This window comes from Lotus japonicus, chromosome 1 (genome assembly GCF_012489685.1).
Source record: "Lotus japonicus ecotype B-129 chromosome 1, LjGifu_v1.2".
Taxonomy (NCBI): Eukaryota; Viridiplantae; Streptophyta; class Magnoliopsida; order Fabales; family Fabaceae; genus Lotus; species Lotus japonicus.
Window position 1 is genome coordinate 59,287,835 of NC_080041.1, and position 128,987 is coordinate 59,416,821.

The window sequence follows — 128,987 nt, forward strand, 5'->3', positions numbered from 1 at the left end:
CAAAAGAGGGATACATTTTTAGAAAACCGGGGGATCAAGTAAATGCAGTTAGTTCCAAGAGAAAGATTAAACAATCAACCTTGTGCAACTCTTAGACGAAGAAGAATTAGAGTCCACTATGAGAAGCATTTAGAGCTAACATCCTAGCATTAGAAAATTATTTAGTGCACTGAGCACACAAGCAAGTTCATAGGTTCTGGGAATCATTCACTCAAGAGCAACTAAAGTTGACAATGCATTATTCAATGATACTTGAAAAGGGTTGTAATGTTGGCTAGGTAAAGCACAAGGTAGGTGATCCCTAAGGAAGACTAAGACTGCACAAAATTTGAGTGTGGTCCTTCCTGAAAACCAGAGCTTAAAGCAATTGATACTTAGCACACAAGTCTCTCAACCCCCTTTTGTTTCAGAATTTTTTCTTTGGAACTCCACCCATTCCATGGAGTTCATTTTTTTCTTTTGACTTTTTTTTTTCTTTTGAAACTCCATCCATCCCATGGAGTTCATTTTCTCTTTTGAATTCTTTTCAATTTTTTCTTTGGGTTAAGAGACAATTGCACCTTTCATAAACTAGCTCCATTAAGATTTAAGGACCACAACTTCCCATTGAATCCAACCAAACAACCAGCCCATACGACAAAGGTAACAAAGAATTCTCCACAAGGGCTCAAAATGGTCAACTAGGGACAAAGACGTTATAAAATAAATTCTGAAGTCCAAGAAAACCTACCAGTCTCAAAAATGCAAGTCTCATAAAGCTACTCCCAAGGGTGAGAGAAATGAAACACAGAACCAAGAAGTGCAAGTGAGTCAGGATCCTCCAGGGAAATTATATAGTGAAGGGTCAAAAATGGACCCTTGTGGACTCACATCAACTCTATCCTCAAGACAACATTTAGAAGACCGAAGTCTCTCCCTCTCTTTCCCAAACATACGATCACTCCCCAAAAGAAAGCACAAAGTATCCACTTAAAAAGATTTTCAAAACCAGCATCATGTGAGTGAGTAAGACTTGGGAACATGTCATTTGAGCAAAAGGAATAAAGACCAAGGTACAAAAGACTCTATAAAAAAAATGCATGATAAAAAATATAAAAAAAATCTATAAAAAAAAAATATGCTAAAAATGCATGGACTAAAACTCAGAGTAAGAAAAGAACCTCATTTCAAGTGATTGAGTGCTTTCAAGTGTTCTCCAATGGCTTTTATTTCCTGAAAAACTAACAAACGAAACAAAAACGTAAATCTGAAAAAAAAAACATGGGTTGTCTCCCATTCAGCCCTAAGTTATAGTCTTAGGTAGACTATACTTCAACTCGTAACTCAAACCAAAAACCACAAACAATCCCCGGCAACGGCACCAAAAACTTGTTGGTAAATCTGCAAGTGTATGATTCCACCCGGTTTTAAATATCGAACCACAGGGATTGTGAGTGACTAAATTCAGCTTAAGCCTTGAGTTTGAAGGTTTGTTTTATTGAATTAGAGATATGTCGAAGTAGGAAAATGGAAAACAAACATAAACTCATAAGAGAACATGCTTTGGGTTCTTGTTCAACTAGTCAATTCAAGCACATCATTCTAAGCACATGTTCTCATGGATCTCTCCTTGATGCTATAGCCTAGTTACTCACTTATGGATTCCTCACATAAGCAATTCTCCCATACTTAAAGCTAAACCCAATTCCTTGTGTACTTAGTCATTTATATGAGGTTTTAGATCATGCAAATTCAGGCCAACAAACCCCAACCCTTCCTCTATTCCTAGTAGCAAGCAAAGAAGGGGTAATCCCAAATCGGTTCCCTAATCTATAACAAACTTCCGTTCTGATTATAGAAAAGAAAAAAGCAAGCATGCATACAAGCTTAGATTGAAATTCAGAATATGGGATTCAAGGAAAGAAGAAGATCATGTGGGAAAGAACTTAAGATTATAACTCAAATATGAAAAGTCTTACATGAAAACCAAAGCATAAGAAGAGAGATTAGCCTAGCATGGCTTGGCTAAGAACCTGAATTACAAGCTTGGAAGCCTTCTCTCACTCTCCTAGATGTTCCTCTCCTTCTAAACTTATGTAAAAATGGAATGGGTATCAAAGATTTACAAAAGAAAGCCACTAAAAACCTATTTATAGGCAAAATAGTCGAGCTGGGGCGCTCAAGCGCTGCCCTGGGGCGCTTGAGCGCCCATAAGGCAGAAGCCAACTTCCGTGCTACTGGAAGGCTGGCGCTTGAGCGCCCATGCCTGGCGCTCGAGCGCCAGACACACGTTCTGATGGTCTTTTTGGCTTCTTGTAACCCCCATTTGAATGTTTCCATCAATTCTTCAAGCTTTTTGGCCTTCCCTCTAAAATGAGTTACCTGCTGAAGCACTTAAGGACCAAAACAAGGAAAAATATCAAGAAATTCAAAGGGCTTTTAAGCACAATAGTCCTCACAATTCCATGGAAAACAAATGCAAGTCCTAAAATCTATAAAAATACAAGAAAGACCCTTATAAAACTATATAATTACTAAAACCAAACAAAAACTCAAATAAAGATAAAAATGCATGAGAATGCATGAAACACTACATGAGACAAAGAAAAAAAGACTCAAAACCTACAAAGAAATGACCCTAAAAACACTACTAAACTCGGGTCATCAATGATCTTTTCTAACTTGTGAGCTGAAAACTTATTTGCAATGTCTTCAGATCTTCCCTTTATACTTCTTAATCTTCTATGAGATAAAAGATAGCCGTTGGAGCGTGTACTTTAGAGTTTCTATCCGTTGGATCAAGCGGTACTTTGTGTACTCGTGTCAGATGCATTAAATACATAATATTGTTTGATGATGACCTTTTGCTGAAAAGATGTAGTCTGTCATCTAGTAGGTATCGTAGGTTTGAACTTCTATTCGTTTGTGTGAAGATATGGTAAGTTGATAGTGATACCATTATACTTTCACTTTGTGCTTTGTACCTTGTCAGAACATGTGATCTTGTCTTTCAAACTTTCTTCCAGAAGCTATTATGCTATCTTTTCGAATTTGATAGTGAAGTGCATTCGTTAGACACTGCAGCCTTTTTCCATGATAGACGTCTTTCTTTTAGATGATCCTCTGCGTCATCGTTCTTCCTTTTCTTCAAACACTCTTCTTTCCTTCTTTCTATTGGTCATTTAAAACTAGACGATAACCTTTGACCAAGCGCTTGTAGCTTCTTCTTAAGAAATGGATTTGTTCAGATGAAGCTTTTTCATATCATGGTAGATCACTGTAGATGTAGACGATATGCTGTATTCCATTCCTTGCATGAGAGAAAGATGAAACTTTATTGTGACAATGTTGTACTTGTTTCCTTGATCATAGTGCTTCAAAGAGTATCACATTATTCTTGGCACTTGACTTTCTTCTCAAGAATGTCAGAGAGATATCTTCAGTTTGAACATGACACTCTTTCTCTAGTCATTGTCTTCATTGGTCAGCTTTAAGATAGACGATGAATTTCTTCACTAAGTGCAGTCTTATCTTCTGGTAGACGATCTAGCAGATTTGACTTTTCTTTGCTAGTGTAGATTGTATTGTAGCTTTGGCCTTTATTCTCTTGTGTGGACTGTCTTCTTGCATTGTCTTTGACTTTAGTCATCAGACGATGAGAGATGTGAGTCATAAATGTTGTTTACTGAAATATAATACACATGAAGTTTTTAACCATTACACTTATACTCTTATCATCCAAAATATGATAAACGATATATCTGACATTTGAACATAATAATATCATCGTCCTTGGACAACCAACATGGCCCAGAAGCAACATGGTCTGATTGTCATAGTGTCTACATCTCAGCGTCCAAAGTACTACTTCAAAAAGGAACACAACACTTAGTTGAAGGAGTGTAATAAATCCGTTAGAGTAACTAAGTTAGAGGTTCAAGGAAAGGAATGAGTGAAGTAACAAAAGAAAAAATGTGAAATGACAGAGTTGTTATATCAGGTCAAATCGGATAACCACCTATCTTCTCTAGACACTCCTCTAGAAGATAGAAGATTCACTGCTCGAGAAATCTCACCTAACACCCGGATTACTTTTTGAAGGATCTTCTCAGAAGAAAGTATAACAACAGATAAATGCATATAATGTTGAATAAGGGATTGTTGCACTCTGCAGTAGCAGGGACGTTCAAACTACAAGATTCTTCAACAACTCAATGCCATTTACATGAAGTAGAATAAAAGGAAGTACACACAACTGGATAAGTCCATAACTTTGTCTATCATCTGAGCTTTGAAGCCATCAACTAAAAGCAAGTTCTTCACATCAAATCAGACAATTTTGAGCGTCATATTTTCTCTGAAGTACTCTTGAGCCAAGTATAGCCAAATCCATACAGTTGTAAAAGAGTAACCCGAGCTTCCAAACTCGCTACATCACTCTTTATGAAGAGAACCAAAGTAGAACATAAATCCTATTGGATTTGGAGAAGTCCTATAGAATACTATGAGTAGTTTTGTAGAATACTTGTCGGGAGAATTCCTGTACAATACTAGGAGGAGTCTTGTAGAATACTTGTTGGGAGGAGTCTGGTTGAATACTTGTTGGGAGAAGTTCTGTCGAATACTTGTTGGAGAAGTCATGTCTAATACTTCGAGAAGTTCTATTTAATACTTAGTGAAAATCTTGGTGAAAGCCAAGGCCTGGCCTAGACCTTTGATATTGGGTGAACCATGATAAAAATCTTCTGTGTCAATTTTGCTTGCTATTTTTATTCTTTCGTTAAAATCATTTAAAACTATCCGCTGCATTATACTCTTTCAAAATGATTTCTGAACCCAAATTTATAAGAAAAACTTTTGAAAAACAAGTTTTCTTTAAGACACAATTCAAACCCCTTTATTGTGTCACTTCTATTTTTATCACCTCCTACACACGGAAGAGATCTCCCACGGTACGAAGGGATGTCTGATGGCTCACCATATATGAGATCACTCGCCAAATATGGATTCGTCAGTCATATAGTGAAGTTGCTCGCCTGATACAAGAGTCACCATAGATTGATTAGGTCACTTTTAACAAGTCCAAGTCCCTGAAAGATAGTTCAATTGTAAGAGCTAAGAAGTAAGAACGTAAGGGTTGGGTGGTATAAAGGGTGAAGGGTCCAGGGTTCGAACCCTGCGGAGGACTAATTAACTAACATTACTAATAACTAACATTTGCCTATATAAAAAAAAAACTTTTAACAAGTCCAAATCTTTTAATCATCTTTTTTTGTCTTTGAAAAATGTGTCACCTATTCTCTAATCGGTTGCATGTTTCTTTCAACAAATATATTTTTCAAAATTTGAACTTGTGTTTTCATCACGAGATTAGCTCTTACCACTAGGCACACCTCTTTTAATTTTCTAATTATTTGTGGCCAATTCGTATTTTTCAAATTTTATGATTAATAATTAATAAATTTTTTTCTAGTGTAATCATGAATGAAATATATAGCATGTTCTGCTAACTACCTATGTATAACCTTTTCATTTTTTATCTAGGTGAAGTATATATTTAATGTGTGAACATATTTTCCATAAATTAACTTTCTCATATGATCCTGATATTTTCACATATTGGTAAGCAGGCAGACTGATTTCGCTACGTGAAGTGGATTATTTAATTACCAAAAAAAATTGATTCACCATAAAAACATGAAGTGGATTTCTATATTTTGAATTAGGGCGTCCAAAACAGGAAATAACTAACTCTCTAAGCAATGAAGAAATGACAAATTAAAGAAGAAATGAGACTTTCCATAGCCACAAATCGATTTCAACTTTCCCCTGTAAACAAGGGTTTGGATGGAGCTTTCAAACCAAGGAGGCTGGCTATACAAAGAGATCATGTAGGTGGAAAGAGTCAAAGTCATTCTGATATTTGGGATTTTGGGGAATAATAGTTAGTGGGTCGGCTTAAAATGTCACGGTTATATAAGGGATGTGGTTCTCAAACGTCTTTTCACCATCATTGATTGAGAAAAAACCACAAGAACCAAAGGGTTGGGGACCATGGCATATATATGCCGCGAATGCTCTCCCAAGAAACCTCCTCCATATAATACACACGCAACTATCAAATTATAGTGGCATGAACTACCACTACTAGTCTATCCTTGCTACCTCGTGATTTATATGTAGGAAAATGTTTGTAACACACATTTAACATTATTTTCTCAACACCTTGTTATTAACCGGTTAAAACTCAGTGGCATTTATTCAAAATATAAGTCTCACTTTCAATGAAATCGACATAAATTTTATTCAATTAATAAGAAACTATTGAAAAAATAGTGTTAAAAGTATCATAAAATAGTATTAAAAGTCCATGGTACAACATCATCCATATGCTCAACAGTTTGCTGTGGTCTTTATGCGCCATGACACAATTTCGTCGGTCTTCTTCCAAGACATTCTTGCTTAAGTTTTTGGATGACTCTACACTATAGGCATAGAAGTGAGTCATTCATAAATTAGTGGTCCATTCCTCGTCTACTTTATTTTCCAACTAAGTTCCATGATTGTACACGAATAAATCTTTTTTAACGTTGAAAAAGTAAAGAAAATAGGTGCCCATGGTTGGTACCTTTGCCTAATTTCATGATGAAACCCCACAAGAAGAAACATTTTTAGGAAACATAAGTTACGAAGTCTAGCAACATTCTTCCTATAAATTGACCCAAAAGCAAATTAAACAGTTAAACACAATTCCAAAGTCACCAAGAAGCAAAAATAAGAGTAAATTTAGAGAAAAAAATTGTTTAGCTTCGGAGTATAAGTATAACTGAGGTTGTGACTCGTGAGTTGGTTAAAGTGTTTTGTGGGAGCAGGGAATTTTTTTTTCCAACCTTGCACAAGAGATGAAAGTATTCTTTTATCCACTCCTTCTCCAAGTTAAGTATACGGGTATTCTTTTATCTACTGCCTCTCCAGGTATATGAGTATTCTTTATCCTGCCTCTCCAGGCATTGTTGAGTATTTTTAATTTCTTCTACCCCGTCATACATTACAAGTATTCTTTTGCAATGCCTCTTCAGACATATAGATATATGAATTGATTACATATGAGAGTGTTGTTCATATAGACTTATGATATGTATACAAATGTACATTGAATAGCAATTCATCTCTAGGTGTATAGGACAGAGTTGATAAACGGTAGATGCTCTCAATCATTTTTTTTTTGAATAAAATTGATCTCCTTGATGAATAGACGTTGGACATTCATGATCAAGGTCATTCTTCAATCTTCATAGCATAGGCATAGATGTAATTGTTGAATCAGCTCAGCCTAGCTGTTCTTCATCTTGCGATAACTCCTTCAAATGAGGTCATCTGAATATCAGATTGTAGAACTGGACCATCAACTTCAGCGAGCTTCTTCTTGCTACATGGCTCTTTGATTGAATGGAAAATTTAGCATGTGATAACTCATGTACAAGTTGCACTACTCAATCAATTGGAAATGCTCTCCCTCAATTAGTGCATTCTATATCTTCCTCTCCTTCTTCTTCATCCTCATCTTGTCAATAAGATGTATATGACTTTGAAGCTCTATCTCTCAAAAGAATATTTGGATATGACGCTTTGACTCATGCTTTTCTCTTCTCTTTTTCATCTCTCTTCTTTTCTTTCTCGAAGATTGACTCTTGAGCTTATCTCTTAGAATATGACTTTCACACTCATTCTCTTCTGAGTCATTGTGATTGCTTCTAAGTAAATCAACATTCTCTCCACTTGTTGAATCTACATCAAAAACCTCGACTCTTTCAACTGCATTGGATATTTATTATAAGTCTTGGAAATATGATCGTTGCAAAGTGTGAGACTTACTGAGTGTATGCAGTGAATGTTAAAGAGTAGAAACTAGGTGTTCTGATCACAAGTACATGATATCTAATATTTTGATTTGTGTCAAAAGGATAATAATTTTGGTCCCATTGATGAACGCTTTTGATCAGGTCTTCATCGTCCATGATAGCTTGTAGGTAGCATTAGCTTGCTTAGGTCTAACTTATCATGTTCAGACTTGGTTTGAATTTGAGTAGTCATTTGATTGTTGAAGCTTGTGCTTGATAAGACATATCTGCTTGTTGTATTAAGTTCTTCTCATTTGACGTTGATCGCTGTTTGTTGAACTCTGGAGTCTTCGGACAAAGGCTTCAGACGTTGCATGTGGACTTCAAACTTTTGAGTATATGGACGATGTTGTACCATGGACTTTGTCCAATTGGTCTTGAATTCCTGTGTTGTCTTCAGTGCTTTATCATTTCTCTTCAAGGCTTCAACGTTTCTTCCTTGAGCTTGTCTTCTCCATTCTTCTTGTTGATATTTTAAGAGCCTTTGTCTTGATCTCCTTTGCTTTTTCAACATCTTGTCTTGATCTTCATGTTGATCTTCTCTTTGTCCTGAAGCTTTATCGTTGTCCTTTCTACTTTGTTCGGATCTTCTTTGTTTTGCCTTGTCTTTATTTGAAGCTTGTGCTGGTCTCCTGTCTTGTCATGGTCTCCATTGTTTTGTCATCATTAAAACATATTAGATTATATTTTCTTCTAGAGGGAGAACTCATGTATCCATTACATAAGCATTCTTCGTCTAGTCGCCACTTTATTAAGTTATGCCTAATAAACTATTCCTGTGTTTAAAAAAATTGAGGTTGTGCTCGCCATGCAAGGCACTACTTGATTTGATTCGATCAAGGCTTAATGCTCATACAGGTAAGACTTTTGATCGCTCGGAGGCTTATGCTTGGTTTCAAGTTGTCACTTGAATTGCTAAGGTTTTGCTCTATACAAGTACTTGTCTGAATGCTAGCCCTTCTAAGGGAGCCTTTAATGGGTAATTTATACCATCAAACATAATTGGCATATTCGAGTGATGTCAATATTTCCAAGGCGTGTTCATTTCTCTTGTTCTTTGAACTGCCCTTTAGGGGAATTTCCCCATTCCATAACGTATTGTAACTTAACTAAAATGAAGACTCGAAGATTTAACAAACTTTTCATACTTTTCATTTTCGCAAACTTTACAAAATTGCCTCATAAAAAACTTTCTAAATAGAAAGGAAAAAGAGTATGCCCATTATTTCCATTTTACCCTTGACCGCCTTTATTGTAGTAATAGCAAAGATTGAATGCGTTTCATGACATTAGGACCCGTCTCATATCCAGCTCTTCCAAATGATATGCTCCTTCTCCCAAAGCTTTCAGGATTCAGTATGGGCCTTCCTGATTTGACGTGAGTTTGTTTCTATTTTGAGTTTCGGTCTTCCTTTTTAACATCAAATGCCCTTCCTACATTTTCTCGGAACGACCGTACAATCCTACTTCCACGCAAACTTTTTCTTGACTGCTACTGAAGGTATGAAAAACGATAGAAAGGGGGGTTTGAATAGCGTTTTAAAACTAAAACTCGACCCACTTGAGATTTAATTAAATCTCTTCAACCACCAAAGATAAAAGTGCTGAGATAAGAGTTAAGGAAAGCACAGAAATGATTTTATCCTGGTTCACTTGATAATCCCTCAAGCTAATCCAGTCCACCCGTTAAGGTGATTTCTTCCTTCTTAGAATGAAGGCAATCCACTAATCAGAGTTTGTTACAACTGCACTTGCTACCTGCAAAGTGACTAGCAATACACTGACTTAGCTATCACTAAGATTCACTCTCTTACAAAGAAATGCTTCTAGGAAAGCTAATAGTAAACACACTTAATACAAAGTGAAGAAAGAATGCTTTTAGAGAGTATTTGATTTCGCGTGAGCTTCTACAAAGTTTCTTCCAAAAAGCATCTTTCATCTTCAGCCTCTTTATATACTCCAAGGAATTAGGTTTGGAAGTTTGCATGGAATGCTACCGTTGGAGGGCAGATCTGGGTTTTCCAAGTTCTGCTGTGGCTGAATCAGTTAGGTAAGGTCGTAAGGAATGGTACAATTGCTTTTGTACTTTGGATAGCGACATGACCTTTATCCTTGTTGACTTCTGATCAGAGTGATGCTTCATCTTGGAACTTGTGAAGCTTGGTGATCAGAATCAGAGGGAAGCTTGGATCCTCTGACCTTTGTACCTTCTGCTTCTGAACTCAGAGGAGAAGTACTTGGTCTTCAGAGCCAGCTTACTCTTTGGACTTCAGAATCTTCACTACTCAGCTTCTGGACTTTCAGAGCTTTTGGACCTTCAGAGCTTCTGATCCTTCAGAGCGTCTGATCCTTCAGAGCTTCTGATCCTTCATAGCTTCTAGTGAGCTGAATCCATATCAGAGCTTTATGATCTTCAGATCTTCTGAAGCTTGATCTACTGTTCAGATTGAACATAGTACGTGCGAAAGCGTTGTGTAGGTTACTCTTGAAGTAAAGTGCTTCTGATTTATGTGTAATAAGATCAGAGTCAGAGCCTGTCAAGTGAACACTCAGAAAACACGTTAGAGTACCATAATTGTTCATACTTAATAGTTAACTTGTAATCATCAAAACATAGAGTTGTACTACATGATCAAATCTTGATCTTACAATCTCCCCCTTTTTGATGATGACAAAACCAAGTATTTTGATGAACAATTCTTAAACAATAAACTGAATTCACTCAGAGTTTAGAGAATAGAGATAAACTTATCCTGAGGTGAATGGTTTATGTTGCTCATTCTGAATCCAAGTCACAGCTTGATTCTGAGCTTAGCTCCCCCTGAATCTAGGACTTAATGAAAATATTAGTAATATCTAGATTCTGAGCTAAATAATAAAAGAGTTCAGAGTAAGAATGTATGACATAGATAAAATGAAATAATCAGAGCGCATAAGTATTCAGAGTCATGAGCAGAGTAAAGGTATCAGAGTCAACTAATATCACTTCAGAGGAAGTGAAAATGTATTCCTTGTATTTGCCCAGTGACACATCTATGGTCATAAAGGTGAAACTCTTAAATTCTCCAAAAGAAAAAGAAATCACACTAACACAGCTTACACATCAAAAACTGGGTTATACTCCCCCTTTTTGTCATAAGCAAAAAGCACGGGGTGTGAAAAACTTAGCTTGAAGTACATGGTACTCCCCCTTAGGAAAGGTCTAAGTGTAAAAAAAAGGAGAAAAAAATAAGAAATTAAAGAAAACGTTTTTAATTAATGCATATGCAGAAGATTAAATGAAAGAGTTGAACGTTTACCACCGGCCAAGGAGTTAAAGGTAAACATATGTTACCAATAAACAATCCTCGAGAAACTGCTTCAGCATTAACTTCTGTAGACTAAACTTAGCTTATAAATAGCGGTTAAAGCATAACAGTCTTCACATCTCGTTTTCACTTGAACTTAAAATTGCAATGGCATCCTTCATAGCGTGCATCGAGCAATTGAGGAAGAAGGACTTTAATGAAGATCTCTTCATCAATGTTCGCCATCCAGAGGAGCCGAGTGTCTATAGTCTGACAAATCAGCTACTAGGCATGAGCCGGAGTCCAGAAATGGACAACATTCTCAGAAGCTTCCTCATATTCGTGGAGGAAATGCAAGTGTTCTTCCAGAAGGAGCTGGAGCTTTATGAGGAGATCAGAGCAATAGAGGCGGCTCTGGAGACGGTGGCGGAGGGTCCTGAGAGGCATGAGCTGCGCCAAAGCTTAGTCCTCTTAGAGCATAGGCAGCATCGTCTGGAGCTTGAGAAAGCAGCGATGCGTAGGCAATGTAGAGAATTAAGGAAAAATCCTCCCTTTTAAATGTATCAATGCATTGTATAAATTATCTTATTAATAAATAAAAAAACTTGTTTGTTGATTAATGTGTATGAGTGAAAATTGAGTAATGATAAACAAGAATTATGCAAGCATATATAAAAACATTAATTGAATAGTAGAACCAGAGTTAAACGCGAAAAACATAGTAACATAGTAGAAAAACAGAGTAAAGAGAGTTCCTAAAGACTAAGGTTTAGGTGTCCGCCTCAAAAGCTCTGTGCACATCTCTTTCAGACTCTGAAGAAGAGCTTCATGAGAATCAAGTCTTTGTTCAATGAGATCAATTCTTGAATCTGACTGAGGTTGAGCAGACGTTGCAGCTTGATCAGAGTGAGGAACTTGAGCAGATGTGGAGGCAACATCAGTAAATGGAATAATTCCAAGTGCCTGATTTCTTAGTGCCTCAGCTTCAGCTTGTAATTTAGCTGCTTGTTCCAGAGCTTGCAACCTTGCAGCTTCACGTTGTTCTGCTTCAATCCTTGCAGCTTCTTCTTCTTGTTCTTTCTTCTTTCTGGCTTCTTCAATAGCAGCATGAAGTTGATTTCTCAACTTTTGTTCATTCATTGCTTCTCTTCTTCTGAAACGCTGACTAGCAGCTTCAATTCTTTGATCCCTTTCAGCAGTAAGGAAACCCATCATCACTGCCGCTTGGTCAAGCATCCAAGTGCAAAGACGATCCCAATCTTCAGCAACCAAGTGAGGTTTCTCACTGAGATCAGTGCAACCTTGCACATTGCGAACTCTTAAAGATGCTTCATGATTACATGAGTTGATGCAATCTAGCAGGGTGTTTGGTCTGGGTTGTGTATAGGGAACAATGGAAAGGTGGGTTTCAGATGAAGAGGGATGATTGCTACTTGTAGCTTCAGAAACACCATGAGGAGAACCAATTTGCACAGTTTGGGGTTCAGAGTGTTTGGTCTCAGGGTTTTGATGAGAAACTTCAGTCTTACGATTTAGAGATTGGTCAGAGACAGAGTTTTCATGTTGAGGTGGAGGAGAAAGAGGACGAGGTGGTCCAACTGAGGACAAAGGGACAGCATGGATTGGAAAATCAAGAGCTTCCAGAGGTTTGGCCTTGGTCCAGAGTAGCGGTTTGGACTTGGAACAGTTAGGAAATGTTCAGGAATTTCTGAAACTCTTTCTTTGGAAAGTTGAAAGAATTGGCGAGAAGCTTTAGATTTATCTGAGGGAGAAGAAAAAGGAACATTGGTAGGAAAAGAAACAGAGGGACCAGGAGAGAGAATTTCTCTATCAGAGGGTTCCTCATGTGAGTGATCAGAGGGTTGAGGCTCAGAGTTGGATTTTTCAGGGGTTGGTATTTCTTGAGCTTGTGTCTCAGAAACTATTGGTTCAGAGGGTTGTGGATTGTATGGAAGAATAATGGGTGAGGTTGGTGTAGTGGACTTAGGTGTTTGAAGCATTTTCCAGAGGGGTTCTTCCTCAATGGAGGGTTGACAGAATGAAGCCCTAGGTGGGGAAGTGTGTGAAGTAGGTTGATCAATTTGTGAGGGTTCAGGGTTGGAAGTAGCAGGAATTGCATCAATCAGATTTAAATCATCATCATCAGAAAGAGCAATAAACTTACTTGAAGCTCTGACTGCAGATCTGGTGACTCTTGTAGAGATTGTAGGTTCCAGATGAATGACTTGCTTTGCAATTCTGACATTCTTTGCTTTCTTCTGAGGTGGAGGTTCATCATCATCATCATCATTAGAGGGATCCTGTGTCTCAGAGGGTTCCTCTTGCTTTCTTTTAGTCTTCCTCTTCCTGGGAGACTCAAAGTATGGGGGATCTTGAAGATTTCTGAAGAATTCATCCACGTCAATCACAAAGCCTTGTTGCTTTAGATCATCAAGATAGATCCTGATAGCCTCTGGATCATCAGCCTTTGACCAGAGTGGGTAGTCCTTCAGAGGAAGTCTTCTTCCTCGTGACTTTGAGGTAGTAGGTTAACTTCAACCTTTGTTTCCACTAAACCCATTCTCTTCAATGATGTGGGAGTGAAGACATCTCCAACAATTGTTGTTAGGTCTTCTGTGCACCCAGCTTTGGTCAGAGCAGATATCAGCTTGCTCTCAATGAAAAAGTCTGACAGTAATCTGCCAAAAGGTATGTACTTGATGGCAGACTTTGGTGAAGCAGTAGTCCTTGACTTCGTGATGCACTCCTTCAGATAGGAGAAGAGAAAGTATGGCAAACAGACTTTGTTGTGCTCCTTAATTAAGAAGAGCATCACCTTTTGAGTGAAATTAATGTAATCAGGAGAGCTTCCCTTTGGCCTCTGGTTTATGCAGTTCAGGAGGATTTTATGCCAGATTCTCAGGTCAGGATGAAGATCCTTAGTCTTGCAATCAGTTTTGCCCGGTCTCCATGTAGAATATAAGGCCTTGTTGACCTTCTCCTTGGTACTTTTCTTGACTTTTGATTCCTGTAACTGAAATCTGTAGCCAGTACTTGTATTTGCACCTAGAAGCCTTACAAACGACTTCTCTGAGATATTAATCCTTTTTCCCAGAACAAAGGATACCACTTGATACTCATTGCAGTCAGCGTGCTTCCATAATTCGTTCACGAGTTTATCATAAACTGGACCATGGAGTCTTTGGAAATACCCTTCACAGCCTTGAGCTTGAACTTCAGGACGAAGATCGACCCCATTAGCAGCAATGTTGTCGAGGTAAAATCTCCATTCAGCAAGAACTTGGAGATCTTCTGGAGGAAAGACACATGTAACACACAGCTTCTTTGGGACAAAGGAATAACATCCTCAACATCTTGGATTTGTGCTTGAGCACCCTCTCTCGATCTAGGACGCAGAACAGGACCTACTTGCCCTGTTGGAAGACCCACAACCATTCTAGGAAATACTCTTCCATCGGCGGAATCGGACCTTTCACCGGAATCAGCTCTTTCAGATCTCACCACTGTTGAAGGTTGGAGGTTTGGTTAGAAGAGGGATGAACGAGAGATTGGAGATAAGGGTTTTTGCAAACAGGAGAGAGAAGCAAATAACACAAGTGATGGAGAACGTGTGTGCGTAGTGGGTTTTAGAAAGTAACCGTTGTTGATTGTAAAACAAAAGTAAAATCAACGGTTAAAAATTAAAGACATTAATATGAACAATTAATACATAAAACACACGGTGGAGAATAAACACAACTACACTCATTACAACAGATTGTCAGCACGGGCACAAGGAACGATGTATCAAAGTAAACTGACACACGCTTACTGTCTTGTCTTAGAGTAAGCACCAATGGGTACTTAGCTTCTGACTAAGCTACCTTCTGAACTAGACATCTTCTGATGTGGAAGCATCATAGATAGAGGTTCTGATTCATTTTCATACTGGACAAAAGTCCATATTCAGATTTTTCAGTATAAATTTAAATCTATCCTCTACTAAGGGCTTTGTAAAGATATCTGCCCATTGATGGTCAGTATCAATAAACTTCAGAAGAAGTACGCCCTATTGAACATAATCTCTAATAAAGTGATACTTTACCTCTATGTGTTTTGCCCTTGAGTGTAAGATTGGATTCTTACTGAGTGAGATTGCAGCAGTATTATCACAATAAATTGGAATGTTTCTCTTAAGGATTTGATAATCCCCTAGCTGTTGTTTCATCCAGAGCATCTGAGTGCTGCAAATGGCTGCTGAGATGTATTCTGCCTCTGCAGTGGATAGTGCAAAAGTAGATTGCCTCTTGCTTGCCCATGAGACTAAGTTATTTCCTAGAAATTGACAATTTCCAGAAGTACTCTTTCTTTCAGTTCTATCTCCAGCATAATCAGCATCACAATAACCTGAAAGCTTATACTCTGATGTTTTCTTATACATCAAGCCAAGGTTAGTGGTACCTTTCAAATATCTGAGAATTCTCTTAACAGCAGTTAAGTGAGTTTCTCTAGGATCTGATTGGAATCGAGCACATAAGTGTACACTAAACATAATATCTGGCCTAGATGCAGTTAAGTATATAAGTGAACCTATCATTCCACGATAGAGCTTCTGACATACTTTTCCACTGGCATCTTCTTTTTCCAAAATGCATGTAGGATCCATAGGAGTCTTAGCAATTATTGATTCTGTCATATTGAACTTCTTCAGAAGTTCCTTTGTGTAGTTGCTCTGATGGATATAAGTAGCTTCTGGTTTTTGATCAACTTGTATTCCCAGAAAGTACTTGAGTTCAAATTCAGCCTGCATCATCTCAGAAAATTCTTTGCAAAGAGATGGATTAGTAGATCCAAATATAATATCATCAACATAAATTTGCACAATTAAGATATCATCTTTGTACGTTTTGCAAAAGAGAGTTGTATCTACTTTACCCCTTACAAACTCATTTTCCAGAAGGAATAAGCTAAGTCTCTCATACCATGCTCTAGGAGCGTGCTTCAGGCCATAGAGAGATTTCTTCAATTTGAAAACATGGTCAGGGTTCTTCTTATCTTCAAAACCAGGAGGTTGGTGCACATACACTTCCTCTGAGATGTATCCATTCAGGAAGGCACTCTTAACATCCATCTGATGAAGAATTATGTTGTGATTCACTGAAAATGAGATTAGCAGTCTGATTGCTTCCAATCTTGCTACTGGAGAAAATGTTTCAGTATAATCTATTCCTTCTTGCTAACTGTAGCCTTGAGCAACTAGCCTTGACTTGTTTCTGACTACATCTCCTTTTTCATTCAGCTTGTTTCTGAAAACCCATTTGGTTCCAATGATGTGAGCACCTTGAGGTTTCTTGACAAGATTCCAAACATCATTCTTGGAGAATTGATTCAATTCTTCTTCCATTGCCAGAATCCAGTCTTTGTCTTGAAGAGCTTCATCAATTGATTTTGGTTCAATTAAGGATACCAATCCCTTCAGACTAAGTAAGGTCTCTTCAGAAGGTTTGAATGCTGATCTGGTTCTGACTGGTTCATCTTTGTTTCCCAGAATCAACTCCTTAGGGTGAGAGGCAACAATTCTGCTCTTCTTCTGAGATTGTGAATCAGAGGGACCAACTTCCTCTGGAGAGTCTTCCTCTGGCTCAGGTTCCTCTGGATCTTTGCCTTTATGAGAAACATTTATACTCATATCTGCAAACTTTTCAACTAGCTTTGACTGATCAGAGTCAAGCTTATCATCAAATCTAACATGAATAGATTCTTCAATAGTTTTAGCATCAGTATTGTAAATTCTAAAGCCTTTAGAACGTTCAGAGTAACCAAGTAATAGACATTTAGAAGATTTAGAATCAAACTTATGTAATCTATCCTTAGTATTCAAAGCATAGCAAACACAACCAAAAGGATGAAAGTAAGAAATGTTGGGTTTAACTTTCTTCCACAATTCATAAGGAGTCTTATTCAGAATTGGTCTGATAGAGATCCTATTCTGAATGTAACATGTTGTGTTTACTGCCTCAGCCCAGAAGTGCTTTGCCATGTCAGTTTCTTGAAGCATGGTTCTAGCCATCTCTTGAAGAGTTCTATTCTTCCTCTCAACAACCCCATTCTGTTGAGGAGTTCTAAGACAAGAGAAATCATGTGCAATTCCATAGGAATCAAACAGACTCTCAAACTTGTCATTCTCAAACTCTCCACCATGAACACTTCTGACACGCATAATTCTGCAAGCCTTCTTGTTTTGCACTTGGGTAATAAAGGTAGAGAACACAGAATGAGACTCATCCTTGCGGGATAGAAATTTTACCCATGTCCAGCGGCTATAGTCATCAACAATGACCATCCCATATCTTTTACCACCTATAGACTCAGTTTTCACTGGTCCAAAGAGGTCAATATGCAGAAGTTCCAACGGCCTTGAGGGGGGAAACAACATTCTTTGCCTTGAAAGAGACTTTTGTAAATTTGCCTTTCTGACATGCTTCACAAAGAGCATCTGAAGAGAACTTCAGAGTGGGTAAGCTCCTCACAAGGTCAAGCTTACTCAGCTGAGAAATCTTTCTCATGTTGGCATGCCCTAACCGTCTATGCCATACCCATTGCTCTTCATTAACAGAAAGAAGGCACTTTACTTTCTGAGTTTCCAACTCAGATAGTCTGATCTTATAAGTGTTGTTCCTCCTCTTGCTGCTAAACAGAACAGAGCCATCAATCTGACTTACAGCCCTGCAAGACTTTTGATTGAAGATTATATCATAACTCTGTCAGCTAATTGACTTATAGACAATAAGTTATGATTTAAGTCATCTACCAACAGAACATTATCAATGCATGGACTATTATCAACACCAATAGTACCAGAACCAACAATTTTACCCTTCTCATTACCACCAAAGCCAACTTCGCCTCCAGGATTAAGTTTTAGCTCTTAGAACATACGTCTTTCTCCCGTCATGTGACGCGAGCATCCACTGTTCAGATACCATGATTGGTGTTTCAGTGGAGCGATCAAGGATATCTGCAACATAGATAATTTTATCCTTAGGTACCCATTTTCTAGGTCCTTTCTTGTTAGTTACCCTAGAGGTGTTAATGACCTTGGGTTTCTCAACATGATATTGTAAAGGGATTTGAGCATGACATTTAAACATAGAAGTAGTTCCCTTTTTACAAGAGGGTTTAGCAACTTTAGTAGGCAATGATTCAGGCAAAATAGTACCAGAGGGTACAAAATGTTCATGTAGAGATTTAGCTTTAGGCATAGGAGGCTCATTTCTACTGGGTCCAGAATAGCCAATGCCACACATTCCATTTCTGCTTACGCCATAGATTATTGAAGCCATCAAGCTTCTATCTACGCTTTTAGCTAGGAATCTTTGAAATGATTTTTCATATTTAGATTCATTCTTTATATCAGAGGCATCACAAGCAACAACTTCTTCTAACTTAATAATCTGGTTTTTGAGCACAGAGTTAGAGTTAACTAAAGCATGATTATTTTCTTTCAGCTCAGAAATAATTTTCTCATGTTCATTAGAAGTTTTAGAAATAGCAGAGAAATCCTTTTTCAACCTTTTATGCTTAGTCAAGAGAGAGTTATATTTATCCATGATATCAGACAAAGCACATTTAAGTTCAGAGGTTGAGAAAGAAGCGAATACCTCATTTTCATCGTAAGAGTCTGGATCTTCCTCTGATGCTGATTCAGAGTTAGTTGCTTCTTTTGACTCTGCTTCCTTGTTCTTGACAATAGCCACGAGTCCTTCAACAACTTCTCCATCAAAGTCAACATCCTCTGACTCTGATTCATCAAAAGTCACCATGAGGCCTTTCTTAGCTTTGAAATGCTTCTTTGGCTTCTTGTCCTTTTTCAGCTTAGGACAATCACTCTTGTAGTGCCCTGATTCTTTGCATTCAAAGCATGTGACTTCCTTTGATGAAGACTTCTTCTGACCAGAAGAAGATTCATTCTTTCCTTTATTCTTTCCAGAGCCTTTGTATTTGCTCTGCCTGTGCTTCCAGATGCGGTTAAGCATTCTGGAGATCAGAGTCAGCTCATCCTCATCATAATCTTCAGAGGCTTCTTCAGATTCTTCTTCTTCTGCTTGGAGAGCTTTAGCCTTTTCAGATTTGGATTTCAAAGCTATAGACTTCTTCTTCTGATCCTGATGTTCAGCACGCTTCAGTTCATGACACTTCAGTATGCTTATGAGTTCTTCCAGACTCATATGATCAACATCTCTTGTGAGCTCCAAGGAAGTTATCAGAGGCATCCAGCTTTCAGGAAGGCCTCTAAGAATCTTCATGACATGATCAGCAGTTGTGTAACTCTTGTTAAGAGGTCTAATTCCAGCAATGGGTAACTGAAATCTGGAGAACATGTCCTCAATGGACTCACTGGATTCCATTTGGAAGGATTCATACCTTCTGATCAAGGCCAACGCCTTTGACTCCTTCACCTTCTTGTTTCCTTCATGGGTCATCTTCAAGGAATCAAAGATACCCTTAGCATACTCACGATCTGTGATCTTTTGATATTCTTCATAAGAAATAGCACTTAGAAGAATAGTTCTAGCTTTATGATGTAGTGAGTAAAGCTTCTTCTGCTCTGCAGTCATCTCTGTTCTGGAGATGTTCTTGCCATCGCCATCAACTGGACGCTCATAGCCATCCACTATAATATCCCAGAGATCTGCATCAAAGCCTAGAAAAAAACTTTCAATCCTGTCTTTCCAGTACTCAAATCTTTGCCCATCAAACATTGGAGGCTTTGCACTGTAGACATCTTTTTGCGCTTCAATGGTGGCAGCCATTTTAGTTTTTCACACCGGCCCAGATCACTGAACACTGTTAGGAGTGGTAATCAGAACTTGCACTCTGATACCAATTGATGGTATGAAAAACAATAGAAAGGGGGGTTTGAATAGCGTTTTAAAACTAAAACTCGACCCACTTGAGATTTAATTAAATCTCTTCAACCACCAAAGATAAAAGTGCTGAGATAAGAGTTAAGGAAAGCACACAAATGATTTTATCCTGGTTCACTTGATTAATCCCTCAAGCTAATCCAGTCCACCCGTTAAGGTGATTTCTTCCTTTTTAGAATAAAGGCAATCCACTAATCAGAGTTTGTTACAACTGCACTTGCTACCTGCAAAGTGACTAACAATACACTGACTTAGCTATCACTAAGATTCACTCTCTTTGTCTTCTCTAAGATCCGACCAACCTTGGTCTCCTAAAGGAAAATCAAACAAACGGTTTGAAGGTTTGGGTTTACAAAGAAATGCTTCTAGGAAAGCTAATAGTAAACACACTTAATACAAAGTGAAGAAAGAATGCTTTTAGGGAGAATTTGATTTCGCGTGAGCTTCTACAAAGTTTCTTCCAAAAAGCATCTTTCATCTTCAGCCTCTTTATATACTCCAAGGAATTAGGTTTGGAAGTTTGCATGGAATGCTACCGTTGGAGGGCAGATCTGGGTTTTCCAAGTTCTGCTGTGGCTGAATCAGTTAGGTAAGGTCGTAAGGAATGGTACAATTGCTTTTGTACTTTGGATAGCGACATGACCTTTATCCTTGTTGACTTCTGATCAGAGTGATGCTTCATCTTGGAACTTGTGAAGCTTGGTGATCAGAATCAGAGGGAAGCTTGGATCCTCTGACCTTTGTACCTTCTGTTTTTGAACTCAGAGGAGAAGTACTTGGTCTTCAGAGCCAGCTTACTCTTTGGACTTCAGAATCTTCACTACTCACCTTCTGGACTTTCAGAGATTCTGGACCTTCAGAGCTTCTGATCCTTCAGAGCTTCTAGTGAGCTGAATCCATATCAGAGCTTTATGATCTTCAGATCTTTTGAAGCTTGATCTACTGTTCAGATTGAACATAGTACGTGCGAAAGCGTTGTGTAGGTTACTCTTGAAGTAAAGTGCTTCTGATTTATGTGTAATAAGATCAGAGTCAGAGCCTGTCAAGTGAACACTCAGAAAACACGTTAGAGTATCATAATTGTTCATACTTAATAGTTAACTTGTAATCATCAAAACATAGAGTTGTCCTACATGATCAAAACTTGATCTTACAACTACCTCCCTTATACTCGCCTCTTCTCTTGTTTATGGCAGTAAGTCTAGGCTTGCCACCATATTTTGCTCATTATTGATTTCATCCATTTTCGCCACCCTCCATGTATAATTTTCTATTTCAACAGGCACCATGGCTTCAACTCCATATATGTCAGCCTAAATGGAGCCTCTTTCGTGATCAGAATCAGAGGGAATAAGTAAGCATAAGCTAATATGAACAATATATGAAAATAAGTTTAAAACAGCTTATAGGTAGATCATAATTTATTTGCATAAGTTCTTTCAGAGACTTGTATAAGCAGTTATGCTATAAGATAAGTTCAAATACGCTCTTTTATGTGTTTAGGCTATAAGATAAGCTGCAATAAGCTACTCTATTGATGGTACCAAAATAAAAAAGATAGCTATTAAAGAAGTTCATAAGTTGAAATTTTTTGAGGAACATGTTGCTTTAGTTGATGTTTGAAGTTATTTCCCTTGCAGTGGTACCCACTGAATTTTATAATCGGGTGCTCATTCCTGATTTTCCTTTTAATGGCCAGATTTATTGTAAGTAATGAAATTTCTGCATCCACATTCCACTACTATATTACCTCTGCTTCATTTGAGTTTCTTAATTATAATAAAGGCATGTTTCATTTCAGGGCAGAAGAAACAAAAAGCTTTTCTGGTTGGCTCCGATTGCTCCTCTTATATCATTTGTATTATCTACTTTTATTGTGTATATTTCAAGAGCTGATGAGAAAGGGGTGAATATAATAAAGCATGTAAAAAAAGGCCTGAATCCAAGTTCCACTCACCAATTACAATTGCATGGTCAACATGTTGGAGAAACTGCTAAAATTGGATTGATTTGTGCTGTCATTGCTCTCACTGTATGTCAATTAATTAATTAATTTCCATACTTTTATTCAAATGGTTATGTCATTTTCTCAACTCTAAGTTCTTTTTCCTTAATGGAAATATCAACTTTCTGTTCAGGAAGCAATTGCTGTTGGTCGATCTTTTGCTTCCATCAAGGGGTACCATCTTGATGGGAACAAAGAAATGCTGGCCATGGGGTGTATGAACATTGCAGGATCCTTCACTTCTTGCTATGTGGCAACCGGTAAGTTTATAAATTGTTTTTACTAGCAATTGGACAAATAATTAATCTGAAACTAAAACAAGCATCATGCACATGTGGCTGAATTTTTTTAAGAAAAATAATATGGTTATATAACAATAACTTAGCATGTGAACAAAGTCGGTTTAGATCGTATAAGTCTATTTTTGATAGTCTTATTGTATTGATAATCCTCCAATAGCCCTATCCTGATATGAATGTTCTTGATTTAGACAAAGATTAGGTGAAAATAAGTATATTTAGTATAGATATAGGTGCAATCTTTTTTAGCCTCCTAAACTACTATTCTCATTTAATTGGATAATTAAAGTGAGAAAAGTCAATAAGCTTAAGTCAAAAAGAAGAAGAAAAAAAAGGTTGAACTCCTTTATGAAAAAGTAAGGAATATAACTAAAACATGACAAACATAATAACATGACTCCTTTAGTATACATGTATACATGTTGATTGAACCACTGTAACAGTCAAATAAGTTGATCTTTTATGCACCAAAGCAGAAATTTGCATATGGTTGCATAATCGGTACCAATTTTTTGTTGATAGTTTCATGCTTAAAACGTGCAGGTTCATTCTCAAGAACTGCAGTCAACTTCAGTGCTGGATGTAAAACATCAGTATCAAACATTGTAATGGCAGTTACTGTGCTTCTGTGCCTGGAACTGTTTACAAAGCTCTTATACTACACTCCTCTGGCCATACTCGCTGCAATAATCCTCTCAGCACTTCCTGGATTAATTGACATACCTGAAGCTTGCTATATCTGGAAGGTTGACAAATTAGATTTCCTCGCTTGCATCGGTGCTTTCCTTGGAGTCTTGTTTGTATCAGTAGAAATTGGCCTTCTTATTGCAGTAAGTACAATCATTTCAATAATTAATTATACACTGCATGATTAAACGTTATATAATATTGCAATGTCAGTGTAAACAAATTTTACACAAGCATTCAATTTAATTCCGCCACATCATAAAGAATATCTTTATTTTAATTAAAACTTTAAATGAAAATTATTATTTTTCCTATGTGACATGTTGTTTTCCTCTTCAATTTTTCACATTTTGGTGGCAGCCTAAAATCGCTTGAAATGTGTTTAAACCCCTCTTAAATTGACTAAAATTAGATAAAATATTCATTTTTATCATAACAAAAAACCTATAAATTTATTATATTTCTAAGTTCTGGTTCACTCGACACCTTCTCTCTTTTCATCTCTCTGTTTCTCCTAAACGAAAGATACCCTTAATCTAGTTGCAAATTTATTCAATAAAGTTGATGGGCAGATAGTGCAGAATGGTATTTGTCTTTTTTCCCCAACTTGTTTGGATTCAAATCATGCACTCAAGTTTATACCCCTATCTCTTATCTAGTTGAGTCCTGTGAAAGTATAGTGGGTGGAGAATAGACTTGAATGACTCACATGAACTGTGGGTTTTGTGAAAGATAATTGATGGGCAGTGGGCGGATCCAGGACCCTGGGGTCAGGGGTTCAAATTTTTCAAATGAAATACATCGATAAAAATATAATTAAAAACAATTAGAATATGTTTATACATGAGAAATTATATAAGTCATAGTTATACAAATAGGTGGGTCTTTGGTGCAAATAGGTGCAAAACTTAATCTATTAGTATAATTTAAAATTTTCAGGGATTAGAAAAAAAATTATATAAGAAATTAAGTGCGATTTTTTTGGTTCAGGGGGTTCAGACCACAACATAGGTCCGCCCCTGTTGATGGGTTCCCATATCAATGTCTTAAGTTGACTTATATAACACTGTCTTCTTGCTTGGTATTGCCCTACTTGTCGGGCTTCCTGTTAGCATGGATTCCGGCCCTCAAATTTGGCCTGATATTCACAGTATAAATTCAAAGTTCAAAATTGTGACAGAAAATGTGGGTTGAGTGGAGGGTAACATAAACTAAATTAAGTGTAAGCATATTGTAAGAGCTCGTTTGACATGTTGTAATATAAAGACAGATAGTTAATAGTATTAGGGTTGATGTAATTAGACCGGATAAAAATTTAATATTATATAACGTTTAATCATGTAGTGTATAATTTATCATATCACTTAAATTGATACAATTATATATTTGAGGGAGGGTGTAGTGGTGATTGAGAATAGTGGTTTTGAGGGAGGGTGTGGTGGTGATTGAGAATACTGGTCAAGATGGTGGTGGAGAGTGTTGGTAGAGGTGCACTACTACAGAAAAAGGCTTATTGCTACAGTTAAACCTGCCCTTTTGCCATGGTTCAACGGTGACAATAACTCAATTGCCACGGTTGAACGTTGAACCGTGACAATTGATTCGTTGTTGCCACGGTTGGAAAAGGGAAATCGTGGCAATATGTGGCCTCTGTTGCCACGGTTCTGGGAGGAACCGTGGCAAGATGGCCTCTATTGCCACAGTTAGGGAGGAACTGTGGCAATATGTGCCTCTATTTTGGCAATATGTTGTATACAAAATACAATGCCCTTTGGGGGCGGTGGAAGGTGGCAGTAGTGGGGTGACAGTGGTGGCGATGGTGGTGATGGAGGGGTGGTGGCGTTTCTTATTATGGTGGCGGTGGCGGTAGTGGTGGCGGCAATGTTGTAAGGCTGTGATGACAACATTGGTTGTGGCAAAAAGTGATAGTGGCGACTGGTGGTGAAGGTGGCGAATGGTGGTGGTTGTAGTGGTAGTTGTGGTGGTGATAGAGGGATGATAGTGGTGGAGGTGGTGGTGAGTGTGGTGGTGGCGCTGACAACGGTGGTGGTTATAGTAGTGTTGTAGGACGAAGATGGCGGTGGTGGCGATGGCGGCAACGACGGTGGGGTAATGGTGGGAGTGGTTATGGCAATGGCAGCAGTAGCGGTGGTGGCAGTGATGGATGGTGGTTGTGGTTGTGGTAACAAATTAAATAATTTCAAATAGTTTATACGTCACATATATATAGTGAATAAAACAATCCATCATTTTAATTTATAATGGTGGTATGATCGATAAGACTATATAGAACAATGTTAAGTGCTAAATGATGAATAAACTCATAATGTACTATATATTCTATGATGGCTAATGCCTAATATAGTCTATGAAACAAGCCTAGTATTCCTTAAAGCCAAGAGCTTTCCTTGTATTGGATTCATCATCCCCTCAACGTAAATATTTTTAACAACGGAAAAAAATGAAACTCAGCAATCAAACTACCAACATTTGATCAGTTAAACAATTTTTTAAAATGTTGATTAATTCATTCATTCATTTTTATTATTTGATATATTTTTTTAGAAAGCAAGAATATGTATTAGATAACAGCTTTGGAAACAAAGCACAAGAGAATACAAAGGGAAATAAAGTGACAACAACAACAAAACTAATCACCTAAAAACAAAGATCAACCTCCTAAACTAAAAGATCAAAAGCCAGATCAAGGCAACCAAAACGACCACACAAAGAGAACCAGACAAAAGACCAAAAAATAACTGGACAACCGCTCAACACTACCTTAACCTGCGAGCTCTAAAATGAGCAGCTAAGCCTTGGAGAGCTTTCTCATCCGAGCAATGATATGTCAAACCTAATCGTTCCCCATGATCAAAGCTCGTCCAGCCCTGGTCATTGCACCCGAAGGTCCTTTGGGATTCAAAAAGCACCAATTAGTTACCGGGTTCCTCCACACCTAGACTTAAAGTAGAAGAATGCCCACTCTCTAGCACATTAGCCACAAGCTCCTCCTTCATGGAACTCACACGGGGATGAGGCGTCGCGACTAAGGGTCAGCAACCGGCCCCTAACAACCCCTTCTCCCAATTCAACGAGAACTACACAAGTTCTAAGCCCAGCCTAAATCTTCTTGGGCAGTCCTCTCCTTTTGAGTGAACTGGTAGCCCTGGAAACATCCTCTCGAGGGCCAAAAACCCCACCTCAAGACCCAACAACAATACAACAACCAGCAGCAGCAGAGGAGAGGCTTGGTTGCACACCCACTACTCCAAAAGGCAAAAGACGGAAAGGAATTACATCCTCCAAGATGGGGCAAGCAGCCAACTGCACCTAGAAACAAAGAGAAGAAGCCACCAGAAACGAAGAAGAAATAGAACAGGGAGGAAAGAAAGTAATTCTGACAATTTAAACTATATTTGGATATCAGTTGACATTTACGCAAACAAAAATTTTCACTCATTTCGAGACAAACAAATCAATAGAGCTTTTTTTATGAATTTTGATAAAAGTCAATTCATATTACACCTACACTCAAAAGTATCCCATCCACACACTCAAAAACCACACTTGAATGAATTTTGCGTGCTTAAGGAGCACAGATAAAATCGAGGAAGCATAAAGTCTTTGGGGTATTGATGGAGATTCCGATTGTATACCATTACCAACCACAAAGAACATATATGAAAAAATAACATCCCAAAATACATTTTATTTACTTTTTTGTTTTTAATGTGTTATTTTTTGTTTTCATAATTTATAACTAGTATTTTTTTTTGGTTACATGAGAATAAAATTTATAACTAGCCTTTTAAAAGACTTACAATCAAGTATTATTTATAATTGAGATATTTGTTTTGCAGGTGTCAATTTCCTTTGCAAAGATACTAATAAATTCTATAAGACCTGGGATAGAAGTTCTAGGTAGAATTCCAAGAACAGAAGCCTACAACGATGTTAGTCAATTTCCCATGGCCATAAGCACTCCAGGCATCTTGGTGATTCGCATAAGCTCTGGCTCACTCTGCTTTGCAAATGCTAATGTTGTCATAGAAAGGCAAGCACTTTACAGTTTACACAATTATTTAGAGACATTATATTTAATTCAATAATGACCAAACTTTTTTTAATCAAAATTATTCAAATGTTCCAGAATATTGAAATGGGTCACTGAAGAAGAAGACAAGCTTATTGAAGAAACTGCAAGGGGAAGTGTCAAAGCTGTGATAATTGAAATGACCAGTGAGTCCCACATTGCTAATCACAAAAAATTCCTGCAATTTCAGCTTAATTGATCTTCTGGTCAAGTAATATGCTTATTTATAGATTTTAGTTCCCTTAAGTTTAATTAAAGAACACTCAGTAAACACCGTTAACTTTTGAATAGAAAGTTAACAATGAATCGTAACTGCTTAATTAAAAATAGAGGACTAAAACTAATAAATTAAAACTGGAGGGACTAAAATAAAAAAGTATTACTTAGTAGGGACAAAAATGAAATTAAGTCTACAATTTATTTTAACCATATGACTGTTTGACCTGATTCAATTCTATTTGATAGACCTCATGAATGTTGATACTTCCGGAATTATAGCGTTGGAGGAACTTCATAAGAGTTTGCATTCGCGTGGAGTTCAAGTGAGACTTTCATTCATGTGATTAATTTTCTTTTTGTGTTTAGATTTTCATTACATTCACCTTAAGTACGTCGCACATGAATTTTAGTTAATTTGAAGAACTTTTAGTCCTTATGAACGGAAGTTCCAGTACACTATTAAACAATTTAACTTAAAGTAACGATTTTATTTTATATATTGTTATGTTCTTTATTTGCAGTTGGCAATAGTGAACCCGAGGTGGCTAGTAATTCACAAGCTTAAACTGGCACACTTCGTGGATAAAATTGGAAAAGAATGGATTTTCCTTACTGTGGCTGAAGCCGTGGATGGATGTGTGTCTTCTAAATTCGCTGACACGTGATGTCACGTGTGAAGGCTATGATGAGTCGTTGACTCGTGTTGAACAACTCGTGTCGTTCGCACGCAGTGTGAAATGGTTGATGATATGCAATAATGTGGTTAATCTTATGTATTATATATATGGTTACTATGATAAAAGAAAACTAATCAGGTGGTAAATTATGACACTACTACATCAAAAAGGAATAGGTATCGGTTCATGAGCAGTATATTGAGTTTATTTGATCAACATACTATATGGTTAATCATATATTAAAATGTGGTTAATAAGATGTTATATATGATTACCATGATAAAAGTAAACTTATTTGGTGAATTAAAGAAGAATGCAAACAACTAAGTCATAATGTGGTTAATTACACTCATTATCACGAGGTTAACAATCTTGGCAATATTCACCAAGTTATTAGTGTACTCAGAGGCGGAGCCAAGATTTTTGTGGAGCCTGGGGAAATTTAAGCCTAAGCCTGACTGTCCACACCTGACGTCTTACTCAAGAACTGTCTCTGCAATTTCAGGAATACTTGAACGAGTAACCATGCACATTTGTCACGGGCTTAGGACCTGAAGAGATCTTCTTGCTTGAATCTTGAGACATTGTGACGAGAAGAACAATTTGAAAACGCACAACACAATCTCACTTAGGAACAAGGCAGAGAGATTTTACGAAATCAAAAGATATAGCCGTTGTGAGGAGTTGTATGGAACCTTGGTGGGTAGTTATAGGGGATGTTACCAAGACAAACGTGAGATCCCTGATTACGCGTGCCACACAAGTAATGGTTATAAAAATATAGTCGTTGGCACCCTTTAACTTCGCTAATTGTTATAATTCCTCAAATAGACAAATCCTCAATAATCCCCTTAATTTCTCAAATTGCACTGCATCAAGAGCTTTGGTAAAGATATCTGCCAGTTGATTTTCAGTCCCCACATGCTCTAAATTCACAATTCCATCCTCAACCAGTTCACGAAAGAAATGATGCTTGATATCAATGTGCTTTGTTCTACTATGGTGAATAGGATTCTTGGATATATTAATAGCACTCAGATTATCACAATACAATGTCAGGACATCCTGTAGGACATTGTAGTCTTTCAAAATTTGTTTCATCCAGATTAGCTGTGTGCAACTACTTCCTGCAGCTATGTATTCAGCCTCTGCCGTGGACAATGACACACTGTTTTGCTTCTTGCTAAACCACAAATAAGATTGCTACCAAGAAAGAAACAACCTCCAAATGTGCTCTTTCTATCGTCAGCACTACAAGCTCAATCAGCACCACAATAGCCTATCAACATAGAGTTTGGATCATGTGAGTAGAGGATTTCATAGTCACTATTTCCATTTACATACTTGATGATCCGTTTAACTTGCACAAGATGGCTAGCTTTTGGTTCAGCTTGGTACCTAGCACAAAAACCAACCGCAAAAGTGATATATGGCCTACTTGTAGTAAGATATAGAAGACTATCAATCATTCTCCTATAAAGACTCTGATCAACACTAACTCCTTTCTCATCCCTAGTCAACTTGATGTGAGTAGCAGCTGGAGTCCTCTTATGACTAGCATTTTCTAAGCCAAACATTTTGAAAATGCTCCTAGCATATTTGCTTTGAGATATGAAGATGGTGTTTTCCATTTGCTTGACTTGTCCAAGGAAATACGTTAGTTCTCCTACCAAACTCATTTCGAACTCAAATTTCATCTATTCTACAAAATGTTCCACCATCTGCCTCGACATTCCTCCAAGCACAATGTCGTCAACATATATCTGAGCAATCATAAGGTCTTTACCAGTTTTCTTCACAAATAGAGTCTTGTCAATCCCTCATTTTCTATAGTCATGACTAATCAAGAATTGTGTAAGCCTCTCATACCATGCTCTAGGAGCTTGCTTCAAACCATAAAGAGCTTTCTTCATGTTGTAAACATGATCAGGATGACTTGGATCCACGAACCCCTTAGGTTGTTCTACATAAACTTCTTCATTCAAGTAACCATTCAGAAAAGCACTCTTCACATCCATCTGAAATAGTCTAAACTTGAGCAAGTATGTCACTCCAAGTAACAGTCTGATAGATTCAAGGCGAGCGCTACAGGAGCAAATGCTTCATCAAAATCAATTCCCTCAATTTGTGTATAGCTTTGAGCAACCCAGAGAGTTATGTGCCTTGTCATAGTTCCACTATCATCTTATTTGTTCTTGAAGATCCATGTAAGACCCGAAAAAAATTAAGCGTTTAATTAAATAGTTATTTATCGGCTTAGGAGCGATAAGCGTTGTTAAGCTTAAGTTGATGTGGTTATTTTACTTTGCGTGTTTAATGTTTATATAAAATGATTGTATTATTAAGATAATCATTATTATTAGTTTATTAAATAAATTAAAGAAAAGTAAAGGAAAATAATAGTCACGTTAGTGACTGAGAGATGGGAGATGAATATGATTTTGAATAATATATAGACTATGATTTAAATTAACACTTGTTTCTTGATCACTTGAACTACTTAAAGTGATCTTAAATTATATCATAGAGTCTCTAATATTTTTTTTGGATAATGATTCATCTTCCTAATATTTTTTCTATGACTCTATGAGTTAAATTCTACACTACCAAAATTATCTCATTACATATATATTCACCTTCATCACTAGTATATAGCTTCAGATTTTTCCAATCTTTTCTCCTGCGTGGCAGAGAACTACGTTCTCTTAATGTCATTAAGCATGACACTTCATTTCAAGTGCTGAATCATTTACCTATCTCTTGACAACACATAGCCTACAATCTATCACCACTTAACACGTCAAACCTAGGGCCCTCAAAATCCAGCACCTCACAATTCCTCTTTCCGTCGTAGATACCCATCTATTGGGGTTCCTTCACCATGCAGTTCCATTAATTTATTGTCTTTTTGAAGCCTATAAAAGGAAAGACATGTAGTGAACTCCTATATTAATTCATCATCAGTGCAAGAATTGTTTCTCTCTATCACTTTGTTTACGTTACCCTCTCTAAGCCAAACATTTATCTACTGTCTCTCAAACATTATACAATGGCAGCCCCATTCTTTTTCCCATAACCCATATCACGAGATGAATAACTACAAATGGAGCTTCAGCCCTGACCTCACCTCCATCTTATTTTGTGGCACAAGAATTGTTTTGAGGCTTCAGAACTGAAGGGAAGCAAGTCAGTACAAGGAACAAGGACGTGAGCGGATCAGTGTCACAACTTTGAAAGGAAAGCGGCAAAGGTGAGGGCACTTCGCTTCGGCTATTATATTGTTTGAAAATATGTGCTATATAATTGTCGTAAAGGCAACTCACCTAGCTACCTAACTATAGGCTAAACGTGGACTTGTCAGCGATGCTAATTGATTGTTGATTGATTTATGATATAATATGTTTTCTGAATATGATAATAGTGATGCTGATATGGCTGTTGAACATATGTTGTGAATCGTCACTATGATCTATGATCGGAGCGATGTGATAAGTGTTGAGTAGAATTAGACAGAGGGTCTAAACTACTGTTGTTGATACGGATCGAAACCTTGGTTACCTTGGGGTGATAGGGATCTTTTGGAAATGATAGACTTTTGGAAAATAACATAAGATTTAAAGTTTGAAAGAAAGACTTCATAATGCACTAAGTCAAAGAGTTAACACTTTCATAATCTAAAGATAACCTTTTGTATGAAAAGAATTAGGATGCAGGATAGGGTTTTGGAAATGGGAGCGGTCGACGATCCAAGAACTGTTAAGCATTTGATTCTGAAATACGGACATCTAGTAGGGTGGACCGTCGTGACTGGTGGGTCACGAAAGTGCAGATGGCACTTGTTGCTCATGAGAGTAACTGAATCATGATACCTTCGGGTGCGGGTAGAGACTGAGACTGTTAGTTAGAGACTTATCGTGGGAGGACGATTCATTGTTTGACTAATCATAATGCATCCATGCATTCATAGTTGAAGAAGTGCCGAGTGTACTTCAAGGCATAGCAAGCAGAAATGGTTAAACCAGGAGGGTTAGGACCGTCTTGACTATGGCCGAGGAGAGTAAGCGACACCCGAGCAGAAATGGTTAAACACGAGGCCTGTGTTAGGACCGCTCGAGGTGCCCAGCCTAAGTGGCAAAACAGTATGCGACAGAGTGTTGGCCAACCCAGATTGTGGAGCTGAGTGCAGCAGTGCGTTGACAGTGGGTCAACCCCAATCGGGGAGTCGCGTTTTGTCCCGTCAATCCCGAGTGGATTTGGCGTTTTCCGGATGTGTCGCATGCATTGCACGAGCACACCATGCATTGATTTGCACCTCTTTGTGATGATAAAGATTAATAATAATATGATGTGTTATAGGACAAGATATGATTTATACAACAATAAATTATTATTCACATGTTCTATATATATATCGTCTTGATGTCATATGATTTGAGATATGGCCTCATGTGAACTAGTTGATTTTTTATGAGTGTTGAGGGGGTTGTCATGGGTGACCCTCATAGTTTACGTGAGTCACGTGATCGATAGATCTACGTGAGTACGCGTGAAACGTATAAATATGTGATTGTGTGTATACTGTGTGACCTACTATTATGTATATATACCTATATTCTGGAAGTTGACCCTCGCACGCCATTGTATGTATTGCTTGTGTTTGGGCGGCCGGCGACTGCCAGGTGATGGACGACGGCCAGATCAAGTACCATGCTTTTGGGGAAGTCGCAGTGGTGCTGCTGATGAAGAGGTACCATAATGATGTGATAAGGTGTCATGCTTTTGTATCAGCTCGGTGAAGCGCATCGTAAGTCGTTCGCGGGATGGACTACATGTCTGCTGATGCCAGAACCTTGTTGCAGATCTTATCCGAGATCGATTGTTCGACTGTCGAGGAAAATCCTTCCGAGGATGAGTAGAGTCTTGAGCCTTTTGGGTAGAAAGCTTACCGTTATTGGTTGAAGCTTGCAGGATGATCATATGAGTTTGTATTCTTTTGGGTTTTAGAGGAAGGGTAGGTTCCGATGTTTTGCTATTTTGTGTTTTACCTAGTGCGGAGATCACAAGGAACTTGTCGGGCATAAGAAGTCTTTTGATTTTTCTTTTGAAAACTTATTTGTACACATATTTATGGATATAATGATATCTATTATTAGGTAATTACTATGCATTATCTAGAGCATGTTTTGGAAAAAATATACTTGCATTTTTGGAACCTTGAAAGTTTAGTCGGCATATTTAGTTTTTGAAAATGTTACTAAAGTGACCCTCGAGAAATCGGGGTGTTACCAAACTATGAGGGTCACCCATGACAACCCCCTCAACACTCATAACAAATCAACTAGTTCACATGAGGCCATATCCCAAATCATATGACATCAAGACGATATATATATAGAACATGTGAATAATAATTTATTGCTGTATAAATCATATCTTGTCCTATAACACATCATATTATTATTAATCTTTATCATCACAAAGAGGTGCAAGTCAATGCATGGTGTGCTCGTGCAATGCATGCGACACATCCGGAAAACGTCAAATCCACTCGGGATTGACGGGACAAAACGCGACTCCTCGATTGGGGTTGACCCACTGTCAACGCACTGCTGCACTCAGCTCCACAATCTGGGTTGGCCAACACTCTGTCGCATACTGTTTTGCCACTTAGGCTGGGCACCTCGAGCGGTCCTAACACAGGCCTCGTGTTTAACCATTTCTGCTCGGGTGTCGCTTACTCTCCTCGGCCATAGTCAAGACGGTCCTAACCCTCCTGGTTTAACCATTTCTGCTTGCTATGCCTTGAAGTACACTCGGCACTTCTTCAACTATGAATGCATGGATGCATTATGATTAGTCAAACAATGAATCGTCCTCCCACGATAAGTCTCTAACTAACAGTCTCAGTCTCTTCCCGCACCCGAAGGTATCATGATTCAGTTACTCTCATGAGCAACAAGTGCCATCTGCACTTTCGTGACCCACCAGTCACGACGGTCCACCCTACTAGATGTCCGTATTTCAGAATCAAATGCTTAACAGTTCTTGGATCGTCGACCGCTCCCATTTCCAAAACCCTATCCTGCATCCTAATTCTTTTCATACAAAAGGTTATCTTTAGATTATGAAAGTGTTAACGCTTTGACTTAGTGCATTATGAAGTCTTTCTTTCAAACTTTAAATCTTATGTTATTTTCCAAAAGTCTATCATTTCCAAAAGATCCCTATCACCCCAAGGTAACCAAGGTTTCGATCCGTATCAACAACAGTAGTTTAGACCCTCTGTCTAATTCTACTCAACACTTATCACATCGCTCCGATCATAGATCATAGTGACGATTCACAACATATGTTCAACAGCCATATCAGCATCACTATTATCATATTCAGAAAACATATTATATCATAAATCAATCAACAATCAATTAGCATCGCCGACAAGTCCACGTTTAGCCTATAGTTAGGTAGCTAGGTGAGTTGCCTTTACGACAATTATATAGCACATATTTTCAAACAATATAATAGCCGAAGCGAAGTGCCCTCACCTTTGCCGCTTTCCTTTCAAAGTTGTGACACTGATCCGCTCACGTCCTTGTTCCTTGTACTGACTTGCTTCCCTTCAGTTCTGAAGCCTCAAAACAATTCTTGTGCCACAAAATAAGATGGAGGTGAGGTCAGGGCTGAAGCTCCATTTGTAGTTATTCATCTCGTGATATGGGTTATGGGAAAAAGAATGGGGCTGCCATTGTATAATGTTTGAGAGACAGTAGATAAATGTTTGGCTTAGAGAGGGTAACGTAAACAAAGTGATAGAGAGAAACAATTCTTGCACTGATGATGAATTAATATAGGAGTTCACTACATGTCTTTCCTTTTATAGGCTTCAAAAAGACAATAAATTAATGGAACTGCATGGTGAAGGAACCCCAATAGATGGGTATCTACGACGGAAAGAGGAATTGTGAGGTGCTGGATTTTGAGGGCCCTAGGTTTGACGTGTTAAGTGGTGATAGATTGTAGGCTATGTGTTGTCAAGAGATAGGTAAATGATTCAGCACTTGAAATGAAGTGTCATGCTTAATGACATTAAGAGAACGTAGTTCTCTGCCACGCAGGAGAAAAGATTGGAAAAATCTGAAGCTATATACTAGTGATGAAGGTGAATATATATGTAATGAGATAATTTTGGTAGTGTAGAATTTAACTCATAGAGTCATAGAAAAAATATTAGGAAGATGAATCATTATCCAAAAAAAATATTAGAGACTCTATGATATAATTTAAGATCACTTTAAGTAGTTCAAGTGATCAAGAAACAAGTGTTAATTTAAATCATAGTCTATATATTATTCAAAATCATATTCATCTCCCATCTCTCAGTCACTAACGTGACTATTATTTTCCTTTACTTTTCTTTAATTTATTTAATAAACTAATAATAATGATTATCTTAATAATACAATCATTTTATATAAACATTAAACACGCAAAGTAAAATAACCACATCAACTTAAGCTTAACAACGCTTATCGCTCCTAAGCCGATAAATAACTATTTAATTAAACGCTTAATTTTTTCGGGTCTTACATTACTACCCCCTTAAAAGGGAGTTTCGCCCTCGAAACTCGTAGTCAGAGAAAGTTCGCGGATATCATCCCCTCACATTATCTTCTAACTTACTAGTAGCGTCAGCACACATCCTAAAACCTGGGAGAGTCACAACAAGTTCACATCAAAGATAAATACAAGACAAAATTATCACTCAGATCTCTAGCAATCATCTTCAATTAAACTTAGATATCACGCTCATGCTAGTGCTCTAGGCACCATGATCCAAATCATAACTCAGACGCCTACATAATCGACCTCGTAGGTATCGTCAGACTCTCACATCAACAACTCAACCATGAAACATACATCCATTTATCATCATGCTAATATTATTCAAATCTCATCAGATGGCTTCTTCTGCCAACAATCTCACTTCAACATCAATCGATTAACAACTTATAAGCAGATCGTTATCTTAAAATCTAACAATCCGTCAACGTCATCTCCTTTCCAGAACCATCTTTATCCACAAAATTAACCTTCAACTTATTCACAAATCAATTCACTTATAACACATAATACTTCGATTACAACTCTTCCACTCTATTCCTCCAATCAAACATGCACTCTCATTTCAAATCCTATACGCTTATCCTCAAACTGAAGTTAACTTACGAGGGACATCTCAAGTCTCGTGTACCTTAAATCAAGTAGTGCACCTACATAACCCTAGTACCACAAATCTTACGCCTCGTAGATCACATTCACTAACTCTTATAATGGAATCTATAAACCATAATTAGAACTCCAAAACCACACATCTAAGGATCATGTACATATCCTAAGACTTATAATTAGTTTAATCCATCTTCTAATGATTCACCCTCGTGAGTAATAAATCTATATGACATTGTCCCTCTAAACACGTGATAGCTTATCGCATCTTAGGTCAATCAATCGACTCTAAGATCCTTCAAAACAGTCAAACCATTTCTTAGACTTAAACTTGTTGTATGCACATTGTCACGAGCCCCTTCTTGAAACTCTATTTTTGGTTCTACAAAAGTTCCAATCTATAAATGAGTCATCAATATCTAAGGAACATGCTCAAGTCCCTGACTAACCACTTAATTGTTTTTAAGTCCTCGAACTTCCAAAGATCCAAACCTCAACCTCCTAAGATCAAGTATTATACTAAGGCATTAGACATCTCAACTCAAGAGATACGATTGAAACACTTATTCCATAGCACTGCGAAGACTTTCTAGAAGTTTCAAAACCTTTCACAATAATACTTAACTAAATCACTAGTCGAGTTAATCTAATAACTTAAGGTCTAAAACTACTACTTCAGAATAATGACTCAATTAACCACGCAATCACAAGTTAAACGCAATCTTCTTAATGGCTATGAACCATTATGATTAACTCTAGAAGTCTAGACACGCTAACATAATGCCAAGATCAACAACAGCATTTAAAACTTCAAAAGTTTTTAACTTAGATAATCAATGTTAAAACCAATTATACATATCTTTGTTAAAATAGAAAAGTGCACATCAAGAACACTTATTCCTCTCGTTTTCCTTAGTGTCCTTAGTCTCTACTAGGATACTCATCGAGGTGTTTTTACAAAAGCACGCACACAAATCTTTTCATTAAGCAATTAACACATCACCTCGCAATAGAATTCTCTCCTAATTCTCCACAACCATTTATTATAACTCAAGAACTTAACCAACTTTTCATCTTCAGATCTTAAATCTACCAAGATTCAACTCTTATCGTCACAACTACCTCTATTCTAATTCCTCAATGTTGCATCCCATCGACCAATTCACTAACCAAATTCAGACGAGGTCCATTCCCAATGATAGTTTGATCATCACTTATTCATCTAGAGTATAACTAGATATAACTCATTAAGTCTAGGACCATCGTGTAATTAGAAATCACTTCAATCCAAGGTTCCACATTTTCATTGCTAATCTCAACCCATACATGCTCCTCAACTCACTAGGTTAATCTTAACCATAAGATTCAAATTCAACTTAATAAGTCTCACCTTCAAACCTTAGCACGTTTCACCGAAATCCATATCAAAGGTTCATTCACTCTCAGATTCTAAGCAACTTGTCCATATATAACAACCTCAAGTATTCATCACAAACTAGCACTTTCTTTCTGTAACTTGATCATCCTCTAATCAATCCAATACTTAGTCTCTCGATCAAGACTTGACAAGACTTCAAGTCTTACACATTCATGACTAAATTCATAAGCTTAAAATCTAAACCTTCACCAAATATATACCTTTATTGTTCCTTCACTCTTCAACACTTTTCAAGTGAAAATTCTTTTCTTAATACTACAACTTCTTCGTAAATGAATCAAGATCCTAACATGATTTATCTCTCAAATTCGACTAACCACTATTCAAATCGGAGATGATTCTTCTCAATCTTACTATCATCAAGCAGTTACTTTTAACCTGAGATTAAATCCAACATATTCAATCTCTAACAATTCCACCTCAAAAGCTACACATCCTTAACATCTCACTCCTAAAACTCATAAGACCTTCCACTAGGATTCATTCCTTAACATCTATCTTTTCTTACAGTCATATAATAGTCGAAGACAACTTTTAGACTTAGCAAACTACTCTAAACCCTATAGAAATGCTATAGTGAAAATACAAACGATATTCAGGGGAATGTGTCTTTTACATACCCCATTTACTATCCAAAGCATAGCAATCTCTGCCTAGAGTACCACATGGCAATGCAGGCAACAAGAATAACGATTTAAGTCTTGGCGGAAATAATAACCACCAAGTCAAATCAAGCAGTTAGTGCCAAAGGTAGTAACAGCAAAAGAGAAGCATTATGCTTTAGTCAAGAAAGAAAACAAGCAATCAATAGAGTTGCTTTTCATGAGCAACCCTCAACAATGTCTTATAAGGCACACATTGTCTCCATAGGAAACAATTCAACTGAGTGGCGCAACGGAAGCGTGGTGGGCCTGTGACACCCGGGGCTGACGAGGGCGGGGAGTGATCGCCGGTGTAGTGAGGCACGGACAAGGAGCGGCTCCTGGCAGGCTTCTAGGCGGAGGGTCACAGGAATGAGCCGATTTCACACCCGAACAAGAGGTATTCCGAGACTGTATAGGGATGGACTATACAGTTGAGGAGGGCATAAAAGATTTGATTGGTACTACTCATAACAACAAGTTGCAACTTCTTTTCGGGAGCCCAACTGATAAGAACTTCATGGTTAAGTGTGCTTGCCTTGGAGCAATATCGTGATGGGTGACCTCCTGGGAAGTTTTCCCGGGAAGTGCGCGAGTGAGGACAAAGCGCACTGAAAAGACTCGTGTTGTTACCGTGAGGCCAGTCGTCAAGTCAGGATGTTACAATCCACTTGGTTCCAATGACATTCACATCATCAGATCTAGACACAAGTTCCCACACTTCATTTCTCTTGAATTGCCCTAGCTCTTCTTGCATAGCTTGTATCCAATACTCATCAGTGAGAGCTTCCTTGACATTCTTGGGTTTTATTTTAGAAATGAAACAAGCATTTGACACTACATCTTTAGACCTAATAGTCACACCTTCATCCAATCTCCCTATGATGTTTTCCTTGGGATGCATCTTCTGGGCCCTGATTGATGGTCCCTTAGAGATTGTGGAAAGTTCTTCATCAGCATCTTCTGACTTAGTGTTTGACGAAATGTCCTGGAGCTATTATCTGGAATCACATCTTCATCATCAATACACTATTTCCTTTCTTGAGGATCATCATCTATAATCACATTTATAGACTCCATCATGACTTTAGTACGAGTGTTGTAAACTCTGTAAGCTCTGCTGTTTTCTGAATATTCAAGAAATATTCCTTCTTCACTTTTAGGATCCAGCTTTCTCCTTTGTTCACGATCAGCCAAGATGTAACATTTACTTCCAAAGATATGAAAATATTTCATTGTAGGCTTCTTCCCTTTCCAGAGTTCATACTAAGTTGAAGTACTTCCAGTACGAATGGTAACACGGTTATGGATATGACAGGTTGTGTTCATTGCTTATGCCGAAAAATGATATGGTAAATCCTGGGCATGTAGCATGACTCTGGCTGATTCTTGGAGAGTTTTGTTTTTCCTTTCAACAACTCCATTCTGCTGAGGAGTAATAGGAGCTGAGAATTGATGAGTGATTCCTCCAGACGAGCAAAACTCTGCAAATTTTCTATTCTCAAATTATTTTCCATGGTCGCATCTAATTTTGACAATACCACAACTCTTTTCTCTTTGGACTCGAAGACATAGATCTCTAAAGACCTCAAAGGTCTTTGACTTTACCCTGATAAAGTCTAACCAAGTAAAGCGTGAGTAATCATCAACACAAACAAACACATACATTTTTTCCCCTAAGATTTCAACTTGCATAGGACCCATAAGTTCCATGTGGAGTAACTCAGGAACTTTTGAGGTTGTCAGATGTTGTAGCTTTTGGTGGGACGTCTTCACTTCCTTTCCTACCTGACATTCTCCACATACTTTACCTTCCTCTATCTTAAACTTAGAAATACCTCTGATTGCCTTTTCAAATATAATTTTCTTCATCCTTTTGAGATTTAGATGACCAAGCTTCTGGTGCCGAATATTGACTTCATCTTCCTTTGTGATTAAACATCGAGCAGGATGAGATACTATTTGAGAGGCCCACATATAACAGTTATCTTTTGATCGTGCTCCTTTCATCAGCATTTCCCTCTTTTCATCAAATACAACACACTCTGACTTGCTGAAAAGAACCTTCAACCCTTGATCACATAGTTGACCAATGCTAATCAAATTAGCCTTCAATTCATCAACTAGAAGCACATTGCCAAGACTAGGAGAACCTGAGTTAGTCAGTTTTCCAATCCCTTTTATCTTCCCTTTTGCTCCATCTCCAAAAGTAACATGACTGCTGGCATGATGCTTAATCTCTTCTAGATAGCTTTTGACTCCAGTCATGTGCTTAGAACACCCACTATCAAAATACCAATCCTCTCTGGCTGAAGCACATAGTGAAGTGTGAGCAATGAGAGCAGTAAGACCACTTTTAGGTTTCCATTCACCCTTGGCTTTAGTTTGTGTCCTGGGTTCATCTGTTTTAGGTTGACCCCTTGCCTTAGGGTACCCGTAAAGTTTGTAACAATAGGGCCTAATATGACCAAACCTTCCACAATGATGACACTTCCATGTTGAATTTGGATAGTTCCTCACTTGTGGATATGGATGTCTCACCCATTGCCTCGACGTCTGGTTGACCACTTGATAGCATGACTGTCTTCCTACACTCTCATATTCTTTGGACATGTTTTTGCTTCCTTTGTTAAAGGATTCATAGTTATATCCTACACTAGTCATGTCACCAGCACGTCTCCCAGCAACAAGTATCTGATCCAGTAGATTAGTACTCTTGTTCATCACATGAATAGATTTTGTCATGTTCTCCATCTTGGAAGTTAAGACACCAACTGCACTTGCTAGCTTGTCTCTTTCAGATTGAAGTTCAAAAACAAGTCTCTTATGTTGCTGACCATAAATACATGCTTCCTTTCATTTTATATACAACAATTTATAGGCTTCTGCTAGTTCTTCATCAGATATTTCCTCATCACTAACACCATCATCAGATTCAACCTTTCCTGTGAATGAAATTACAATATTTAAAGTCTCGTTCTCACTCTCCTCCTCAGATTCCTCATCAGACTAGGTAGTAATCATTCCCTTCTTCTGCTTTTTCAGAAAGGTAGGACTTTCAACCTTGATATGACCAAAACCTTCACACTCATGACATTGTATTACTTTGCCTTTGAAACCTCTGTCTTCTTCCTTTCCCTCACACTGAAAACCAGAGTTTCTGAAGTTGTCCGACCGGTTGTCCTGGACATTTGGCTTTGATCTCTTATCCAACCTCTTCAAAACCTTATTGAATTTTCTTGCAAGAAGTCCTATAACTTCTAAGATGGTTTCTCCATTTTCTTTTTCCTCCAGATTTCCATCATCATCAGTATTGGTTACAAAAGCAATGCTTTTGTTTTTCCTTTCAGGTCGATCATTCAGAGTCATTTCAAAGGTCATAAGTGACCCAATAAGCTCATCAACTTTGATACTGCTTATGTCTTGTGCCTCTTCAATAGCAGGTACTTTCATATCAAATTTCTTAGGTAGAGACCTAAGAATCTTCATTGGAAGCTTCTCCTCTGAAATTTGTTCACCTAGTGCAAAAGCAGAATTTGCTAGGTCACGTATCCTCATATGAAAATCAGTGATAGACTCATCCTTCTTCATTCTCAGATGTTCAAATTGAAGCTGAAGCAGGAAGCTTACAAACATTTTGTGGCGGTGTGAGCCCTCGTTATAATAATGAAAATAAGAAAGGTTTCATTACGCCGCAAGATGACTCACTTATTACTTATTAATATATTTTGTTGGTTAGCAATTTAACCGTAAAAGTTTTAGTGACTTAATAATACTACCTTATTCAGATAACATGCTATTTTCTAGTATAAAAAAAATGAAGTTTTTAGACTATATAAGCAAGTAATTGGAAACAGTCTAAAACTCACAATTCTTAATAATGTACGATATCAAACAAACGTTGATGAGAAAAAGACAGTAAGTCCAGGCTGTAGAACTAGGGGATAGTAGGAATAAAGGAAAGGCAGAAGGTGACCTTCTGATTGTTGGATCTGAAGCATGGAGCTTACAAACACTCAGTTGTGTAGTGGTCGCTAGTCTATATAAAAAGATTAGAAAAGTTACATTACGCCACAGTAAACTCTCGCTTATTACATATTAATATAGTTTGCTGGCTTGCAATTTACTTCTAATAGTTACAATTACTTAATAATTGCACCTTCACGAGACAACATGCTATTTCATAGATTAATTAAAAAAACATGATTTTAGACTATAGAAGCAAGTAATTGAAAACAGTCTAAAATTCACAATTCTTATTAATGTTCGATTTAAAAAAATACTTGATGAGAGCAAGACAATAAATCCAGGCTGCATTGCATGGAGAGATTAGGAATAAATTAAAAGTGGAAGGTGACCTTGTGGGTGTTGGATCCGAAGCAGAAAGCTTACAAACACTCTTTTGTGCTGTGTGTCGCTGTTTTATATAAAACAATATTCAATATGACACAGAAAATACTTGATTATTACTTATTAATATATTTTGTTGGTTAGCAATTTACTTGTAATAGTTATTGTTACTTAATAATACTACCTTCATGAGATAACATTCTATTTTCAAGTATAATAAAAAAACAAGTTTTTAGACTATAAAAGCAAGTAATTGTAAACGGTCTAAAAGTCACAATTCTTAGTTATGTACGATTTGAGAAAAAAATTGGTGAGAAAAGGACAATAAGTCCAGGTAGTAGAACTAGGAGAGATTAGGAATAAAGGAAAGGTGGAAGGTGACCTTGTGATTGTTGGAGCTGAAGTAGAAAGGTTACAAACACTCAGCTGTGGTGTGGCCGTCGTTCTACATTAAAAAAATTAGAAAGGTTTCATACGCCACTGGTAAGTCTCACCTATTATTTATTAATATATTTTGCAGATTATCACTTTACTTGTAATTTTTATAGTTACTTAATAATATCATCTTCACGAGACAACATGCTATATTCAAGATTAATAAAATTAAACATGTTTTTAGACTATAGAAGCAAGTAATTGGAAATAGTCTAAAATTCACAATTCTTATTAATGCACGATTTAAGAAAAGACTCGACGAGAACCAGAAAAATAAATCCAGGCTGTAGAACGAAGGAGTTTAGGATTAAAGGAAAAGAGAAAGCTGACCTTGCGATTGCTGGAGCTGCAGCAGGAAGCTTACAAACACTCTGTTTTGGTGTGAGCCCCATTTTAGTAAGATAAACAAGAAATTTTTCATTATGCCATAGGAAAAACTCACTTTTACTTATTAATATATTTTTCTGGTTAAAAATTTAAATGTAATAGTTATAGTTACTTCATAATTCAATCTTAACGAGATAACATTCCATTTTCTAGATTAATCAAAAAGAAAATGTTTTAATACTATAGAAGCAATTAATAGTAAACAATTTGAAATTCACAATTCCTACTAATATATGATTTAGGAAAAGACTTGATGACAGCAGGACAATATGTCTAGGCTGTAGAACTAGGGGAGATTAGGTATTAAGGAAAAGCGGAAGGTAACCTTGTCATTGTTGGAGCTGAAGCAGGAAGCTTACAAACGCTTTGTTGCGATGTGAGTCCTCGTTATAATAAGGAAAATATGAAATGTTTTATTACGCCGCAGGATGACTCACTTATTACTTATTAATATATTTTGCTGGTTAGCAATTTAACCGTAAAACTTTTAGTGACTTAATAATACTACCTTCATCAGATAACATGCTATTTTCTAGTATAATAAAAAAATGAAGTTTTTGGACTATAGAAGCAAGTACTTGGAAACAGTCTAAAATTCAGAATTCTTTATAATGTACGATATCAAACAAGAATTGATGAGAAAAGGATAATAAGTCCACGTTGTAGAACAAGGGGAGAGTAGGAATAAAGGAAAGGCGGAAGGTGACCTTGTGATTGTTGGATCTGAAGTACGGAGCATACAAACACTTAGTTGTGGCGTGAGCCCCAGTTTTATGGGAAATATCAGAAAGGTTTCATTACGCCAAAGGAAAAAATGCTTATTACTTTTTAATATATTTTGCTTGTTAGCAATTTTACTGTGATAGTTTTAGTTACTTAATAAAACTATCTTTACGAGATAACATGTTATTTTCTAGATTAAGAAAAAATAAAAATAAAGCTTATGAAAAGTAGAAGCAAGTAATTGGAAACATGTACTATTTAGAATTCTTACTAATGTATGATTTTATAAAAGACTTGATGAGAACTGGACATTAAGTCCAAGCTGTAGAACATGTGGAGATTATGAATTAAGGAAAAGCTTATAAACACTTTGTTGTTGTGTGAGGCCCCTTTTTATATGAAAATTTAGAAAGGTTTCATATGTGAAGTTTAAACTTTAGATTCCTAATTCCGTAATCTCATGTTTTTAGTGATAATGATGATTTTGTTTATGTATAATCCAATTGGGACAGAAACATTTCTCTTAACTCTAATGTTTTGAACTTTTCAATGAAATATATGACTCGCTCCACTAACGTCTAAATATCATAAGTCTCGTATGAAGATAGCTTCATCTAATGGATTGACCAGTCAACAAAAACTTTATCGTATATGCTATTAAAGAGATGAGCATGGTCTGTTGAAAGCTCGAATATCCAAAGTCTATGTGGAAATAGATGAAGATCCCAAATTACATCACGTGTGCTATAAAAGGCACTTTGAACGAAGTGAAAGTATAACGTTTTCATACATGTCACATCAAGTTACTATTTACCAACTCCAACTTTCACTTAAAAAGGAAAGACCCACAGCACAAAACATCTACCTACAGCACAAAACATCTACCTACATTTTCGATCATATTTCCTGGAAAATACCTCTTACCAAAGTACTTCAAATGGGAAAATCATTAAATGCAAAGCATGTATCCGTTTAAAATTCTGATGGCCAACTAACAGAAGACTACAGACGGTACATCATCTCTTAACCTAAAGTAAGAGTATAAAAGGAAGACTTGAAGATCTGAAGAAGAGAACTAACCAAGTCAGATATGAAAACTATTGTAAAGTAAGAAAAATCTTAAAGTATTAAGAACTCTCTCATATATAATCTTCAGAGTGCTCTCACACGTTACATCTCTCTCTGAAATACTCTTAATATTCTTAAGTGTCAAATCTTGTATACATACAAAATAGGGTTGCTAGAGCTTATACTTTCTACATCCATCTTTAAGAAGAGAATCTAAGTACACTACTACAGAAAAGGCTTTTCGTCACGGTTAAAACCGCCCATTCGTCACGGTTTAACCGTGACAATAGAAGGCGTGACAATTGCTCAATTGTAACGGTTAAAGGCGGAACCGTGACAATTGATATGGCTGTTATCACGGTTTGCAAAACGTAACCGTGGCAATAGAGGCCACATATTGTCACGGTTACCTATTTAACCGTGACAATAGAGGCCATATATTGTCACGGTTACCTATTTAACCGTGACAATTGATTAGCCTGTTATCACGGTTTGTAAAGAGTAACCGTGACAATAGGTTCCCTCTATTGCCACGGTTGAGTAAGTAACCGTGGCAATAGGTGGCCTCTATTGCCACGGTTGTAACCGTGACAATAGGTCATACACCTGGTCTGTGAAATTGCTACAGAATTTTTGATTTTTTTCTTTTTACCTGGTGTGTGCATAAATTTTAGTACGTTTATATTGAAAAATAAATTGCATAAAATCACCAACATTCACATATTCTAGCCAAATTACTCAAATATTCCAACCTTGAATAAGAAAACAATACATTTACACTAATTTGTCCAAAACAATACTAATTGTTGTTGAGAACATACTCTCACAAGAAATTAAACCAAATAGCCAACACTAGCCAGTACAGTACACTGCTTGAACCAAATACCTCATGAATCTCAACAGGTGATATGTTAGGCGTGCAACTATCTCTTCCACTGGCGTAGTGTACAGCCCCTATGTCCTTGGTGATCTCCCTCTCCTGTAGCAATATACTAACTTGTTTCTGTAAAGTCTTGACCAAATCTGTCAATTGTGCAACTTCTGCTGGAGTCTCCTTTTGGATTGACTTCTTTTGACCTTTCTTGAAGAAGGTTTTCTGACATATTGGAAAGGTTGCACCCCTTACACGACCTGGGTGCTCAGGAACCTTTAGTGCCTGACCGAGAATATCATCTGGTGTACGTTTATGTAACTCCTCTTGTGATGCAGATTGTGTGAGAGTCTCCTAAGATATATAAAATTTCTCAATTACAGAAATAAGAATTAAGGGTTCATTTTACTTGTGAATTCATATATGTACTTACACATGTACTCAAAACTTCTTCAACATTCTCATTAATCTTGCCCTTTTTCGACACACGAGCACGCTTCCACAAGCGATGGCGAGGAATGGATGTCTCGCTTGATCCAGACTCCTGCAACTGTTTTAAGACAACCAAAATAATCACAAATAACACTTAATAATAAGATTTTTATCTAGAGAGACGAAATAGCATTATGTGTGTTTGTATACCATCTTTTGCTGAAGGCAAGCATATCCCGTACGCCCTAAATTGTGAGGGTACTTAGGCTTCAACACTCTTTTCCTATTCTGTTCACTTAGTTTCTGTTTCAAAACAATGTAGTTGCATCATGTCATAATTATTCAAATGCAATGAAAACATGGCACACCACACAAATATTATTTCACCTGGAATTCTTCATCTTTATATTGATCAACAAATTCCATCCAGACATCATGATCAATCACAAGGTCATAAGACAGCGGTGGATGATCTATCACATTACCATCTTTATCCAAAAAAAATTTCCTTAGAATTTTCCTAAAATTTCTAGCCAAAACACCTGCTTCTTTAAGTACATAGTCTTTGCGCAAGGGGTGAATCTCAAAAGCAACCTACAACATCGCAAGTTCGATTAATGTTGAATATGTTTACATAGATAATTTCAATGTGAAAATATTAAGAGTATGGATCTAACCTCTACTTTTTCCCATATTTGGTTTTTGATTTCATCGTCAACATTTGGCCACCAATTACAAGTAATTGGAACGTCTGTCCTAGCAAGATAACCAATATAACTGACAAATTTTTGTTTGTTGGGATCAATTGGTACACCATCCGGGTCCCAACCAACCTAATACATTTAAATATTCACCATATAAATTAAATCTATGTATGAATTTAAAGAATAAACAAAAAAACAACAGCATTGTATTAAAATGTTACCTCAAATTTTATTCCTTGACTTGTTGCACGACGGACTTCTTTCATAATGGTCCTTCCACGCCTAATTAACTTAATCACACCGGTGTCACCACTATCTTGCTTTGAAGGAGCCATTTTCCTGAAACAACATGTCAATGGATCATGAGATAGAGAGAGAAAGGTACATGTGCTCTGCACGGTGCTCGAGAGAGAAAGGTACATGTGCTCTGCACGGTGCTCTGCACGGTGCTCGAGAGAGAAAGGTACATGTGCTCTGCACGGTGCTCGAGAGAGAGAGAGAAAGGTACATGTGCTCTGCACGGTGCTCGAGAGAGAGAGAAATGCGCACGGTAGCGAGTAACGGCTTCTCACGGCAAGGTTAACGTTCCCTCTATATCCTGAATAAAAAAGGTAATTGTAGATAATTTTTACTCAAATAAGCCATGTTTCTTAATCAAAAGGGTAATCAAAATATAAGCTCCAATTTAATCTAAAGGGTGATCAAAATATAATTGCAGAGAAAACAAACGACTAAAACTAAGCCAATTTAAACCCACCACCTAATACCCAAAACCTCCAAATTAAATTTAACCACACTATCAGCACTTAATTTTCCTGAGATAGTATGAGGGGCAGTTAAAATCATGTAGCCATGTTTATTAGTCTTTTTCTGCATTAAGTCCTTTAAATCATGTGATCTAAATGTCTAAAAACCAAGTTAAATACTTATCAATTATCATGCTAAATGGAAGCATCAAGAACGAAATCAAATTAGGTCACAATAAGATGCTAGAGAACAAAAATCAAAAGAGAAAGCATGCGAACTGAACTGATTCCTGAGATCCTAAATAGAAAAACTAAATTGGGGAAAGAAACTAAGAACATGGGTTGTTCATTACTAACAAACTCATATTAGCGGAAATTCTAATTAAATAAAAACACAAATCAAAGAAGGGATGCATGCTTCTCACTCACTCTCTGCCTCTCTCACTCTTTAACTCTCTCTCAAGTTCATCTCCACAAACCAAAAGACTAGAACCACATGCATCATTGATTTCTCAGTGAATCTGCCCCTTTCTACAAAACTGAGATATATAATATATGATGAAAACTGGAACAGTTTTTGTCCATTCAGGTGCTCAAATATAAAGCTTCAAATAGCAACCTTAGTTGCAATTCCAATCTCGGAATAAAGGAGTTGAGACTTAGGAGTTACAAGCAACTATTTTTAATCCTCCCAATTCAATACTATATAGATCCTAGATATACAACTCCCTGATTAAAATAAAGATTTGAAATAACTTGGAATGACTTGGAATTGAAATAACTTGGAATGACTTGGAATTGAAACTCGTACCTTGGAATAACTTAGAATGACTTGGAATTGAAACCCGTACCTTGAAATAAAGATCCTAGATATACAACTCCCAAATTTTAAACACTAACTAAATAAGCCCAGGATTTGAAATAACTTGGAATGATTTTAGATATTACAATTGATCTCTAACCCAATTTCTTCCCCCTTGATCTCTAACCCAATTTCTTTTCTGTGATTTTGCAGTTGGAACAATCAATTTTATCTTTCAGTCTTAAAAGGGCACAATTCAAATGATTCTCTCCAAAATAAGATATATATTAATGTGAGAGTACTAGGTGTACTCCCAGGACCAATACACCAACATCTGTACAAAGATAAAAGAAAGAAACAGAAGGAGACAAACTAGGTAAAAATTCTGTTTGATGAAAAGCACAATCTCATAGCAATATGGTCACATTGTCTGGCCAAATCACTTCCAAACCCGTACCAATTTGAGCAGGGCACAGCAGCAAAAAACTTTCTCAATCACACAATAGTCTGCAACTAGCAGTAGGAGAACAACAACAACAACAGATCACACAGATTTCAAACAGTCCCAGATTTTTGGCCACATGAGGGACAGTTTAAAAGAAGCCCAAATAACTAGAGGTAATGCAGGACCAAGAAAAACCCTAAGTGAAACTTAGCTACAGATGAACTATTTGAGTTGGTTTACGGGGGAAGCAGAGATGAATATTACAGCAGCAAGCACTAATTAGGGAGTAGTAGAGATGAATATTAGAGAGAAAGGTACCTGGGCTTTGCAATGGTGCTCGAGAGAGAGAAGTGCGCGTGACAGAGAACGGCGTGAACCGAGAACGGCGCGAACGGCGAACGGCGTGACGGAGAACGGCGACCGACGATTGAGAGGGAGCAGGAAAGAGAGACCGATTGAGAAGGCAGATATTGGAGAGAGACCGATTGAGAGCGCGCGAGAAGAGGTTAGGGTGCAGTGGTAGGGTTTTTCAGGAAAAATTGGAGGGGAGGGAAAAATAAGAGCCATATATTGAACTTCTGTTGTCACGGTTCCAAAACAATAATAATAAAATATTATTTCCTTTTGTCACGGTTCCTTTTAAAACCGTGATAATTGACCTTTTGTCACGGTTCCGCCTATAACCGTGACAATTGGGGCGTGGCAAAAGGTCAAATCTGTAGTAGTGGTAGAAGAAAAATCCTTTCTCGGATTTAGGAGAAGTCCTTGATAATACTTTTTCAAAGGAGAAGCCCTTGAGAATACTTTTTGAGAAAAAAAACTTGTGAAGGAGAAATCCTTAATAATTGGTAAATATAGTGGAAAATCTTGGTGAATACCAAAGCATGGATGTAGCCCACTGATTTTGGGTGAACCAGGATAAATATCTTGTGTGATTCTGGCTTTAACTCTTAACCTCTCATATCTTGTTCGTTGCACTAACACTCTTTCGAAAAAGGTTTTAAGAACTAATATTTGTTTTAAAAGGTTGTTTTTAAAATACACAATTCAAACCCCCCCTTTCTTCTGTCCCTACATTATTTCTCATCATAAAGCCAAAGGAAAAACTCAATTATTACTTATAATATATTTTGTAGGCTAGAAGCTTAACTATAATAGATTTAGTTACTAATAACTAGTTTTATGCTAAATATTTACATCACACCGAACCATCCATTTCGTAACATAGAGTGCATAGTCAGAGTGAACAAAACAATTCTATCAGAGTCTCACACGACAATTATTTCAAGTCGCTCATAGCAGTCACCTGAATCGGTCTTGATGTTATGCTAATGCTAGGGCAATATGCACAAAGACATGTAGCCGATTGCCAACCATAAAGGAGATGGGACAATCACACTCGTAGGTGAATGCCACCAATCGGTTTATAACCTTTTTGTCATCAAGAAACGAGCACAAACACAACCTCGTCGTCGTCTTGAGGCCATTTGGATATATGAAATGACATGATAACAACAATCAAACAATACAACGAAACGTCTTTCTTCGAATCCGAGTTCTCATCCCATGGCCTCCTCTACCATGTATCTCATATCCACTATCAATCGATTGAAAAATTGTAATCATCATATCATCATCTACGCAATATATCACAAGACAAAAACATGCTCTCACCAGATGCTTATCAAAAAAAAAAAATACTCTCACCAGATCTCATCATGCTTTCACGTCAATGAATCAAGCAAGCACTTAAAGTGCCACAACCATGTTTCATCAGTCCTCAAGAACACAACATAATATTAAAAAAATTAAATTTTTTATTTAGAAAATATTAAAAATGATTTTAAACTTAAAAAAACATTAGTGATCAGAATTATTAATTGTTGGTAAGCTAACTCTGGTTAGTAAAAAAACTTATAATTATAATTTAAGATTAATTAATTACAATCAAATTAAAATTAATGGCGTCAATTTACAAATGCTTCAAAGTTATTTAAGGTGATTTTATGTACTTTTTCCAACTATAATTATAGATTTATACATCAATTAGACAATCCTTGAATAATAGCTTATGGTAAGAGTTAAGGGACACATGAGATGAGGTGGGGAGGTCCAGGCAGTGGCGGATGTAGAGTATATTGAGGGTGTTCAGATGAACCCCGTGGACAAAAAATTTGCATCTACCGCCTATATAAATTTTTTTTTGAACCCCTTGGAAATTTTAAATTATAGTAGTAGACTAAGTTTTGCACCTATTTGCATCAAAGACCCACACTCACTTACTCCTGTTACTCTCTCTCACTCAATCACTCTGTCTCTCTTTCTCTCACGTACGACGCACTCTAAGTCCCTCCCAAGCACCCACCAAGCCACCAAACCAGTCCACCGCGCCTCCCTCCTCATCCTCGCCCGTCGATCTTCATAGGTTGTTGTGCATTGTATGTATAATCTGCCCCAATTTTCCATACCAATGCCCCTTTGACTTTTTTTTCCTTTTTCCACTCTCAAAATCGGTTTTTTTTCTCCTTCACAGTTTCCATTTTCTAGGTTTGATCTGAATATTGAGTGAATTAAAACTAGGGTTAATAGTCAAATTAGTCCCGGAGGTTGTAAGCGAATTTGATTTTAGTCCCTCTGAGGAAAAATGACATTTAGCGGCAGTTATTTTTACAATTATTGGTGGTTTCTGACCGCCACTAAACATTATTTTTCCTCAGATGGACTAAAATCTAACTCGCTTACAAACTCAGGGACTAATTTGACCATTAGCCCTTAAAACTATGGAAGCTGTGAAATAAATTGAGTTCTTAACTAATTGAATATTAATTGACCAAACACAAGTTATATGATAGTATTAGACTATTAGTTTGTTGGATTTGGAATTTGATTTTGCCTGTTCCAACAACAAATGTAGAAAGATTTTTCTCTGCTATGAATATTGTGAAGTATAGGTTATGTAACCGAATTGGAGATACATGGATGAACGATTGTTTAGTTACTTGCATTGAGAGTGATGTATTCAATAACATTGACTCTGAGCTTATTATTCAACGATTTCAATGACTTGTATAAAGTTGTTTTTAATTATATTTTTACCGACGTGTTAATTTAAAAAATTTGAGCCCCTGACCCCGGGTCCTGGATCCGCACTGGGTCCAGGGACCAATCCTTAAAGGACACAATTTATCTTTCTGATATACTAAACAAAATACATCAACTAGACAAGCCTTGATTTTTTTTTTGATAAGCAAATATGTAATATATAAGGGGTACTAGGGGTACCCGAACCCTGTACAAGAGAATAAACAAGGACAGCAAAAGAGAGAAAGGAATGCAAACATCAAAGTTGTTCCTACTACAAGTAAACTAATATCACTGTAATCAGAGTTACACACAAGCAGCAAAAACAACTATGTCCAAGACTAGGTCTTCTGTCAACCCGCGAGCAAGAGTCAAGAATAAAGCAGATTTTTGGGCAGGCCCAAAGCTACCAGCATAAACGCAAACCAGCCAAGGAACAGAGGTCAAAATCAACTAAAAGTATGGGTTTTACAGATTTTGAAGGCAGTATAAAGGGTTTGCCATCCACTCATAAAGAGAGTAGCCAAATTCTTTGGAAAGAGTCTTCAACCAGTTCCATGCGCATTTGGGCCAGGTCAAAGACCTTCTCTGCATCCTTTATCCCTTCTTGAAATACCACGCGGTTTCTGTGTAGCCACAAAGACCATATGATTGCCAACCATATTGTTTGCGCTCCCATTCTCTGCATTTTGTTCCAAGACAACGACCCATGTTGCAGTAAATGAACCCAGGTATTGTGTGGCAGCACTGTTATTATTCCCATCCATCTATTATATGCGTTCCAGACCTGAACAACAAAGGGACAGGGAAAAAGGACATGTTCCATGGACTCTTCAGTGTTAGCACAGAACGGACAAGCTAGTAATTCCTCTTCTGTGATAATTCCTCTTTTCTTCAAATTCTCATTAGTTTGTAGTCTACCCCAAAGAGTTCTCCAGCCAAATGCCTTAACATTTGATGGGGCTAAACATTGCCATAAATTACTGAACACCAGAATTCGCTCCTCATCTGAAGTCCCTTGAAGAAAGTGATATGCTGAATTCACCGAGTATTTCCCTTATACTTCAGGTTCCAACCACCATTTATCGGGTCTACCTTCCTTGAGTGTTACCAAACCCAAGGTAGAGAGGAGAGAGTCGAGTACTTCTAGCTCTCGGTCCAGTAAAGGTCTCCTCCATTGCAAGGACCAGCGCCACACCCCCTCTGTCCAGCTTCCCATTTATTGAATCGTAGCATTTTGTTGAGATGATAGCAAAAATAACCTGTGAAATCTGTCCTTCATCTTCATTTGGTCCAGCCAAGGTTTCAAGCCAGAAAAATACCTCATTTCCATCACCTAATTTCTTGCTAATTCCAGCATCAAACCAACAATGAGTCGGATTTTCAAAACACGTTCTTAGGATGTCCTTCCACCACTCAGAGAACTTTCCAGTCATTTCCACTTGCTCACCAAGGATTGGAATTCTATATTTAGCTCTCAAAACCGCAACCCATAAGCTGTCTTGTTCATGGATAAGCCTCCATCTCCACTTACCCAATAAGGCTTTATTGAACAAGCTCCAATTTTTGATTCCGAGGCCACCCAACTCTTTCGGTTTGCACACAACATCCCATTTTATCCAAGCCAGTTTGTTGTGGCCCTCCACTCCTCCCCATAAGAAGGTTCTCATGATCTTTTTGCACGTTTTGATCACACCTTGAGGCATTCGGAAAAAGGATAGGAAGAAGAGTGGGATCGACGATAGGACACTTGCTATCAAGGTAAGACGACCTCAAGAAATGGTTTTTTGACGCCAACGAGATAGCCGGCTTCGGAGTCTAGAAATCACAGGATCCCAAAAGGCAATTTTTCTTAGGTTACCACCCACCAGTAAGCCAAGATAAGTGAATGGAATCCTCATCAGCTTTCAATTTAGAACACCAGCTAGCCTTTGAGCCAAATCTCCTTCAACCGCAATCCCTCCCAGTTTGCTCTTGTGGAAATTTATCTTAAGGCCAGAAACAAGCTCAAAACATCTAAGAATGCATTTAAGAGTTCGGATATTTTGCAAAGACATTGTCCCAAAGAACAATGTGTCATCTGCGAATTGTAGCATCGAGATAGTCACCTCATATGAACTTCCTAGGTTGTATCCCGAGTACTTCCTTAGGCACATCGCTTGTTTTACTAGACCATTCAACCCTTCCACCACAATAAGAAAGAGTAGGGGGGCTATAGGGTCTCCCTGTCCGAGTCCCTTCTCCATTCCAAACTCATCTTTAGGGCTCCCATTCACTAACACAGAAACCCGGGCTGAATGAAGACAAGAAGCAATCCATCGGACCCAACGCTCACAAAAGTTCAAGCGTCTCAGCATATAGAGCAGGAAGCCCCAATTCACAGTCATAGGCCTTTTCAAAGTCGACCTTGAATAGCATAGTTTGCTTCCTTTTACTTCGCTCATCATGTATCACTTCATTTGCAATTACAATACTATCTAACATGCTCCGGCCTTGAATGAAAGCTGATTGTTCAACCCCTATTACTTTCGGAAAAACATTTTCAGACGGTTTGCAAGGATCTTGGAGACAATCTTATAAATGCAACCAATAAGAGATATTGGTCGATAATCTTTCAAACCTTGGGGTCAATCCACTTTTGGTATCAAAGCAATGAAGGAAGAATTGCTTCCTCTTGGCCAGGATCCATGAGCAAAGAAGATAATCTAACATATGTATGAATAGTGGAGATATTCAAGGGTCAACCACTTATTCATTTTATATCTCTTTAATTTCTTTATCATATAGAACATTATTTACTTCTCTCTTCACTTTTTTACACTTGTGTATCCGTTGAATGTCTTCTATCCAATATCTACACTATATGAGTATTTATCTACAAATAATTTTTCTTTGTTATATAACCCTGTCAAAATCATTTCAGAAATGCTGATAGACACCCCCTAAAAGGAGGAGAAAACGGCCACAGGGGCAGGCCAAGGTCCTGCCAAACATGCAACATATAACAAATAGGTCCTGAATTCCTGATTAATAAACTAATCAATCACAAAGACCTTAGTTGTCTATTGATTTTATTTTATCACAATGCCATAAATGTAACATAAAAACAACAGAAAAATGTGACAATGACAACGGCCCGCGCGCGCGAGTTGCGGTACATAAGTGTCGCCCAAGTGTTCCATTTCAAGTGCCCAATACTTCTTGCTTTCCCCACCAATCAGCAATAATTTAATCATACAACATTTTTTTCCATAGGCTACTCATAATATTTTTTTCTCTTTTATTTCTATTCATATTTCATAACATCAATTATCTAATTGGTACCATACATGCAGTTCCAATTTGTCTACCAAATGTCGCTCTTTATATTTCTCTATAAACTATATTGTAATTACTATTATAGCTATTATATAAACTAAAATTGCATTCCACAAATAATTAATTAAGGGACTAAAATAATCTACGACTGGATTTTTATTATTTCATTGATGGGTTTAGAGGCAGAAATTCTGCAGCGATTACACTTAAACCACCACAAAATAGTCACATAGACGCCGTTCTAGAGGCAATTTTGGCAGCTGCATGTTAATAGAGGTTGTTCTTGAGGTGGTTTTGCGGCAGACTCCGATACACATTTCCCTATAACCGACAAAGTTTGCACAGTTTCTTATAGTGGTTAGTTAATTAATCATTAAAACCTACACACTCCGATCACATATATAAGCAAAAAAACACATTTTAGGTCCATTCATTTAATGAATGTATCTAGTCAGACTAGATACATTCATTAAATGAATGAACCTAAAATGTGTTTTTTTACTTATATATGTGATCGGAGGGTGTAGCTAGTTTTAATTTAGTTTTGATAAAAGGTTCACTGATAATTAAATGAATGTGAGAATTAATGGTGGAAGGTGTTCAGGTAAGTGCAACATGTGCCATCATCATATATCTTTCTAACGGCAGCGACTTTTTTTTTTATAGACAAATGTTAATTGTTAGAAATGTTAGTAAATTAATCCCTCCTCCGGGTTCGAATCCGAGACCCTTCACCCTTCATCCCACCCAACCCTCATGTCCCTAGCTCTTACCACTTAAGCTATTATTCCGGGACTGCGGCGACATATATATATATATATATATATATATATTCTTATCTATCTATTTTGACGCAAGAGAGAACGATCAATCAGCATATATAGTCTTAGTCAGTTAGTTGTACCATGCAAAAAGTGACATCGATCTTAATTATTCTTATCTATCTATTATGCATATAATTAATTAATCTACATAATATAGAAATACAAATTACATGATGTAGCAGGCATTTGGGTTCTCATCGCTGAACATTTGTGTGTAGCTATCGTCCACGATGCTCTCTGATACTTTGCCAGTGTCAGCAACCTTTCTAACCATATTAGGAGGTGCCTTCTTATCATAGGCCTGAGAAACATATGGGTGAGCAACCATGGTGTAAGGAACATAAGGCCAAAGCTCAACCTTCTTCTTTGTGGACTGAGCAGCCTTCAGCACTTTCTTTGGCTCAACATATCCGGTCACGGTTGCTTTCTGCTGCTTTAAGTCCACATCCACAGATTTAGCTCCTGTTCAGATTTAACTTTTTAATTTCCAATAAAAAAACAAAGTGCACACTACAAATATATCAATTAATTATTATCATATATACCGCTAAACTTCCGTGAACCGCTCATACACCTAAACCTCTGATTAGCTTGTGATAATTTTTTACTATCACAAATTGTAGAATTATAAATAATTAGAGAAATTCGTAGTTTGTGATGGTCACAAACCGCTACAAATGATAAGTGTTGTGTGAGTGCCTTTTTAAAGTTTATGTACATGAGTGATCACTCTATACAGCTAATTAAAGTTTCTTGAACATTGACACGTACGAACCGTAAGCGTTGTGGGTGTCTCCTAAAAGTTGGGAACACTAATCATTCGTTAACACTGCTAAAGATAAGTTTAATGAACCGTTGGGACACAGATTGCACAAGGTGCAAAGCTTGTTTGAAAGACTAGAAAATAAAGAGAAAATAACAATGAAAACACATTTTTTAAGGTACTTAATTTCTCTCATTTAATTTGTTCAAGAGAAAAGGTGTGAAGAAAATGTTAAACCAAATGAGACTCTCACAAACTACTTTCGCCTTTATATGGTGAGAAAACATGAAGATAAAGGAGTGTTTTATTGATTTGACCAATATATCCTTTATTTTACAATTTTGGAATTCTTTATATAAATAATAAAATAATAATAAATGTCAATAATAGAAAATGATAAACATCTCTAATATCATTTTTTAAAATTATATTTTTTGTTAAAAAAATCATTATCATTATTTAATTTTTTAAATAAAAATATTTATGTAATTTTAACAAACATGCACTTTTCTTTTCTCTTAATTTTCATTTCATTTTCTCTTCTATCAAACAACCTAAAAGTCATTCAATTTTCTACTCTCTTTTCTTTCTTTTCTGTTCCTTTCTTTTTCTTTTTTTTTTTCTTTTCTCTTACTTTTTTCCTCTATCAAACAACCTAAAACTTGGTTTACATGACTCGTCTCTCTTATCACATTATATGAGTTGGAACATAATTAAAGAGCGAGTAGATAAACAGCAGCAGTTTGTAACATCCGCAAAGTTTTGTTTCAGTCAAAACTGCCGCTAAGTGAGATATCTCAGAGGGGATTTTACTATTCAGTGGACTATACATATCTTCTTCGGATAAATGAATTCTCAAGCTGTCTCTGGTACAACTCAATCTCCTAAGTTTCTGCTTGTGGGATTGCAATTCGTGGAGAGAAGTAGATACATAAAGCACCCTTTAAATGAGAGAAAAAGAAGAAGAAGGAAAAAGAAGTACCTTTAACGCCGGAAAGGACATGCTTAACCTTGCGTGCACAGCCTTCACAATCCATTCTGATTTTGAGAGCTACTGTTTGGGTTTGCTTCTTTTTCTTCTTTTTGGTGCTTTTGAGTAAATCAGACAAGTATTCCAAAGTCCCTTGCACTCCCATATTATTCTGTGTCTTCTTGCGTCAGTTCAATATGGTGTTTGCTCTCAAGTCTCAACTGATCAACAAATTAGACCTTTATATATTTATAGAAAGAGAAAGAGAGAGAGTGAGTGGAGAGATCTAGACACACAACCCCAACCACGTAGTTAGGTAGAATTATAAGAAAAAATAAATTATTTATGGCTCTACTTGAAGCTTACTATTAAGTGAGACTGATTGAAGTGTCTGAAAATATAGACAATGACTTGTCGTTTTTCTTTTTGTGATAGGAAACAAATTTGAGCAGTGAAGAGTAATATAATTAAGGAAGAGGACGGACCGGAACTAGTTAATTAAGTGAACATATGAGGATGTCTTAAATACTTCTCTGCTCTGGCTGTATGTGAATGCTACACGTACTGATCATCCAACGGCCGGGTGGACAATTATTGACGTATATATGTATGTATATAAGGTAAACTTATTGTATACATATTCAAATGAATGATTAATAATAGTTAGCTAGTCTACTAGAATATTCATAAATTAAGGAAAATCATCCTTGAACACATGAGCTGCCGATCGACATTGTTGTGTGTACCGGGAACCCTGACCGAGGACGGACAGGGCACCTAGGTAGGGGCTGGGCCCCACAGAAAGTCCCAACCAAGGGACAGTTTGGGGGAGTCCGAGAACCCCCTGCACTCGGGCCCCACCACCAAGGGTGAAGACCAGGAACCCGGGGCCCACTATGTAGAGGTTGACCTAGGCCAACTACCCTAGGGGGTAGGTTGGCTGGTGCAGATCCGTTGGGGCCCCCAAACCGTTGGATCACTGTTCCTCGACAGGAAATCTAACGGTGATCCGTGCCCCCAGGTACGTGCCATCCATGACGTTGCATGGCTCCAACCCTAATTCTACCTCTCCTATATAAAGGGAACACTTCTTCTATCTAAAGGTAACGTATTCTCTCCAAACTCACCATTCTTACAACTTCCCTCACTGACTTTAGCATCGGAGTGTCTTGCAGGAGCCCCTCCCGGGACCCTGCCTTCTTGGAGTCCTTCAACGCGTCCAGATCCCCCCTCTCCTACCCCTTGTCAACGGGTAGCTTGATCTATCCCTGATCAATTGGCGCCGTCTGTGGGGATCTGGTAAAACTCTTCCCAGCACCGCGTGCCGTCACCTCAAGTCATCAACTAGCAAGCTATGGTAGAGACACGTCAGACTTCACGCCGTCCTGTACCAACTCCTGAGGGCCTTGTGGAGACTGTCAACGAAACTACGGATCGCTGAACACCTCCTCCTCCTCCCCAACACCCTCCTCCCCCGACTCCTCAACCACAGCCCCCCCGGTCGCCGGAACCCGCGGCCATTACCCTACATGCGGCCCATGAGGCACTCTGCCGCTTGGAGGCTCGCATCCGGGCATTGGAAGAGGACAACGGGGCAGAGCGAGAACAGGCCCATAGTATGAGGATTAGGGACGCTCAAGAAACTCAATCGCGTCCCCTGCCCGCGTTTTCCCAGGAAGAGGAGACGAACGGGGGCCCGATCCAACCTCCCTACTACCAGGAAGCACGCCGCCGGGCGCCCGCGGCTGAGCGGGTGGCCAGCCATACACCACGGAGACGCTACTCTCCCCGCCGAAGCCCCTCTAGGCGCAGGAGCCCCTCCCCGACTCGGGACAGGACGCACAACCGCCCCAGGTCCAGCAACGCGCTTGTCACCTATCCAGCGCCGATCGGAGGTCCCCTGTCCCCTGAGATTATGGCATTTCCTTTCCCTCATGGGTGGGCACGACCCAAAGTGAAGCTCTACGAGCGAGACACCGACCCGCAGGAACACGTGAACTTCTTCGTGGGCGCAATGCAGTATGCTGGGGTCAGCGACCCTTTGTACTGCAGATGCTTCCCCATGAGCCTTGGAAAAGGACCCATGAACTGGTTCCAGAACTTACCGAGCAACTCGTTGCACGACTGGAACGGGGTCGTGACCTGCTTTTTAGCCCAATACCCCTCGGTGCGCAGCATACCGAAGACCGCGCAAACTTTGGCTTTAGTTAAGCAGAAAGAGAAGGAATCTCTGAAGGCATTTCTCAATCGGTTCAACAAAGAGGCCAGCGATATCACCGGTCTCCTCCCCGACGCTAGGTTGGTCCTGGCTACCGCAGCCCTTGCACCAGGACCGTTCCTGACCTCGCTGGACGGCAAGCCAGCCAACACTCTAGAGGAATTTCTAGCTCGAGCAGAGAAATTCATAAACATGGAGGATGCCGTGACCCTAAGAGCCGCGAGTCAGACGCTCGCAATCAAAGGACCGCAGAAGATGAAGGAACATAAGGACCAGCCTTCGACCCGGGAGTCCCGACGGAAGGGTCAGGATGAACGGAAGTCGAAGCGGAAGAAGTATGATAGTTATACCCCACTGAACTCCTCCCTCTCACGTATCCTGAAGGAGAAAGCCTCCACCGACCTCAGAGACCGCCCACCCCCACTCCTTACGAGAGGGGACAAGCTGGATTCCAAGAGATTCTGTGAGTTCCACGACAGCCCGGGCCACAACACTGACGAGTGCCTGAACCTCAAGGACAAGGTGGAGGAACTAATCAGAGCAGGAAGGCTGTCCAGGTATGTAGCTGTGTCGACGGGGGCCCTCCCGCGCCCGCGCTCGCCACCCCCAAGGCGGACACCGACCCCTCCAAGACACCGAGACCGGACTCCTCCCAGGCGCCGATTGGCAGAACGTCGAGACAGGACTCCACCGCGTCGCCAAAGCCCCGAGCGTCGCCGGAGCCCCGAGCGTCGCGGACGAAGCCGAGAACGGAGAAGAAGCCCCGACCGCCACGGCCGGGATGAAGTCAGAAGACAACATGGAAGCAATCTAGTCAACGTCGGTTCAATAGCAGGAGGATGGGCCGCAGGCGGGCCCACCAACAACAGCCGGAAGAGGAGTACCCGCGTCATCATGTCCGCGGCTGGAAGGCCCCGACCCGGGTCCCTCCACCCCCCAAGGCAGAAGGTGGCCATAACCTTCACGGAGGACGATTACGGCGAGGACACCGGCGAAGAAGATGACCCCATCGTCATTGAAGCCCTGATCGACAACGGTAAGATCCGAAGGATACTCATCGATACAGGTAGTTCTGCTGACATTATGTTTTATGATGCTTACAAGAGCTTAGGGCTATCAGTGAAGGATCTGCTCCCCTACGACCATGATTTGGTCGGGTTCACAGGGGACAGAGTCCTACCCTTAGGATATTTTGATACTTGCCTTTCCTTGGGAGATCACAGAATTTGCAGGACTATAAAAGCTCGCTTTCTGGTGGTGGAGTGTCCAACGGCGTACAACGCCATTCTTGGCAGGCCAAGCCTCAACGCTTTCAGGGCGATCATATCCACCCACCACCTAATGCTGAAGTACCCCTGGGCTGGAAGGGCGGTACCAGTACGCGGAAACCTAGAAATGGCAAGGAGCTGCTACAACTCCAGCTGCAGGCTGACCAGGGAGGAAAAGAAGAGAAAGAAGTCCAAAGCGCACGACCAGCATGGCAACTTTCATGTTCTACACACCAATCTCGTGACCGACCTTGACCCCCGCGTGGACCAGTCTAGAGACGATCAACGCCTCAAACCCGACGAGTAGTCCCGCCCTATCCAGGTCGGTCCCCTTCCGGAGAACACCACCAACATAGCTCGTGGACTCCCCCGAGAGCTTTCCAAGCGGATGGAGAGACTACTGGTTTCTAATGGGAAACTGTTTGCCTGGTCGTCGGCAGATATGCCCGGCATAGACCCCGCATTCTGCAGCCACAAGCTTTCCGTCGACCGGAAGTTTAAACCTGTCGCTCAGAAGAAAAGGCAGATGAGCGCCGAGAAACAGCAAGTTATCCAGCAACAGACTGCAGAGTTACTTCAAGCCAAGATCATTCGGGAGGTCAAGTACACTACTTGGCTCTCCAATGTAGTCCTGGTCAAGAAGGCGAACGGGAAGTGGCGCATGTGCGTCGACTACACTGACCTCAACAAGGCATGCCCTAAAGACCCTTTCCCCCTACCAAGCATTGATGCACTGGTAGACAACTCCTCTGGGTATGAATACCTCTCTCTTATGGATGCCTATTCGGGCTACAACCAAATTCCCATGCACAGGGACGACGAGGAGAAAACTGCTTTCATCACTGACCGGGGCATTTACTGCTACACTATGCTACCTTTTGGCCTCAGGAACGCAGTAGCGACTTACCAAAGGATGATGACCCGAATCTTCGGAGACCTGATGGGAAAATCGGTCGAGGTCTACATCGATGATATCATAGTCAAGACCCCGAAGGGAGGAGACCACGCAACTGACCTCGCAGTCGTTTTTGAGCAGTTAAAGAAGCACAACATGCGCCTAAACCCCGACAAGTGCACTTTTGGCGTTCGCAGCGGGAAGTTTCTGGGATATATGCTCACCAACCGCGGCATCGAATTGAACACCGATAAATGTCAGGCGATCATGAATATGAAGAGCCCTCGCACGGTCAAAGAAGTCCAACAGCTGGCTGGTCGCATGGCCGCGATCGGCCGCTTTCTGCCAAAGGCTGCTCTCCGGGCCTTGCCTCTTTACACCCTCCTGAAAAAGGGAGCAGCTTTTGAGTGGTCGGCGGAGGCCGACGCGGCATTTACTCAGCTGAAGGAGATCCTGTCCTCTCCCCCAATTCTGACCAGCCCTAGACCAGGAGAGACGCTATACCTGTACTTAGCCGTACGGGAAAAGGCAGTAAGCTCTGTCCTGATCAGAGAAGAGGAGGGAGTCCAGCTGCCAGTCTATTTTGTCAGCCGTTCATTGAAGGGTGCGGAGCTCATTTATAAGGTGCTGGAAAAGGTGGCGCTGACCCTACTGACCACGGCGCGACGACTGAGGAGGTACTTTCAAGCTCACCGCATCGTTGTGCGAACCGACCAACCGGTCCGACAAGTCCTTCATAAGCCTGACCTAGCCGGCCGGATGGTTAGCTGGTCCATCGAACTCTCCGAACACGACATCCGCTACGAGCCCAGGAGGGCCATTAAAGCCCAGGTCCTAGCAGACTTCTTGGTAGAACTCACCAATGAGGAAGAGCCCCCTGCCGAGACCACATGGGTAGTCAACGTAGATGGCTCGAGCAACAAGGGGGGTGGTGGCGCTGGGATCGTCTTGCAGAGTAGCACAGGGATGGTGGTCGAACAATCCCTCCGCTTTAACTTCCCAACCACAAACAACCAGGCCGAGTACAAGGCCTGCATTGCGGGACTAGTCACGGATCGAGACCTGGGAGCTAAGGAGATACTGGTCTGCTGCGACTCACTTCTGGTCGTCTCACAGGCAAACGGAGAAGCTCAAGCTAAGGACCCCATCCTGGAGCAGTACTTGACCCATTTGAAGCGACTGGCTTCGACCTTCACCAAGGTGGAGTTCCGCCACGTCCCTAGAGCCCAAAATGATCGCGCGGACACCCTGGCCAAGCTGGCCAGCACTGGAAAACCTGGTCTGAACGGAACAGTCATTCAAGGGACTCTGACCCTACCTTACGTAGCTGACCCTGATCGACCATCGGCGCAAGTTATGATGTCGATCGGTACTGAGGAAGACTGGAGGTCCCCGATCATCAAGTATCTCACATCCGGATGGCTGCCCGAAGAGAAGGCTGAAGCCAAGAAGCTGGTAAGGTGCGCCTCCTGGTACACCATAGTTAACGATGACCTCTTCAAGCGGGAGTTCTCCACCCCCCTCCTCAAATGTTTGCCCAAGGACAGAGCAGCCTATGTCTTAGCGGAAATCCACGAAGGCAGCTGCGGCCACCACCCGGACGGGCGTTCACTTGCCCGGAAAGTACTCCGAGCCGGCTATTACTTGCCGACCCTAGAGAGAGACGCTGCGGAACATGTTAAGCAATGTGACCCCTGCCAGAGGCACGCTGATCTACACAACGCTCCCCCCGCCCGTCTTTCATCTGTAGTCAGCCATTGGCCTTTCCACCAGTGGGGCATGGATTTATTAGGCCCGTTCGACACTGCACCCGGCCAACTCAAGTATTTGGTGGTAGCAGTGGACTACTACACCAAGTGGATCGAGGCCGAGCCACTAGCAACAATTACCTCAGCTCGAGTGCAACGTTTCTTCTACAAGAATGTCATCAGTAGGTTCGGGGTCCCCGAGATCCTGGTCACAGACAACGGGACCCATTTTACCTCTAAGGGGTTTAGGGACCTCTTGGACGGGCTGCACATCAAGCAGCGGTTCACCTCCGTCGAGCACCCCCAAACAAACGGGCAGGCAGAGTCGGCCAACAGGGTCATACTCCGAGGCCTCCGGAAGAGGTTGGGGAACGCCAAGGGCGACTGGGCCGAACAACTCGACCACGTCCTATGAGCATACCGCACTACTCCGCACTCGACTACGGGGGAGAGCCCCTACCGCCTCACCTTTGGCACAGAAGCAGTGATTCCGGCCGAAATAGGAGAACCGAGCGCTCGAACGACTGGGTTCGATCCCAACCAGAACGACCAACTCATAAGGGAAGACCTCGACCTCCTGGCTGAGAGAAGAGCAGTTGCCAACTGCAGGGAGTTGATCGCGAAGCAGCAGGCAGCCATCCGCTACAACAGAAAAGTAGTTCTCCGCTCGTTTGCCGCGGAGGACTTAGTCCTCCTAAATGCCAGCATCGGAGCACGATCAACCGAACGGGGAAAACTAGCGGCCAACTGGGAGGGCCCTTACAGGGTGGTCGAAGCAACCGGCACTGGAGCATACAAGCTAGAGACTCTAGCCGGAAAGGAGATCCCTCGCACCTGGAACGCAGCCAATCTGAGAAGATACTATAGTTAGGGCGCGACCGACCAGGCACCCGCTATCTGTTTCTACGCTTTCCTTTAATTTAGTTTTTCCTTTGTAATCAAGGGTACTCACCCAGCGTCCCAACTTTGTACGCGGCTAGAACCGCAGACCCCAATCGAAGTAATGAAGCAGTTTTTTGTTGAATTCGAATTCTGGTAACCGCCAAGACCCACCGGGCACGAAATTATTAAAGACCCTCCGGGCACAAAGACCCATAGGGCACCAAGACCCGCCGGGCACCAAAATTTCAAAGACCCGCCGGGCACAAAGACCCATAGGGCACTAAGACCCACCGGGCACGAAATTATTAAAGACCCTCCGGGCACAAAGACCCATAGGGCACCAAGACCTGCCGGGCACGAAATTATTAAAGACCCATAGGGCACCAGGACCCGCCGGGCACAAAAATATTAAAAGCCTTCCCGGCACGAAATAACGCAAAGACGAGTAAAGAAGAAGGAACGCAGTGCAAAAAGAAAATATAATAATAAGTTCTTACAAACACGACGAAGAATAGAAACAACACGTCTTTGCAAACACATAAAGAAAATTAAAAAAAGGAGAAACCCACAAGTTTATACAAACACAGGACAATCATTAAACATGACAACTTACAATTAAAGACAGGAACTTCAAGGAGCTGGCTCGGCTGGGAAGGTCGGAGTAAACTGCTTCTGGTCGTCCAAAGTCCCGATCTTTCCCCCCAACACAACCTTCCGATAGTGAAGAGGGCCCACATCCATCCCCGGATGGACCACCTCAAGCTGAGCCAAAGCGTTGTCAAAAGAAGCCTTGTGAATCTCCTTCAGATTCGACCTCATCTTCTTTCTCTCTGCCCCCAGGTCGGCAGCTTTCTTCTGGAGCTCAGCATTCCTTGTCTTCAGAGCCTCCATCTCCTTGAGTTCCCCCTCTCGAGCAGCTTTCTCATCCTTCAGTACCTGCTCAGCTTTCTCTGCCCGGCTGCGCAGCCAGTCGTTGTCTTTCTCGCTCAGCTCCAACTTCTCCGCGAACTTCTTGGCTGTGGTCGTCACCTCATGAACCTCCCCTTGTAGCTTCACTTTGGCAGCGGTCAGCTCTTGAACCTGTTTCCGGGAGTCAGCCAACTCCTTCTCCGCCTCAGCGAGCTTACGCTCGGCTTCGTTCGCCTGCTCCTTGACTTCTTCCACGTCAAGCACCGGCCCCTGCTGCACATGACGAATAACGGAGGCAGTCTGAAGCACTGCTTTCAGAGCATAGTTCAAGAGATTGTAGGGTTCTTTCGTACTCAGGAACGACTGGTCAAGCTCATTGTACACCAAAGCATCGATTTGGTTGTTGTGCTCGTCCGTGTCCACGGCATCGCGACCCCACACAGAAGTTGGCTCCGGAGGACACACTTGAGTAATCGGAGTCGCTCGTTCAGGAGAACGGACCTCCCCACCTGAGGAGCGACGTTTTCTCTTGACCGGGCGCTCCGAGCCGGCCTTATCCCCCTCAAGGGAACCCTCCTGCTGACGTTCAGGATTCACTGGGCCCGACCCGGGATCCGTGTTTTCTTCACCGTTGACCGGCTCGCTCTGATCGGCCCCAACGGGGTTGGCCCCGGCTAGAGGTTGCCCCTGGTTGCCAAGTCCGTCTCCCTCGTCTCGAGGAACCTCCTGTTCCCCCTCACTGTCGGTCTTAACCTCGTCGACCGGAACTTGTAGCGCGGCGACCAAAGCAGCGTTGACCTCCATTTTAGCACTTGCATAGGAATTACAAGAAGAAAGTTAGTCGGACGAAAGGGCATACATCACTTTAGACATAGTAACAAAAACGCCTTACCTCTCGCGCGCAATAAGCAAGCGTTCTTCCGAACGCTATAAGTACAAAGATCGTAAAAGCGCAACGGCCGAATACAGAACTCTTTGGGTGGATCACCCCTTACTTCCCTCCGTATGGCGGCCACCAAGAGGTTTTTGAAGGCCAAGTCAACCTCCGACAAGGCCCCGGCCTCGAAATCGAATGCACTGATCTTTACGTCGTAGTGCTTGGCATTCCAGGTCAGCGGAAACCGGGCGCGGCTGCCGCCGTTCGGGGCCCTCTCGAACCACCAGTGAGGGGGCGGAGTGGTAGGCGCCACCCGGAAGAGTTGATCTTTAAAATCCCGGTAGGACTCGGCGAACGGGTGGAAGATCCGGAGATCCTTACCCGACCTCAGGGTCACAATCCCGTGCCCACCATGTCCTTGGGTGTGGGCCACCTCAAATAAATGAAAAAAGAGCGGAATCGACGGCTTCTGGCCGAACAAGACACAAGCGACCTCGTAAGCACGCACGAAACCCCAAGCACCGGGATGAAGCTGCGACGGCGCGACCCCCATATGGCGAAGAACGTCACATTGAAAATCTGTGAGGGGCATCCTCACCCTCACCTTCTTCATGGTGTAGATATGCATATACACCCCAAACGGCGGGGTGTGGGGTAGCCGCTCCTTCTTGCTCGGCAAATACACCATGTGACCGGGGCCGATCTAGGTCTGTGACATAAAACGCTGACTCCAGAAGTAATCTTCATTCTCGTGGGCGTACTCCGACGGGAGATCGAGAATGATGCGGCACCACTTGTCATACACGGCCTCGTCCCCCTTTAGATGAGGTAATTTCTCCCGATCGATCTTCTTACTCTTGGGGGCCCCTTACCGGGGCCTAGAGGATAAAGCCCCGCCCGGGGCCCCATCTACAGTCTTGCCTTTCTTCTTCTGGTAGGCTTCCCCATAACGACACCTGCACAATGGAAAACGCCGTATCAACACCTAGTTCGTTTGAATCGGCTCAAAGAAGGACCCACCCGGAATCCATCTTTGCCCTAGGCAGGACAGCGCGACCGTGCGACGACGCAGACCCTCAGAGAGAATCTCCTCCGCCGCAAGAGGGGGCCACAAGGGGAGGGGAAGCTCCCAACTCCCCCAAGAGCAAGCCACCCCTTCTACTAGAAAAGGGGAAAATAAAAGACTTAGAGGGAAAAGCAAGTGAAGCAAGGACTTACAAGAAGAGACTGGAAAAGCTACCGAACGACCACCGTGCAAAAGAAAACACCACCGCGAAACACCGGTACCTGACGGAAAGAAAGGGGGAGAGCTTTGGAAAGATTCAGAGATGCGAAAGTGCAAATGAATCCCCCTCCTCTCTCTTTTATAGAAAATGAGGAGGGAGACGTGACGTTTCGACAGCCCTAGTTTCCCTAATCATGACGTTTGGGGAAACCAAGGGGCTTCGTCCAATCAGACCCTGCCACGTCAGAAAGGAGGCAGTGACGGCGAAGCGACACACGCCTCCAGAGGCACGTGGGAGAGGAGTGGCGAAGCGACGCGACCCACCCGGAAACGACACTTACCATCTCAAGAGTCAGGTACATTAAATGCAGTGGGCCCAAAGCCTCACACCGTTCCGTTCTCCCGCGTCTTTTTGATTTCTCAGATTCAAACCATGCAACAACCCACTCGGAATGAAATCCGGTCGTCCTAGGGAGGGCGCGCATTGACCACCGATCTCTGCATTTAATGCCCCCCTTCATTTTCCAAGAGAAACGCCTAGGAAAAGGCTAATGGGCGTTACCACCTAGGAACGTTTCGACTATAAATGGTAACCACTCCCCCTTTGCAGGCTCCACATCCCCCTCAAGCCAGAATGACCTCCACGGGGGCTTACCTGAAGGCACTCAGGGCCGAGGCTCTAGACTCCAACCTATACTACTCCTACCAAACGCAAGCCACCGCCCCCGGTAGGATCAGATCCCTAGTCAGCAGGCTTCTGACAGAGGATCCTGACCCCCAACGGAAGGCGGGATTGCTAGCCTTCTTGGAGCTGACGGAGGAGATGTGGGAATTACACCAACGCCGCTTGGAGGTTAGCATGCTAATTTGGGGCCTAGAGATTTCCGCCACGGAACGCAAGGGCGAAGGGAAGGGGACGGTGGACGAAATCGAAGCCGAGTTGACCCCCTACTGGCCGCGAGAGAGAGTCTCGACAGAGACCTAGGAACCGTTCGCCTCCGATACAACGTCATGCGAGTAACACCCCCTTTCTAGGGGTACTAAATGTAACGGCCAAGCGGCACCCCCACCATTAATGAATAAAAGTTTTAAATTTTCGACCCCTATGTACCGACCCCGAGAACGTCCATGACGCCACCAGCCCAGAACGCGATTAGTCCTCGCTCCGCTGGAACAGCCGACTAGGACTAGGGGGCCACTGTACCGGGAACCCTGACCGAGGACGGACAGGGCACCTAGGAAGGGGCTGGGCCCCACAGAAAGTCCCAACCAAGGGACAGTTTAGGGGAGTCCGAGAACCCCCTGCACCCGGGCCCCACCACCAAGGGTGAAGACAAGGAACCCGGGGCCCACTATGTAGAGGTTGACCTAGGCCAACTACCCTAGGGGGTAGGTTGGCTGGTGCAGATCCGTAGGGGCCCCCAAACCGTTGGATCACTGTTCCTCGACAGGAAATCTAACGGTGATCCGTGCCCCCAGGTACGTGTCATGCATGACGTTGCATGGCTCCAACCCTAATTCTACCTCTCCTATATAAAGGGAACACTTCTTCTATCTAAAGGTAACGTATTCTCTCCAAACTCACCATTCTTACAACTTCCCTCACTGACTTTAGCATCGGAGTGTCTTGCAGGAGCCCCTCCCGGGACCTTGCCTTCTTGGAGTCCTTCAACGCGTCCAGATCCCCCCTCTCCTACCCCTTGTCAACGGGTAGCTTGATCTCTCCCTGATCATTGTGTTTAAAATAACACACGCAAATTTCAAGAGTACGTACTCTATTGTAAAAGTAATAGATCAAGGAAGAATTCCGATTATCGAATTTAATGGACCTTGCTTGCATACTTGATTTTAAAAGACGGACTCGTTGTTTAAGAAATCGAAAGATTATTAGATGTTTGTGATCATGCAAGAATTAAAGAAAACATTAAAGTTTCGAATCTCAACTCTTGCGAATAGAAAAAAACTCATTGGTCAGCCCCCTACCGCTTGTGCGCTGACCGTGGAACGAGGGATTAGTCTCACAGCTGTGAGCTGTAGGGATACCTTGGTCAAGCCCAAAAAGAAAACATTAAAGTTAAAAAAAGAGTTCACATTAGAGAAGACTTAAGGTTACGATAAGAATTGAATTAGATCCCTCAAATTTAAATATTTTACCTACAATTCTTATGAAAGCCAACTATATATACTCCTTAAATTGTTAACTCACCGCCAAGTTATTGATATATATATATATACCCACCCAATTTACTCACTACCCACAAGTAATTGTGTTATATATGCAGGCATGTTGGAGTGCATAAGCATGAAGAACAAATGACCTATATATCTTGGGAATGTTTTATATATAATCCGCTATGTAGGCGAGTTGAAAGCATAAAAAGCTAGTCCTAATATACTCGCCAAGGGTGGATTATTCTTAAAAGTCTATACTCAGATTTCTTCCATGTTCAATTAAATTAATACTTCTGTCAAGAGAAATTAGCCACTAGAGTTTACAATTAGCTACTTTGTATATAATAAGCACAAAAACGAATAAATATCAATCATAAAGGAAACTAAGCAATAGAAATATAAATCGGGTCCAATGTACATCAACAACTACATAGCACACTTGAGGAAGATGTTTAATCAATGATAGTAAATTAAATATGAAAAAGATAGAAATTCTAATCATGGCTAACATCTCATATAAAAGTAGAAGAGATAAACAAATGCAAAGGCTTTCTCCGTCTTTGTTGGTCTGCCTCCAAAGAGTTTTTCCTTGTTTTTTTTGCCTCCACGACACTCCAAGAATGAAAAAATATAAATAAAATAAAAAAATAAAATAAAAAAACAAACTCCCCTAAGCATAAGATGGAGGTGATGGTGGAGTAGAAGTTGAACCATCGTCACGAGTTTGCTTAGCATTTCTCACGCCCGACTCGTTATCTGCCCTCTGATTTTTCTAGGTTAGTGGAGTAAATAGAGGAGTTCATCTTGAGGTACCTGAAATCAAATACATAAATTCATCAGTTTCAACCTCATGTCATGGTATGCACGGTCGTGGTCATGAGGAACCACTAGCGTGTTCTAGCGCAGCGACTGTGTTTTATGCAAGCATAATTGTGTTGATCAGTTATGTCTGTACGCATGGCTGTGTTAGGAAGTTGCACTATCATGCCCAACTTTGCGATCCAAAGAACTCCATGCATGCTTCAAGTAAATTTCCTTATACACAAAGCAAGTTTACCATCATGAGCTCGATGCATATTCTCAAGTTAAGCTCACTGTGAAGAAATAACTCCATTTCTTTCTCCATGAAACTCTTCCATTGCTTCTCCTTCCCAACACTTATGTTATTTTGCTAGACAAGTTTGCATTTGACTGATGTTGAGAGCCTCTTTGATTCAATCTTAACCTTGGAGAGGGACTCCATCAGTCGAGTTTCTAATGCATCACATACTCGAAGGCGCTTGCCATCTCTATCACTATAAATCAAGTAGAGCAAGTAAACTTGCAAACTTGGACTAGTATGTTCACTACTTAATGAAAATAAAATAGTCATGACCGTGCTTATTAAAAATAAAATGACCACAATGATGTTAACGGGGACACGGTAAAGTTTAAATAGAAAGCAAAGCATGAAAACTCGACAGAAAAACTTGTAAAGAGATACTGTTTAAATAGTGAAACACTCCCTAAGAAGGTTGTCTCCTACTAAACGCTTGTTTAACGTCATAAGTCTGATGTAACTGACCACCTCAATGCTCTAGCCAACAAAAAAGCTCCTTTGATTTTCTTCAGAACTCTCAAGAATTTCTACTGTATAATCTCCATGAAACCAACAACATTAAAAGTTAGGAGAGAAACAAGGAGATTGAAAGAAAGCATCCTTTAAATTGTAGGGGAGTGGCTCCAATCCCATTAGTGTAGGAGCATTAATGGAAGGTTTAGGCTTACTCCGCTAATTCTGCTTTTCAACTCTTTATTGAAGAGGTTTTTTGGTAGCTGTTACTCACAAGAGGGGTAACCCCCGAAGTCTCAGGAAGTCTTACACATAAAGATGAATAAATGTTTGTTATTATTTAGAATGAGCCAAAAGCTCCCTTACATTAGCCCTCGACCCCAATTTATAGAGGCTTCGTGGGCTATCCTAAGCGTCCCGTTAATGGGCCTATTGGGCCGCTTCACCCGGGTCTCAACTTCCTCAAGGTACATCCCTCGCCTCGAGCGAGTGTCTCAAATTTCCCCTAAAATCACCCCTAAGCGAAGTCCCCTGGAGTATAGGGGGCTCGCCCAGTCCACAAGACACCGACCTTTAAGCATGAAAGCGCAGTGTGTCTTCAAAACGTGATCGCCCATTTCCGTTTCCTTGTGATCCTTTCAGCAGGTTGAATGTCCCCACTTTCCACATGATACAACGTTGCTCGGCTGGCGGTCTCAAACAACGCGCAGGAAATATTCCCAAGCTTCTAGTTACGATAACTTCCTCACCCCAAAGAACACCTAACCATGTCCCTTGGCGGGATCATCAAAGCCTATATAAAGCGAATAAATTGCCAACATGGCGTAAATAAAACAAGAACTGCCAAACGGCGCAAGAAATACATAAATACAATGAACCGCCAACTAACGCGGGGACTAGAAAAGTAGTACGCAAACTCCTGAAGAAATCGTGTTGGCCTTCCACCTGTAAAATGTCTCGCCCAGTAAGCACTCGGCGATCTCTCCCCACCCTTACTCTTCGTACAGCTTTTACGGATCAAGTTACCTCCTAAGCGAGCTTTCTAATACGACGAGAGAACTCGCCCAGTCCACAAAACATCGAGCTTTAGGCACGAAAAGTTGTGTCCTTAAGTTGTGGTCGTCGCCGCTTCTCCTTTGTGGCAAGTCAAACATCCCCAATTGTGGGTCCACCCAATATGCATCCATTCTCCTGTCATAATTCACGAGTCACTGCTTCGCCACTCACATGATTGATTTCATCAAATCCCGCTAATAATAGCATTGAAATTTGATTTCTAAAAAGTCGAAATTCCCTCTATCACCTCATGTCAGTTGTTTTCCCCCTTTCATTCTAATTTCAAACACGTCTTCTAACGTCAGCATATCTTTTTCCCGATACGTCGCCCCCACAATCCAAACGCCACCTCACTCTTCATCATTACCATTAAACCCTACCACTTCCCAACACCGCATCGAGTCTTGTCACCACCATTTACATACTCGCGCGTTCCCTCAAAGCGCCCCCATTCCAAACGTCACCCCCACTATATAAACCCCGCTTTCCCTTCATTTCACACTTTTACTCCCTCATCACTCTCAAACCGCTCCCTCAAAGTGCCCTTGCTCTCAATCCTCCACCGCACCGGAAACACCATATTCAAGCTGCTCCGCCCTTCTCCTCCGTAGAAAACCACTTTCAATTCTCCGGTCAGTTTCCCCTTCCCTCTCTTCTTTAGACTCTTTTTTATTTCCATTACTCCCCCACCGACCACCTAGTCACCTCTTCCCCCACCATGGCCAAAACCAAAACAACCTACCGACTCCACAAGGGCCAAGGCTCCACTGTTCCCTTGGAAAACCTTGGTTCCTCCACCGTACAGGAAGACCAAAATCCAATAACTATGCCGGAAAAAGAAAACCCCCAAACCCCGGTGGCGGAAATCTCTCTCCCCCCCCCCCCCGCCCTTACTACCGAAGAAGAAATTTCTGCCTTTCGCCTGATAACCGATACGTCCCTTCCACCCCTTCTTGTTCCCACCACGATCGCTGAGGCGGCCTGCCAGCCCTCAATTTACACCTCCTCGGAAGGTGTTCAAAACTTCTTCCATTAGGTAAAAGGGGGCTTTTGCCATGAAGAATGTTACAATAAATTCATCCGCGTTGTTGGTTGCAAGAAAGACGAAATGGTCTGGCATTGGTGCTTGCCTTCTGACCACTCCGCCCACTACTTCTTCGTTTATGACTTCATTTTTTCCAACCTACACATCAAACTCCCATTCTCTCCCTTCTGCTGTGAAGTTATGAATTACATTCGCACCGCCTCGACCCAAGTACACCCAAACGCTTGGGCATTCATCCGTTGCTTTGAGATACTCTGTGATGCCATAGGCTTAACTCCCTCTGCCCTTCATTTTTTCTACTTTTACAACGCCGACCGCAATTCCACCTTAACCCAAGGATGGGTATCGATGAAAGCTCGGCCCGGTCGCCGACAATTCACTCGATTCAAGAATAACCCCAAAAACATCTTCACCAAAAAAAATTTCGAAATCGGGGTTCACCACGAGTACCCTGAACTCTTCACCCACAGAGATGGCACCCTAGAGTTCCTATTTTATTGGACTGAGAACCCAACGACGATCGAGGATATCGATAACGAATCCTTGACAGAAAACGATAAGATTATCTGTTTCATCGCCAAATTCCCTGTTTAGGACAGCTCCCCCTTATTAACGTCGCCAAATACGAGGTGGCACCTAAAGGTTAAAAATTAGCTTTGCACAAGATGTCAACGTAAAAGTTAAAAATTTATGCAGTACAATTTTTAACATGGTTGTACAATAATGATGGTGATGATCGTACAAACCTAGCCTGCTTTTCCGTGTGAAGTTCCATAACAAAGCTTGAGAAATCATCATGACTGGAAAGGAGTTATTGTTGCAATATAACCATTCTTCATCACCTTAAAATCGCTTTTTTAATAAAAGAAATCATTTTTATGTTCGGAAATCTGAAAACAGATTATTTGTAAAAGCTACTTAACTTATCATGAAAATCCATTATGATAGATGAGAGGAGATAAGAAAAAGTGATTTTAATTAGAATAGTCAAACACGAATCAACTTATGATTTTCTCTAAATTTCTAAAAAGAGTTAAAAATAATTATTTTTTAATCTAAAACAAAAAAATAATTTATAGAAATTATCAGATTTTTGCCTTTCTTTTTTTCAAAAGCATACTCAAACAGCTTAAATAATATTAAAGTGATTATTTAAAAAAAAAGTGATTTTTTCATGAAATAAGCAATAACAAACGAGTTGTATGTATAATTTTGAATTGAGTTCGATTTTTATCATCAATCCAATATTAAACATGTAGTGTTATATTTGTCATTAAAATTATGGTTCCGTTTTAATAACTTGGAGTTACCAAACACAACACACAAAACATTATTGTCGTGTTCCATTCTGTTCTGTCCCATTCCGTTCTGTTCTGTCCTGCTCCGTTCCACCACCAAACGCTACCTTAGAAAAAATGCCTCATTAAAGAGGACAAATTTTCTAAGTCTAAAAGCTACATCCAAGAATACCCAAAACCTTTTCAATGATCAGATCCAATTTGTCATAGAAGACAAAAATCCACCAAATTCTGTCTACATTACTCCTAGACAATCAAAGCCTTAGAGCATCTTCAAAGGTGGATCTTATTTTGGGATTTAACTCACTTTTTGTATGCTCGGATTGCCACATAGAATTTAAGGTACCCATAAGGTTCCGATGCACATTTCGCTCAAATGGTTTGAAATCTTAATTAACTTTTGGTTGGACCCACAATACCCAATATATTCTATTATTTATTTCCACGTAATAAAAAATTTAATTATTAATTCAATAAAACGTAATTATTATTTATAAAATATATAATATAGGCCTAAACAATAACATTTCAAAATCATGAAGCTGGAAAAAAAAAAGACAAAAAAGGGAGTTTTTTCAACAAAAAAAAAGAAGCCCAAACAAACAAAAAATGACCGGCCCAGCCAGTCAAAAAAGGTCCCATGTTATGGACCGTTACTGGCTAAGTCGGTCAAAGAGCTTAAATATATATTCCCATTTTAGAAAAACTGGCAAACTTATTTCTTCTTCTCTTTCTCTCCTTCACACTCAGCTGGGATCTAGTAGGTTGGGTAGCTTTTCCTATCTTTTATTCCATTTGGATTTTATATGCTCCTAATGTTTTGGGGCATCCCGAAAATTATATACATGCTAATCCGATGCCCACCCCGCCTCATATTGTGTCGGAATGGTATTTCCTACCGATCCATGCAATTCTTCGTAGTATACTTGATAAATCAGGAGGTGTAGCCGCAATAGCACGTGTTTTTATATGTCTATTGGATTTACCTTTTTTTAAAAGTATGTACGTGCGTAGTTCAAGTTTTCGCCCTATTCACCAAGGATTAGGAAACTGCATTCTCTCGTCTAGATCGCTTTCCAACTTACTCAGGAAATCGACTCCCTTCCTCACTAATCTTATCGATTGTATTCTTGAATTTGGAATGAAAAGGGGAATAATGTTTCCTAGCAAGGGACACAGAATAGGACCACTTAGATCAGAATAGCATTCACAAAAATGTTCTAACATAGAGCCGAATCGAACATCGAAGAGTTTTGTTGAAAACAGTAAAAAGAGGAAAGATTCATTGGATGGATCATTCAAGTCTTATTCTAAATGCAGGAAAGGAGTCAACCACACATAAAACCCTAAAACGCACCTCCTTCCCACATCACTGTCACCACCCTACTCCTCCACCACCATTCATCCTTTCTCTTGTCCAGTCCTTCCTCTATCCACCCAAAACGCGATTCTCTCTATGGTCCTCTCTCCACCGCACCTCATCTCCTCTCCCCTCCACCACCGTACCTCCTATCTATGATCTGGACCCATCCAGTTTCTCTCCATGTCGCGGATCCTTCAATGGAGTGTCAGATCTGCGACGACCATGAAGACACGGTGACAGATCTTGGGTTTGATTTTATTTTTTATTTTTAGGGTTTATTTTTTCCATTTTCTGAAGTTGATCTTTGTAATCTGTATCTGTATATCATTCTTGTTAATTAATGAAAATGATTCAGTTTCTTTCCCTTCCTATTTTTTACTTTGGTTCTGGTACTAAATGGAGGGAAAAATATTATTTTATTCAAGATCCCAGTTTTGCGAGTAGTTGAGCTAAGACACAAATCTTAGCTTTCTTAGCAAAAGCTAAGATCTCATGCCATGTAGGATTGCTCCAGTTAGGGTTGTCCAACAGGCGGTTTCGGGCCAAAAACTCGGTTTTGGTCGGGTGAAGAACACCAAACAACCAAGCCTGCCACCGTCCGTTCAGTGGACACAGGTGGCTCGGGTTCGATTTGGGCGGTTACTGGTTTGGTCGGGTGGGTTGGCACAGTTATAAAACCAAAAAAAATAATCACAAAAAGTGAAGAAGAAGATGACGAAACATATCAGAAACTAAATATGAAAGTAAATCTTTACAAATTTCCAAAAGATGAAAAAAAAACAGAAGAGAAGTTATCCATCATACAACAAATCAAATAACAAATTACCAAAGCAATTGATCTATCTTTCTCCATCTTCTTGCATGCCCAAAATCTCAACAAATCAATCATCCAAGTGCTTAGATTAGAAGGGAAGAGAACAAGAACATGACTCTGGACCAGAACCGCACCCATGAGTAGAGAAGGATATGCGGGCATGTCGATGATGAGAATGGATCTGCGAGCGACGTCAGATCTGTGACAAGAAGAGTGAAAGAGGGCAATGACGACGTTTATGGTCGACGATGACGACGATAATGGCCGACGACGACAACATTTATGGTCGGTGACGTCGATGATGAAGGCAACATAAGGGAAGATATGAGATAGGATTGTAGTCATGGTCGGTGGGGGTTTCTGGTGTGGGCGGCGGCTAGGGTTGGAAGACAAGTGGGAAGGGTTTCTAGAGAAAGGGATGAGAGAAGAGAAAGAGAAGTTGAAGTGTGTAACGGCTGAGGAGAAAAGAAGTTAAAACCTAGGGTTAACTTGGGGTGAGCCTTTTTTTTAAGAAATAATTAATTTGGTTGGTTCGGTCGGGCTCAAGCCCAAACCCTTAATAAACTGATTTTTTCAATCGCTCAACCCGCCAACCTGCCTGATTTCAAAAAAATGTATCGGTTTTTCCAGGTCTGGTTCAATCCAGTTCCCTTTGGACAATCCTAGCTCCAATGGTGGGATCTAACAAGATCCGGATCTTACTTCCAGTTGCTAGGGGATAGTCTGGACTAGTCGATGGTACTGGCTTACCCCACCTCGAAAACTCATTGACTACAACATAGACCTGCCGAAGGAAAACATGCAACGACCAAGGTTGTAGATCAAAGACATGGATGTTACGCTATTTCCAAATGCACCAGAGAATTACAATGACCAGTATCTGCAATTGGAGCCTTGGAGCTGCATAAAAAAACAGCTACTAAAGGAAGTAGTAGCAGAAGTGCGAAGTGAAATAAGATGAAAGTAATCCCACACCTGTTTAGACTTACACAAGTCTGAAACTGGCGATCAACATCCTCCACGGGATCTCCACATCGAGGATAGGACGAGTTCTTCATTAGGTTATTTACCCAATACACCTGAACATTTTTTAACAATTTTAAATTTATTTCAATAATTAAAATTTACGTGATTGGTGCCTATATAATAAACATAAGAACTAATTAACACTCTAGAACTTATTGCAAAATTTTATTCAAGTTTGTCTTATAATTTGTAAGTTATTCTCAATAAGCTATTTTAAAATTAGTATTATAATTCACTCGGAGTAGAGTATTTTTTTTTTGTTATAGAAGGAAAATTAACGACAAAGAAAAATTAACTCAAAGCATCTAAATACAATGATGCAGAAACAAATGAAGGTGGCCTTTTCCACACTTGCAAAGGCGATCCAACTTTAGCCGCTTCCCGTGCTAGAGTATCAGCCGTGTTATTCTTTTCCTGCGCTACTTGGACCAGCGTACAGCTCTGGAAATTCCCCATCAGATCTTTCACCCTCTGAATATCTTCCTGGTCCCAGAATGTGCTCATATTCCCTCCAGGTTGAAGAACACTAACCAAAGTAGCACAATCAGATGCACATATCACTTCCCTGAAGTCAAGCTCCATAGCATGCTTCAAGGCTAGTTCCATTGTCCGGATTTCAGCCAGAAACGCGTTGCCTTGCCCAGTGCTCAAAGAAATTGCAGAAACCCACCGCTCTATACTGTCCCGCACCACCACCGCACACCCCATTCTACCAGTCATCGGGTTCCAGCTCCCGTCGATGTGAATGCGCGCAGCCGGCGGTGGTTCCAAGCCTTGAAAGGTAGTGACATGTGCCTGTGGGGGATTTACATGTGGCTGTGACAGAGCATGGAGCGCCTCGTCCCTGAGAACACAAAGAAGCACTTGGTTGAGGGTTGCTTATTGAGCTTCAAATACTCTCTGATTCCGCCACTTCCAGGACCACCACATGACTGCAATACCAAGCACACAATTTTGGTGAGAAAGTAAGTCTTTGAGCCACATAGAGAAGTCAATCTGCATAGCTAGTGGGGGAAGGACAGATCGGAATTGGCGCCAAATGCTCCTCGAGTCTGGGCACCATCTCAATAGGTGGTCTATATCCTCGTGATCTGCTGCACAAAGGGGACAAGCTGCATTCTGAGCCATATGCGACTGGAATCGTTTCGCGTTTGTTGGCAACGCTCCTTGAGCCACAAGCCATAGGAAGAAGCGAATTCGGTCTGGCACCTTCGATTTCCAAATTCTCCTCCAAACGGAAAAGTCTCCAGTCGCCGGAGCCAACAAACTGTCATATGCCGAAGCAGGTGTATAACGCCCCTCTAGAGTATGGATCCAACGAAGAGCATCAGGATGGGGCCTCGAAGGAGGGACAACAACAGACGTAATCTCCTCTCTAATCTCAGGTGGGAGCATAGTAGACAAGCAATCCAAATTCCACGAGCCATTCCGCCAAAGGTCCGCCACAGTTAGCTGCGTATCTGAGATAATAAACAAAAGGTATTCTATCACATATTCTATCTGTTCCCAGCCAATTACTATACCAAACAGACGATGCTCCATTCCCTAACTACGGCTAAAAACCACTTCCAACATAATCCTTGGCACGAATTATGCTTCGCCAGACATAGGAATCACCTTGCTTGCACTTTCCCTGGAGAACTATATTATTTTGCAGGTACCTTTCAGTCAAAGCTTGAACCCAGGGCTTATGGATAATCAACATAATCCTTTCGTTAATTTTCCTCCTGTAACAAAAAAAACTCAAATAATTCACTCGGAGCAGAGTATGGATAAACGTTTACATCCATTAATTATTTACTCAAATAGTCAAATGTATTATTTTTTTTTAGTTTAATGGATATGTACTGTCAGTGTAAAATAGTTTTACACAGACATCCAATTAATGTTTGCCACGTAGGAGAGAGAGTTACATTCATTTTTAATTTTAATTAAAATAAAAACATATTTACTTATTTGGCGGAATTTAATTGGATGTCAGTGTACCTAAAACTATTTTACACTGACAGTGTATATTCATTAAAAAAAAAATTGAAGTATCATCCTTGTTCAATATACTCGATCGATCGATCTATAAATCTTCTACGGTATCTTCTACAGCTCTTTTTTTACATGATTGAGGGCGGTGGTGAGTGGGTGAGCCCATAAATTAAAAATGTCCAAATAAAACGGATTTTCCACCAAATCCAATATTCAAATGTATGTATTGATTAGAAAAGAATTTGGAGAGAAAAGAACTTATGCTTTGAGTACACGGAATTTAATTTGAAAGTAAGTGATTATGTTGTTTGATAGCCCCGGTCAAAAAAATTGACAAAAACATCCAACATATAATTTGGTAATAATGTTTAAATAATTGCTTGTCATTTGTCAATTAGATTTGATTGCATCAACAATTGACACGTTGCAGAAAGATTGAGGACACTTGTTTCCGGTTATACCAACGACAGATTTGCAATCCAAGTGCTAAGTTTGTAAGTGTTAGTTGTTAGTTATGTTAATAAATTAGTTTTACTCAGGATTCGAACTCTGACTCTTTGCTATTCATCCTACCAAGTCTTCATATCTTCTAGCTTTTACGACTTGAGTTAACTCTTGGGGATAAGTGCAAGCTTGATAACAATTTTTTTTTTGTGATGGGAAATAAAGACAAAAAAAAAACTAGCTAGAACGCTAACATATCTCTAGCTAAATTAAAAGAGGTAAGATCAGTAGGTAGAGGGGAGTCCAACGCCGTCATAACATATTAGATGTTGAGGTGACAGTTATTTTCCGACTTTCGAAATTCGCTTTCTTTGCGTTCTTTTTATTTTTCGTTATTTTATTTAACAATATTTATTATTTTCAAGCCCATATTATTTTTGGATATTATATCTTCACACCTCACTTTTGAGGTGTGGACCTCACTTTTGAGGTGTGGAGAGGTGAAAGAAAAGAGAGATAGGAAGAAAAGAGAGAAAAAGTAAAGATGTGATATATGATTTGATTGATAAAGAAGAGATAAATAAATAGAATGGAGGAGGAAAAGAAGTGGAGAGGTGTGTATATATCATAACTCATTATTTTTTGTTCTTTGTTTCATTGTTGGCGTTGTGCTTATTCCATTGTGAAAATGACTTGTATCTCGACTCATTTTCAATTCAATAAAACTCTTGACTTTGAAAAAAAAATAAGTTTTCTTTTTTAATAGGCAAATGTTAGTAGTTAGTTGTTAGTAGGTTAAAAAATCCCTTTAATTTTTTTTTTCCAGGATTCGAACCCTAGACCTTCCCCTCTCCAACGCTTATGTCCCCTAACTCTTACCACTTGAGCTAACCCTCGGGGACTCAAAAAAAATAGTTAAAAAAACAAAACTTACATAAGTTCTTTATATCTATTTTATCAAATTTACCAATCATATAATAATACATGTATTATTTTTAAAAGTTTAACAATAAATTCTTAATAATGTCATTAGAGATAAAATTCACTTGTAATATTTAATGGAAAACTTATAATGCAAGCAATAACTGCGGATTGTGGATGAGGTAGTTGGGTTCCGCAAGAAAACTTGCGAATTGCATGTATTATTTCTGAAAAAGTAAAAGCCTGATTGGGAAATGATGGTGGAATGATGGGTTGCAGGTGATTGGAAAATTATTGCTTTTGTAAGCTAGAGGGAGTCGCATCATTTCTTGCGAGTTCCTAGTCGCATGGGGAAGGGGCGCGTGCAGACTGATTGACTCGATGAGGACTCAATGATAGAGGTTGGAGCCGCAAGTTTTATTACGAATCCAAGTGCTTTTCAGGGTGATATGATGGCACAATGATGTCAGATGATATGGGGCAGGGTGGCAGGGGAACAGGACATGGACCCGTGATATTCATTGTCTGCTGCATGGGGAAGGAGCGCGTGGCAGCTCTGATTCGACCTGAAAACCGCAAAAAATGTTGCGGATTGTAGTGCTTTGTGGCGGTCTCCAACCCCTACATATAAACCGCCACTCTCCCAACTCCCTCAACTCCAACTCTCAAATCTCTTAACTCTCACAACTTTCTCCTAACTCTCGACCAAGTTTCTCTCAACTCTCAAAGTGTCAATTTCTTTGAACTCTCCCCCCTCAAAATAAAGGTATTTTCTCTACTCTTTCAACCTTTACTTTGAAATATTTTTTTTCATGGTTTTGTTAATAATGATATAAGTAAATGACTAGTTTTCATATGTGACTTAATTATTATTACTAACTATATTGTACAACTTTTATTAATTATTAGCATGAGGTTTTGTCACTTAAATTATTTTAGAATTATTATCATTATATTTTATTAACTATCATCTTTTATTCATTATGTTCAATAGGTATTGTAAATGGCCGACCAAGAAGTGGTCAAATTGAGTCCGAGGAATGATAGTGTGTTGTATTTGCAAAAAGATGGTAAACACGTGTCTATTGGTGCGTGGAACCAAATAAATAGAATTCTGAAAGTGAGAAAATATCGGGATTTTCGAGATTTTATTCCTGCTGAAATTGTAGGCCGCCACCTTCGTCAAGCCGGATTTTACGAAGCCGCCTTAGCTGGGTCTCTGAAACTTGACAAAGTTTTAATATCAGCTATGGTGGAGTGATGGAGGCCTGAGACACACACGTTCCATATGCCGTTCGGAGAGTGTACTACCACTCTGCAAGATGTTGCTGTTCATCTTGGCTTACCCATTGATGGGAATCCTGTCACCGGAGTTACTTGGTTTTATTGGTCTGAGCTTGTAGAGGACTTGCTCGGAGTGGTGCCACCCACCAGTGCTATCAAAGGAGGTGGCTTGAAGTTGGTTTGGCTAGCTGCGCAATTTAATTTTCATAATCTAGTCGTCGCCGACCCGATACAAATTATGTATGCTGCAAGAGCATACATCTTGCGACTAATTGGTACTTTCTTACTTTGTGACCACACTGGTTCACATGTCCCTCTTAGATATCTCATTCTCTTACGAGAATTTGAGGAGACCGCAAAGTATAGTTGGGGTTCAGCCGTACTAGCACTTCTCTATCATGAGTTGTGCTATGCAACCGGTGCTTCACGTACAGAGATTGGCGGCTGTGCTTATTTGATACAAGTGTGGGCATGGCTAAGGATTCCAGGAATCGGCCCGGATCCACCGAGGTTGCACCGTGGCCTCCCACTCGCGGCAAGGTATGCACATAATTTAAATAATAAATTTCGTTGCTAGTTTCATTTCCTTAAATTCTAACTTTACGGTTCATTCATTTTTTATATATTAAACAGATGGAGGGACCCGGACCCGAAAAAACCAATAAAGTGAGCAAAGAAGCAAATCGAGTGGTGGCGCACCAAATTAGACAATTTGAGTTCTAATGACATGAGTAGCTTGTGTGGATGTCGTACTTTGCTTATCTTTATTTTCATTTAAATTCTTATCCTTCTTGTGTATGTAGTTTGTGTGGAAGCCGTACTCTGATCGTGTTCTCAATGGGCTTCCGGAACGTTGTCGAGAAAACATGCATTTATGGAGAACTGTGGTGCCAATGGTACTCTATCACGTTTCAGAGTGGCATCAACCGGATCAAGTTATGCAACAATTCGGGATGTTTCAACCTGTACCGGATGCACCGTCTCAACTTAACGAAATGCATGATATTTCTCTGAAAGGGAAGGAAAAGCAGGATTGGGTACATAACATGCGTGGTTTTATACAGCTGTGGTCGGAGAGGCACCAGAGGTTGGCTAACCAACCCGAGACTAATACTCTTGTTGGGCCAAATGATGAGTACATGATTTGGTACGACAAGTATTCCGTTCGTTGGTTGACGCGTGCGGCTGCAACAAGAGGGCAAATGGTTATTATATTTAAGTTGTTGTGATATTTTTACTTCTTTAATCATATATGCACGTAACATCCTCACTCTGTTATTAATAATGTAGGCTATGCGCGTTCAACATGTATGGTATGGACTGACACCTGAAGGTCGCCCACTATACACGGATCATGACCTTCAGAACCAAGCTGCTCGTTGCCTTACACTTTGTCATGCAAGTGACAGGATATCTCATCCCGCTGCATCGGTTCCTAGCTTTCCTATGGAGTTTACACACGCAACCACAAATGACATACCGCCGACTGGAAAAGAAGAAGGGGAAGGTCTTGGAAGACGGCGAGAATCTCATATTGCTGAAGATGTTATTATTCAGGGGGGAACACTACCACCTCCACATGGATAGTACTCATTGTACCCCCTTGATCTGAATGAGACATACCGACCATACTATTATGGGACGGGGTCCTCTGGGGTTCCTGATGATCAGGAAGAGACACCGATGCAGATGCCTGAGACTCAAACAATGTATGGATCTCAGCCATATACTCCCTCAACACAATTTGATGGATCCCAGTCTCAGCCATATATACCGACACCGCATTTTGACGGTTCACAGTCTCAGCCATATGTGCCGGCACCGCATTTTGATGGATCACATTCTCAACAATTTGTGTCATCAACAAATTTTGTTGGTGAAGGGTCATTTGCTGGGTCACAACATGGCTATGACAACTTTCAAACACCGCCAGTGCATATGCAAGACGTTAATCCAGATACTTGGAATCCAATGGGTGACTGGGATGGTATTGCAATTCATGAATTGCTGGAGCCTCCTCGACCGCATTTCTGGGAAGATGTAGACCCTTCCCAGCTCCAGCAGACACAGGCTAACTTCCAACTGGACTTGAACCGTGCAGCTGCAGGGGGAGACCCAGATAGGCCATACCGGGATGCAAGAGACCGTCCCTATCCTAATTGTCGAAATTGTTGATTTGTTGTATCATTTACTTATAATTAGTGAATTTAAAGTTGGTGTGTAATATATTTTAGACTTTAAAGTTGGTGTGTAATATATTGGTGTGTAATATATTAGTGTTTAATATTTATGTTTTTACGTAAATTATAGTTTACATATATATATATATATATATATATATAGACACACGAGTATATAATAAAAATTTAGTTTATACATTAAACTTTTAGTTTATATATATAAGTATATAATACTATACTATTAAATTCTTTCCTTCTTGTTTTGATCTGTACTAGCATCCAATTCATATCAAGTTAGCAACAATATGAGAAATAAGAGCTTATAACTTCATTTTAAAAGCATCCAACACATGAAAGTTTTAGAATTGAGCACGCATGACCATCTTCATTGTAAAAGCATCAGTGGATACCTCCTTGACATGATAATAGCAATGAGTCAATGTTTAAGCTCTAACATAATTATTTCTTACATGCATTTGGACTACACTTCAAGCTACACATGGTGATTAATTTAAGAGCTTGCACAATTAAAGCAACATATTTATCTTTGTAGTGACACCGATCTCCGACTCGGCTGAGATTGAGTCTCCCTCAAGTCCATCTCATTTCTTATACGGGTAGACCATGGACGACCCTTCTTTCGTATTTTGGCAGGATCTCGAGTAATTCTAGGCCCAGCTCTTGGCGGCATGTTCAGATCATTCCCAATGGGGTACCACTGCCCTGAATACGCATCCACAATGTTCTGGATCGTATAAACAGGGTCTACATATTGAAGATAGTCTAAACTCTGGTTGGCGCATGGCGCGATCACATGTGAACAAGGATATTTGAAAGCCTGGAAGCGTCCACATTCGCAAGTTCTTTCATCTAAGTTCAGTCGCCACGTATAACCACTGCGATGGTTCTGCTGGTTGAATCCCTCCTCTACTTCGAACCTGGACCTATCTATGCTATACGTGCGCACAATGTGAGACTGGGCAATCGTCGCATTCTTTGTCATGGCCTCCATGACCTTGTTACAATATATGTCGTCGACTACTTGTTGTGCTGCTGCTGCAGAACCTCGCTGCACAAAATATTCCACAAGCCTGCAATATGTGCATTTAACAAGTGCAGTGATAGGCAAGTTTCTAGCACCCCTGAACACTTTGTTCACCGCCTCAGATAAGTTCGTGGTCTTGTGGTCGTATCTACGACCTTCCACATGACAAGATCGGCTCCATTTCTCATTACTTATGTCATTTATTCATTATCGGACAGCTGTGTTGTGCCCTCGAAAAGTCGCTAAGCGTTGCTCGAAAAGATATGGGCAAGGCTCGTAAGCTGCACATTTCAAACTAATTTCAATATTCCACATTAAAAAGATAAAAATTTGAACTAATGAACAGACGCAAACTTACCCATATTTATCAGTTCATTTTTCTGCTGTGTGTTGTGAAACCTGGTGTTGAAATTGCTGGCAACGTGGCGAATGCAATACACATGATAAGCGTTTGGTGGCTGCCACCCGTTAGATGGATTCCCCACTGCTGAGAGAATTCTGGCGTGTCTGTCTGATATTAGACATATCCCTTGTTTCCTGGTGACATGCACACGCATCAGACGAAGAAACCACGTCCAATCACCGAGTGTTTCTCCCTCCACAATTGCAAAAGCTAAAGGCAACACATTACTGTTCCTGTCCTGTGTCGTGGCAATAAGCAAAGTTCCACTATACTTTCCGTACAGGAACGTGCCATCAATTTGTATCATTGGCTTGCAATAGTTGAATGCGTCACAACATTTTTGTACGTCCAAAACACTCGACCAAATTTCTTGAAATCAGGAACAACATTGCCATACCGGTCCTTATAGTCAGTCGTGACAAACTCGTAATGGGATCCAGGGGAAAACCTCAGCATATATTCCAACCACCTAGGGAGCAGGTCATAAGACTCCTCCCAATCACCGAACACGCGAGCAAGTGCTTTTTGCTTCGCCTTCCAAGCTTTAAAGTATGACACCTTGAAATTGAGGTGACCACTGATCCTCTCTTGTATGAGAGAAATAGGGATAATTGGTTGGGCACTTACCATGCCTGAGACATCAAAGAAAAATAATGTAAGTTAATAGCAATTTCCAATTTGTAAATGTGTAACGACATAGTAATCATATGTAAGCATTAAACCTAGAATGTAGTTGGACATGAAGGTTGACGTCATCTTCTTGTGGTCTTGAAAAGTCATCGCATTTAAGCACGTATGCGAACCCCCCACCCCCATTTGGATATGGTCCATTTACCAATTTTCTTGGATAGATGTGCCCTTATCCTCCACGGGCAGCCATCTACGGATTTCTGACACTTTGCAGTAAAGTAGCCTGGCTTGGATTCGCTCATCTTATAAGTTTGATTTAGTCTAAGACAATAGTGTAACAGGGCATCCTGTACAGCAAGCTTGTTTTCAAAAATCAAACCTTTACATAAGTCATCACCAATCTTCCATGATCCATTCACATCTGTTTCAGAATAAAAATCAGTTTCTTCATCTGGGTAATCCCAGTTAATATATGTATAATGTGAAGAAGCACTCCAGAATGGGGCCGTGTTTGGGTGGCCTGAAAAATTATAGAAATATATCAAGTACCATATATTTATAAAAAACAACGCTTGATGAGATATGTTGATTGCACATACCTTGGGTTTCAACATTGACATTCACTGGTGTCACCGGTTGATCAGCAGGATGAGGTGTCATCTGAGGCTGAGGATTAGCGTGTCGATCTCCCTCTTCGTCTGTGTCAGACTCGTCACCTCCTTCTTGCATTCTTTCATCTTCATTGTGGTCATCGTCTGAAGGAATGACTTCACCGTCCACATTATCATTGACAAGGCGGTAGTCATAATCATCGCCCAAATTAACTGCGACATCCGAAGGAGCGACGATATTGGTATCTTCAATACTCATGACGCTAAAAGGCACAGTATATGGTTCTGCAAGAACCTCCTCATCAACAACATGTCTACCACCGTCGGTACTGGCATTGATGAACTTCCAGCTTCAGTAACTTCAACATACAGCTCCAACTGAACCATATATGACTGCTGACTAAATGCATCCATCATGACTTGCACATCGACATTATCAACTATCTCAAAATGCGTAAAAAAATGGGATTCGGTGTCGTCATAAATCTAGAGCTGACTCTAGAAATCATCTGGTTCCTTTGCAGCTTCAACCTTTCGTGGATTTTCTTCTTCAAACGGTCGAAGGTAATGTTGCGCTTCAGATGCATGGACCTTCTCCGACCTTCGAATATGGCACCTTGGTCTCCATGGACAACCCTACCATCGTAATACACAAAAGTAATAACTTGATCCATTGCAAATGTATTTTTCGTTACAGAAACGTTAGGAAATGCAGGAGATTGAAGTTTTGAAAATATGCAAAGGTAGTTTTCGTAGAAGAAAGTTATGAGATGCAGGAGATTGAAGTTTTGTACTTATAGTGTTTAGAATTCGCAAAAAAAATTGAGAATCCAGTCAATCTCAGTTATTTTGTCATTTTGTGTATCCTGGATTCGCAACAAAACTTGCGACTCCAACCTGCTATCAGTGACTGCCATGCGCTCCTTCCCCATGCCATAATAATGGGATTCGCAACATTGTTTGCGGTTTGCTTGTCTTGTCCTCTGCCAACCTGCCACCATCATTCACCCATCATTTACCAATCAACTTTTCAGAAAGCATGCAACTCGCAACCTTTCTTGCGAATCCCACTAGCTTCCAACCATCATCACGCAATGATTTTCCAAGCACCTGCAACCCATCATTCAACCATCATTTCCCAATCAGGCTTTTACTTTTTCAGAAATAATACATGCAATTCGCAAGTTTTCTTGCGGAACTCAACTACCCCATCCACCTCAGCGCCAACGTGTCCAAAAGTACCTCATCTTGCTAAATATTTTTTTTGACCCTTTTTGCTAATTAAAAATCTTTTTTGCATTATTTAGAAAAAAAATCCTGCACTTGTATATCGTTCAGTTTTACCACTATTTTTCAGGCTTTAGGCAGGACATTAGTGAGGTATTATCCTTTGTGTCCGATACATAGCCCCTCCATTGTACCAAAATAACAACTCTAACAGTTTTGTAGAATATGTATGATTAAAAGGTCCTTAATTTCGGCATGGTTGATAATTGGTATGCGATAGTGTTGTATATCCACAAAAATGAAGTTGTCTCGTTTGGGATAAAACTTAGATCAAGTTCTTTACCTCCATTTCATCAAGTTTATGTGTACATTTTCAAAATTTGGTAATAAATTCTTAATAAATGACATTTATTTGTAGAAATAGTGGCACATGTGTCATCACATGATTGGTAAACTTGATGAAATAGATTTAAGGAACTTGATCTAAGTTTCTCCCTTTCACTAAGGATAAAACTTAGATCAAGTTCTTTACCTCCATTGCATCAAGTTTACGTGTACATTGTAATCTAAGCATTGATTGTGATTTTTTTTCTTCTATTTCTTCGTGATCTAATGCTGAAAAGAGAAATCTAATGTTGATTAATAAGACAGATTTGTAACCAAAAAAATAAGACAGATTTGTATTCAAAAGGTCAACTGGTCAAGACATCTCCTATATATTAGGCTATTAGGCAGGCAAGTTCATCTCATTCGATTAGGAGGATGTCACTTTTGAGTGAGTTATTGCTGGAGAAACTTAAAACAAATAAAAATCCAACTTCAGGGGCCACCTTATCCTTCTATTCTATTTCTACCTGATTGTGAATTGACGTACATGAAGGAATGTAAAGTTTATTAGTGGTGCGTTTTATCAAATTTTATCTGTACCACCGACTTTTAGATATGAAAATAGTTCTATATAATACTTTCTAGCGTATATGAGGGGTGATCTTTCTATATAAATACTTTTCTAGCGTAATGTCTGACGATCTTTCTAATGAAGCCAATTTATTGCAGGGTTGATTTAGTGTTAAAGTAAAATGTAAATATGATTTTATGTATTTCAAAATAATAATAAAAATATTAAAATTTAACATGCTGTGTTTAATATGAATTGAAAAAGCAGATATGTAAACTTAAACAGTTAAACGTGAATTTATATTGATTTTAGCATAAATCTAATAACATACTTAATTATAGGGTTAAACATTATATTAGTCTCTGTCTTTGTGTCGCCATCTGATCTAGGTCCCTCGCCGGAAAAATCATTGTAAATGGTCATCATTTTTGAAATTTTTTGGAGTTGATATCCTCGCTGAAGGTCGGAGCTCAAGCGATTGATGATTTGGATTGATGACTGTGATAAAAATACTTGCGTGGATTTTAAAAGTAAATAAAAAATAAAATACACTTCTGAAAATTAAATTTAATTAAAAACCCAAATTACTCCAAATTAATTAAACAAACTTCTGAGAAAATCAAACTTTCTACCCTCTTCATCATCATCATCTTCTACCATCTTTCTTTTTGAAACTAACATCATCATGACACTCACATAAACATAAACATGATCATAGCACACATGGATAAGAACTAGGAAATTGCAACATACAGTTTGCACTCTAACTCCAAAACAACAAGGAATTTTCACCCTCAAGCTAACATTGGTGACAAAGCATTTCGCTGTAGTATGGCTTTGGTTCAAGACTGCAAATGCCTTTTCCCCCTCAAACTGACATCGTTCTAGACTGCAATAGAGTATGTCTTTGGTTCAATAATTATAAATGAACTTAGTAAATGATAGGTAACAACCCTTTTATTAAAATGAGTATACAAAGTACATAACCATTACCGGGATGAATAACTATTTCTTGCCTTAAAACCCAACTACTTGGTCATTTCGGATCTCGCCTCCAAGCATGACGAGGCGTACTTACTCGAAGAGTAAGGTACGGATGTTTGTTTCTAGTTCGCTAGAAATTCGAGAGAAGTATAAGGGGGCGATGGATGATGTTTGTAAACAAACCTTCGAAGCGACAAGGAGTAGGAAAGTGCTGTCAGTACCACTAAAGAGAGTGGGAATACAGAGACGTCAATCGTGGTCTTGTTCAGAGATGAATAGACCCGGGACTTACACAATGACTCTACCTCTCCATGAGCTACCGGCAGTTCGGAGGGCCGGCCTGATGCAACGTACCAAGAGTCACGAAGTTGTGTATTTCTGTCGGAGAGCTACTGAGCGATCATGTCCGATAAAGAGTGGACTATAAGGAGTGTCCATGTTCCCGAGACGACTTTCCGATGACTAATAGAAGCAAAGGCTTCGGGCCCCATAAAATATACTCATCACATGATAAATATAATTAAAAAGGTTGGCGATGAACTCACCATTTCATAAGGAAGTAGTGAGAGAAGTCAATTCGAAAGACGAAGGTATAAGGCGGTAAAACCTCATACTATGTGTGATTTTGTATGTGCTTGTTAACATGCTTGTTTTTAATAGTATGTTATCTTGAACTTTATCGTTTATTTTATTTGACATGTAACTTGTGTAAAGTCGCGTTTGACTCACCCTTGCAATATTTTTATCAATAAGCAGATCACAGGCTAGAAGATGAGCCTCCCACCGGTACTCGCCATTCATGCTAATTTCCCGTCCTGTACTGGCTGGCATCTTGACCCCGCTACCGATTTCTGTTTTTATTCTGGACTGACCATGTTGTGGTGCAGGGTACCCGGATCCGATGAACTTGGCTACCCAGTGACCATTCCTCTTATGTTCTCATTTTATATGCCTAGGCACGCCCAGAGGTTCCGTCCGCCTGTTCCTGATCCGCTGCCATAGCCTCAGCCGAGGTGGACCCAGCGCCTCAGGCCGGATTGTGTCCCGATCCGCAGGTGGGAGTGGATCCCATACCACAGGAGGAGCCATACGATCCGTACCGATCCGAGTTAGGAGTCCACAGGAGCTCTTTGCGCCAAATCAAGCACCTCGGGAGTCAGTGGATTCTTCGCCTCAGCGGACAACACCATGCCTTCGGATGACAGCGAGGAAGAGGGTGCGGTCACCAAAGTTTTCCAGAGATGCCCGGATTTACACACAACGGTTTGTGAAACCCAATGGGTCGGGGGAGAGGGTGCCGATGCCAGTACCGGAAGAGGGGAGCAGTGGTGATATGTAGGATGATCCGGAGGAGGAGGAGGAGGTAGGGGAGTGAAGCCATATGGTCCGACGACAGTTCTCATCAATTCTCTTGATTAATTTAGTTTTTGTTTAATGATGCCGAGTGGGGATACTTGTGTCCTCATTTGAACACTCTATTTGCTTATGTCATTCGAACTATGTAGTGACCTCGGTCACATATGTTGTGTGTTTAATGTTTCATTTGTGTGCTAACTTGCTTGCCTCTAGGTATACGGTCATCCATCTGAAAAGGTTAGAGGGGAACTCTGCGACTGTGAGAAGTCGTAAGTGGTCTCTGAATCGATGCATCATTAGAACGGTAACACTAACACTAACACTAATACAAAAAAAAAAACGGCTCACTCATTCATAAGTGATAGGAGTTGGGTGAATACGTCACTTGTGGAAGAGGGACGCCACAACTCAAACCCACAATCGCTTGATTAGAAGTCAAGCGCCATATCCATTAGGCCATGGGCGCCTTGATGCTTATACTTCTTAAGTTATTGGTATTTAATGATAACGTAAATAGTAGAGGGTGACTTTATCACATATTTCAAAGGGAATGGATAAATTCATTAGCAGCAAAAATAAAAATAAAAACATTGACCTCTCCTACATATTTCTATCATTAAAAGGTAAAGATTATTTGGTGCTATTAACGTGATAAGTCTAGTATCTACAAAATAATCCATGCACTAAAGCAGGGTAGAATTACTTTCTAGGTTTGTGCCTTTGTGGGTTTGCAGATTAAAATGATGAAATATACTGGGTTTGGGAGATGAAGGTGATGAAGAAGATGAAGAATTTATGAAAAACCCATAAATTGTTAATGTTCAAACGGAATATGGATGTGGGACAAAACTGTTGACGGAGTGTAATGTTTGGAGACCATGAATGTGATTTCTAAAGTTTACGGACTCCAATTGCACATTCAGGTTAAGTGGGAGACCAAAAGTGCAACTAAGCAAAAAATTAAAATTACAAATTAAAGTCAATCTCTGACCAACTCTTTTTTAGTCTCGCATTGGTCAAGTCTCTCCACTCTTCCTTAAAATACATCTAAAACCTGGATGGGAGTTGTCCCGGTAACTCTATTCATAGTCTTTAATGGAGGCAGCATAAACAAAGCAATTGAGCACAAAGTGATTTTACGTGGTATATTCCAGAAAACGTGATAAACTAGAGTAAGAGCATCTACAATGGGAGTATGTAATGTCAAATACATACTCCCACCAATATCTATTACCATTGGAACTCATTTGATGCACTGGTTGACTCAGCCTGCACAGCAGAGAGTATAATTAACATCTACTACGGCGGGGGTCATCATGTGATGGGGTGCATGTAAAGTAGCACTCACAACATCATTGGACATTTACACGGACAATGATATCATAAAGCATAATAACTAATAAGCATAGAAGCTGCCAGTGAGTGTGAGAACACAACCCCAGAACCCCTAGAGTCCCAGCTTCTAACCTTGATCTCAATTGAGCAACTAATGTCTATCCCCAAAAGAACAATTTCAACATAAAACATCTATCTACTCAAGAAACAATAATAACTGAGAATTCATAAAAGAAAACTTACAGGGTGTCTAGGATCAGCAAGCATGGGGAAGAGGCCTCGTACAATAAGTGATTGTCTTGCCTGTGCCACAAATTGAATTTCTTCATAAGTTCGGTAAACAAGGTGGTGATCCAATGTGAACAACACACCACATCCAGGCAAGTAAAATATTCTATCATAGAAGTATATCCAATCATGTACAGCAGCATCTTCAAAGATCTATAAGATCCATTACAGCATTTACTTTACACAGGATATAGTTATACTAAGCTAAGAATACTTAACAGTAAAGTCAAATTAAATTATCAATCATTATTATTATAGCATATTTGAGGGCCTTAAGCAACAGCTGGGAGTTGCTTCCATGTAACTAGGAGGTCATAGGTTAAAGTTGTGAAATCAGCCTCCAGCAGATGCAAGGTAAGGTTGCCTCCAAATCCAATAGACCTACTATGAGGACAAAACAACCATTCCTTGAACCCTGCCGTGATATGAGGTTTAGAGCACCAGATTGGCCATTTCACTATTAATAAAACATTTACTAGAGTAATAAACTATTTACATTAGGTGCAAATAAGCTTTCCCCTCAATGGGTTGGCAGCTGATCGGAAATATGAAAAGAGAAATTCTTCTGCGGCATTAAAAAATGGGCAAAATTTTGGTTCATTTAAATAGTGCAATTTATTAAGCATTTCTTTGAACCTAAGTCTACAGTCAACGCAAACTCAGGGGGAGGAATAGTATCAATTATAGCCAATGATAATTAACAGAAAATAAGCAGCTAAATCAAATATTTTCCAACCTCAATAGCACCACTAAAGCTCCACTTTAGCTGATTTGTCTTGAGTCTGGGGATCACAACAGAGAGAACTGGCATTGTTGGCCTATACTTTGCTATCAACCTGAAAGGAGCATATAACACCTTTAGACAAAATCTTATGGATACAAGTGGAAATGCAGGATATAATATTGACAGACACTAATTGAGGATAGTGTTTGTTTTCCAAAGTCAAATCAATTTGACTGCAACTGGTTCACTTTTTTAAGCCACTACCTATGAACACATTCATATCCGATTACTCATAAAGGTAGTACCTTGCAGCCCTTCCAGATGAAGTGAAGCAAATTATAATAGAAGCCTTCACCTTAATAGCAGCTCGTACCTAAAAAGTGAAAATTGGCGAATGAGAAGCCTACTTTCAAAGGTGAAATGGAACCAAGCACCAAGCCAATAAAAAAAGAAAGCAATAGGAATTAACTTCTCTCTCTCTCTCTCTCTTGCTATCCCAAAAGAAAGCCATGCAAATGAAAATAGTATTTAAAAAGAATAAGAGAATATTTAACTACCGCAGAGGATGCAATAGATTCCAAGTGGGTCATGGGTTCTCCAACGAATTTGACTGTCTTCTTAAAATAAATGTCTTGGTTGAAAACCTTCTCAGCCTACAAGGACAAAAAACAGATGGGAGAGATATCAGCCAACATGTTGAGTGACAACTGACAAGAACAAAATATATAGCAGAATACATCTGTCACAAGTAAAACTAAATGGTGCATATATACTAAAAATTACCCGCTCAAACAATTGTAAAAATTATAAGTGTTTCTGATAGTAACATGGAGCAACAAACTGAGTTATATTTCACTCTACTATTTTGATATCAGAGGAACACCAGTGACAGTGGGGCTAAACTGTGTAAGGTAACAAGAACTAGAAAACACAGAGAGCTCAGTCAATTTTGGGAGTGCCTGTTTCTCTCCCTTCTTAATCCTTACTCCACCCTTTCCACTCCCCTTACATTCTCCTCTCTTCTCTATCTATATACCCCTTTGATCTAACCAAATTTCATTTCCAAATCACACTGATTGCCATGTAAGCAATCACTACGCTGAAGTCCCAGTGTGTCATCTACTGCCTTAAAATTATAAGACACCAGATTCATAGGCAACAAATCTCAGTCAATATAAAGAGGAGAGATTTTTACCAAAAACCACAAAATCTGAATCAGGAAATAAGAACAAATCCATTATTTTTCAGTTGAAAATTAATGAACCATAAAATGAAGTTACCTCTGAACAAATTCTACCAACAGTCGAAACTCGAAATAGTCTCAACAGGGTACAACCCACGTAAAGTCTCAGCACCCGGAAGTATTGCATCACTTCCTGCATATTTATTGACAGTTCAACAAGCATATACATCTAGTCTTTCTAACTAAAACACAGCAGAAAAAGCACTGATAAAAGAAGCAAAAATTATTGAGAAGGTCAAATTGCCCGTTAAATCATTTACAGAAAAGTTTTATCAATAAATAAGAAAACCAATATTAACAGGTAGTTTCCAGAATCATAGATTAGCATTAATATAAGAAAAATGGTATCATTCAAAATTGTAAACCACCTAAATATTAAAAAAGGAGAGATATTTCCTAACTGTCTGATGAATGATGATAAACTATTTAATGTTACATGAGATTATCGAAACCAACATCAACCAGACAGTCTAGTATCACCGACCTAACAAGTGTCATCATGTAGACGAATTACTTACCATCTAAAACAGCATTGGCAACATCAGTGGCTTCAGCACGAGTTGGTCTTAAGTTGTCAGTCATGCTGTCCACAACACATGTAAGCACAGCAGGTTTCCCAGCCATATTACATTTGTTAATGGCAGATTTCTGAAATAGAAACACCTACAAATGCAAATGGAAGTTGGTTTATATTAAGATCTACAAACAGTCAATCTTAGACAGTTAGACAGTTCAGCATTCACACGACGGAGACAGTCGTCAGCATATAATCATCATAAATGGCAATGACATAGGTTGAAATTCATTAAGTTGATTCAATTAAACATCCTATTCCACTAGAAAATATGCAGGATACCTCACGAAAAAACATCCTCTTTTTGTTTTTTCATGCTTTTGGGTCTATGGATAAACCTCTAGCCCTCTGCTCATTAGATAAATCTTGGCATGATTAATATAGATAAACTTAAAGATTTCAGAGTTTTCAAAATATGAAGCATATCATATTTATAGTCCCGACATAGACATCTGGAATATTTGTGAAAATATATAAAACTAGTTAGACAAACAATAACCTTATTTATTCTTACGAGACTGCAAGACAAGAAGTGCTTCAACCTACAAAATGAATTTCAATAGGAAACTGACCTTTTCTGGTGGAAGATCAATGCCCAAATTTCCACGAGAAAGGATAATACCGTCAGCTTCTTGCAGAATCTCATCAAAATGGGTCAACCCCTAAGAAACAACATAGATGTACATATACAATTGAGCATGCCAATAAGAATATAATTTACAGAGAAACGAAATTTACAGAGTATATTATGAAGATATGCAACTCACCTCAACATTTTCAATTTTTGCAAAAATTTGAGTCTGGCTAAGATCGCCTAGCTTAGAAAGGAATTCACGAGCCTGCATTACAGTAACACATAAGGATCTGATAATAGAATATGAGTCTGAGATGACAAACCCAGTGATTCCTAAATAATTACCTGGTGAACATCTTCAGCATGTCGAGTATATGACAATGACAGAAATCAATTTTGTTTTTAACTCCCCAGGTGCTTATAACCTGAAATTAATAAAATAACCCCAAGACTTTAAGAAAAAAACATTCCGTGCAAAGTGAAAGGTAAATAATTCAAATATGCCATTCACAAAAGAAGACTTACCTCCTTGTCTTTCTCAGTGAGGGTAGGGAAATCAATATGAATTTGAGAGGCATGCAAAGTGAACAACGACCCAGCCAATGTAGCCGAGTTCTTGATAATACAAACAACATCTTTTCATTTGATTTCAGATACCTGCACAACTTCAGATAGAATTCATCAATCATCATGCGTGTCAAGGTACTCCGAAAGAACCAAATACTCAGTAGTTGAAACATTGGCTTTGAAACCACTTGTTAGGGAGTGCAGTGAGTCCAAAAGCAAGGGGACCTGTACCAGTAAGTGAAGCAACAGATTACAAGAGTGATTGTAACACCAAATCTCTACCCAAAACCATAAGGCATTGGGTATATGGGTTTGATTCTCTTTTATTATCTTTATAAAGCCCATTCTTAAAGGGGGGACATCAAACTCTCACTTGATTCCCACCACATTTTTATCCCTAGGAACCTACTTATGTTTAGGAAATATCAATTCAACAAAATTTGATTTCCATCACACGAAATCACAGTAGAGTCCCAAAACAAATGTTAATGCACATAAAAAAGATGCAAATTCATTACCCAAGTGAAAAGGAACAAGACATGTCACTTGAGAAGGATATTGAGGAACACAAAGGATACAATAAATATATTGGACTACATTTTTCACTCTGGATTCAACTTATATTACCTCTAGCCATACAGAAGTAGTTTCACTTCCTGTGAACAAGTATTGACCAATAAAAATTGTGTCTCCCTTCTTCATTGCCAGTAAACAATAAGAACAAAGACAAACATTAAAGTCGAAAACCAACTTAAATATAGCTTTGATACGATAGGAATATTTTTATTATATGAACTTTAGAATTAAGCAAGCAACAAATTACAATTCAAGCAAAGACACCTAAAGGTAATTTGACTTTTTGAGTGCTGAAAGGAAAATTTCATGTGGGAATTAACTAAACGTGAGATTTAACTGCTGCTAACACCATAGCAAGAATTAAATTGTACATATAGATAAAAAAGAAAAGAAAATTAGTACTTCGAGCCAGGCAACCCTGATGGGAAAGTGCAATTGACTCGAAGCATGTGCTACATAGGAAACAAAGTGCAAAAAATTAAAAGAAACCATTCAGGTTATTATTCTGTGGAGGCAATGTACATGCAAGAAAGTCACATCATATAATGACATGTTGGAAAATATCAACGAACCTGGGCCAGTCCATCAAAGTTGATAGGCAATAACTCTGAAGAAGCTTGTTGTCCCTCGTCAGGAGTTAGAACAACCTCAGCATCTGCCTGAAGTGAGATTGCTGTCTCAGCTTTGTTAACAACCTGCATCTCTGCACCCACAGTGTCCAGCATAACCTACCAAAGGCAATAGAGTAACAAACAGTCAGCATAGTTCCCCTTTTTAGCATTAAGCCCATGATAAGTTGAAAAGCAAGAATACTGAAATCTGATATTCTTCAAAAGTAGCAAACAAAGCTCTACCTTGACAAGATGTACAGTGAACATACAAAAACAGTGGGCTGTTAGACACAAAACCATTTATGAACTTTCATCTAACAGTTTAAACTTTGGTGTAAGTAATATGACTAACAACGGAAATACATACGAGAAGAAAACATGATTTGAAACTGATATTTGAACCTCTATATTTGCAACTTCATAAGAGGAACTGCACAATGTGACAATGCCCACACTCCCTCTAAACGACCCCGTAAATCCCAGATTAGTATCATCTCATGTTGAAGTTTTGTGACTATCTCTCTCTTCATAAACATTTAAAGGGCTCCACTACCACCCCACCTATACCTATTTAACGCATACATATGAAGAAAGAGAACAGTTTGAGTAACCTTGGACCTCTATCATAGCTAAGCCCATAATCATTCTCCTAAATGTTCCATTTAGATAGATAGTTCATGACATGGTATCAAAACCTGCATAAGTAACCTCTATTAAGTAACCATATAGTGTAAAGTATGATGCTTTTTATTGTCCCAATCTTGTAAATCAATTTAGGAAATGTGCCCACACTTAAAGGCTGGTTAGTAGAGAAGGAAGAAAACTCACAGCACAGAGCTTCTTGGAACCCTTGATAGCAGCCTTCAAATTCTCCAAAGTCTCCTGGTGATACTCAGAGTTACCCCATGAAAAGTCAAACCGAGCCACTGCAAACAACAACAAAAAAACATTAGAGAAGCCATATAACACCACCACATAGGCCCCGTTTGGAAGAGCTTATTTGAGCTTATCTGATAGCATAAGCGCTTATGCCAGTGCTCGGGATAGCTTATGCAAAAAAGCTTATTTTCATAAGCTACTCAGGATAGCTTAAGAAAAAGAGCGTATGCTTATATATAGCTTATTTTCAATTTAATTCAACAAATTTATAAAATAGCTTATGAATAAGGACTTATATATCATAAGTGCTTAATTAAGTTGTTTTCCCAATTCTTCTGTTAAAACATTGAAAACTAGGTCTGACACACAACATGGATTGGGCGAGACCCCTGGGTCCCTCGCCCAGGAGACTTGACCTTGGGCGGGGGACGCACCATGACCTTGGGCCTCCCTTTCCGAGGCCCAACTGACCCATTTGAATGGGAAAGAGGCGCCAAAGCCCAACTCCACCTCTATAAATAGGAGGGAAATACCAATTGTAAGGGACTCTTAGCTCATTTGAATAATAATAGCATTGAAATTCAGTTATACTTTCTCTCTCTATGCGGTTAGAGTTTCTCTCTCTAAGCATTCTCATCACCTTCCTCATACTTTGGGTACTATCTTCCCTCTCTATATTCTAGCACGGAACACAACACAATTGAAGATTATAACATACCAGACATGCCTTCTCATCACCTTCCTCATACTTTAGGTACTATTTTCCCTCTCTATGTTCTAGCACGGAACACAACACAATTGAAGATTATAACATACCAGACATGCCTTCTCATCACCTTCCTCATACTTTAGGTACTATCTTCTCTCTCTATGTTCTAGCACGGAACACAACACAATTGAAGATTATAACATACCAGACATGCCAGCCTTGAGACAACCAGAAATAGCTTCAATAGATCGAGATTTAGGACCCAGTGTACCAACGATCTTAGTCATTGCTGGGAAAAAACTCTGCAAACAAAAAAAATTAAGCAAATCGAATAGAAAAAGGGTTTGATGAAAAAAACAAACATGCAATGAAATCAATGGATACATAGAATAGAAAACAGTTGAAGAGAGAAACTAACAGCTTTGGATGGTTCAAGGATGGAAGCCATCCGAATAGGTTCCTCGAGAAGGCATGGTGTCTGGCTGAGCACGGCGGCGTGCGGCAGAATCGGAGGGGAAGAGTGGCGGTTGTGGCGTGCTGCGTTGTTGTTGAGAGACTGTGTGTCTCTGGTTTTGAACGAAGAAGATTCTTGTTTGTTTTCCGCACTGTTTGGTTCAACGGAGGGGAGGGAGGGGTGGGATTTTAATGGAGGGGAGGGGAGGGGAGGGGAGGGATTTTAATCGACTCTGTTATATAATAATCCACTCTGTTATATAATCAACGAGAGAACTCAAAAAAGAGAGTGAGACACTCCAATTATACACTCTCTTTCATATGTTGCCACGCCATCTTTTTCTTAACAATCCTTATTTTCGGTGCCCACTAGGGTGGACCATGGTTATATTAGTAATTTACAAAAGGGAAAATATATAAAAAAAATCAATTCATAAAACCACTCTCTCTCTCTCAGTCTCTCCTCACTCACGCATCCCTCTCTGTTTATCTCAATCTTCTTCACGCTTCTTCCTCTTTTTTTGGAAAATCACCGCCACCATGGCCTTCCTTTTTCATATTCTTCTGGCAAATCACCACCACCATGCCCTTTCTTCTTCATCTCCCTGATCCCCTATGTTTTGCACATGACGTGAGCTCCAAGAGCAACCCAGAAGCTTCGAATTGGAACCCAGATCTCGCGATTTGGGTTTAGGGTTTCTCTTATTTATATTTACTCCATGCTCATGCTCATGTTGTTCTCTAATATTCAGATCTGGGGCTGTGTTGGCTTGCTGTATTTGTGCTGTTTCAGTGTGTATGCGCAGAAACAAAAGTGATAAATTGGGAAAACAGTGAAATTTAGTCCTAAAATTGGAACCCATCCCTAAAGGGTTTCGATAAATTGTTCGAAAACGGTGAAAAGCGAGTTAATCTCCAAGAAGCTCGATAATCTCCTTTGTTTTGTTTTCCATGCTTCTTTCTTTCCTGTGAGCGTGTTTCGTTTTCTTCAGATTTTTTTGTTTTCATTTTAATTGCCCCACCCAGTGTGTCATGTTTAAAATTTCACGTAGGAACCTCTCTAACCAAATCAGCAATAAACTTACTAGATTGCATGATTTGAAAAGCACCTACTAACTAAGTTTGGATTGAAATCACAAGAAGATGGAGAAGATGAAGATGACCGGTGCTTTAAATCATGAAAGATAAAAGATAAAATTAGAAATTATGTATTTTTTTAATTAATAGAGTAAAATACACTCACCCCCCTCAAGATTTGTGAGAATAACACTTAACTCCATTCTTATCCAAAATATGCACTTCACCCCAATAATAATCTCACAATTACACTTAACTCAATTCTTCTCTAAATTCTACACTCCACCCCACCCCCTTTAACACCATCCAAAAGAGGCTAACGAAATATTCTTTTAACTCAAAATTAATTAATTTAAATATAAATACATTACATTATCTTCTAACTAAATAATAAATATACTTTTTTTTAAAAAAAAAAAGTAGCACGAGATAATCATTGCTCATTCAAGTAAAAAAATCCTTGTTATTTGGAGGGCAGCACAAATGATTTACAATAAAGCATGTTCTGGCCTTCTTGGTGTAATTCCAAATTCATAGAACTATAACATTTCTTAAACGAGAACAACTTCTGTTTTACTTCTTCCGGATCTGAGTTACGTAGCTTCCAGCTAAGTTTGAGATCATCCTCTTCAAGACAACAACATTTTCCATCACAAATTTAGCAAAACATAACTCAATGTGAGAACCATCAAAACTCAAAAACTTTACCACTAAGTTTACTAAAAAAATTTGTCAATAAGTTTACTAAACTTTCAAAATATAATTGTGTTATGACGATATGTGATTACCTTAGTTATTAGGTTGTATGAGCACTTAAACACATGGCATTTTAAGTTCTAAAATATAAGTTGTTTAAGGTTATACACAGGTATTAAGAACTCATCATTTGATAAATATTTTGACTGAAATACTCCATATTTAAATTTGAGTTATATTAGAGAGAGAAATATTTTGACCATAATAAACATCAAGTTTAATTATTATTTTTCATTTGGAGGTATTTAAAATATTTTATAAATATTTAGAATATTTACAAAATTATAGTACAATTATTATTTGGTTAGAGGATAATGCAATTTATTTATCATTTATATTTTAATTAATTAATTTGAGTTAAAGGAATATTCCGTTAGCATCTTTTGTATGGTGTTAAAGGGGTGGGGTGGAGTGAAGATTTCAGAGAAGAATTGAGCTAAGTGTAATTATGAGATTATTATTGGGGTGGAGTGTATATTTTGGATAAGAATGGAGTTAAGTGTTATTCTCACAAACCTTGAGGGGGGTGAGTGTATTTTACTCTAATTAATAAGATAAAGAATATTACATTTTTGTCCTTTTATCATCCATTCAATCATAGCCGTTCAATTAAAGATTCTTAGAATATTCTTTAATCTAACGGTGCTTAAATGTGGTGCACCGGTGGACCAAAAAAAAACTTGCCCACCCTAGTGGGCACCCTTATTTTCTCTCTCTAATTCTCTCTTTCATATGTTCCCGTGTACATCACTCGCTCACTCCTGTAGTGGTTTTTGTTTTCATCATGATATACTATTCTCATTCATCTTCTCCGTTTTTATTGCTTTTTCAAAAATCAAAATCACTCTAATTTCTAATTGGCCTCCTTAATCACTCCGCTTCAGCAAAAAAATTTAGGAGAAGAATTTCGCCCTTCACAATTGTTGCTGGAAAAAAAAAACTGGTTAGAAATTCCTTAAAAATAATTTTTAATGAAAATTCCTTAAAATTATAAGCGAAGATACTCATGGTTTGTATATTCTCAAATTCAAATCATAATAATTTAGTATTTAACTATTGCATATAAGAAACAACTTTTCAAATTCAAATCATAATACTTTAGTATTTATCAAGTTCAAAAAATTTTTTTAGTATTTATCTATTGCATATAAAAATAAATGTTTCAACATTTAATCCAAGAAATATAATATTATCCTAAAAACAAAAATTTGAATATACGTCAAGACTCTTCGCATAATATTTTTTTAAAAGAAAAACTTATGTGCACCCGTGCAATGCACGGGCCACTTACTAGTACTTATTTTGTTTGGTTGATAGGAGGGGAGGGGAGGGAAATAACCCTGATTCATGAGGGGGAGAGAAGGAGTTTTATCACTAAATTACTTCAGTACCCTTATTTTTAATTTCCAATAATCGATACAGGTATCAGAAAGTTTTTTTTTTTTTTGAAATTTAGGTATCAGAAAGTTAATTTGTTCATTCTATAGCAACTTGCCAATTTCCATGAACACATGCTGTACAATTCAAGATATTAAAAAAGAACATTTTTTCAAAAAATAGAACGTAAAATATATTAACACTTCAGTGATATTTTCACTAAAATGGTACTAATTGATTTGTTCATTTCTCAAACCCAGACAATATACCTATCTATTTCTGATCTAAACCACCCGTCACTCCCAAAATCAAACGAAAGAAAACTTCAGCCCATATCCTGAAGCAAATCCTACGGTAGTCGCACCTGATAAAAATTAACTGGAAATAAAAAACCATGTGATATCTATCTATGAAAAAATCCGAGAAAGAGGAAGAACGTTTTGACGAAGAGGAACTACCCTAGGGAGAACAGATGCAGAATAAACTTGGAATTCTAATATTGTATAAGGATATTTTTGTTTAGGTAATTATTTCCCCTCCCAATCCCCCACTTTTGGAGGGGACATAAAAGTTGAGTTATGAGGGAATTTGGTCCCCTCCATTCCCCTCCTAATAATTGAACCAAACAACTTAAGTTTTAAAAAACCCTTCCCCTCCCCTCCATTCCCCTCCTACCAAACAATATGTTCACGTTTTTACAGAGTGAGATGGGGAAGGGAAAAAGGGAAAGAAAATATTTCGACTGACACGTGGCGGAATGTGAGCTGTCGGATGGTTTGACTACGGTCGGATTATGAGATTGGTTTCGTGGAGGAGGGGAAAGGTGATGCTGCACGCGCCATCATGTGATGATGGCGACGCACGTGCTGGGGGTTAGAAAAGCACGTGACAAGGTGGAGGGGTGGCATGGTAGGTGACACATTCCAAACCATGTGATGAGAAAAATCAAAAAAATATTATTCCTCTTGGAGAAGATTGTAAAAATCTATTCATACTTGTTTTAAAAAAATTGGATCTATTTCTCTTTTTATATATGTATATATTAGATGAATTTGTAGGAAAACTTTCGAGTATCATAATTTGAAAGATATAGGAATAGGAGCATGAGAGTTCTAAGACTAGGAGAGAATGAGTTTGATATAGAGTGGGTTTGGTTCTTCGTTGTCTCCTTTTAGACGGACGTTTGAGGAGCAAACCTGGATTCAAATCTAATTTGAGATGTATGGATCCAAAGCTCATTTTCTCCTTTTTTTCACTTTTTCTTTTCATTTTTTTATCACATATTTATTTCAGATGTATTTTGTTGTCTCTTGTATAAATTATGGGTGAATTGATTATGGCGTAGGGAGACATGTAATATAATATCTGACGTAACAAAAAAACTAGAAGAAATATAAGAAGGAAGGAAATTTAGGGAAATGTTCGGGCCTATTTGGTTTGCTTATTTTCTGTTTTCTTTACAGCTGAAAACATGTTTAGTTGATATTTAGAAAACATAATTTAAAAAAAATTCATTTTCAATGTAAATAAAAATGAGCTACCACTATTGTTATTGTTACCATTGTCACCACCACTGTCACCATCACTACTTATGCACAACCATTGTCACCGCCACCGCTACCACCACCATCACCAACCATTGAGATGAAAAGCTTGGGGGTTGGTGGTTATGGAGCCACATTGATGGTGATGGAGATGGAGGTAGCAGCGATGGTGGTGGTGACAACTGGGGTGATGCAGAGGAGGTGGTAGCAACGATGACGGGAAAAAGAGGAGGAGGCGACAACAGTGACGGTGGTGGTGGTAACAGTGTGGTGGCGGCGACAGAGACAATGGAGGTGGTGGTGGTAGCGTCGATGGTTGTGGCACTGACGATGGTAAGGGCAGTGACATCACTGGCGGCAGTGGCAGTGGTGGCGTGACAACATCAACCATGACAATGAAAACGAAAATAAAAGGTCGAAATAAATATATTTTCTAAATTTTTTCAAATGAAAATTAAAAAAAAGAAGTTTTCTTAAAATAAATAGATAGATCCGAGAAATGAAAGAAAAATAAGTACAAAATAACACCATGTAATATGAGGAAAGCTTTTAGTCATCTTTTTTCCGCATGTGATGTGAGGTCAGCTTTTAGTTATTTTTGTCTCAACAAAAGAAACTAGTGTCCAAACAAATGAGAAAACCTATGATTTTGATAAGAAAAAAATGAGTGAGGGAATATTGATCTAATACAAGACAGAACGAACGATACGTTATTTTATCATGTTCTACTTTATCAATTTATACTGCACCTATTTTTTAGTAAAGTTTGGAGCACAGTAAGATCAATCCTTTTTTTTTAAACAAAGATCAATCCTTAACAATAATTGTGTTATGATATATTAGAGAATATTCTATTATTATTCCTATATTCTGGTATTATTCCTATTTTCTTCTTTCTATGGTAATCTGATTGTAATAAATAAAAAATTTCAGTATCTCCCACAATTATGGTGAGAGCAATTATTCCTATTTTCTTATTTCTATGGTAATCTTACATATCAAAACTCGTACTTCCTCTGTTTCAATATACTGTCCATTTTGAGAAAATTTTCTTCTTTCTTAATAACTGTCCATTTAGACTTCCAACAAAACATTAAATGATATTTTTCCATATAATACCCCTATAAGAAGAATAAATGAAGAGAGATGAAATTACATTTTTAAGGGTAAAATTAGAAAACAACTAAAATGTTTTAAAAAGTTAACAACACTTATTACATTTCTTAACATGTGTGTTTCTTCTCTTCCCGGACAGTTATTTCGAAACGGAGGGAGTATACTTCAAGTGTTAAGTGCCTTAATGAATACTACATTCAATGTTTCCTCCAATTTTCTGAAGTTTATAAATATTTTCCTCCATTCATTAAAGCTTCAGAAGTGCTATTGAATGCAGCTAAATGGAATATACATCATGTGAGTATTCTTCAAAATTAGGCAGCACAATGAGTTGGCTGCACCAAAAAATCCATCGAAATATATCACTAGGAGGTCATGAACTTCTGCACATTTTACAAAAAAGAAATTACCATGAAGGATGCTTTTCAACAATCATCATCATGTCACATGAAGTAAAGAATTCAGCGCATCAAATTTCAGGTTAATTGACATGCAATTTACTTGTGCATTTTTGAAAATCTTTTTACAATTAATTCTAAAGTCAATAAATTATATGAAGAAATTTGTATGAGTAGCTATTGAGTGTTCAGCATTGATCCACATACCAGGAATCCGAAATATAAAATCGTCCACAAGCCATTTATTCCTCAATTTTATTGTTGAGGACCTACCATTACGTCAAGGTGTCCACCAATTTTGCACTACATCAGTTATTTTCCTCAGAAATGTTATGTTCTTGTGGAAAATGAGAAGATACAACCATATAGTGTATTTTCACCAAGAGAAAATAAATAATAAATTATCCATCTTAAAAGAAGCGCTTTACAATGACATTTCCTTTTAAAACAAATTTGCAGGTCTACCTACTATACCTAGTTCAATAATCAACCACTAATTACAAAAATGACAATTCAGATCCAAATTCAAGTATACAACATTTAGAGATTAATATTATTACGCAGCAGTATATTATTTAGAGATTAATTAATAATACTATCAAGCACACAGTAACCTGAAAGGAATAGGATTAAGGTCCTTTTTTTGGTTGATACACCAAAGTGAATTTAATCAAAGTACTACAAGAGATTAGAAAACTACAAAATGCTTAACATGTAACTACAATAATTCTTCATCGAAACTTGACAAATCACCTGAAGCAAAAATTGGACATCATGAAAGTACAGACACAATACTTGATGTAAAAACATACCAAAGAAAACCAATACAGAAGCACAAAAAATTAACAAGGGGGAAGATCAGAACAATAACCTTTTCCCACAGAAACACGAACCATAGGATTGAAGTCTCTTTTAGTGCATCACAACAAAGCTCAGCGAGGGTCTTTCCGAACTCCACGGTCAATTGATTCCCACAAGTTGAGTATCAAATTAGCATATAACTGGAAATAGATGCAAGAGGATGTATCCACAAAACACTTTATATCATGATAAACATATAGAAAAAAATGTGTTCACACAAGACACTGACTTTCCATTGTCTACTAAGAACTAGATATGGAAGAAGGGGAGGGAGATTATCAATGTAGGTGGCTATGCACTCGGGATTACTAATTCTGTAATCCAATTAGAGGATATGTATCTACCTAAAATAGGATATAGCTTAATACTCTTTTTTTTTCAGGTGGTAATAAAATAAGACATCCATCAATAAAAGGATAGGATTGTAATGGAATTGGAGGAAAGAGATCTACCTAAAAAAAGAATACAGAAGTAAAATGAAAAACATCAATAGGGCAGAGCTATGCATTTTAGCATACACAAACTGATTATATTAAGATTATATAAAATTAGCACCTGTTTTGTCCACGGTCCCTTTACAAGCTCAGGATGTAAAACCTTTTGCCAGCCATGTAAGCATTGGACATCGGTTGCCCTGGGAGGTTTGCAGTTGTAAGAACCAGTTGATAACCAGATTAGCTTGAGTTAGGAGTGACCTTAAAAGTGTGCAAGTATGACAACTGCATCTATATATCAATGAATTCGAAGCTGACAAGCAATGTCATTAACATTATCCATTTCAGTTGAGAGCAACATTAGTAACTGGTTCATGAGCCACCAGAAAAAAAATATAAAGTAATAGTTCCAATTTGATACTGGTATTGCTTGCCACATTCACCTATTTTCTTCCAGCTCCTTCCATCGTGCTTCTTGACTGTCTCGATCAGAAGGTTGTCCTGTTTTCCAGAGCCATTTGATTGCCAAGTAAGAGACCGTTAGCATTGTGAATTGTAATCTAACAGAAGAATATATAGATAAAGCATAACAAAAATAGAAACAGGAAACACGAGATAGGAAAATAATGCATCTTCTACCAAAAGGGAAAATATCCATAACAAAATTTTCAAAGAGCACTCAATCCATTGAAAAGGAAAGAAAGAGAGGGTTAAAATCAAGCAACAAACCTCTTCCTCAGTCCAGCACGTCTAGCTTGGGCTTTTATCTTCCTACCAAATTTGGGTAAAATTGGTAAGCAATCATAGAATAGATTTGAAATCACTATATATACTGCTTAGTGCATAAGTTGAAAATGGAGCAGAGTAGCTCACCTTGCATCAGGGTTTTTTCCAAAGGAGAAGTGTCGCTAACACAATAGGTAACTGCAGCTAATCTCAATGAGGTGAATCGATTTTGAAAGCATCAAGCTCGTTCTTAACCTCAAACATGGCCGTTTTTCTCAATCGAATTGAATCCTTTCAACCAGTGTTATCAGACTCGGACCGGTGATCGACTCGGTCGAGGCACTGAGTCAATGAGTCAATGGTTCAACCACTAAGTCACTGGTTGAACCGTTTGACTCGGTCGACACTAAAAAAATTAAAAAAATTCATAATACCATATGAAAATGTCACAAATACCATATATACAAAAGCAACAAGGAATGTTTTACCACAACAAAATGTCACAATTCACAAATAACTTTAGTGTAATTGAATTTTATTTATATATTATTTTGATAGTGTTACAATTAAATCTATTACATAAAATAATAATGATAGTATTACAGCTTATTGTAACTAACTTGATGTAATTATTTTGTTTTTGTATAAAGATATTATATATTAGTGTAAGTTTGTTTTGTTCGATTCTTTCAAAAAAAAAGTTTATTTTGTTCGACTTGTAACTTATGTTAAAAAAATGCTAACTATTATAAATAGATTTTTTTGAAATGTTCTTTTTATAATAGTAGTTTATTGTTCCTACTTTATGGTCTTCTTTTTAGTTGGGTCGATGGGGCATATTTTTGAAATACACGGTCCATATTTTTTTCTTACAAAAAAAGCCATTATTATACCTTGTTAAAAGTTTAAGGGTAAAACTTAGGTACAGTTGCTTACATCCAGTTTGTCCTGTTTCAAATCAAATAATGCCACCTGTATTATTTAATAGTAATTGCAAACGGAGTGATATTTTTGCTAACTTTTCCGTCTTCTCACACACTCCTTCAGTTTGATGCTTAGGTATGATTGACGAAACCTCTCTTCATCTTTTCATATGAATCGAAACCTCACCTTTTGAGTCAGTGACACAAATTAGAGAAACAAAAACAAAGCACAATACAATAGAAAAATATATACAGTTGTTTATTATTTAAAAGCAAAACCCCTTTTGCTCTTTCTTCTTCTCTCGTGTTTTCACCATATCCCGTTTTTTTTCAGAACTTGCACAGTCAAACATCAGCACGGTGGAACAGCGCTAAGGCCTCGCTGCAACCCACGCCGCTTACTTACAGATTCCCCGCCTGGACCTCTTCATCTTTTCCTCCCCCGTTCTCACATTTCCCTCCAACGAAGGCAAGCCCAAGAGCCAACCGCCACAACCTCTCCTCTTCTTCGCCTTCCATCTCTCATCATGATCCCCTTCTTTTTTGCGGGCACCACCTTCGCCGCCGCTGAGAGTCTCCAATTAGAATTTTGGGTTTGTGCGCCAGCCAATGTATTTGGTGGATTGGTGGCCAAAATGGGGTTCTAAGTGCGGCGTGTCATAGCATAATAGCAGGTGTGGGTTTATTGAAATGTTGGTCATGGACTCATGGGTTGAAAGTGAATTTTGTTCACGGTAAATTCATGGTGAAGACGTGGGGTGGTTAGCTAGTGCGTATAGAATGATGGCACCTTCCGTGATCTGCATCCCACAGTGATGGCTTTTAAGTTTTAAGAGATGACGTCGTTTACAATTCAGTTAATTTTCATTATTTAATATCCAGGTGGCAATATTTGATTTGAAAACAGGACAAACTGGATGTAAGCAACTGTACCTATGTTTTTCCCAAAGTTTAACCCTATCTCTAACTTCAACCTTTCATCCTTGCGCCGCCTGTGTCCCTGTGCCTCCACTTTCTTACTTTTTCAGTTTTCTTTAATTTGATACACAAGGAAGAATCCTTGTCTATTTTATTTTTCAGATTTCTGTTACATAAGATGAAATACTTCCTTCTTCCTTATCTATTTTTCTCTCTATGGAAGGTTTCATCTCTCATTTTAAAGTATTGCTACATTTGTGTTGCTCAAGTGACCCCTTCCCCTTTCTGGTGTGTTTAGAAATGTTCTCTGATGATGAACAAGAACTTCCAACAAGAGTGGAACCAAACCGAGTTCCACATATCTTCTTGAGATCACCTCTTTGTTCACTGATGATGGAACCAAGTGAAACATCATTGACAAACAAGCTTTGGTAGCAGAAGCCCCAAACTGAGTTCCACTGTGCATTGTTCTGGATTTTTTTTTTCAACTTTCCGGTCCAACCGTAGCTCCGGGTCACCGGTTTTTATACCGACCCGGACGGTTCAATCCGGTTCAAGGCGAGCCGATTGCATGCCCGATCCGTTGCTCGACTCGAACCGGTCAGGGGTCCGGTTCCCGGTTCAACCGGTCAGAGGTCCGGTTTCCGATTCAACCGGTCGAACCGGTCGGTTCGAGCCGAGTTTTATAACACTGCTTTCAAAACAAAACAACACAAATAATACAAAAATTAGTAACGCCATATTTTACCTTTACTCCTCCGTTGCAGCGTTAGGGTTGGGGCCATTGGAGGAGGAGGAGACGGGCTGTCAGGACTACGGGAACCAGCCGCCACACCCTTTCTCTCCCATGGCTAGCTGCACCACCATCACCAACTCCTTCCTTCTAAATCGCCTCCACCACGCTCCTCTGCTAGCCACCGCCATGCACCTCGTTGGATCTGTTGGGTCGCGCCACGCTCCACTGCTCCTTCTCGGTCGCGTCCTCTCACACCGTTCTTTCTCGTGAGATTCCGATCCGCCACTCTTTCTCCTCTCACGCGCCGCCACGTCCGTCGCTGCTGTTCCTCCACGCGAATCTGTTCAAGGTCGCCTCCCCTCTCCCCTTCTAAATTTTTTTTTTTGAACAGAGTGATACGTATATCTGAGAATGGAGGTTTGGGGGTTTCACACGCTAAGGAACCAAGCTGCAAGTGAGGGTGAGGGTGAGTGGAGGTGCGGGATTTACGAGAACGTGTCTATCAAATTTTTATTTTTAATTTTTTAAAAAATATAAAGTTCTTCTAAAGCGTTTTCTATATGTGAGGCGCTGTAAGGACACAATTTCTTAAAGCGTGTTTCATAAAGAAACGCTGTAAACCTATTGTTATTTTTTTATCTTGTACGGGACCACGCTCTTTCATACAGAGCGTTGTAAATAATCTAATACTCCCTCCGGTCCTATTTATAAGCATGAAAGAGAAGAAAAATCTTGGTCCTTTTTATAAGAACCAAATGAAAGTTTGAGCTATATTAATTATTTTTTTCCAATGATGCCCTTATTAATTCTAACTTGTAAAATGTGTCTCATTAATTATTCTCTCTCTTTCTCACTTTCCAACATTAATAACAAAGGGTAATTTTGGAAGTTTATTTTGATTCAAGACATATTTAATGCATTTTACCTAGTTTAACTACATTTCTTAAACTATGTGAATTTTTTTTTGTTGCTTATAAATAGGACCGGAGGGAGTACTTTAAAGCGGTCCTCGAACAGAAGCGCTTTAGCATATTCATACATAATTGTTAAAGCGTTTGGTCCATTAAGCGCTTTAAAACAGGCGCTTTAGTAAGTAATTTCTGGCGTATCTGTACAAAAAAAAAAGAGAACAAAAATCACAGCAAAGATGTATAGCTTTAAGCACAGTAAAGCTCATCTTATGACAACTTCCAATTTGCTCTGCACCTGTTCTCTTACTTTCAACTGCATTGACAAGGAAAATAATGTTACTTTGTTAATAGCTTTGAAAACAAAATATGACAACTTCAAACCAAGACTTGTGTCCGATATTTATAATCATATTTAATACCTGCAGATCATTAATTTCATCATCAGTTAGAGAACGTTCCATGGACCTATGTGCAATCCTATAGCAGTGGCTGGTCATTCCTTTCTTGTTGGTGAAATTGTCTATTAGTTGCACCTGTGATTTCAAGAAACAGGGGACTGGATATGGTAGTGCTGATGGGAGAAATTCTACTACAAAGAGAGGCTCCATGATATTGCATTCTAATTGGAGGTAACATCATCTCTTGAAAGAGTAAAGAGAAAAAAGTCCCTGCTAAACCAATTCAAACTATGGCCTTGATGAATGCAGCTACTTTTTGATAGTCAAGCTGCCATGCATGCAGTCTCTAATCACTTTAAATAATGAGAGGACCAAACTCATCGAATTTCGGCCACTTACAATCCTTTCAGGGTGCATTGCTAACTCAAATGACCAACTAGCAGGCATAATTACTATTCATCTCGGATAACCCAGATTGAATGTATCAGAGCAAACTTGTTGCATGCAACATCTATTGTGCTCCAACTAGAGGAAGTATGTTAATATTGTACATGGAAGATATTATGCACATTAGCTTCAATATACCGTATTATACATAAAATTTGAGGAGACTACCCCTGTCTTATTTAATATAAATTCAAGTCCAAACCGTTCCCATTCTTTACTAAAACAATATTCTCTTTCTACATGGCTGCATCCATATCTTACTACCAGAACTTGCTCTAAATTAAGCACAGAAAGAACACTAGCAATAGGCAATAGCAGAATGAAATATATTAAATAGTTTCCTACTAAACAACCGCCCTTACTCCCAAAACTTTCTGGTCTAAGTTCTTTATGAGGTACCAATGTACCATACTGAAATGTAAGTTTGAAGCCAGTTTTAATTATTCAAATAAGAGACTCAGGAGATTTATATTCTATTATGAGAACAAGCAACCAAAAACTATTACTCCACAAATTTATTAGGCACAAGGAGCTAATTGCAAACAAGGTATCCAAGCCCCTAAAAACACTAGTCTACAAACAACAATTGCCACTAATTCAAAAGAATTTGATAGCTTCATTTCAGATGATAGGAATGTATTTTACAGATCAATGAGATCAAGCACACCTGTTTACAATTCATCAAGATATATGTTACTTTCTATTAAGATCGAGTTGCAAAGGCTAGTTTTAGTCTTTTGTTTAGTTTAACAACTTATTACCGAGGTTTTATTTTACAAATTAAATTTATGCGGATAAGATAACTGTTGGCAAATGATGACTTAAGCTTCTGGTTGAATTATTCTAGTAGGTTTGTAGTTTGGGTGTGTTGCTTGTGTGATTTTTAAAGAAACCAAAGCTGCAGCGTCTGAGAATATTGTCACCCCAATCCGTAGTCCCAAATCATGCATTTTGTTTCCAATGAACATCATGAAAGCAGCTAATTTGAGAACTTATGGTTAAAATAATCAAATATGTATCATGTACCTCCTCTGCAAGATCCCCAGCTATTCCTCTAACAACTTCACACAGATTGTTTTCAGTAAATGATTCATTGATCCAGAAACTGATGTCCTTGTAATAGGGAGGAAACTGTAAAGCAGAGAGAAGAATATAAATTATAAAGTTAACATAAATTCCCCATGGTTAATAACAAGACAGTCAGATATTGGAACATAATTCCACAAGGACTGTGCATAAAAAAAGGGGCTAGTAAGATTGCTTAGTTATATGCCCTTTGCTTCGGCACTACATATTAGTAGATGAGTATCATTTGACAAGAATGAAACCAAAACGCAGATAATATAATATAAATTTATTAGTTTAAAATAACTATGGTATCTGAAATTCTGAATTAGATCGTGACAAGGACTTTAACATAGTGAAGTATCAAATCCATGGGCATAAGTATCTCTAAGTTTAGCGAGTGTAACTTGCTATGTAGACAGAAAAAACTCACTAAAACAACATGAAAAATATGAAGAGTTTTTGCGTAATAAATTGTGTGGACTATCTTAAGTTTCAAAATCATGGATCATTTATATGGTTTTAAATTGTAGTAAATATTCTAAAGAATAAAAAATATTCCTAACCATGAACAGTGCAATGACAATGAATGTAGAAACCCATGGGTAGACACATAGAAGCACATGTAGAAGTTACCTTTGAAAATGGCTTAAACTTAACTCCCAACTGGCCCTTGGAGAACTGTAAATAAAATAATTAAGAAAACACATGTCAGACATAAGAGATCAGAAAGGAATGAAACTTATAGCATAACACTTTGATTCTCAAGATGACTAAATCATACTTCCATATAATCACATCTTGCCAACCAGGAAAAAGCGACAAATTATTGAAGGATGTTTGTTAAACATATCCACGAAATACCTGAGAGGTAAATCTCTCATCATTTGACCAAAAGAGACGGATGTCTGGTATGTCAAAAAGAACCATAGCTAATCTCTCCAACCCTAGGCCGAAAGCCCAAGTAACATTATTAGGTTTCCCATTTCTTTTCAAAATCTCTTGCTCTGTCACTCCACACCCCAAAACCTCCATCCACTTCTCCTGAAATAAATGATATATAAAACATTACTTAATTTCACAAAAATAGAATCACAATAATAGAACATGAAAAAACCAGTGACAGGAATTATGAGAACATGTTTCATTTAAGAGACAATCATGAACATAGTAAATACCTTGAAATATATTTCAAGCTCAAATGATGGATTAATAAACGGAAAATAGGTATCCACCCAACGCATTTCCACAGCACCTAAAGTACAATGCAAAAGATTATAAATAGAAAAGAATATCCACATCTTGGACATTATACTTAGTTCCAGAAGAATATCTCAAATTCATAACTAGACAACTTGAGTAAAGAAACCATTTAAGCATTACAATGAGACGATCACCACAAAGTACAAAAAATGTCCAGTTGTCCACTTTCCTACTTACAGGGTTTTATACCCAGGAATTATGCAATGAGAATTTCCATTTCATTATAACTTTCTTTTAACCTGTAAACATTGCTTGATATGCATAAAGAGGCCTTTTTTCTATCGTATGCGCATGATTGTTGATATTGTCTTGTATATAACTGTGTCTTTTTATTATTTACTTAGGAACAACTACACTGTTATATAGAAGGGTAGCCTAGTGCATGAGGCATTGAGGCTCCCACCATTTTACGGTCAGGGGAAGGTTAGATGTATGCAGCTTTACCCTTGTAAGCAGAAAGGATGTTTCCACAATAGAACTAAAGACCATTAAATTATCAAATTGCAGCAACTGATAAAGACGTGTATGTTGGCAATTGGAAATACCAAATAAATGGCATGCTAGACCCTCAAGGCATTTCTTTAGGTCTGCTGCGGCAAATGATGTGCCATCCATCCCAGATGCTTCCCATTCATCCGGAACAAAAACCCGAAAACCTTCCATCTGCATAATAAAAAAAAGGAAATTACATAAAGTTAATCAGTAGAAAACATTAGTTACTGCATAGGGGCGTACCTGATGAAAGACAGGATAATGAGTAGAATCAATTGAATCCCTTCGATAAACATCTCCTGTGACAAGAAAATGAGTATTTCCATTTTTCAATAATTCTGCATGATGAGCACTTGTGTGGCACCTTAAAACAGTTTGAGGGTCTACATAATATGTATCATTATAGCTCCTGCTGACATGGTCTTCAGGAACCAAGACATCATCAAAATTCTGCAGCATGAAGATTATTAGAAAGAAGCCCTATTGTGAAGTTTAAACTACCTTATCAACAAAAAGGAAGCAATATGCAAGACTAATAAATCAAAATGAAAGAGATCACAACAATAGTTACATGTTAGCAGAGCTTCAGAGACACATTCACAGACTCACTCCACTCTTCTAAGTTGCTGGCGAGCCAGCTTCTTTCCATTGCATGAGCTAGTAGATGTTTTCTTTAATGATATGACTTTGCAGATCTTGATCTTGTAAGATAAAATGGATAGAGCACCACGTCCTAAGGGAGGTACCCCCTCCCTTTGGGGTCTTTAGATTACAGGGCGAGTTCTCCCTTTAGGATCAGGGCGAGACGTCTGAATTTGGGTTGGACTTGACGTGAGGCTCATTAGGAAATTGTACGACCCATGTTGTACTAGTTTAGGATTAGAGCTTATCCCCACCATAAAAGGCTAGACCCATCATTCAATAAGACAAGTTCTCTCTTCAACTAAGAAATGCTTGTACAAACCCTAAATATAAAATCCTAGGGTCTTTGTGAGAACATAAGTGTTTCGTCATATGATATCACTTTGTAGATCTTGCTTTTGATTCTTTAATCTATTCTTTTTATGCTCTATATAATAGACGTTAAGCTTGTGCATCTCTTGTCTTTGAGCTTTTATTAAGCTTTTGTTTCTTTCTTGTCATGTGGTCTATTGTATATGTTTCTAAGTAAGGTTGTGAATGGTACAAGATCATTAGCTTTTATAGCATTGCCTCTTATCATCATCATTTTCTTTTATGTCATTCCTTGAATAGAGAAATGCATCAACTGAGAAAAGAAAATAGTTTGGTAATTGAAAATACGCTAGAATTCCATAGGAACCAAATTGCCCCGGCATTACAATTAGCATCTATAATATCAAAGCTAAAACCTCAATTTACAACAAGTTTTCCAGTAATTTTTCTACTAGCAAATGTTTCTAACCAGATAAAATCATCATCTTTATACATTCTTTTCATGTCTTTTATTAATCGATAGAAACCCCTCACATTGGTACCTTTACAACTCAAACACAACATCATTAAAAATAATTCGATAAAGGAAAATTCACTCGATCATTGCTTGGGAGAGGAAACCTGCATCTCAGAATATGTATACCCTATAATACATTCTATACCAACAAAATTATGCTCTACTGCAATGTCAAATCTCTCTACAATAGGAACCATAAAACTTTCCTTTACCAATTGTCCTTGGGTTTCAAGGAATGTTGTGTTAAGGGGATTGAAAATGGGGAGAGAGATGGTCTTCTTTTTCAAGAAGCTTTCTTTGTGCGAAGTCTGAGTTCAAAGGGTGAGAGGTTGATGGTCGATGAGCTTTCTTTTCTTGATCAGGGGGCTTGTCAATATATTCCACTTGTGGAAGGTTCAGTTCCTCTTGCCTTGCCTACGAAGGTGGCACTGTTACCAATCGTGTCTGAAATGAGGGAGTTGAGGGTGGCAGAGGAGGGGCGTGATCCAAAAGATTGTGGCGCTTTGACCAGGTTGGGGAAAAGCTTTGAGGATATAGGCCTTGATACAAGTCCTGCAGGAAGGTTTGATGGTGATTTGGATCTTGAAGAGGAGATGATGCCACATTGTGGGAGTCCAAGCCGTGAAGAAATTTGATCCCAAAGCTCGACTGGTCTACTCTGTGAAGATGTTCTTGGGACGCCAACTAGTGATGTCCCCCTCTCTTCTATTAAGGCGGTATCCTATGATCCTCGATCTCTAGTCCGGGATCAAGTGAAAACCCCTGAGGCTAGGGGTAGACCTAGGAAAGCTGCGAAAGGAGAAAAAAAGAAGAAGGGCCTTATTGAGAGCTACAATGGGGCGACGGTTGTGGAAGACTTTGATGATGTTGCAGAGCCGTTAGGGAGGGAGTTGATGGTCTTGCCAGTGGAGTTTTCAAGGCCTTATGTTGTTTTGACTAGGGCGTGAAGTGTCATCTTAATGGGTAAGCACCTGGGCATGAGTTATGAATGCACATATGATGTTTCCCAATACCAGAGTGATGCCTAGATCAATGCACGTCGGGCGTTCTACGATAGCTCAGCTAGAGCTTTAGGTGTTTGGGAATCGAGGGGAGTCGGGGAGAGCTTTTCGATTGCTCGTAGTGAAGTTGATCAAAGTAGCACAAGAAAAGGGGGGTTTGAATTTCGCCATCCAAAAACCTTGGATTTCCAAACGATTGAAATATTCATCATCTTTGTTAGGATCGTTTGGTGCAGCGAAATAGTGTGAGTAGGGAAGGAGTCAATGAACACCATCGTTTTATCCTGGTTCACCCCCTGAACGATAGGGCTACATCCAGTCACTGCCTATACAAAACGCATAAATTGCCAACATGGTGAAAATAGAACATGAATGTGCAGAAAATACATAAACACATGATTCGCCAACTGACGCAGGAACTGGAAAAATGGCGTACAAACGCCTATAAGATGAAGGAGTCGTGATGGCCCACGACATGAGAGGTGACTCTCTGAATAGAAACTCACTTCCCAATCTCTCCTTGCCTTTGCTCCTCGTAGCATCTTTATGGATCAAGTTGCTTCCTGGGCGAGTTCCCTAATATGGCGAGGGAGCTCGCCCAGCCCACAAGTCCACTGGACACCGAGCTCGAAGCATGAGAGCGTGGTGTGTCTTCAAGCTGAAGTCGTTGCCGTATCATCTCCAAGAAAAGATCCGCCCCATATGCATGCACACTCTCGACCAGTCCACAAGTTCGCTAGAATCCATGTGTAAGTCTTGAGGGCTTAGAGTCTCCTCACTCACCGCATCGCCATCGCCATCTTGCTTCAACTTGTTTCCTGTAGATAACATTTCTCAAATTGCCAAAGAATTTTTTGAACTTTTTAATTGAAAATTGTTTGTCATGCTTTATTAGACATTATTTTTGCTTGCTCGCTAGTCATCCTTTGGCGTGAGGGGGTCATCCTTTGGTGAGAGGTCGCCACCCTTTAGCGGGAGGTCGCCACCCTTTGGCGTGAGGTAGCCACCCTTTGGTTTAATTCGGCCAAGGCTTAGTCACACCTAAACAGGTGCGACTTTGGATTTCACAAAGTATTCGCACATTTGGGGCTTGATGTGCTCTGGTCCCAATTGTCATTTGGGATGGCCCAAGGCTTATGCCTAGTTATAAGTGCTCGCCCTTATTATGGGGAGGCTTTAGTGGTAAGAAGCTTACCCCACACATCGCCAACGGATCCGGCGACTGCGTCAGCTTTTCCAGAGCGATTCTCATACGTCATAGGTCCTTATAGAGAGATTGCACTAGAAAGAGAGAGAGTTACTGAACTTCATGTGTATAGATTTATCAAATGAGCAAAAGTCCCTAACAATTGGTAACCGTCCCCTATTTATAGTGCAGGAGGATGGTCTTCTCGCGTAACTGCCCCCTGATGGGCCTACTAGGCCTCGCTAGCCAAGGCCGAACTATTAGTTGACAGCCCGCCCCTAGGGGGGATCCCTCTGGGTACAACCCCTCTAGGGGCTTGCCCAGTCCAATCATAAAGTATTTTGTATGAGATTTGACTCTAGGAGTATACTTTATGTTCTAATACATTAGAGAGTTACAGAGGATTTAACTCTTAAGAAAATCTACTCTTTATGCTGAAGCAGACAATGATTAGGGTCTATTCATTTGAGTGTATCATCGGCTTCTAAAGTTGTGGGCTTTCTTTTCTTGAGCACAGAGGCTCCTTTAGATGTGTGCCCAGAAGCTTGCTATGATGAGCTGAAAATCTTTTTCTTCAAGTCCTCACTTTTTCCCTTTATACTTCTGAATCTTCTGTGAGGTAGATTATAGCCATTGGAGCTTGTTCTTCATGAAGATTCTAGTCTTTGGATCAAACGGTACAAAGTGTACTTCTATCCGTTAGTGTAGATAGTACTGTTTGATTGAGACCTTTTTCCGAAAAGATGTATTCTATCATCTAGCAGGTAGCATAGGTATGAACTTCTATCTGTTGGTGTAGAAATATACCAATTTGATAGTGACACCACGGTTCCTTTATCCTCATCATAGCATTGTGTCAATTCATGTGACTAAGTCTGTGAAACTTCTGCACAAAGCTTTCTTGGCTTCTTCTTCAATGGCAAGTGTACTTGGTTTGACTTTGAAGCTTTCTTTGAGTGTAAACTTGATCTCTACTTCAGATTATTCTTCTTTTGTCGTCTTCTTTCTATTTCAGACGATCTTTCCTTCGTCGTTCTTCCATTCTTCAGACGATGATTCATGCTTTAGTCATTCTGCTTTCTTTCAGATGATTTATCTGTGAAGCTCATGAAGGTATGAAAAATACTAGAAAGGGGGGGGGGGTTGAATATGGTTTTGTAAATAAAACGTTTCCCTTTAAGATTTCAAGTAAATCTTTCTGTTTAAAAGGATAGAAGGTGCAAAGGATAAAAGAGAGAGTGACACAGTGATTTTATCCCGGTTTAAAAGGATAGAAGCTACGTCCAGTCTACCCGCCAAGGTGATTTCTTCCTTATTTGAATGAAGGTTTAGGTAATCCACTAATCAAAGCTTGTTACAATATGCACTCGCACAACTTGCTAAGTGACTAAGACATCTATGAACTAGTAACCACTAAGACACAAATCTTAGTCTTCTCAAGGCTTCTGACCTAATCTGGTCCCTTAAGGAATTACAAACTGATTTGAAACAAGTTTGAGTTTACAATAAAGTGCTTCTAAACAAGTAAGTGTAAACAGATTTAGAACAATGAAGAAATAGATTGTTAAGGTATTCACTTGAGTGTATTTTCGATTGCAATGGTATCTCTTAGATATTTCTTCCTTTCATCAGCCTTTATATACTTCAAGTTTCACGTGATGTTTCCGTTGAGGAATCTATCCGTTGGAGGGCACTTCTGGAATTTCCAGAGCCTGTTGTGGCTGATCCTCGTTAGGTAGGCGGTCAGAATAGTACACTGCACTTGTACTTTTGATAGTGATCCATGCCTTATGCTTTTGACTTCTGATCTTCAGAGGCGCTTCTCATGAGAACTAGTGAAACTTCTAATCAGAGTCACGAGGTAGCTTGGATCTTCAGAGCTTCAAGTCTTCAACATCTGGATCGTTCACTCAGAACTTTTGGTCTTCAGAGTAGAAGCACTTGGTCTTCAGAACCAGCTTTCTTTGGGTCTTCAGAATCTTCAAGTCTTCAGAGTCTTTGACCGTCCAATTAGAACTTCTGGTCTACAGAGTCTTCAGCACTTGATCTTCAGAACCCGTTATCAGAGCTTTGTCTTCAGAACTTCTGAAGGAATATTCTACCGTTCATTAGAACGTAGTGAGTGCAGAAGCGGATTAATGGTCAATGTTTTGTCTTTGACTTCTGATGAATTCATCTTTGAATCAGAATCAGAACCTGTTTGTCAAACACTTAAAAGACAAACGTTAGAGTACCAAAATTGTTCATCCACAAATATATACTTTTTATCATCAAAACCTAGAGATGTACAATAGAAACAAATCTTGGTCTTACAACTCATTCTATTTTCTTTTCTTCTGAATCTGCAGACTTCATTTCATGATAGATGTTTTTCCTTTCAGAAGTCTTGCTTCCATTGTTCATGTAAGCTTTAGACGACGATTCTGATTGGCTTGTCTGCCTTTTTCTTCTCTTCTTATTGATCATATTCAGAAATGGATTGTCTTGTGTTTCCTGAATAAGATAGATGCTTGTAAGCGTAGACAATAAGCTTTGCTCCATTTGTCCATTCCTTGCATGAGAGAGAAAGAGGAAACTTTGATGGTGACATTGTTTTACTTGTTTCCTTAATCAACGTGCTTTATAGAGTATGCCGTGATTCCTTTGCACTTAAATTTCTCCTTAAGAATGTCAGAGGTATTTCCATTTGAATATGGTGCTCTTTTCTATGAACATTCCTTTCTATGATCAGCCATGAGATAGACGATGTAGTAGATGTTGATTGTGGTCTTCTCAGACGATCTGATAGCTTCGCTTGATCTTGCATGAGTTGAATTGAAGCTTTATCTTCTTCTTCTTCAGATGAACCTAATGATTTGACTCTTCTTGCTCAGGCTGTTTATCTTGATCTTCTTCTTTTTGGGTGTACTAGCTGATTTGACATTTCCTTGCTAGTGTAGTTGCTTTGTAGCTTTGATCATCATTTTCTTTTCTTTGGTCATACAATCCGGCAGATTTGACTCTTTGCTTGTATAGTCTGCCTTTTAGCTTTGACTCTTCATTTGATCTTCTTGCTTAGACGATGAGGCATGTTTGACTTCTTTCGGTTGTCTCGTCTTCCTTTGATGCTTTTGTCCTTTCTCTTCTTTGGTTGAGCGTCTTCTTATGCAGTCTTATACTTTGAATAAGAGACGACAATATATGAGGGGAATAAATGTGATTTTTTGAAATACAATTCACATGTTATATTTAATCACATCACTTATACTCTTGAAAATTGTTATCATTCAAAATATGATAAACGATATATCTAGCGTTTGAACTTAACACGTAGTCCTTGGGTGTTGTCCTTTGGTTTTAGGGGCTTTTGTATCTTTCTTTGATGTTTTGTTTGATTGGGTTGTTGCTCTTTGTGGGTCGGGTCGTTGCTGGATCTGCTATTTTTTGGACCCTATAGAGGAGGGTTTTATATCTTTGATATTTTCCTCATCAACATATATTTTCCTTTCAAAAAAACATTTAGCAATCATTATATAAGATAAATCCACATTATCCTTTTCTCTTATAATTGTAATTTTGGAAGGGAAATAGGACAACGTTCCTAAAAAATAGGAGTGTCATCTGAAATAGAGACCACTTTTCTTGAAATGAGATCATCAATATCTTTTTCAATTGGTGTTTATCATGTTTATTGTTACTCGAGTTTCTGGTTGGTTTCTTGAATGGAGTCAAGGCCGCGTGGGTTTTACCTTTTGTAGAATTTGATTTCAATGATTTGTCCCAATTCATCATTCCCAACATAGGTCCACAACAAAGAATACATTTCCTGATCCATTTATTTTCTTTTCTGACCCTTGTCGTATTAATTATTTTCCTTGTCTCCTCTTAGATTGAGTCATAACGGAAGGATAATCATGGGGAGCATATGGTGTAGTTTCTATGCCACTGACATCCACCACGGAAACATGAAGAATGTTCGCCGTACAACTCATCATGAGCAAATCATTATTTCCTTAGTCAGTTATCCCTTATTTGTCATGACTTCATCTTTAGATGACCACCTCTAATTGTATTTCTCATAGTTGATGACACAACTTTTGTCGTGATTCTGCACCATTAATTTTCTCTTCCTTGATAATCATATATGGTCCAAAGTCCTTAGCCTTCGAACCGGAGGACTCTAACCCTGGAGATCCAAGACCAACCTTCATTGATACACAAGAGATAGCAACATTTACCACAATTAATGGACAACAATCAATTTTATGACTATATCTACCACATTGGAAACAAATAACGTAGGTCCTTCATACTCAACTGATTATTTCTTCCTATTAATACTGATTTAAGAAACTAATACTTTACTTAAATACATCTCAACATACAACTTTACAAACTTTGCCAAGAACTATATAAGATACAAAGATCATCCTAACCGAGTGCACAATGAATAGAGTATTCCATTAGATCCATGTATAAATACGTACTCATCATGAGCCAAAGTATGTGTAGAAATTTCAACCTAAATATGAGGATCCTTGGGGACTGTCACATTTGCGGTCCCGATATAGGAAATTTCCCTCATGGGGATTGGGACGAAAGCCGCTCTCCCCATGGTTACCCTTTTATATATATATATATATATATATATATATATATATATATATATATATATATATATGGACTGGGCGAGACCCCAGAACGCTGGCCTAGGCCCATTAGGAAGGTTCAGAAGCACCAGACCCAACCCCACGATTATAAATAGGGGACGAGTATCAATTGTAAGGGACGCTTGGCTCATTTATGAAATAACAAGATTGAAATTCAGTTATCTTCTCTCTAGAGCGGTTACGCTCTCATTCTCTCTAGGAATCTCAACTCACGTTCCTTGCACCTTAGGTACTACACCTCATCTCAATGTTCTTGGATAGAACATTTGGCGCCGTCTGTGGGGAACTGTAGATTTCAATTCCCAGACTACGTGGATTGTGATTTGAGTAAGAGAAGTGCGATCTCCTGTGCGATTTTCTTCGATTTTAAGATTTTTTGACCGAATTCTCGGTTCACCGACGGAGCCTGATGGAGTCGCTTCGCCAACGGTGTAGCGAGGAACCGGAGCGAAGGCACGTTTCTTCCCCGCGCTCCGCAAGGTTAGGAAGACTGCGCTGTGCAGAAGCACGTCGTGCACTAAGTAGCAACTTAAGACTGCAAAATGAGTGTCTGCAGGAGCAATTGAAATACTATAACCTCAAGCAGTGGAATGAAGAGGAGAAGGAGGCCAAGGCTGTTGCGGAGGTCAAACCTTTCTCAGCAGCAGTGCGAGAGGTGACCATACCGGACGGTATGAGAAGCCTCGTGTTGGAGACGTACGATGGACAAACCGATCCGAAAGATCATCTGCTCCGTTTCAATGGGAAGATGGCGATGAGCGCGGTTTCTGACGCGGTAAAGTGCAGGATGCTTTCGACCACATTACGAGGCGCGGCCGCGCGGCAATGACCTGGTTTATGGCCCTGCCACATGGATCCATAATGAAGTTCCGTGACCTCTCGTCAAAATTCCTGGGCCAGTTCTCTGCAAGTGAGGTTGAGGATCTGTTTGAAATTCGGTAGGAGGAGTGAGAGACACTGAAGCAATACATGGAGCGGTACAGTGCCGCGTCCGCAAGATTTGAAGAGGCGGAACCTCGAACATGCGTATGCGCTTTTAAGAACGGGTTGTCGTTAGGAAAGCTGAGCTGCGAGCTGAGTAGGAAACCAGCGCGCTCGACGAAGGAAGTTCGCGCCCGAGGAAGAGACTACATCATAGAAGAGGAGGACGACGCATGTAAGAGGAAACGCGTGAGGGCAGCAAAGGTGTCGCTGGCGAGGAAAAGGATACATGACAAATAAGCAAGTGACGTGCAGAAGGTTAAGGAAGTTGGCCGATTGATTAAGAAATTCAAGGGAAAGCTGCTCTATTCGGGAAGAGAGAGCGCAGAGTGTAAGCGCTCTCGACGGACAACTAACTCTCTTCGACGAAGAAGGCCAGAGGGGCACTCGAGTAAGGAATTTGCAAAGTCGCTCCCGGAAGCGACGGTTGCGGAAATGGGCGAGGATGGCAAGTACGGAGTTGATCCCTGGCTCGAGGTAAAGGGCCAGACCAAGTGGTGTGAGTATCACAACTTGGAAGGCCATAACACCAGTGAATGTTTATCGCTGAAGGGCCAAGTTAGGCAGCTAATCAGGGCGAGGCAACCACGGGTAACAGGTCACAGATTGGACAAGGACCAACGGGACAGCCGTAGGCGAGCACCGATCGCGGGAAAGGGGAAGATGGATACGGCGAGAAGAAAGGAAGCAGAGGAAGCTGTCAACGACAAAGGCGGGGTGTCAGTCGAAGCGGCCAACACAAACGCAGGGGGCTTTGACGGGGCTGACAGCACATCGACGGCAATGCGAAAGAGGGTAAGGGCGGTAGCATCGGTACAGGAATATCCAGCTCCATTTGGGTGCCAACACCCAGATATAGTAATATCGTCCGCAGATTTTGAGGGAATCAAGGCTCATACAGATGATCCGCTGGTGGTGATGGTAAGAATTAATGGTTTCAATGTGCAGAGGGTGCTCTTGGACCAAAGCAGTTCAGCGGATATCATCTACGGAGACACATTTGGACAGTTGGGGCTAACAGACCGGGATTTGATGCCATATACAGGAAACCTGGTAGGTTTTTCGAAAAAGCAAGTGCAGGTACGTGGCTATGTGGATTTAGACAGTTTTTTGAGTGGGCGAGGACGCTGAGCTCCTAAGGATAAGGTATCTGGTCTACAGGTTGTGGCAACATACAACGTCATCATAGGACGAAACACTTTAAATCTCCTCCGTGCAGTGATATCAACGGCCCACCACGCGGTAAAGTATCCACTATTATGCGGAAGGATAGGGAAAATAGCGCTAGATTAGAGAGGGGCGAAGAAATGCTACAACAACTGCCTTAACTTGTATGGTAGGAAGGGAGCTAGCGACGGACACAAATGTCATGAGATTGAGGTCGCTGAAGGCAGACAAGAGCGTCCGGCAACACAGAGCCAGAACGACCCGGGTAAGCGAGAACGGCGGGTCAGCGAAAAACTAAAGAGGTTGAAGAAAGAGGAAATTCAGGGCGAGGGAGCCCAGGAGATAGGTAGAAACGAATCCTTTGATCGTATTTACAAGGAGCGGCGTCGGGGAAACTGGGACATGGGCGCAACCAGTAGTGGCGTACTGGCGGTTGAACCTAGGCTCACCATCGAGCAGGAAGGAAGCATGGATAAGTTGATAGAAGACAACGTTGACCTCTTTAGCTGGGAGCAGAAGGAAACAACTCTCTAGGGGCCACCCGCACTCAGCGAACCCCCGCGAAGGGCAAGAGAGAAGGAAAAAGGGGCAAAACTAAAGGTAGATGAAGGAGGAATTCGTCAGATTTGGGAAAAAAGAAAGGTAGAAGGAAAGTGTAACCGGTCACAGCGCTGTCAGGATAAGAGGAAGTACGAGCAGTTGGGAGTTGAGAGCAGGAGGCCGACGAAGTCAGCTCATTGCTCAGAGCGAGAGGACGAAGAGGAAAAAATCCCTTTTTACTACAGGGTTGTCAGACAGGGCGACGAGGACGGAGTGCTGGGCGTGATACTTTGATCAAGGGACCCAGTCGCGGAGCGGGAACATGGCGAGGAAACAACTGAAAAGCTAGGACTAAAAATAAAGATGAACTCTTTTTCTCCGTCATAGGAGTTTTTTAACGAGGCATCCCTCGATGTAAAAATTTCTACAAATCAAATGTAAAAGGATATTCTCAGCAATACTCCTAACAATTAAACTGAGACGGCAGCCTGGTGGGAAAAATTTCCTGAAGGTGGCGATCCCAACACGACCTTGATGTCTGGCGGTCGCTCCGGAAAGTCCGGCGCTGACCGTAGCCACCTGTTGGCGACGTGTGCGGATAAGCTTCTTATCCAAAGAACCTGCCCGAAATATGGGCGAGTCAAGTCTTCCCGAAATGCGAGCGAAATTTTTTAACTAGGCTAAAAGTCTTGGGCAACCTATATGACCATTGGGCCCCGAGCAACTGTAAGACCCCGCCTAATAAGGCTGGTGGGACCACACCTGCTCTTACGGGAAATATGCATGTGAAGAAAAGCCTCGGTTCAATACCGAGCGAAAGTCCTAGTTATACATGGCACACTCTCAAAGCTTTAAGCACTGAAAACACGTGCTACACGACGAGGAAACGAAAGGCGGAATTCTTGGCGACACTGCCTGTAATCACGGCGGCCCGCTTGCCTCGCCCAATTACGACGATCAAGCCCGGGCGGCCCGCTCGCCCCGTCCATTTATCTATTCACTCGTTTTCATTTTTTCCGTTCATTATTTACCTGTTCCCGCATTCATATCAACACACATCTAGAAGCATTTATAAAAAAAACTCTTTTATTCATATCATTCTTATTACATCTTAAAACTGAGGATTTTTTCTCATAATCCTACATTGACGGCGAAACTCTGTTTCCTCAAGCTCTAGGCGGTGCTGCTTGTACTCCAACTGGACCAAACTCTGACGAACCTCCTGCCTCTCAAGACTCTCCGCCGCGGCCTTCAGTGAAGCCTCCACCGCTCGAATATCGGCATAATTGTCCAGCTCTCGCTGGAACAAATTCTGGAGCTCCTCCACAAATGCGAGGAACCCTCTGAGTTTGTTGTCCATCTAGGGGCTTAGACCCATGCCTTGCAACCGATTGGTCAGTTGGTAGACACTAGGATCTTCTGGATGCCT

General features: G+C 39.5%; 7 protein-coding genes and 1 pseudogene across 7 annotated transcripts; 2 read left to right on the forward strand and 6 right to left on the reverse strand.

Annotated features, from left to right (window-relative positions):
• Positions 1–21,678: 21,678 nt before the first annotated feature.
• LOC130733862 (low affinity sulfate transporter 3-like) lies at positions 21,679–28,299 on the forward strand. The gene is made up of 8 exons (XM_057586146.1): positions 21,679–21,779; positions 21,875–22,105; positions 22,212–22,338; positions 22,921–23,207; positions 26,925–27,118; positions 27,215–27,303; positions 27,623–27,699; positions 27,898–28,299. The coding sequence occupies exons 1-8, from the start codon at positions 21,765–21,767 to the stop codon at positions 28,039–28,041; spliced, it is 1,164 nt and encodes a 387-aa protein (XP_057442129.1). The 5' UTR covers positions 21,679–21,764; the 3' UTR covers positions 28,042–28,299.
• Positions 28,300–46,144: 17,845 nt separating this feature from the next.
• LOC130740224 (uncharacterized) lies at positions 46,145–54,072 on the reverse strand. The gene is made up of 9 exons (XM_057592755.1): positions 53,498–54,072; positions 52,953–53,028; positions 48,086–48,234; positions 47,550–47,667; positions 47,302–47,457; positions 47,012–47,218; positions 46,835–46,927; positions 46,626–46,742; positions 46,145–46,546 (listed from the first exon to the last, which is right to left on the reverse strand). Exons 1-9 carry the CDS (start codon positions 54,070–54,072, stop codon positions 46,145–46,147), a joined length of 1,893 nt encoding a protein of 630 aa, XP_057448738.1.
• Positions 54,073–56,589: 2,517 nt separating this feature from the next.
• LOC130731944 (heavy metal-associated isoprenylated plant protein 24) lies at positions 56,590–58,512 on the reverse strand. The gene is made up of 2 exons (XM_057584103.1): positions 58,290–58,512; positions 56,590–57,006 (listed from the first exon to the last, which is right to left on the reverse strand). The coding sequence occupies exons 1-2, from the start codon at positions 58,441–58,443 to the stop codon at positions 56,711–56,713; spliced, it is 450 nt and encodes a 149-aa protein (XP_057440086.1). The 5' UTR covers positions 58,444–58,512; the 3' UTR covers positions 56,590–56,710.
• A 1,383-nt stretch (positions 58,513–59,895) lies between these two features.
• Positions 59,896–62,070, forward strand: LOC130740241 (uncharacterized). Its single transcript, XM_057592772.1, has one exon. It carries the CDS (start codon positions 59,896–59,898, stop codon positions 62,068–62,070), a length of 2,175 nt encoding a protein of 724 aa, XP_057448755.1.
• Positions 62,071–85,694: 23,624 nt separating this feature from the next.
• On the reverse strand, positions 85,695–88,622 carry LOC130733915 (uncharacterized). The gene is made up of 4 exons (XM_057586207.1): positions 88,112–88,622; positions 87,605–88,032; positions 86,838–87,514; positions 85,695–86,760 (listed from the first exon to the last, which is right to left on the reverse strand). The coding sequence occupies exons 1-2, from the start codon at positions 88,380–88,382 to the stop codon at positions 87,668–87,670; spliced, it is 636 nt and encodes a 211-aa protein (XP_057442190.1). The 5' UTR covers positions 88,383–88,622; the 3' UTR covers positions 85,695–86,760; positions 86,838–87,514; positions 87,605–87,667.
• LOC130740265 (uncharacterized) lies at positions 85,976–87,189 on the reverse strand. Its single transcript, XM_057592807.1, has 2 exons — positions 86,838–87,189; positions 85,976–86,634 (listed from the first exon to the last, which is right to left on the reverse strand). The coding sequence occupies exons 1-2, from the start codon at positions 87,187–87,189 to the stop codon at positions 85,976–85,978; spliced, it is 1,011 nt and encodes a 336-aa protein (XP_057448790.1).
• Positions 88,623–90,800: 2,178 nt separating the features above from the next.
• Positions 90,801–101,302, reverse strand: LOC130733907 (pyruvate kinase 1, cytosolic-like; annotated as a pseudogene).
• Positions 101,303–113,033: 11,731 nt separating this feature from the next.
• On the reverse strand, positions 113,034–118,021 carry LOC130740275 (phenylalanine--tRNA ligase, chloroplastic/mitochondrial-like). Its single transcript, XM_057592818.1, has 10 exons — positions 117,944–118,021; positions 116,807–117,043; positions 116,617–116,734; positions 115,987–116,063; positions 115,673–115,852; positions 115,445–115,489; positions 114,770–114,874; positions 113,318–113,431; positions 113,194–113,211; positions 113,034–113,096 (listed from the first exon to the last, which is right to left on the reverse strand). The coding sequence occupies exons 1-10, from the start codon at positions 118,019–118,021 to the stop codon at positions 113,034–113,036; spliced, it is 1,035 nt and encodes a 344-aa protein (XP_057448801.1).
• Positions 118,022–128,987: the final 10,966 nt, after the last annotated feature.

Excerpts from the sequence above, each read along its gene's own strand:
- LOC130733862 (XM_057586146.1), top strand. Across the intron at positions 22,106-22,211 it reads GTGCTGTCATTGCTCTCACT|GAAGCAATTGCTGTTGGTCG; the intron begins GTATGTCAATTA and ends CTTTCTGTTCAG. Across the intron at positions 27,700-27,897 it reads TGCATTCGCGTGGAGTTCAA|TTGGCAATAGTGAACCCGAG; the intron begins GTGAGACTTTCA and ends CTTTATTTGCAG.
- LOC130740224 (XM_057592755.1), bottom strand. The coding sequence starts at position 54,072 with ATGAGAACCTTCTTATGGGGAGGAGTGGAGGGCCACAACAAACTGGCT. Across the intron at positions 47,668-48,085 it reads GAGGTTTTGGGTATTAGGTG|GAAAATGGCTCCTTCAAAGC; the intron begins GTGGGTTTAAAT and ends ATGTTGTTTCAG. Across the intron at positions 47,219-47,301 it reads AAATATGGGAAAAAGTAGAG|GTTGCTTTTGAGATTCACCC; the intron begins GTTAGATCCATA and ends GCGATGTTGTAG.
- LOC130740275 (XM_057592818.1), bottom strand. The coding sequence starts at position 118,021 with ATGAAAAGAATGTATAAAGATGATGATTTTATCTGGTTAGAAACATTT. Across the intron at positions 116,735-116,806 it reads ATTATCCTGTCTTTCATCAG|ATGGAAGGTTTTCGGGTTTT; the intron begins GTACGCCCCTAT and ends TTTATTATGCAG. Across the intron at positions 115,853-115,986 it reads AGCTTGAAATATATTTCAAG|GAGAAGTGGATGGAGGTTTT; the intron begins GTATTTACTATG and ends CATTTATTTCAG.
- LOC130733915 (XM_057586207.1), bottom strand. The coding sequence starts at position 88,382 with ATGAGTATTGAAGATACCAATATCGTCGCTCCTTCGGATGTCGCAGTT. Across the intron at positions 88,033-88,111 it reads TGTCAATGTTGAAACCCAAG|GCCACCCAAACACGGCCCCA; the intron begins GTATGTGCAATC and ends ATAATTTTTCAG.
- LOC130740265 (XM_057592807.1), bottom strand. The coding sequence starts at position 87,189 with ATGATACAAATTGATGGCACGTTCCTGTACGGAAAGTATAGTGGAACT. Across the intron at positions 86,635-86,837 it reads AAATGAACTGATAAATATGG|GTCGTAGATACGACCACAAG; the intron begins GTAAGTTTGCGT and ends GTCATGTGGAAG.
- LOC130740241 (XM_057592772.1), top strand. The coding sequence starts at position 59,896 with ATGAGGATTAGGGACGCTCAAGAAACTCAATCGCGTCCCCTGCCCGCG.
- LOC130731944 (XM_057584103.1), bottom strand. The coding sequence starts at position 58,443 with ATGGGAGTGCAAGGGACTTTGGAATACTTGTCTGATTTACTCAAAAGC. Across the intron at positions 57,007-58,289 it reads TGTCCTTTCCGGCGTTAAAG|GAGCTAAATCTGTGGATGTG; the intron begins GTACTTCTTTTT and ends AAATCTGAACAG.